This window comes from Emydura macquarii, unplaced genomic scaffold, assembly GCF_026122565.2.
Source record: "Emydura macquarii macquarii isolate MOO-44397 ecotype Brisbane River unplaced genomic scaffold, CSIRO-AGI_Emac_v2 contig_2768, whole genome shotgun sequence".
Taxonomy (NCBI): domain Eukaryota; kingdom Metazoa; phylum Chordata; order Testudines; family Chelidae; genus Emydura; species Emydura macquarii.
Genome location: NW_027132905.1, coordinates 30,676,703 through 30,809,516, shown reverse-complemented (window position 1 = coordinate 30,809,516; position 132,814 = coordinate 30,676,703). Strand labels below are relative to the sequence as shown.

The 132,814-nt window shown below is 52.5% G+C and overlaps 6 protein-coding genes and 2 long non-coding RNA genes across 12 annotated transcripts in view; 4 read left to right on the top strand and 4 right to left on the bottom strand.

Annotated features, from left to right (window-relative positions):
* Nucleotides 1–35,539: 35,539 nt before the first annotated feature.
* WDR55 (WD repeat domain 55) lies at nucleotides 35,540–49,117 on the bottom strand. 2 transcript variants are annotated; one of them, XM_067566896.1, is made up of 9 exons: nucleotides 49,056–49,117; nucleotides 44,068–44,127; nucleotides 43,728–43,870; nucleotides 42,556–42,656; nucleotides 41,299–41,386; nucleotides 40,266–40,445; nucleotides 39,780–39,879; nucleotides 39,263–39,432; nucleotides 35,540–38,315 (listed from the first exon to the last, which is right to left on the bottom strand). In XM_067566896.1, the coding sequence occupies exons 2-9, from the start codon at nucleotides 44,122–44,124 to the stop codon at nucleotides 38,003–38,005; spliced, it is 1,152 nt and encodes a 383-aa protein (XP_067422997.1). In that variant the 5' UTR covers nucleotides 44,125–44,127; nucleotides 49,056–49,117; the 3' UTR covers nucleotides 35,540–38,002. The 2 variants fall into 2 exon arrangements, with proteins under 2 accessions (XP_067422997.1, XP_067422996.1); XM_067566895.1 differs by lacking the exon at nucleotides 49,056–49,117 and adding an exon at nucleotides 46,434–46,556.
* Nucleotides 46,070–48,008, top strand: LOC137165590 (uncharacterized). The gene is made up of 2 exons (XR_010923426.1): nucleotides 46,070–46,285; nucleotides 46,997–48,008. It is a non-coding gene; the product is annotated as an uncharacterized lncRNA (long non-coding RNA).
* Nucleotides 49,118–59,764: 10,647 nt separating the features above from the next.
* IK (IK cytokine) lies at nucleotides 59,765–73,846 on the bottom strand. Its single transcript, XM_067566894.1, has 20 exons — nucleotides 73,724–73,846; nucleotides 72,165–72,231; nucleotides 71,486–71,578; nucleotides 70,958–71,017; nucleotides 69,755–69,922; nucleotides 69,555–69,669; nucleotides 69,016–69,086; nucleotides 68,858–68,904; nucleotides 68,361–68,524; nucleotides 68,085–68,193; nucleotides 67,341–67,380; nucleotides 66,575–66,800; nucleotides 64,544–64,562; nucleotides 63,779–63,856; nucleotides 63,289–63,370; nucleotides 62,942–62,999; nucleotides 62,077–62,165; nucleotides 61,708–61,816; nucleotides 61,229–61,263; nucleotides 59,765–60,118 (listed from the first exon to the last, which is right to left on the bottom strand). Exons 1-20 carry the CDS (start codon nucleotides 73,737–73,739, stop codon nucleotides 60,091–60,093), a joined length of 1,674 nt encoding a protein of 557 aa, XP_067422995.1. The 5' UTR covers nucleotides 73,740–73,846; the 3' UTR covers nucleotides 59,765–60,090.
* A 124-nt stretch (nucleotides 73,847–73,970) lies between these two features.
* NDUFA2 (NADH:ubiquinone oxidoreductase subunit A2) lies at nucleotides 73,971–80,330 on the top strand. The gene is made up of 3 exons (XM_067566893.1): nucleotides 73,971–74,136; nucleotides 77,581–77,687; nucleotides 80,123–80,330. The coding sequence occupies exons 1-3, from the start codon at nucleotides 74,030–74,032 to the stop codon at nucleotides 80,212–80,214; spliced, it is 306 nt and encodes a 101-aa protein (XP_067422994.1). The 5' UTR covers nucleotides 73,971–74,029; the 3' UTR covers nucleotides 80,215–80,330.
* A 237-nt stretch (nucleotides 80,331–80,567) lies between these two features.
* Nucleotides 80,568–94,343, bottom strand: TMCO6 (transmembrane and coiled-coil domains 6). 3 transcript variants are annotated; one of them, XM_067566889.1, is made up of 12 exons: nucleotides 94,189–94,343; nucleotides 92,493–92,617; nucleotides 92,087–92,196; nucleotides 90,860–91,043; nucleotides 88,247–88,351; nucleotides 87,606–87,691; nucleotides 86,641–86,757; nucleotides 85,305–85,416; nucleotides 85,004–85,184; nucleotides 82,929–83,023; nucleotides 81,521–81,688; nucleotides 80,568–81,026 (listed from the first exon to the last, which is right to left on the bottom strand). In XM_067566889.1, exons 1-12 carry the CDS (start codon nucleotides 94,274–94,276, stop codon nucleotides 80,856–80,858), a joined length of 1,542 nt encoding a protein of 513 aa, XP_067422990.1. In that variant the 5' UTR covers nucleotides 94,277–94,343; the 3' UTR covers nucleotides 80,568–80,855. The 3 variants fall into 3 exon arrangements, with proteins under 3 accessions (XP_067422990.1, XP_067422989.1, XP_067422991.1); XM_067566888.1 differs by having other exon boundaries at nucleotides 94,104–94,329; XM_067566890.1 differs by lacking the exons at nucleotides 92,493–92,617; nucleotides 94,189–94,343 and adding an exon at nucleotides 92,459–92,479.
* On the top strand, nucleotides 94,235–101,641 carry CD14 (CD14 molecule). 2 transcript variants are annotated; one of them, XM_067566892.1, is made up of 3 exons: nucleotides 94,235–94,405; nucleotides 97,809–98,030; nucleotides 98,948–101,641. In XM_067566892.1, the coding sequence occupies exon 3, from the start codon at nucleotides 98,958–98,960 to the stop codon at nucleotides 100,302–100,304; it is 1,347 nt and encodes a 448-aa protein (XP_067422993.1). In that variant the 5' UTR covers nucleotides 94,235–94,405; nucleotides 97,809–98,030; nucleotides 98,948–98,957; the 3' UTR covers nucleotides 100,305–101,641. The 2 variants fall into 2 exon arrangements, with proteins under 2 accessions (XP_067422993.1, XP_067422992.1); XM_067566891.1 differs by having other exon boundaries at nucleotides 94,235–94,418.
* Nucleotides 101,642–128,815: 27,174 nt separating this feature from the next.
* LOC137165480 (uncharacterized) lies at nucleotides 128,816–129,985 on the top strand. The gene is made up of 2 exons (XR_010923377.1): nucleotides 128,816–128,938; nucleotides 129,911–129,985. It is a non-coding gene; the product is annotated as an uncharacterized lncRNA (long non-coding RNA).
* Nucleotides 129,986–130,538: 553 nt separating this feature from the next.
* The window catches only part of SLC35A4 (solute carrier family 35 member A4), a 4,311-nt gene continuing 2,035 nt past the window's right edge, over nucleotides 130,539–132,814 (bottom strand). Inside the window, exon 1 of the mRNA XM_067566880.1 lies at nucleotides 130,539–132,814. This exon is cut by the window's right edge and continues 2,035 nt beyond it. The gene's annotated coding sequence lies outside the window, so the exon portion shown is untranslated.

Below are 132,814 nucleotides of genomic sequence, written 5' to 3'. Positions count from 1 at the left end.
CCTGACAATAAAAGGATATGATTATCCAGCCATGGGATTCTTCCCAAATGTCCATGGGCCTGTCACCCCACCCACACACACATTCTTCGGGGAAAGTCCTGTATTGTGTGCTAGAAGTGAGGGTACCAGCACAGTGGCTGTAGGTAAAACAAACTGCTACAGCTTCCCCTCTGAGCTGTTCCAGTGTCCTGGCCCCTGTCAGTTTAACTGCTATGGCTCAGAATAGCCACAGGGTGGCATCTTACCACAAAACAACTGAACTAAACCATCAACATTTATTGCAGCAGGAGGAAAGCCAAGTGGTGCAAGACCCTGGAATAAGCAGGCCGGGCAAGTAAGAACAGCTCTCCTCAGGCTGAGGCTGGACCCAGGCCTGGATCAGAGGGGAGGGGAGTGGACTGGACACAGCCCTTGCCTCACTCACAGTGGGGGTGGTAGTGAGGGCTGAGCAGGACAGGAGGAGCAACTGCTGCTCCCCTCACCCACCACTATTGCCCCTGGAAGCTCCAGGCAGCGGAAAGCTGGAGGAGACACCATGTTGGGATAGAGGGGGAGCGTCTTTCATTCAGGATCCTCTGAGTCTCTTCCACAGCAGGCCCCCCTCGCTCTGTGCCCTAAGATGGGATGAACATATGTGTGGATGATGGGAACAGGTGAGGCAGCTGATGCTAGCAAGGCTGGGGGAGAGTTGAGATGAGCCTAAGGAATTACAGTGGGGTATTTGATATGTAAAAACATCACCACTATGGCGGCAGGGCAGGAATGATGGGCCTAGTACTTCGCCTCAGGTGCAATGGAGACTGGCCCTTGGGCATCTCTGGGAACCCCCTCCACTCCTTCTCTGGGGAAGTGCTGTTGGTAGGAGTTCCTGAAGTTCCCTTGAGATGCAGGCCCAGGGAGTTCAAGGGGGTCTCAGCCTTGCTAAAACTTTATGGGTAGAAGGGCCTACTTTGGACTCTATTTGAAAGTGCTGGCCTTAAGCTCTGCCTCAGTTTCCCTCTCTGCAGACTGAGGCTCACACTTTGCCTTCCAGCACGGCGATGAGAGCTGCCATGGAAGAGCAAAGTTTGAGTGCTGGTCTCACACCCTAATTTGAGAGGAGAAATCAAAGAAAATTAGGGGGACCCACAGGCAACTGACGGGGCCAGTTCTCCAGCAGTTAGTGTGGTAGGAGACATAGAACCTTTGTGAATGCTAGCAGCCAACCAAGAGCCCAGCAAGGGCGGAGCAGGCCTTGGGTAATAGCTGCTCTTGCTATTTATTGAGGCTTGTTGCCCAATAGAAACCCTGGGTTGGCCCCCCCTGCTGATGCACAGGTTGTTACAGGAGAGGGCCTTGCCCCTTCTTCCTGAGGGTGTTTTCAACCCCTTGGAGGCTGTAGGACATTGTGGACCAGGCTCCATTCTCACCTGATACTGTCCCAGGGAGCAACACTGGATGTTGCTTTGCATAGCTGCCAAGCCAACATGGGGCACAAGCACTAACCCTGGGGAAGCAGGGATGCCCAGCCAGCACAGCTCCCCTACGAAGGGCCCAGCTCCCTGCAAAGCACAATTTGGAAGTGACCAGCTGGAACTGAGCAGAGGCAGATCACAGCCCCCAGCCCCCGCCAGGGCCAGTTTGCCCCAAAGCCCCAGGCAGCCAATGCATTTTATGATGGAAGTCTGGAAAAAAACACTGTATGAGCACCCTGAGTAGGAACAAATACGGGGGCCAGTCTTCCCACAGGCATCCATCCCCACCCCTGCCTGGGAGAGAGGGTGGAGGAAGGTGCCACATGTTCACTGCAGAGGGAGATGAGCACTCAAGGCAGGAGTTTAAAAGTCAGGTGAAGCACTGAGGTTTGCACATTAGGGAAAGGTCACAGTTAAAAAGTTGCCATCTTTGCAGCTTTGTACTTGCTTCAGCACCTCTCGGGTGGCTGGGAGCATCCCAGAGTCCAATAAATGTTGTTCCCTCCCCCGCACCCTCATCAGAGTTGCACAGGAGGGCACAACGGAGCAGTATAACACAGCCACATCCTCACAAATCAACTAAAGGGGGGCAAATCTGAGGCCCTGAGCGAAGACACCATGAGGGAGAAGGTCTTAGGGTGAGACACAGAGAGATGATGCAGGACTGAGAGCCGCCCCAAGGGCTCCTCACCCACTGATCCCAAAAGGTGGGGGAGGTCAGAGCCCAAGTCCTTGACAGGATGAAGCTGAAGGGGTTGTATGCCATCAGGGCCCCCTCAGGCTCTGAACCCACAGAGACTTCTTGAGCTAGCAGGCCAGGGGGCTGGCCCCACTGTGTGGACCGGCGCACGAACATGCTGCTCCATTGCCACGCATGTCTGAGGAGAGGCTAAAGTTCAGCCAGCACTGGGCTCAGCAGCTCCTCACCTTAAAAACGTCCCAGTCAGTGCAAAGGATGAGGGCATGGGCACAGTCACAGGCTTCGCAGGGGTCTGAGGCACTGGACACCAGACCCCACACTGCAACACAGGGGCCTCACACGGGCGCAGCTAGGACGCTGACCCCTGGAGAGATGGCTGGGCTCATGCTGGCACAGCCCTACAGCAAGGATGAGCAGCAGTAGCAGTGCTACAGCTCCAGGTGACCTGTATGAGCAGGGGCATAGGGCAAAGAGCACTGGGGCCCTTCTGAGCTGACAGACAGAGTTAGGCTGGACACTAAGGGGCATGTCAACCCCGGTGGTGGAAATCAATCATTAAGGAGTGGGTCAGTGGGGCTGGTCACTAAGGGGCAGGTTTGCATGGGGCATCACACCTCTAAGGCGCTGGCCAACCCAGTTATGCCCGCATAGCCCTACCCCCTCTGGGTTGTGTGTTGTGGTGCTGGAGGCAGACAGGTCCTGCACAATCCTCACCCCTCCCTGCCCAGGCTGCCAGTGCTTTCCTGGATTCTTCAAGTGAGTCAGGAACTCTGGGTTAGAGGAGGACACAGGCCTGCCAAAGGGGCAGGGTGGGGAACAAAGGTGGCAATTGCCCAGAGGCTCGGGCAATTTAAAAGGGCCAAGGCTTCTTCTGCTCAGGGCCCCACCCACACTCCACTCCAGGACCTGCCACTCACTGCACTGCTCCTTCCCCCTCCCTGTTCAGCACTCCTGAGAGCAGGGATTGGGGAGACACAGGCATGCGTAGGCCAAGCAGGGAGGAGGCAGGGCCTGGGATGGAGCAGGGGTGGACTGTGGGCGGGGCCACAGATGGAAGACACAGGACATGGGGCCCACAACTGCTGTCCATTGGCCTGGGAGGATAATACCCTGCCTTGATACAGCATCTGCACCCCACAGCACTAACCCTGTGCCAACATCTGCTTGGACCACTCCACTCTGCCTGCTGAAATACAGCCACCTCTGGGGAGCAACATGGCTGCAGTGCAACAGCACACTACCCAGCACCGAGGAGAAGATGATGGAGACCTTTCTTGTTTGAAACTGCAAGGAGGAATTAAGGAAGCAGGATAATTCCCCGCATGGACTTCAGGGTCTGTCCACCCACGCCTGCAGAGCGCTAGGGGACCTTTAATGATCCCAAGCAATCTGGGCCTTGGTTTTATGATGGCAACCCCTGTGGCAGCACCTCATGATCCTTACAGTCTGTCACCCAAGTGCTGTCCAGGCCTGACCATGCTCAGTTCCTGATGGGGGGGAGACGGTGACTCACACCCAGCAGGAATGGTCCACCTCTCCTACAAGGCAGCAAGTTCAATCAGAAAGGATGTCTCTCCTACCCCCTGCCCAGCCGCCTGCTCTCGGACCCCAGCACTGGGGCAGAGCAGCCAGGCACGGCCTGGGCATCACCTGAAAGGATAGGTTGGGCTTGGTGTTGGTGCTGAAGATGCACTGGATACTCTCAGCAGCTGCCACTGAGACCATGCTCTTCTCCACCATGATTGTGTACCCCATGGGCCCTCTCAGCAATGGGCCAGGCGCACACCTCTGTATGCCTCAAGTCAGCCACCCGCCCCTTGCCAAGGCCGAAGGTCTTGGTGGGCATGTTCACCTGACAGCCCAGAACCAAGGAGCTGTGTGACTGGCACCCAAGCTGGTCACTGTCCTGAACCCACCCGTCAGTGAAGAGCCTGCCTAGAGAACTGTCACCGCAGTCAGTGACAAACACGACCCCTTGGCAGTGCAGTTGACACATGGCAGGGCAATTCTCACCAGGGGGGTGTTTTGTTTAAGTGAAAGGAGCTGCTGGTGCCCCTTGGAGCCAGGGAATGGAGGGAGTGTCTCCTTCCACGCCTGGGGCATTTACAGTACCCAAGGGAGGGGAAATAAACATACCCCCTTCAGAGCAAACACTGGACCAGCCAGGACACCCTCACTCTCTGGGCTATACTCAAAAACGCTGCTCACCGATATGAAGATGTCAGCCTCTCTGACAGCATGGTCAATATCAGACAAGGAGAGGTTGAGCCTGCGAAAGGCTTCCACCACCTTCTGCAGGCCAGGCTGTGGAGACAGAGGTACAGGGGACTCGGGCAGCATCCGTCCCTTCAGGGAAAGAGCCGAAGTTGGGGCTGGGAGATGAGGCTCCCTGCTTAGGGCACTGTACCTTTCTCAGCTGGCATGGGGCCTCCAGAGATCACACACTATGGAGGGCATTGAACCCTTCCCCAGCTCAGCACCAAGGCAGGACTCTTAGGGGCAAGGAGACTGGACACACTTCCACCAGCAAGAGAAGTCAGGGAGAGAGAGTGACACGGCCAGGATCAACCTCAAGCCTTGTGCTGCAGGGCACCCACTGGGAGGTGTGTGTCCAGGACAAGACACACACTGACAGGTACAGCTGTGGGGTAACGTTCCTCTGAGCCATCAGGCACTAACTGCTGCGGAAAAGGGGATGCTGAATTCAGCCAGCACCCCTGCCCAGTCCAATCCAATCCATTTGGGCAATCCCAGGGTACTGGGGCTTTGCGATGGCAGTGGAACAAACTCAGGCACTGATGAGTTCTCATTAACCTTTTGTGCTGAGCTAACAAAACAAACCTCTTTAAAAGGCAATGGGGCCATGCTGCTAGCATCACACTCATGGCCATGGCGATGAAGGGGAGTCAGCTCAACCCAGGGTGGGGCAGGGAATCCCTCCTCCTCACAGAGTGACCTGCAGCCATCCATGTGATCCACAAAAGAAGGCCGCCCTCCCCCAGTCACTGGAATACAACCCCCCTCTGCTGTGCAGTACCTCGAAGATGGGCAGCTGATCCAAGTCCCACTCGCAGGTGATTTCTGGGCACATCTGGGCGATGACACTTCATGTGAGGCCCCTCAACGCAGCCCGTGCCGATGCAGCAAATATGCTTCACCCGCACCATTGTCGCAGCAGGTCCAACCCAACAGGGACAGTACAAAAGAAGCATCATCTGCAGCCACTGGTAGCTCTCTGCCAGTCACTCCATTCTCCGCTCCCCACCCTGCGAGGTAGAAACCGGCCTGTGTGGAAACTGGTCAAAGAAATGGGAGGCGGGGGAGGTGGGGAGCATGTCGAAGAGCCTTTGTACACAACAAAAAGCCGTCTGTTAAAACAGGGCTGGGGCCAAAGCAGGTTCCAACAGGTTTCCTGGTATGGTATGTGAAGTTAGGCAGCCACATGTTATAACCACATCTGGAGCCAGCTTTAGCCTAGGAATCTACCAGGGGTTGAAACATGTCATCATAGTCACACAGACAAGAAGGAAAAACCAAATATGTTTTGTGGGGGGAGAGGGACAGTGACAGGGTGTGTGTCTGGAGCTCCAGACAGAAGGGCTGCAGCAAACAAGCCCTGGCATAGGGAAGCAGCTGAGAACCTGCCCAAAGCCTTGGAGGGACAGAGTGACCGACCGGGGCCGCCCCAAGGCAGGAGCCAGGAGGGGCATTGTGCTGTGAGGAATCATCGGAGGACAAACCAGAGCTGGACCCCATATCACTGTCACCCAGAGCTGCATGGGGCTGTGTGTACTGGGGCTTGGGACTTTGCATTGGCAATAAAGAGGGAGGCTGTAGCTAGCTAAGTGGGGAAGGTCTGGTTCTGTGTAGATGGGCAGAGAGCATCAGAAGAAGGCACCACTAGAGGGGTTTGTTGGGGAAAGTTTACTGATGTTGAAGATGACCAGGAGCACTTAAAAAACTCACCATCAGACTGGAACTTTGCCCTGAACTCTGAATGTAGACGCATTGCTCAGTGTCTGCCCTTTCAGGCTATGGTACCACTGGGCCTGTGGGGCCTTGTGTTGATTGCAACTTTTTTACCACTCCCCACCATCTTTCCCCTGGTTTTTCTCCATTCATCCCTCTGAAAATAAATATTTCCCTTTCCTATAGTCATTGCACTCTTCCAGTGTGTGTTCACTATGGGGAGTGGGAACAGGTGGAAGGGACTTTCCCTGCTGCATTCCTGCGTGCGCCTTTTCTTGGCCAGCGCTGCCTGCAGAGCAGACTGCATCTTGGTCACGATGGCGCCAAAGTCACACTTAGTGGCCTGTACAGGGAATTGCAGCACGCACACGCACACACCTATGTCACACACCCTGGGTGCCCCTTCACAGAGCAAAGAGACACTGGAGGGATTCTCCACTCAGTCAAAAAAAAAAAAAGAAAAAGAAAAAGAAAAAGGGGGATTACTAGAAGACCTGGGCTGAGAGGTGCAGATCTCAGTAACCAAGGGTGTGTTGGTGGCCGGGTTCCCAGAAGAGATGGAACCCAATGAAATTGAGGAGATGCACTGGGAGAGTGCAGTATTTACAGCCAGGTAGCGAAGGGCATGGTAGCAGTATGTACTCACTCCAAGGAAGCAGATCTTGATAAACTGCCCAAAAAAGTGCAAGCGGGAGGTACCCCATGGACAATTTTGGGGCCAGAGCAGTCCTCTGCTAGTACGCCCGTGTCACTGGAAGTGGATTCATTAGCACAGAAACTGCAAGCTCTGATGGTAGATGAAAAGCGAACACAAGAGGAATTAATCTTGGCATTAAGAGGGGCTCCAACACCTGCACCTAGCCTGGTGGAGTGGGCCAAAGAGCTGGGAAACACCCTAAAAGATGCATTGAAGCCGGCGTATAAAAGTGCACCATACAAGCGGTTATATTCTCTCTCAGTGGTGTCACCCGTATCCTCTGGGGAGGATGATTATGAGACCTGGAGGGATTTTGCAGTGCCCCTTGTCCAAGAGTGGGAATGCTCTGATGCAGAGAAGCAGAAATGGGTGCTCAAGAGTCTGAGGGGACCTGCATGTGAATTGTCCAGGCCCTGTGAGTTGTCCAGTTGCAATGGTGCAAGACTACTTAGCCCTCTTGAGAGTGCCTATGGCACCACTGTATTATTGTTTCCACCACACCTATCAGGAACCCCAAGAACAGTTGTCAGATTTCATCAGGAGCCTAGAGGATTTGCTGCAGCAGGTAATGTGGAAGGAAGGAATCCCCTCCATGTGCATTGATTCTGCTAGGTTGGACCAGATCCTTCAAGGCACTTGACAAGATGGGTTGATGTTATGGCAACCGCAGCTGAAGGAATGGGTCCAAAACCCACCCCCGTTCCACGATCTCAGTCGAGAGATACATGAAGAAGAGGAGCGATCATTGCAGCTGGGCACAGCAGTGCCTATCCACTGGGCTAACACTTTTAAGGGTGATAGAGACAGCAGCTCCTCCTTCACTGGCATTTGGTGACTCTAGCCCTTTAAAAATACTCAGAAACAAGACATTTTGTTCACCCTGAACCAGACTTTTTCAAATTGCCAATGATTCAGGATTCAGTTTAACCCAAACGGACACTGATTTTTTAGAACTGACACTGAACCGAAAAAATCAGCTGTTCACCCAGCCCTACAGACGATCTACTTGGGAAACTCCCAGCATAAATGACAGACACAAAGCCCTGGACACAGTCAAGGAAGCCATGCCAGGACTCAGACAGCATCGCATGTGTGACCCGTCCGTGCCTAGGGTAGCCTCCTGAAAAACAGGGTTACTTACCAGTAACTGTTGTTCTTCGAGATGTGTTGCTCATATCCATTCCATATAGGTGAGTGCGCGCCCCATGCACGAGCCTGCGGAAGCTTTTTTGCCCTAGCAACCCCAGCGGTCGGTCCCGGCGCCCCCTGGAGTGGCGCGCGTATAGCGCGGCATATAGGGCGCTGCCGACCGCACGGGCCCCCAGTCCCTTCTTTCTGCCGACTCCGACAGCGGGGACGGAGGGTGGGTTTGGAATGGATATGAGCAACACATCTCGAAGAACAACAGTTACTGGTAAGTAACCCTGTTTTCTCTCTTCGAGAGTTGCTCATATGCATTCCATATAGGTGATTATATAGCCATACCTTTGGTGGTGGGAAGGAGTCAGTTGCGAGAAGCCCTTCTCAGCACGGCTCTGCCGACTGCTGCGTCCTCTCTTGCCTGTTGCACGATGGCGTAATGGGAGGTGACGGTATGGACCGATGACCAGGTTGCAGCTCTGCAGATATCTTGCAGGGGCACTCTTTCCAGGAAAGCCGCCGAGGTAGCTTGGGCTCTGGTTGAGTGCGCCGTAATCGGTCCCGGGAGTGGTACCTTTGCCATCTCATAACAGGTGCGGATGCAGGTGGTGATCCAGGAGGAGATACACTGGGTGGAGACAGGTGAGCCTTTCATGCGGTCCGCCACTGTGACGAAGAGTTGCGTGGACTTCCGGAACGGCCTGGTCCGGTCTATGTAGAAAGCTACGGCTCGCCTGACGTCCAATGAGTGCCATCTCCGCTCCTCCTCCGAGCCGTGTGGTTTGGGGAAAAACACGGGGAGGAAGATATCCTGGTTATAATGAAACTGGGACACCACCTTAGGCAAGAAGGCCGGGTGCGGTCTCAAGCGTACTTTATCTTTATAGAAGACAGTATAAGGAGGGTCTGAGGTCAGGGCTCTTAACTCGGAGACCCTCCTAGCCGATGTAATGGCTACCAGGAAGGCTACCTTCCACGATAGGACCAAAAGTGGGCATGTAGCCATAGGCTCGAAGGGGGAACCTGTGAGAATAGTGAGGACTAGATTTAAGTCCCAGAGAGGCAGAGGTTCACGAACTTGTGGGAACAGCCTCTCTATGCCCTTGAGAAACCTGATGGACATTGGGTGAGAAAATATAGACCTCCCCTCCACTGGGCAATGGAAGGCCGAGATGGCTGCCAGATGTACCCTTAGGGAGGCCAGGGCAAGGCCCTGCATTTTTAGGTGTAGGAGATAATCTAGAATGGCCTGGATAATGGAGTGCAGCGGCAAAATGCCACGTGACTGTGCCCAAAAACTGAAACGTCTCCACTTTGCACGGTATACAACCTGGGTGGAAGGTTTCCTGCTTCCCAACAGGACGCGCTGGACTTGTTCCGAACAAGCCCTCTCTCCCTCTGCTAGCCATGGAGCCTCCATGCCGTCAGGTGGAGGGAGTCCAGGTCTGGGTGGAGCAGGCGACCCTGTTCCTGGGAGAGGAGATCGTAGCGTCTCGGGAGCGGGAGCGGTGTGGCGATGGAGAGGTCGAGCAGCATACTGTATCAGTGCTGTCTCGGCCATGCCGGTGCGATCAAGATGATATCCGCTCTGTCCCTCTTGACTTTCAAGAGCACCTTGGGAAGCAGTGGAATCGGGGGAAAAGCATAGAGTAGTGGCCCCGACCAGTGTATCAGGAACGCGTCCGAAATGGAGTTCTGCTCGCGCCCGCGCAGGGAGCAGAATAGTGGGCATTTCTTGTTCTGTAGTGTGGCAAAGAGGTCCAGATGGGGAACTCCCCACTTGCGGAAGAGAAACGCTGTAACCTCCCCATGAAGTGACCATTCGTGGCGGGGTAAGAACGACCTGCTGAGGCGGTCCGCCTCGTCGTTCCTCACCCCTGGGAGGTGAGAGGCAACCAGATGAAAGTCGTACCTCACCGCACGATCCCATAGCTGCAACGCCTCCTGGCACAAGGCCGAAGAGCGTGCTCCCCCTTGTCTGTTGATGTAAAATATCGTTGCGGTGTTGTCTGTAAGGACTTGCACCACCCTTCCTTTCAGAAAGCGGAGAAAAACCTTACAGGCTAGAAGTACTGCCCGGAGCTCCCGAATGTTTATGTGGAGCATTCTTTCCTGTATTGACCAGCGACCTTGTGTACTGAGGTCGTGGGTCATGTGGGCACCCCAACCGATGTCGGAAGCATCCATAATCAGTGTTACAGAGGGGACCATGTCTGCAAATGGGACTCCTTCCATTATCTGTCTCGGGTCTGTCCACCAGTTCAGGGACGCTAGGACCTGGGGCGGGACAGTGACTACCTTGCTCAGAGAGTGTCTGGCTGGGGCATAAACTGAGGCTAACCACCCTTGAAGGGGCCTGAGTCTGAGACAAGCCAGTCTCACCACATACGTACATGCCGCCATGTGCCCCAACAGCTGAAGGCAGCGTCTGGCTGTTGTCGTGGGGAATCTCTGTAACTCGGAAATGATGGCGGTCATGGTTTGGAACCGAGGTTGTGGAAGGAAGGCCCTGGCCTTCACTGCATCTAGGGTGGCCCCAATGAATTCTATGTGCTGTACTGGGGTCAGCGTAGATTTCTGCTCGTTTATGAGCAGCCCCAGTCTGTTGCATGTTGCGCACGTTAGGGCTAAGCTGTTTGTTACATGATTTCTGTACTTCCCCCGAAGTAACCAATCGTCTAAGTAGGGGAAGATTTGAACACCTCTGCGCCGCAGGTAGGCCGCTACCACCGCTATGCACTTGGTGAAGACCCTGGGCACTGAGGAAAGGCCAAAGGGGAGGGCTGAAAATTGGTAGTGGCCACCAGCTACCATGAACCGTAGGAAACGTCTGTGGCCAGGGAGGATAGAAACATAAAAATATGCGTCTTTTAAGTCGAGAGCAGCATACCAATCCCCTGGATCCAGTGTGGGAATGATGGAGGCTAGGGAGACCATGTGGAACTTGAGCCGCCTGATGAACTTGTTGAGGCGGCGCAGGTCCAGAATGGGCCGGAGGCCTCCCTTTGCCTTGGGGATAAGGAAATACCAGGAATAAAACCCCCTGCCCCTTTCCGTAGGTGGGACTTCCTCTACTGCCCCTAGGTGGAGCAGGGAGCGGACCTCCTGGAGGAGGAGTTGCTCGTGAGAGGGGTCCCTGAAGAGGGACGGGGTAGGAGGGGAGTCCGGTGGGAAAGCCGAAAGCTGCAAGGCGTAACCTCTCCGCACCACACTTAGCACCCAGCGGTCTGAGGTTATGCCCTGCCACTCTCGGAGGAAAGGTCGAAGCCTGTCTCTGAAGGGCAGGGTGTGATCCTGATCGGCTACGAGGGCCGTGGGAATGGCAGAGGTGCCGCTCTCGAGCGTCCCATCAAAAAGGGCGCTTGTTGTTTTTACGCGGCCCTGACTGGGAGCCTTTGGCAGGGCCTGGACGGTCTCGGCGGTTAGTTTGTCTGAATCGGTCCCGAGCTCTCCTGGGTTGTGGTGGACGGGGGGGTAACCTAGGAGCGGTCTGCTGCTGCCTCTGAGGCTGTTGTTTGCCCTGGCGTCTCGTGGGCTGAGGTACATACAGGCCCAATGACCTCAGAGTGGCCCTCGAGTCCTTCAGAGCATGCAGTTTACTGTCCGTCCTGTCTGAGAACAGGCCTGTGCCGTCAAAGGGCAGATCTTGAATTGCCTGCTGTACCTCAGTTGAGAGGCCGGAGGACTGTAGCCAGGACGAGCGGCGCATAACTATGCCGGATGCCATGGCTCTGCCCGCCGCGTCTGTAGCGTCACTGGCAGACTGCAGCGTAGCTCCCCCAATGATTGACCCCTCCTGGAGCAAGGTGGTAAAATCCAGTGCGAGGTCTTGGGGTAGGGCCGATGTAAATCTCTGGAGAGATGACCAGAGATTTAAATTATAACGCCCCAAAAGAGCCTGGTGGTTGGCTATGCGGAGCTGGAGAGCAGTGGTCGAGTACACCTTTCTCCCAAAAAGGTCTAGTTTTTTATATTCTTTGTTTTTGGGAGTATTAGCCTGGGCACCTTGCCGTTCTCGCGGGTTAACTGCGTCCACTACCAGCATACCCGGGGTGATTATACAGGTACTCGAACCCCTGCTGCGGGACATAGTATTTTCGCTCCGCCGTTTTTGATGTGGGAGCTACCGAGGCAGGGGTCTCCCAAATAGGCCTGACCAGCTTCAGCACCCGGTCATGCACTGGAAGCGCTACTCTAGAAGGCCCAGCAGAGGCCGGAATGCCAAATATGGGGTCCTCCTCCTCAGAAAGCTCCTTAAGGTCTATTTTAAGATTTTCTGCCAGCCTTTTCAGGAGCTCCTGGTGCGCCTTAAAATCAGGCAGCGGGGTCCTCTGGTCCCTGGATGTTGTGTCAGGGGGAGAAGAGGAGGAGGACTGCAGTAGGGGACCCGTGGAGGGACCCTCCCTAGGGTTGGATTCATACTCCAACGACTGGTCATCCCCTTGTGGGCTCTTAGGCGGAGGAGGAGGTTGAGGCTTTGATGAGGAGGGGAGTGACCCTGTCCCCTGTACTGTCTGTGGCGGCCAGGGTCCCCAGTAAGGCCATTGCCATGGGCCTTGTCCCCATGCCGGTACCGGGCCCGGTGCCGGGTATGGCGCCATTCCTATGTGGGCCGGGCTTGGAGATCTCCGGCTCCTCTTGCGCTGCCCTTTAGCTGGAGATGGGCTGCGCGACGAGGAGGAGCGATGGCGGCACTTGCCGTGTCGGCGTGATGGAGAGCCGCTGGAGGAAGATGAGTACCTCCGAGTCTTGCGGCGGTGTTTCCCGGTATGCTCCTGGGGCTCCGTGAACGTCATCTCTCCGGGCTAACATGCGGTACCGGAGAGACCCTCGGTGCCGAGATGCCCGGTGCCGGGGCTCGTGTCGGGCTGCAGGAACGGGGTTGAGACCCCCTTCGGTGCCGATCATGCTGCACCGGGCTGCCTGAGGGAGACCTGGAGCGTCGGCGGTAATGCCCCTCTTTTGGTGCCGGGGATCCAGAACGCCGACGCAGTGCTGTGTCCTCCCTCGGTACCGTACGTCGCGTCGGAGAACGTGTTGGCGACCGCGATCTATATCGGTACCGGGGGCTGTCCCTGGGTACCGCGGACTGAGAGCGACGATGATGTCCCGGTGTCTTCCTCGGTGCCACCGACTGTACCGGACTAGGTGATCTAGACCGCATATGGTGGTACCGGTCTCGTGCCCTCGGTGCCGGAGGGTGATGCTGGCTCGATGCAGGAACCTCCCGCGAAGGGCGAGATGGCTCGGAGTCCGAGACTGTGACCGAGCCCAGCGTGTCGGAGAGTCCCGCCGCCCACTGATCGAGCGGGATTGATTTTGCCTGTCTCTATGCGCAGCCGGGGATCTGGACCGATGCCGGGTTTGTATCTGGGGCACCGGGATCCGCACCGGACTGCGCTCCGAGGATCGGGAGCATTGATCCCTTGCCGGCACCGGTGACGGTTGGTGCCGGGAGCCGGAAGATGAGCAGGAGCGGTGCCGTGTCTCTTTGGGCTGGGTCTTTCCCCGCTGCATTGACCGGTGCTGAGGCTCCGGAGATCTTATTTTAGATACGGAGCTCTCTCGGGAACCTCCAGAGCACGCCCGGTGCCGTGACTTGGAGGAGCTCGACGACTCATGGTCGGAGCTGGGAGGGGAGGATGTTGCTCTCCCTCTCCCCGACCGTCTGGGGGGAGACACCGAGTCCCGTCTCCTCCGCCCACTGGGGTAGTCCAGCGCGGGCTTACCCCGAGACGCTGTCCCCGAAACCCTCGGCAAAGGGGGGGACGGAGGCGTAGGCAAGGCCATGAGGGCCCTTGCCGCTGCAAACGCCTCCGGCGTCGACGGCCCTTGTAGGGGCGCTCCCCCACCCCTTGGGGTCGGGGGAGGCTCCCTACGAGGAGATGCCGGTGCCGGGACAGCCTCAACGGCACGTGGCTGGGACATCTCCTGTATCACCCCCTGCTGTACCGGTCGCAGGGGGGAGTCCATAGCTACGGCCATCGGCCGTTTCTTCTTTTTCGGTGCCGTCTCGTGCGGTACCGATGGTGCCAATGTCGGTGCCGAAGGAGCGCTGCGCACCGACGAGATGCTCGGTGCCGTTGGTGATCTGGAGGGCTCCGAGTTGGGGCGCAGTGCCGACTCCATCAGAATCGCCCGGAGGCGAGCATCTCTGTCCTTTTGAGTACAGGGTTTAAAAGACTTGCAAATGCGGCACTTATCTTTTCGGTGTTGTTCCCCGAGGCATCTAAGGCAGCGATCATGCGGGTCACTGACGGAGAACACTTTGGAACAGGCCGCACATGGTTTGAACCCCGTGGAGCCCGGCATGGCTCCTAAGGACGAGCCCCTAAGGGCTAACTATTTACACTATCTGTTATCTAACAACACTATTGACTATACTAACTAATAAAAACAAGAAAACTTATCTACACAATTAGAGGTTGCTACTTGCGAGGAGGCAAGGGGCAGGCGTTCCACTGACCGTCACGGGCGGAAAGAAGGAACTGGGGGCCCGCGCGGTCAGCAGCGCCCTATATGCCGCGCTATACGCGCGCCACTCCAGGGGGCGCCGGGACCGACCGCTGGGGTTGCTAGGGCAAAAAAGCTTCCGCAGGCTCGTGCACGGGGCGCGCACTCACTTATATGGAATGCATATGAGCAACTCTCGAAGAGAGAAATGCCAAGGTCAGGGCAGGCTGTAAAAGGAGAGCAGATTCTCCCAACACTGGTGGATGACACTGAAGTCAGACTCCCCAACCAGTCCCAAACTGCGCTTCTGAATCCCCACAGAAGCCAGTATACAAATACACATATCCCCCTTTACTGCATTCCAGCTTCTGGCTCCCAAATCAGCACTAGGTCCAGGAAAGAGACAATTGGTTAAACTCTATGCTCTTTACTAAAAAGGTTCCCTCTGACCCCAAGGGGTCAGCCATGGTACCAGTTCAATATCAGTTTGGATCTTACCTAAAATACCATGCTACCAGCCAATCCTTTAGTAATTAAACTAAAGGTTTATTGTAAAAAGAGAGAAATAAACCATAAATGTTAAAAGGTCAAAGCACATCAGACACATACAAATGATTGAAAGTCCACATACATCAGGTTTCTCGGAGAAATGTGGAATTTCAGACTTGTATAGTCCCCTCTGTTATACATCCAGTACCTGGATGGGTCTCAGTCCTTTGTTACACAGCTTCAGTTGCAGATGACTTGATCCAGAGGTAAGTAGGTGGCTGAAGCTCAGGATGGTAGACTGGTGACTGACGACAAAATGGATTCCCAAGGCCTCTGCTTTATATACCCTCTGGCCCTGGCCATGCGGTCTTGTGAAATGTTATAAGAACTAAAATGGAGTCCAGAGTCACATGGGCAAATCCTGGTGACTCACTAGGTGATGCTGCTTGTGGAATTTCACAGGAACCAAAATGGGGTCCAGAGTCACATGAGCAGGTTCTGCTAACCTTGCTAACCTGGGCCCCTTGCACCTGGGAATATCTTAACGGGCATTAAGCAGGCTATTGTTCTGCAGCCATTCTGTCTGAGATGCCACTCAGACAGCACACTTTGAAATACAGATATATCAAATATATCTATAACTTCCATTTCACACCTCAGACGTGAACATAAGCATTATCATCTTACTTAGCGTATTATAACATTTCTAACAGTACCTGACATGGCATATCTTACATGAATTAATATGATTTTGACATATTGATGTCAAACAATATAACAAATCCTCTCCCCCCCCCATCTACCCAGCATGACAGCACGTGTTGGAGTGTGGTGTTGCCAGCCCAGTTTTAGCTGGACTGGGGACAGGGGTTATGGGAGAGGCAGCTAATATGCTCCCAACATGCACAATGGGCCTAGTAACTACATCAGCTTCACCTCAGCTCCAGTTTCAAACAGTTGGGGCTGGTGAGGGCACCCAGGCAAGGAAGCTGGAGGTCTAAAACAAGGTTACTTACCAGTAACTGTTGTTCTTCGAGACGTGTTGCTCATATCCATTCCAATTTAGGTGTGTGCACGCCCTGTGCACAGATTCCCGGAACCTTTTCCCTAGCAAGCCCCGCAGGGCCAGCTCAGGTGCCCCCTGGAGTGCCACGCTCATGTCGCGGTATAAAGGGCACTGCTGGCCCCGCGGGTCCCCAGTCCCTTCTTTCTGCTGACTCCAACAGTGGGGACGGGGGGGTGGGTTTGGAATGGATATGAGCAACACATCTCGAAGAACAACAGTTACTGGTAAGTAAAACAAGGTTAGTTACCAGTAACTGTTGTTCTTCGAGATGTGTTGCTCATATCCATTCCAATATAGGTGAGTGCACGCCACAGTGCACAGTTCCCGGAACTTTTTTCCCCTTAGCAGCCCCCGTAGGGCCGGCTCTGGTGCCCCCTGGAGTGCCGCGCCCATGCCGCAGCACATGAGGCACTGCCGGCCCTACGCACCCTCAGTCCCTTCTTTCTGCCAACTCCGACAGCGGGGACGGAGGGCAGGTGTGGAATGGATATGAGCAACACATCTCGAAGAACAACAGTTACTGCTAAGTAACCTTGTTTTCTCTCTTCAAGAGTTGCTCATATGCATTCCATGTAGGTGAGTGCGCGCCCCGTGCATGAGCCTGCGGAAACTTTTCTGCCCTAGCAACCCCAGCGGTCGGTCCCGGCGCCCCCTGGAGTGGCGCGCGCATAGCGCGGTATATAGGGCGCCACCGACCGCGCGGGCCCCCAGTTCCTTCTTTCTGCCCGTGACGGTCAGTGGAACGTCTGCCCCTTGCCTCTTTAGCAAGTAGCAACCTCCATTATCGTGTAGATAAGTTCTTTGTTGTTTTTTTATAGTACCCTAGTTATTAGAGTAGAAGTAAGATAGTGTAAAATAGTTAGCCCTTAGGGGCTCCCTTAGGAGCCATGCCGGGCTCCACCGGGTTTAAATCTTGTGCGGCTTGTGGCAAGGTGTTCTCCGTCAGCGACCCCCATGATCGCTGCCTTCGGTGCCTCGGGGAACAACACCGCAAGGACAAGTGCCGCATATGTAAGGCATTCAAACCTCGCACCCAAAAGGATAGAGACGCTCGCCTCCGGGCGATCTTGATGGAGACGGCACTTCATCCCGACTCGGAGCCGTCCAGATCACCTACGGCACCGAGCGTCTCGTCGGTATGCAGCGCACCATCGGCACCGACAGCAACACCATCGGTACCGCCCAAGACGGCACCGAAGAAGAAGAAACGGCCAACGGCCGTATCTATGGACTCCCCCTGCGACCGGTACAGCAGGGGGTGATACAGGAGATGCCCCAGCCACGTGCCATTGAAATTGTCCCGGCACCGGCATCTCCTCGTAGAGAGCCTCCCCCGACCCCGGGGGGTGGGGGAGCGCCTCTACGAGGGCCGTCGACGCCGGAGGCGTTTACAGCGGCACGAGCCCTCATGGCCTTGCCTACGCCTCCGCCCCCCCCTCCGCCGAGGGCCTCGGGGACAGCGTCTCGGGGTAAGCCCGCGCTGGGCTACTCCGGTGGGAGGTCGAGACGGGACTCGGTGTCTCCCCCCAGACGGTCGGGGAGAGGGAGAGCAACATCCTCCCCCCCCAGCTCCGACCATGAGTCGTCGAGCTCCTCCAAGGCACGGCACCGTGTGTGCTCTGGAGGTTCCCGGGAGAGCTCCGCATCCGATACAAGAGCTTCGGAGCCCCGGCGCCGCTCAACACAGCGGGGAAAGACCCGGACGTCGGAGCCACGGCACCGCTCCCGCTCGTCTTCGGGCTCACGGCACCGCCCTTCACCGGCTTCAGTGCCAAGACAGACTACAGATCGTTCCCGATCATTGGAACGCAGTCCGGTGCGGATCCCGGTGCCCCAGCCCCGGCACCGGTCTCAATCCCTGGCAACACGCGGTGAGAGGCAACGGGACACCCCGACACTCAGGGCCCGATCATGTTCCCAAACTCCGAGCCCATCCCGCCGTTCGTCACGCGATGCCCCTACTTCGAGCCCGCATCGCCCTCCGGCACCGAGGGTACGAGAGCGGTACCGACACGAATCAACTAGTCCGGTACGCTCGAAGGCATCAGGGCAGACATCCAGGCACTACCACCGTTCCCGATCCCCGGTACCGAGAGACACTACATGGTACCGAGATGGATCGAGGTCGCCAACCCGCTCTCCGACGCGTCGTGCGGTACCGAGAATGGACGCGGCGCACCAAGGGCGTTCCGAGGCCTCGGTACCGAGGGAAGGCCGTTACCATCAGCGCCCAAGGTCCCTCTCTCGCAGCCCGGTGCACCGCCATCGGCACCGAGACGTCTCCCGGTCACGCTCCCGCAGCCCCAAGTGAGCCCCGGCACCGGGCGCCTCGGCACCGGACACCTCTCCGGTACCGCAGCTTACCGCTGAGAGACGCCGCTCGAGAAGTCCCAGGGGCCACGCCGGCAAACGCCGCTATAAAACGCGGAAGTACTCCTTTTCCTCCAGCAACTCTCCATCTCCCCGACACAGCAAGCGCCACCACCGCTCCCCCTCATCGCGCAGCCTGTCTCCATCTAAAGGGCAACGCAAAAGGAGCCAGAGATCTCCAAGCCTGGCTCACCCAGCCATGGCGCCTTACCCGGCACCGGGCCCGGTACCGACATGGGGGCAAGGCCCATGGCAGTGGCCTTATTGGGGGCCTTGGCCGCCTCAGACAATACAGGGGACAGGGTCACTCCCCTCGTCCTCAAAACCTCAACCTCCTCCCCCACCCCAGGGAGGACCGCAGGAGGAGCGCCCGCAAGGGGAGGAGCAGTCGTCGGAGTACGAGTCCGACCCTCTGGAGGGGCCCTCCACAGGTCCACTATTGCAGTCCTCCTCCTCTTTCCCCCCCTGATACAACATCCAGGGACCAGAGAACCCCCCTGCCTGATTTTTAAGGCGCATCAAGAACTCCTTAAGAGACTGGCGGAGAACCTTAAAATAGACCTCAAGGAGCTCTCTGAGGAGGAGGACCCCATATTTGGTATCCCGGCCTCTGCGGGCCCGTCTAGAGTTGCGCTCCCAGTACATGACCGGGTACTGAAACTGGTCAGGCCCATCTGGGAGACTCCTGCCTCGGTGGCTCCAACCTCAAAAACTGCGGAGCGGAAATACTATGTACCGCAGCAGGGGTTCGAGTACCTATACAACCATCCAGCCCCGGGCACTTTAGTTGTAGACGCCGTTAATCAGAGGGAATGGCAGGGTGCCCAGGCTAATACTCCCAAAAATAAGGAGTATGAAAAATTAGACCTTTTTGGGAGGAAGGTGTACTCGACCGCTGCTCTTCAGCTCTGCATAGCGAACCACCAGGCTCTTTTGGGGCGCTATAATTTGAACCTTTGGTCTTCGCTCCAGCGGTTTATGTCGGCCCTTCCTCAAGATCTCGCACTGGACTTTACCACGGTGCTTCAGGAGGGGGTCAACAGTAGGGGGCGCTACACTGCAGTCTGCCAGCGACGCTATCGATGCGGCGGGTAGAGCCATGGCGTCCGGCATAGTTATGCGCCGATCGTCCTGGCTGCAGTCCTCAGGCCTCTCAAACGAGGTACAACAGGCCATTCAAGATCTGCCCTTCGAAGGCACAGGCCTGTTCTCCGACAGGACGGACAGTAAACTCCACGCCCTGAAAGACTCTAGGGCCACCCTGAGATCATTGGGTTTGTATGTGCCTCAAGCGACGAGACGCCAGGGTAAACAACAGCCCCAGAGGCAACAACAAACCGCTCCTAGGCTACCTCCCCGCCAACCTCAACCTAGGAGAAGTGGGGACCGATTCAGGCAGAACAACCGCCAAAATCGTTCCGGCCCTGCCAAAGGCTCCCAATCAGGGCCGCGCAAGAACGGCAAGCGCCCTTTTTGATGGGACGCTCGGGAGTGGCACCCCTGCCATTCCAACGGCCCTCGTAGCCGACCAGGATCTCACCCTACCCTTCAAAGACAGGCTTCGGCCTTTCCTCCGAGAGTGGCAGGGCATAACCTCAGACCACTGGGTGTTAAGTGTGGTGCGGAGAGGTTACGCCTTGCAGCTCTCGGCTTTCCCACCAGACTCTCCCCCTACCCTGTCCCTCTTCAGGGACCCCTCTCACGAGCAGCTCCTCCTTCAGGAGGTCCGCTCCCTGCTCCGCCTAGGGGCAGTAGAGGAAGTCCCACCTATGGAAAGGGGCAGGGGGTTTTATTCCCGGTATTTCCTTATCCCCAAGGCAAAGGGGGGCCTCCGGCCCATTCTGGACCTCCGTCGCCTCAACAAGTTCATCAAGCGGCTCAAGTTCCACATGGTCTCCCTAGCCTCCATCATTCCCACACTGGATCCTGGGGATTGGTATGCCGCTCTCGACTTGAAAGACGCATATTTTCACGTGTCTATCCTCCCTGGCCACAGACGTTTCCTACGGTTCATGGTAGCTGGTGGCCACTACCAATTTGCAGCACTCCCCTTTGGCCTTTCCTCAGCGCCCAGGGTCTTCACCAAGTGCATAGCGGTGATAGCGGCCTACCTGCGGCGCAAAGGGGTTCAAATCTTCCCCTACCTAGACGATTGGTTACTTCGGGGAAGGTCCAGACTTCATGTAACAAACAGTTTAGCCCTAACGTGCGCGACATGCAACAGACTGGGGCTGCTCATAAACGAGCAGAAATCCACGCTGACTCCAGTACAGCGCATAGAATTCATTGGAGCCACCCTAGATGCAGTGCAGGCCAGGGCCTTCCTTCCACAGCCCCGGTTTCTAGCTATGACAGCCATCATTTCCGAGCTACAGAGATTCCCCACGACAACAGCCAGACGCTGCCTTCAGCTGTTGGGACACATGGCGGCATGCACATATGTGGTAAGGCTGGCTCGTCTCAGACTCAGGCCCCTGCAGGGGTGGTTAGCGTCAGTTTATGCCCCAGCCAGACACTCTCTGGGCAAGATAGTCACTGTCCCACCCCAGGTCCTAGCGTCCCTGAACTGGTGGACAGACCCGAGACAGGTGATGGAAGGAGTTCCATTTGCAGACATGGTCCCCTCTGTAACACTGATTACATCGGATGGGGGGCCCACATTACCCACAACCTCAGTACTCAAGGTCAATGGTCAATGCAAGACAGATTGCTCCACATAAACATTCGGGAGCTCCGAGCAGTACTTCTAGCCTGCAAGGTTTTTCTCCGCTTTCTCAAGGGGAGGGTGGTGCAAGTCCTTACAGACAACACCACAACAATGTTCTACATCAACAGACGGGGGGGGGGCGCGCTCCTCGACCTTGTGCCACGAGGCGCTGCAACTATGGGACCTTGCGGTGCGAAACGATTTCCATCTGGTGGCATCTCACCTCCCAGGGGTGAGGAACGACAAGGCAGACCGCCTCAGCAGGTCGTTCTTACCCCGCCACGAATGTTCGCTTCATGGGGAGGTTACAGCGTTTCTCTTCCGCAAGTGGGGAGTTCCCCATCTGGACCTATTTGCCACGCTACAGAACAGGAAATGCCCACTATTCTGCTCCCTGCGCGGGCGCGAACGGAACTCCATTTCGGACGCGTTCCTGATAGACTGGTCGGGGCCACTTCTCTATGCGTTTCCACCGATTCCACTGCTCCCCAAGGTGCTCTTGAAAGTCAAGAGGGACAGAGCGGATATCATCTTGATCGCACTGGCATGGCCGAGGCAGCACTGATACAGTATGCTGCTCGACCTCTCCATCGCCACACCGATCCCGCTCCCGAGACGATACGATCTCCTCTCCCAGGAACAGGGTCGCCTGCTCCACCCAGACCTGGACTCCCTCCACCTGACGGCATGGAGGCTCCATGGCTAACGGAGGGAGAGAGGGCTTGTTCTGCACAAGTCCAAAGCGTCCTGCTGGGGAGCAGGAAACCTTCCACCCAGGTTGTATACCGGGCAAAGTGGAAATGCTTCACTTATTGGGCACAGTCACGTGGCATTTTGCCTCTGGACTCAACTATCCAGGCCATCTTAGACTACCTCCTACACCTAAAAATGCAGGGCCTTGCCCTGGCCTCCCTAAGGGTGCATCTGGCGGCCATCTCGGCCTTCCATTGCCCAGTGGAGGGGAGGTCTATATTTTCTCACCCAATGTCCATCAGGTTTCTCAAGGGAATAGAGAGGTTGTTCCCACAAGTTCGTGAACCTCTGCCTCTCTGGGACTTAAATCTAGTCCTCACTATGCTCACAGGTCTCCCCTTTGAGCCTATGGCTACATGCCCACTTCTGGTCTTGTCATGGAAGGTAGCCTTCCTGGTAGCCATTACATCGGCTAGGAGGGTCTCCGAGCTAAGAGCCCTAACCTCAGACCCTCCTTACACGGTGTTTTATAAAGATAAAGTGCGACTGAGACCTCACCCGGCCTTCCTGCCTAAGGTGGTGTCCCAGTTTCATTATAACCAGGATATCTTCCTCCCCGTGTTTTTCCCCAAACCACACGGATCGGAGGAGGAGCAGAGATGGCACTCACTGGACGTCAGGCGAGCCTTAGCTTTCTACATAGACCGGACCAGGCCGTTCCGGAAGTCCACGCAACTCTTCGTCGCAGTGGCGGACCGCATGAAAGGCTCACCCGTCTCCACCCAGTGCATCTCCTCCTGGATCACCACTTGCATCCGCACCTGCTATGAGAGGGCGAAGGTACCACTCCCGGGACCGATTACGGCGCACTCAACCGGAGCCCAAGCCACCTCGGCGGTTTTTCTGGAGCGAGTGCCCCTGCAGGATATCTGCAGAGCTGCAACCTGGTCATCGGTCCATACCTTCACCTCCCATTATGCCATCGTGCAACAAGCAAGAGAGGACGCAGCAGTTGGCAGAGCCGTGCTGAGAAGGGCTTCGCGCCACTGACTCCTTCCCACCACCAGAGGTATGGCTATATAATCACCTACATGGAATGCATATGAGCAACTCTCGAAGAGAGAAAACAGGGTTACTTACCAGTAACTGTTGTTCTTCGAGATGTGTTGCTCATATCCATTCCAAACCCACCCTCCGTCCCCGCTGTTGGAGTCGGCAGAAAGAAGGGACTGGGGGCCCGCGCGGTCGGTAGCGCCCTATATATCGCGCTATGCGCACGCCACTCCAGGGGGCGCCGGGACCGACTGCTGGGGTTGCTAGGGCAGAAAAGTTTCCGCAGGCTCGTGCACGGGGTGCGCACTCACCTACATGGAATGGATATGAGCAACACATCTCAAAGAACAACAGTTACTGGTAAGTAACCCTGTTTTCTATCTTCGAGTGATTGCTCATATCCATTCCAGTATAGGTGATTAAATAGCCATACCTCGGAGGTGGGTAGGAGTTACCGGTGAGCTGCCCTCAGCACGGCTCTGCCGAATCCTACGTCCTCTCTCGCCTGCTGAACAATGGCGTAGTGGGACATGAAGGTGTGGACCCGACAACCAGGTGGCTGCTTTGCAGATGTCCTGCAGGGCACTCTCTCCAGGATGGCCGTTAGAGGAGGTCTTAGCTCTGGGTGAATGCGCTGTGAAGACACCCGGCAGCGGCACATTCACCTGCTCCTAGCAGCACTTGATGCAGGATGTGATCCACGCGGAGATGTGCTGGGTGGAGACCGGTGATCCTTTCATCCGGTCCCCCCCCCGGCATGGCGAGGAGCTGCGCCAATTTCTGGAACGGCCGTGTCTTTGATGTAACAGGCCAGGGTTCGTCTCATGTCTAGCGAATGCCATCTCCAAACCCAGACCGCGCGGTTTGGGAAACACAGGGAGAGATCAATCGTGGTTATAACGAGGTTCGGAAACCAACCCAGGCTAGGAGGCCGGACATGGCCTCCTCTGCAGTTTATCCGTATAGAATAGTGTATAAGGGGGCTCCGAGGTCAAGGCCTTAAGTTGGAGACCCCCCAAGCTGAGGTAATGGCCGCCCGCAAGGCTACCATCCACGAAGCGCGGCAGAGGGTGTGAAGCCATGGGTTCCAAAGGGGAGGCCCCTATGAGTCTCGAGAGGACCAGGCTGGTATCCCAGGGAGGCACTGGGTTGCAGACCTGGGGATGCTGCCTCTCGACCCCCTTGAGCACCCCGACCAACGTGGGATGGGAGAACGGGGATCTCCCTGCTAGCGGGTAATGGAAGGCCAAAATAGCTGCCAAGTGGACTGTGAACGAGGCCAGCACTAGACCCCGGAGTACTCCAGGGTCGCCTGCAGAGGCAAGAGGCTGGTGGAATGCCCCGGGACTCCGCCCAAGAGGTAAACCATGACCACTTAGTTTGATACATGACCTGTGTGGAAAGGATCCCTGCTGTCCAGCAGGAGCTGTGGGACCTGCACCGAGCAGGCCCCCCCTACATCCGTCAGCCACAGAGCCTCCAGGCCGTGAGCTGCCGGGAATCCGGGACCGGGTGCAACAGGGCACTGTGGTCCTGGGAGAGATGGTCATGCCGCCTCGGGAGCCCCATGGGCGGGGCGAACGAAAGGTCCAGCAGCATGCTGAGCCAGCGCTGGCTCGGTCAGGCCTGAGCAGTGAATATGACATCCGCCCTGCCCCTGTTCATGTTCAGTAAGACCTTTGGCAGGAGTGGAGTGGGCGGGAATGCATAATTGAGGGTCCCCGTCCCATTACTGAGGAACGTATCTGAAAGCAACCCAGTCTCAAGACCTCGGCGCAAGCCGAGCCTTGGCACTGCGCATTCCCAACCGACACGAACAGATCCGGTTGGGGGACACCCCACTTCTGGAGGATCGCAGTCACTATCCCTGAGTGCAGCGACCAGTCGTGGTGGGATAGAAACGACCTGTTGAGGCAATCTGCCTCGTCGCTCTTCACTCCCATGAGGTGAGATGCACTCCAGCAGAGTCGTGCCTCATGGCAAAGCCCCACGATGGGTAGTTTCCTTGCAGAGAGGCCGGGAGGGTGCCCCTCCCTGCCTCTTCATGTGAAGTGGCTGCAGTGTTGTCCGGCAGCGCCTGCACCACTCTGCCTGTCAGGAATCGGAGGAACAGCCTGCACGCTAGGCGAACAGCTCTCAGGTCCTCCACGGTGACCTGCAAGCACTTTTCCTCCACCGACCAGAGCCCCCGAGTGCTCAGGTTGGCACCCATGTGGCTCCCATCCCACATACGAGTTGCCGGAACTTAAGGTGACCAACGGGATCAGTTCCGTGTAAGGGAACGCCCTTCCCTACTGCCCTGGGGAATCTCCACCAGTCCAGGGAGGCTAGGGCAGGTGGGGGAACTGGACCACCCAGTTCAGTGGGTGTTTGCTCGGCACACATACCAAGGCCAAGCATGCCTGAAGCGGCCTGTGTCTTGGGCGAGCTAGCCTCACTATGTATGTGCAGGCTGGCATGTGGCCTAACAGCAGTCGGCAGTGCCTTGCTGTTGTTGTGGAGTATCGGTGCAGCTGGGAGATGATAGAGACCAGCACCTAAAAACATGGCTGACGCAGGAATGTTCTGAACTGGGGAGCATCCAGGGTGGCCCCCAGGAACACTATGCGTTTCGCTGGCGTCAGCGGACATCTGTTCGTTCATGAGCAGACCAGCCTGCTGCACGTGGAGCAGTGTAAGTCGCGCTGATCTGCACTGGGAACCTGGACCTACCCCCATCAACCAATCGACCAGGAAGGGAAGGTTTGCACCCCTTTCGCCTGAGGTGGGCCGCCATTACCGCCACGCAAGTGCTGAACACCCTTGGAGCCGAAGATAGGCCAAGGGGCAGGCTGTAAATTGGTAGTAGGAGCCAGCCCCTGTTGGCTCCGGAGGATGGACCCATGAAAGTATGCATCCTTGTAGGGCGAGGGCGGCATACTAGACTCCTGGATCCAGGCATTCTGGATAGATTGCTGCACCTCCTGGACAGGCCTAATGGTTGCAGCCATGAGTACGTCCTCATGGAACTTGCGGGGGCTATGTCTCTACCCACCGGGGCAGCAGCGTCGCTTGACGTTTGGAGCGCTGCCTTAGCCAGCGTGATTCCTCCATACAGAATGGCAGAAGCCAACCTCAAGATAGGGGCCCGCTATTGGGCAACTCCTGGTGCGCCCTGAAATCTTTCCGTGGCGCCACGTGGCCCCCAGAGACTGCCTCATCCGGGAAGGGGTAATAGGACTACCGAGGAAGTCTTGCGGGTGCTCCCCTTGCCGAAAGGGTGCACCCATAGGAGGGTGTCTCCACGTGGTCAGGCTCCTCAACCGAGGAGTGGTGTTCATGGGCCTCAGACTGTGCCAGGGTATGGACTGTACCCTTACTAGCACTTTTGCCACGTGTTTGGACACTTTGAGGGGGCACCGGCTGTTTCGATGACTGCCCCCCCCCCGTGGGACCCTAGCCGCCACACAGGCGGTTGTCCTAGGTCCCGGGTGCCTTGTCCAGGCTGGGGACTGTGTTTCCACTGCCTACTGCTGAAGGGAGCTCCAAAGATCCCCTCAGCCTTGTGGAGAGCTGCAGTACGGTGTGGAGTCCCAGTGCCGCGTGGACCCCGGTACCGCGTGGAGCTGCGGCGCTGTTGCAAGCTCTGGCCCCATTTGGGGCTGCGGTGCTGGTAGAGCCCCGCTGTCTTGGGGGTGCGGAGCTGACTAGAGTCGCACTGCTGCCTGGGGTTCCAGCCTCGTCTGGGGCTGCGGAGCCGGCGGGAGCCCAGCTGCCGCCTGGAGCACCAACCCCGCTTCGGGCTCTGGAGACGGCGGGAGCCCCACTGCCGCCTGGGGCTCCGGCCCCTCCTGGGGGTGCGGAGCTGGCTGGAGTCCCATTGCCGACAGGGGGCTCCAGCCTTGTCTGGGGTGCGGAGCCTGCGGGAGCCTAGCTGCCGCAGGGGGCTCCGTCCCGCCCAGAACCGTGGAGCATGCGGGTGGCGCCAGTCAGCTGGGGCCCAGCTGCTGCCAGGGGCTCCGACCTGCCTGGGGCTGCGGAGCCGGCAGGAGCCCCTCTGCTGCTCTCTCTTTTTTTTTTTTTCCTCCGCTCCAGCCCCTCGTTGCGGAGCCTGCAGGAGCCCAGCTGTCACCGGAGGCTCCGGCGCCGCCTGGGGGGTCCGGTGCCAGGAGAGCCCCGCTGCCGCCGGGCCCCGGCACCGCCTGGGGTTCCGGTGCCGGGAGAGCCCCAGCACCACTTGGCCCGGCACCAGGGGTAAGTCCCCGGCGCCTGGAGTGCCCGCCCCGCTTCAGGCTCCGGCCCCGCTTGCGGCTGCGGAGCAGCGTGGAGCTGGCGAGAGGAGCTCCGGCCCCCGCCCCCAGCTGCAGAGCAGGCGGGGCGCCAGTCAGCTGGAGTGCAGCTGCAGCTTGGGGCCGCGGAGCTGGCAGGAGCTCCGCTGCCACTTTTTTTTTTTTTTCTCTTTCCCCGCTCCAGCCCCTTTTTGCGGAGCTGGAGCACAGCTGCTGCTGGGGGCTCCGGCCCCGCTTGGGGGCACGGAGCTGGCAGGAGGCCCGCTGCCACCAGGGACCCCGGCACCGCCTGTGTCCCGTGCCGGGACAGCCCCACTGCCGCCGGGGGCCCCGGCACCGCCTGTGTCCCGTGCCGGGACAGCCCCACTGCCGCCGGGGGCCCCGGCACTGCCTGTGTCCCGTGCTGAGACAGCCCCACTGCCGCCGGGGGCCCCGGCACCGCCTGGAGGGTCCGGTGCCGGGGGGAGCTGCTCCGGGGGGAACCCCGCTGCCTCCAGGGGCCCGGGCACCGCCTGGGGGGTCCGGTGCCGGGTGAGCCCCACTGCCGCCAGGAGCTCCGGTGCCGACCCGTTGGGGGAGCGTCCTTGCTCTACCCCTGGCAGCAGATTGGCGGGAGATCATCCTCCCGGTACCGGGGATCTCCACCGCCCTTCGGGGCGGGACCCACGCGGGCTTGCCCCGGGACCCCAGCCCCTTCTCCCTCGGCGGAGGGGGGGGGCGGAGGTGGCATAGGCCGGCCAACAAGGCTCATGCCGCCAGCCTCCGCATTGGCAGGGGCACTGTCCCACTCCGAAGAGTCGGGGGTGGATCCCTGCACAGAGATGCAGACCCGGATGGGACTCGATGGGCCGTGGCTGGTGCATCTCTGTCCTCGACCCTGCCCGTACCCACGGCGCAGGGGAGTGTCTGCTCTCCATGCGCTGTCCTCGTCCTCGGCACCGGGGATGCTGCTACGTGTGGAGTGGAATCCGGTGCCGATGGTGCCCTCCGCACCGAGGGGGAGCCGGACGACCCGGACACAGAGCGGAGTGCTGCGATAGGAGCAAGGCTTTAAACCTAATGCTCACTGTTTAAAGCCTTGCATATCTTACTCTTGTCTGCTCTTCCCCCAGGCACTTAAGGCACCGAGTGGGGACATAGCCCGGCCACCTTAAGTCCGTCAGGGACTTCTTCCTAAGCTACAACACTTAACAACTACTTAAACTAACTAGGTACTTTGATTAACAAAGAGATAAAAGAAGGGGAATGGCACTTGTAGGGAGCAAGTGCTAGTTCCATCCGACCATCGCGGGCAGAAAGAAGAGACTGAGGGTGCGTAGGGCCGGCAGTGCCTCATGTGCTGCGGCATGGGCGCGGCATTCTAGGGGGCACCAGAGCCGGCCCTACGGGGGCTGCTAAGGGGAAAAAAGTTCCGGGAACCGTGCACTGTGGCGTGCACTCACCTATATTGGAATGGATATGAGCAATCACTCTAAGATAGAACCTTGTTTTCTCTCTTTAAGTGATTGCTCATATGCATTCCAATTTAGGTGATTGAGTAGCCATACCCTTGGAGGCGGGTAGGAGTCACTGACGAGCGGCTCTACTCAGCACGGCCCTGCCAACCCTGCGTCGTCTCTTGCCTGTTGAACAATGGCGTAGTGGGTCGCGAAAGTGTGAACTGATGACCAGGTGGCTGCCCTGCCGATGTCCTGCAGCGGCACGTTCTCTAGGAAGGCCGCTGATGAGGCCTGAGTCCTGGTCGAATGTGCCGTTACCGTTCCTGGCAGTGGCACTTACATTTGCTCGTAACACGCCTTAATACATGATGTGATCCAAGAAGACATTCACTGGGTGGAGACGGGAGAGCCCTTCATACGGTCTGCCACTGCTATGAACAGCTGAGTCGATTTCTGGAAGGGTCTGGTTCTCGCCACGTAGTGTGCCAGGGCCCGCCTGATATTCAGCGAATGCCATCTTAGTTCCTCATCCAAACCATGTGGTTTTGGGAAAAACACAGGGAGGAAAATATCTTGGTTACAGTGGAATTGGAACACTGGGTGGAGCCTCATCCTGACCTTAGCTTTGTAAAAAACAACATAGGGGGGTTCTGAAGTTAGCGCTTTTAACTCAGAGACCCTCCTGGCCGAAGTAATGGCCACCAGGAATGCTACCTTCCAAGAGAGGAGGAGCAGGGAGCATGTAGCCATAGGCTCAAATGGGGGTCCTGTCAACATGGTGAGGACCAGGTTTAAATCCCAGGTTTAAATCTCGAACCTGTGGGAACACTCTCTCCACCCCTTTCAGGAATCTAACCGACATGGGGTGGGAAAACAACGACCGTCCCTCCATCGGAACGGATAGCCGCCAGGTGTACCTTCAAAGAGGCCAAGGCCAGGCCTTGGAGTTTAAGATATAGAAGGTATTCTAGGATCACCTGTATGGGAGAGCATGTAGGAATGATACCCCTGGTCTCCGCCCAACTCATAAAGCACCTCCACTTTGCCCGGTATGTAACCTGCGTGGAGGGTTTTCTGCTACCAAGCAGAATCTGTTGGACCTGTGAGGAACAGGCCCTTTCACTCTCTGTCAGCCAGAGAGTCTCCAAGCTGTCAGATGGAGGTGCAGCAGGCACCCCTGGTCCTGGGAGAGCAAGTCGTACTGGTTGGGACATGTGAGCGGTGAAGCAATGGATAGGTCGAGCAGCATACTATACCAAAACTGCCTTGGCCATGCTGGTGCGATTAAGATGACATCCGCCCTGTCCCTCTTGATCTTGAGAAGGACTTGAGGGAGGAGTGGGATGGGGGGGAAGGCGTACATCAGGGACCCCGACCATTCTATGAAGAATGCATCGGACAGGGAGCCCGGCTCGCAACCTCTGAGCGAGCAGTATCTCGGGCACTTCTTGTTGCACACGGACGCAAAGAGGTCTAGAAGGGGAGTGCCCAACACACGGAAGATTGAAGTCGCTACCTCGTGGTGAAGCAACCACTCATGTCGGGGAGAGAACGACCTGCTGAGGCGGTCCGCCTCGTCGTTCCTGATCCCCGGGAGGTGAGAGGCAAATAAATGAAAATCGTGCCTCATTGCGAAATCCCACAGATGCGTAGCCTCCTGGCACAGGGCCTAGGAGTGCGCTCCCCCCTGCCTGTTCATGTAGAACATGGCTGCTGTATTGTCCGTAAGGACCCGGACCCCCTTGCCCCTCAGGAATCTGAGGAAGGTCTTGCAGGCCAACCGGACCGCTCTGAGCTCTCGAACGTTGATATGTAGAGCTCTCTCCGCCAGTAGAGCTCTTCACTACCGCCATACACTTAGTGAAGACTGTCGGGGCTGACGACAGGCCAAATGGGAGTGCCGCAAATTGGTAGTGGCCTCCCTGCATCCTGAACCTCAAGAACCTCCTATGTCTGGGCAAAATGGAGATATGGAAATAGGCATCCTTTAAATCGAGGGCAGCGTACCAGTCCCCTGGGTCTAGGGCAGGAATTATGGAAGCAAGGGAAACCATACAGAACCTAGTACGTCTGATATATTTGTTCAGATGACGGAGGTCCAAGTTCGGTCTCAGTCCCCCCTTGGCCTTGGGGAACAGGAAGTATCTAGAATAAAACCCTTTTCCCCTTTCCGTCTGCAGAATCTCCTCTACCGCTCCAGGAGTGAGTGGACCTCCTGTAGCAGGAGTTGTTCGTGCGCGGGGTCCCCCATATCGGATGGGGTGGGAGGCGTCTCCAGAGAAGAAGTCGTAAGCTGTAGGGCGTAGCCCTTGAGGACGACTCCCAGGACCCAAAGGTCCGTACTGATTGCTTCCCAAGCATGATAGAATGGCCGAAGCCTATTCGCGAAGGGTTGGTTAGGGCCCAGGGGGAAGGAAAAAGCGCCACCCTCATAATCACTGTCAAAAGCGTTTATTACCATTTGCGCCGCCAGTTTTTCCACCCTGCTGCACCCGCGCTGAGGAGCCCTGCTGGTCCCGGCGGTTAGGCCCTCAAAAGCGGTCCCGCCCCCTCCTTTGCTGAGCAGGTCTAGGGGCTGGTCTGGGCGGGGGAGGTGGCTGCCGCTGGGGTTGTGGGCGAGACTGGCGTCTTGCTGCCTGAGGGGTATACAGCCCTAAGGACCTCAGGGTGGACCTTAAATCCTTAAGGGCATGCAGCTTCTCATCCGTCCTCTCCGAAAAGAGGGCAGACCCCTCAAAGGGGAAGTCCTGAATGGCTTGCTGGACCTCCACTGATAGCCCAGACGCCTGTAGCCAAGAACAGCGGCACATGACGATGGCCAAAGCCATTGCCCTGCTGGCGGTATCAGCCGCATCACTGGCCGCCTGCAACGCTGCCTGGGCCACAGCCTGTCCCTCCTGTGCCACCGTGGCCAGGTCTGCTGCCTGATCCGGGGCAAGGGCAGCAATCAGCCGCTGTAGTGACGCCCATAAATTTTGATTATATTTTCCCAAGAGGGCCTGGTGGTTAGTCACCCTCAATTGTAATGCCGTTGTAGAGTAGACTTTGCGGCCAAACAAATCTAACTTCCTCCCCTCCTTATCTTTAGGGGTTCTCCCCTGGCCACCCTGGCGATCCCTCTGATTTGCCGCATCAACCACCAGTGTTCCCGGAGCCGGGTGGCTATAGAGGAATTCGAAGTTTTCCTTGGGCACATATTTCCTCTCTGTTCCCTTGGATGTTGCAGGAACAGCGAAAGGAGCTTGCCATAGGGCCTTGGCAATGCTCATGACCCTGTCATGGACCGGGAGGGCCACCCATGAAGGGCCTGAGGACGCTGAAGGGCCAAACAATGGATCGTCCTCCTCGGACATCTCCTTAAGTGGTAGCCCTAAATTATTAGCCACCCGCTTAAGGAGTTCTTGGTGCGCCTTAAAATCAAAAAGGGGCGTCTTATGGTCCCTGGAAGTCCCTTCATCAGGGGATGAAGAGGAGGACAAAGGGAGGGGCCCTGTGGAGGGACCTGCCTCCGGGTCTGATTCCCCATCAGAGGGAATGTGTGATGGTGGCTGTGAAGGGGGAGGTGGAGGCTACACCATACTAGAGTGGAGCGAATCAGCTCCCTGACCCAGCTGAGCTGCCCACGGACCCAGTACGGCCAGTGCCATGGTCCTTGCTGCCACCCTGGCACAGGCAACTGCAGGGCGTCCCCCTGGCAACCTCGGCGCCCTGAGTCCAAAGACTGTCTTTACGACGCCTTTGCAGGGAACAGCTCCGGGAAGAGGAGGAAGAGTGGCGTCGATGCCTACGATGCCTCCTGGAGGAAGACCGACTAGACGAACTAGTGGATCTCCTCCGTCTGCGGCCCGACCGCTTGTGTCTACGTTTCCCACCACGGGAGCGGGAGCGACAGCTTCTGCAGCTACGCGTCGAAGACGCCAATCGTGGACGTTGCGCTGCTCCCAGCGAAAAGCTCGGTGCCGAAGTCGTCGGGACAAGCAGTGTGTGCATCGGTGCCGGCAGGCTCAGTGCCGCATACAACGGTGCCGACAAGCTCTGCGCCGGTGCCGATGTCAGTAGGGTTGGTGCCTGAAGCCCTGGAGTCGTCGACATCTGGGTCATCAGTGGTCGGGAAACCAGAGGAGCCAGAGGCATGGACGGCGTCCATCACATCAGGGAAGCCTGCTGCCCCATTGGATCTGGCAGCATTGACAACCCCGGTGCCGGTGCTCCTACGGTAGCCGTAAGGGACGGTGCCGATGTAGTCGGTGCCGTCTTAGGGGAGGTCTCCCGAGCATCGCTACGGCGCGACCTTCTGTGCTCTGGAGAGCTTGAGCCCGACCCCGGGGTGCTGGAGTCGGTGCTAACCCCCTTGCGCCGGCTCTTTGGGCCTCTGGACCGCCCCCGGTGCCGCAGTGCCGAGGTGGTCGACGACCTAGAGTCGGAGCTCGGAGGGGATGCACTCTCCGCCCTCTGTGACCATCTGGGTGAGGGTTGAGAATGTTGGTCCCTCCACCCACCGGGGTTACCCAGCGCAGGTTTGCCCCAAGACGCAAGTGCCCCGCCCCTCGGCCGAGGGGGGGACGGAGGCGTGGGCAAGGCCATGAGGGCCCTTGCCGCAGCAAACGCCTCCGGCGTCGACGGCCCTTGTTGGGGCGCTCCCCCACCCTTCAGAGTCGGGGGAGGCTCCCTACGAGGAGACACCGGTGCCGGAGGGACCTCCACGGCACATGGCTGGGGTGTCTCTTGCTCCTCTCCTTGCTTCGATGGTCGGGAGGAGTCTCTGGAGGTGGTGCCGGTCGCTTTGGTTTTCTTTGGCACCGAAGCCTTCGGTGCCGGAGCCAGTGCCGGTGGTGCGCTCTGCACCGAGCATACACTCGGTGCCGGTGATCGGTACGGCTTGGATGCCGTTCGGAGCACAGCCTCCATAAAGAGCGCCTTCAGCCTCATGTCCCGTTCTTTCTGGGTGCGGGGCTTGAAGGACTTGCAGATCCTGCACCTCTCCTTGCGATGCTGCTCTCCGAGGCAACGGAGGCAGCGATCATGGGGGTCGCTGACAGGAAACTGCTTAGTACAGAGGGAACAGCTCTTGAAGCCCGCGGAACCTGGCATGGCTCCAGTCAAAAGCTCTTGAGGGCCCTTGAACTCAAATCAGCGGCTTCACTAACTGTCCTGTCTTTGAATAACAATAGCTCGATTTAACTTATCTCTAATCTGGATAGCTCTAACAGATGAAAAGGCTAGGGACTGCTGCTTGCAACTGCAAGTGGCAGAAGTTCCAGCAACCGTCAGAGGCGGAAAGAAGGAACTGGGGACCCGTGGGGCAAGCAGTGCCCTTTATACCGCGACATGAGCGCGGCACTCCAGGGGGCGCCTGAGCTGGCCCTGCGGGGCTTGCTAGGGAAAAAGGTTCTGGGAATCTGTGCACGGGGCGTGCGCACACCTAAATTGGAATGCATATGAGCAATCACTCGAAGAGAGAACAGCAGCTTAGTGTATCAGAGGAGGAAGAGGAGGGAAGGTGGGGAAGGAGGGGCTCCTTCTCATCAGCTTTGGAGGAAGGTTGGTGAGCACAGTAGCCTGCCCAGCTGAGAGTGTTTCTATATTCACAGCAGTACATCTTTCCCATAAGCTTGAACACCTGCATGAAGTTCCTCTTGTATCCTAGACAATGGCATCTTCTCTTCTTTGCCTCCCCAACTGCTACACATAACAAAGAGCTTGGCAAGGGAACCGTCTGTTCTCCAGATCCTCAGTGTTCATCACAGCTCCCAGAACCACAAATGCCAAGCAAAAGGACCCACTCCAGCACCAGTCCAAATCACTCCCTGGGGGGGGGCCACTTTCTGCCCATTTAAAAAGTGACACCGGTAAAAAGCAATTTCCTGAACTTAGGGCTTGGCTCACTGATGCCTGATCTGCTCCCTTCCACAGTGCTTAGAGCAGGGCTGCCTGCAGAGGGCCCCGGGGTAGCCAGCTCCAGGCCCTCCACAACCGGGTCTCGTTATTGTTGGCGGTGAGAGAACAGGAAATGGGGCCTCCCACATTGAGAGGGAACCCGGTGTCCCAAGGGTGCCTCAGATGTCTCAAAACCAGCAAAGAGCTGTCTTCATCACAGCAACAGTACTAGCTCTGTTGCAGCTGTCCTCTTATGGCAATGGAACCCTAACCTCAGCGCAGGCTCCCAGCTCTCCGCTTCGTGCTTCTCCAGCCAAAGGCAGCAACCGCTCTTCCTACGGCTAAACAGGGCCTCATAACTGCCCTCTTCTTTCGTACCAATTGGGAGCCCCACAGCATGGATTGTCAGATGCACACACAGGCACACACAACCCTGACCCACTCCCACAGGTCAGATGCACACGTGGAAAATCTCCACGGCTGCACAGGGGTCACTGGGCAGGACTCGTGGACAACCCTCTACCAAGCTGCTCTTCTGTAACACTGGCGGTTGGACACTAGTCAAAGAGGTGCCAGGAAAATCATTATCCTGGCCAGAAGCCTGTAGTGGCTCTGCATGCAGGAATGGAAGCTGACACCCAAGGGTGGGCTAACATCCAGACACACATGCCCACCACACTCCCCCTCCCACGAGGTTCAGATTCCCTAATTCCCTCCTCCCATCCAGGCCAGGCTGTTCCCCCAGCCTCTCTGTGCTCCCTGCGGTTCAGGGGCCCCTGCCCTCATGGTGTTCTTCACTCCTTCAACCAGGCCTACCCTATGCAGAGCCAATTGTAAGGAGGGGCCACTGCTGACTCCGCCCTGTGCCAGCCTCCCATCCGGAATCATGGGGTGGGGCTGTGCTGGGTCGAGGGGGGCCAATTCCACCCAAAGGGCCCCAGGAAGCAGCAGCAGCTGTGAGAGGTCCTGGGCAACAAGGGAACAAAGCACCGCTCCCCATGTGCCTGGCTCCGGCCATGCTCCTGTAGGGCTCCCCCATCATCCCATTACCCTTTGAAGAGGATCACGGAGGCTGGGCTGCTAAGGGAGCAGCCATCGCTTCTGTGCCAGGCCTGCTGAAGGGCACTGGGCCAGGCCTGCTGCACATGCAGCCCAGAGCAGCAGGGCCCAAGCTCCAGCTTCTCTCTTGTCCCAACAGATCTAAGCCCACAGCTTGTGGCCCTCCTTCCATGTGGGACTCACCCCTGGGCCAGTCCACTAGGTCAACTTCAATTTGTATTTATTACCCTTGCCTGGGATGACAGGGATGATTCTTTAAGCATTTTTTTCTATTATTGATTTAAATTTTCATGGCTGAGGGAGGGGGAGATCAGTCAATTATTTAATGACAGTAGAATCATAGAAGTGTAAGAGTAGAAGCGACCTTGAGAGTTCTTCTACTCCAGTCCAGTCGATGTTAAGATTCATCAAGTTTTGTAACTGTTAAAACACATTGTCAGCACCATGTGTCAAAATATACAAAGTAAATAGCCTTAAATAGCAGTACATTCTCAAGCAGTGTTTTTCCTTTCTTTACCTACCTGTAAATTTTGATGATCAGTTGAAATGTTCTCTCATCACCTGTGTTAATTCAGCAAAATTAACATATACTGATAAATCCTTTCAAGCCAAAATAAGACTCATGAGACCTTGCTGGCCCTTTGTGGAGTGGTGCTTTCTCAGTACAATCTCTACTCCTCTTTCATCAACATGCTCTCCCCAGCCTTCTAGGACTCTGGACTAGCAGAAAAGCCAGATACCCCAACCCCACACACTGTCAAACTAAGAAATGGCAGGCCGGCCTTGGTCAGGAGAGCCAAGTTAATCTCTGCTGTTTCTTCTGGGTGCCTGTAAACACTGTCTCTGTTTTCTCTGGACTGAGCCATAGCCAGAGGGCTCTAATCCAAGCCACAGTCTCTACTAGGTATTGGGTAAATCACTCATCCACAACCATCTGTGTGTATGAGATTGAGCCGTAATGCTGGCTGTCATCCGCACACTGAAGGACACTGTACCCCAGATCTCCAAGACCACCCAGCAGTGTGACTGACCAGTGCACATCTCTCTCTTCATTTTAGGCAGCTGCCCAGAAGGCAACTAATCTGCTCCCATGTTTCCCAGGAGACAGATGCAGAAAGCAGGGATCACTACGCTGGGGCTATGGCAGTAGCAATGTGATGATCAGTCACACACAGTCTCACCGTTAGTCATGTGCTCCCTGCATATTCTAACAGCAAACTCTGCTGGATTATCACATATATACACACACTGAACCCTGTCACGTAGTGACCCCGGTCAGCTCACAACATAGGCTTCGTGATGGTTTATTCACATACAAATTCACAGTGGATCTCCCAGTCCCTTTCCTCAGACAGACAACACCTGGGCCCTGCACCGTGGCTTGTCCAAGTTTCTTGTTTACATGAATCTTCTCGGGTTGGAGAGAAGCTGGTGCAATTGGCTGTTACTGTTTTTTTTTAAGACATCTTTAAAGCGAGAAGTTGAGGGTGGCCGGGAGAGGCGGCTCTGGTCTCTGCCTAACAAATACAGCTGGCAACAGTGCCAAGCTGAAGCATGTCACCTGGACCAGCAAAGAGGTTCTGGGCCCAGTAGTTTGTAATAAACCCACACCCAACCTTCAAGAGGCCAGGGAGAGGATTGGTACGAAACACTACAGGCAGTCGGGGGGATTCTTTGTCCCACCCCCCTCCCGGTCCCACATCTAGTCTCATTACTACAGCTGCATAAGCAGCAGTTCTGAGAAAGCAGCTTTATGCATCTCAGGTGAGGCATGAGCAAAGGGGAACCCTCTAGCTGTGTGATCCCACAGGAGGCACCCAGAGCTCAGGCACCTGCTTTAGAACTGCACAGCCAGATCCTCCACCAGAGGGCCTGGCCCAGTACTCCATGCAGAGGGGACTGGAATTCACATGGGTTGATGCATTTTCCACATGCTGCAGGTGATATTTTGGTGCACAAAGGAGTTTGGAGAGTTCTCCTGGAGCACAGGCCACCACATTCACCGCCAGACTCCCCTCTACCCAGCAGCTGTGGGAAAGGAATTCCGGGCTCAGCTCACAAGTGGCGGGTCAGGCATGTCATAAGGCACCTTCGTCCTTGTGACAGCTAATGAGGGTGGGGTAGAAGGTGGAGAGGGGGCGGAGGTATGTAGTTTCCTCCTGGAGAGAGAAAACTGGAGAAGCTCCTTTCCCATCAGGAGAGTTGCTTCCTTCCAAACAGAGCCTGTTCATCCCAACTGGCAGGAGGTTCCAGCCCCTCTCCCCACACAATCTCCACCAGCCCCTGGCTGCTTTAATGAAGAACACAGGAAGGGACATGCCGCCTCTTCAGCTGAGCTGCACAAGTATCCACGGGTCCTGCTAGCACTCTGGCCTGCTAGGACACTCCCAGATGAGCCACTCCATCCAGTTCTTTACAGGGGAAATGGGAATAGGGGGGAATGGACTTGGCTTCCAGCTGCTTCCATCACACAGCGACGATATGCCCTTCCCATGGCTGCTTCACTAGTCCATGTACCCACAGAGCTATTCCTGGACATGGACCCTCCCAGAGGCCACGGGTCTTCCTTCAGTCACTATCATCACTGTCACTCTCCTCCTCCTTCAGGGCCTCTGTCTCCTCTCTCAGGTCTGCAAAGAAGTCCTCTCCACCACCAAAGGCTTTGCGGCTCAGAGCCTTTAGCTGTCCGGTCTTCTTCCTCTTCCGATAATCATCCACCACCATGGAGCTGAGTGCCGAGATGTCCCAGAATTTCACCTGCTGGTCGTGGCCACAGCTGGCCAGCAGCTGACCGGTGTGGGACTTGGCCAGTTGTTCAATGGGCTCGCCCAGGTGCTGCCCAACACGGCCTATCACCCGATTCGGCAAGATATTCACCGCTCTGGGACAAGAACAGAAGTTTGATTAATGCAGGGCTAGCTCTGCAGTAACTGTGCATGCTACTCCAGCCAACCTACCCGTCAAGAGGAGGTGTCTGGGGCACTAAGAGATTAGGAGAATGTTATACAGGGCCAACTGTCCAGTAACCTTGCATGCCACCCTAACCTACCAGCTGGGATGCCGAGAGCTTAGGAGAAGGAAAGTGCCAAGTGGTTTAAGCCCCAAATTCAGGCTTACTAAGCAAGGGTTTGGCAAACCCCAATCTCAATAGACCCACCCGCTAGGAGATAAATCCTCACTTCATTGTCAGGAATTAATGTAAACATCCCCAGAAATCCAAATCCAGCAGCAAAAGCAGCACAGGGCTGAACACCTGAGCCCAGAGAGGATAATGCAGCGAGAACAGGACCACCCAGAACAAACTGCACGTAGGAACAGCCTGGAACGCACAGGGAGGCCAACCCGGGGATTTTGATTCCTTCCAGTTTAACTGCCTACATCCGGTAGCAGCACAGCTCCCAAAAAGTGTTTCTCTCTCAAGAAGAATTCCCACCAATAGCCCTTTCATGGATGCAGCCAGAGGAATCCAACCCAACAGGCTGCCTGAAGTCCACTCCCTAATCAGGGCAGGAGCTTCTCTTGCAGTACCTTTGCCAGGGTTTTGCCCTGTCTACTTGTAATGTGCCCTACAGATGGGGCTCCCACCCCTTCCCTCAGCAGATTATTCCACAACTGCACTCACCTTAGGGAAATATCTCCTGCCTACATTTTCCCTTTGCCCAATTCCACCCCATTATTCCCTTCTGCCTTCACTCTTCTCACTATTCACACCCTGTAGATCTTCCGAGCAGAAGTCCATCATGTCCTCCCAGCCCTGCTAACAGAAGCAAGTCAGGCAGCCCCCCTTTCCCAGCCTCCCTGCTGGGAGGTGTCACTGAACTCTCTAACCTGATGACTCCATCGATGGAACCTGTGCAGAGGACATTCTCTGTGACTGGGACCATGCAGTCGATGGACTCGGCCTTCACTGCAAAGCGGTCACTGGTGGCACCAAAACCGTCCCAGTTGAAGAGATAAACGGTCCCCTCGCTAGAGCCGCATGCCACTTTCTTCCCCCTCTGGACAAGAAGGAAGAGAATGAGGTCGAGCTGAAAAAGCAGCAATTCAGGACAGGACTAGACCCTTTTCACAGGGGCTCTCTAGCAGGGAGTGCTAACATCAAGGGACCAATAACTCAGGGAGTACAAGACAGAATGGGCCCCTTTTCTCTTAGTCCAGAGCTAACACAAGGGAGTCCATGTGTTTACCGCACCAGGGTCCTTACAGCTCCTGGCTGAATATTAAAGGGCACTGGAGTGCCCAACGCTGCCCACATCTGGGACCGCTCAGTGCTGAGGCAGGGAAGCCATGGCTCTGGATTTCTACCCCACCTGAAGGACAGTCACACAGGTGGCCCCTGTGCTACCTTCATCAGCACGATGGATGTCAGATCTCCATTCTGAGGCTCCGAGAGCAGCTCAAAGCGACGTCTTTTGATGTTGAAGACACCCATGGTTCCTTCGCCACTGTGGGAATCAAACGGTACATTGCACTCACACAGACATGGGATTCTTCACTTCCTGTCCTAAATTGGCGAGTTGTTACTTTTCCACTGCCCCAGAAGTGGCTGCACACTTGAGAGAGAGCAGGTATAAGTGGGATCCTCCCAGGATGAGATGTACAACAAACTCAAGCGATGACAAAGGGGCTGGAACTATGATAACAGCACTTTACCCCTCCTTTGAGGGCACAGACAACTGTCCCATCTGCATTAGACAAACAGACAAATGGGGTGCGAACAAACATGCCCTCACCCTGCAGGGGCTGCTCACAGGCCCCCCAGAGGAAGCTTTGCTGCCTGACATGCCCACAAGTGTCCCCAGGCGCGCGTGGCCAAGGAGCCCAACATCACCTGGTGGTGAGCAAGAGCTTCTTGTTCTCGTCTATGGCCATGCTGCTGATGTACTCCTCGTGCTGCCGCATCTCCATGATGGCTGTGCCTTTGCGGAGGTCCCACACCTTCAGCATCCCGCTGTCGTCCCCCGTGGCAAACAGGTGCTCGTCTATCATCAGCAGGCTGTTCAGTGCCGAGCTGAGGAGACCCCCACCCCACAGTCACCAGCAGAGGCGGGATCCTGAGCGAACCTTTCTACTTGAGGTAGCCCTAGAAGATGCTCACCACTGTGGGGAGGGACCCTGAGGCACCTCCGGGAGCTGTCTGCTGTTCAAAGGCCCTGATGGGGAGGTTTGACTACATGGCAGCTCTAGCCACAATACCGAGCACAGGTGGAATCTGGGGGAGTGGGGTGTTTGGCACTCCAACATGCCAGGTACTCCTAGGGTGAGGGAACATGAAGCGAGCCAATCCTCAGGCAGCAGAGATCTCCCCGTGCAGCTCTTGACCCTCTCCAGGGAGCCATCTGGAGAGGGCAGCACCTCCCATGAGCGTGTGTGAGGGAGGAGGGAACGGTTCCCTCCTGAGCTAGTTCCTGCAGCCTGACTCAGCCCAAGGGTCACGAGCAGGTGACAGGTGGCCACCTGGACACAGCGTGCCACCAATACAGTCCCACCCCATGGCCAGCTCGAGGGTTTTGGTCGTTCCAGCTGCTCTTTGCCCCAGAGTCCCACATGAGTCTTTGATAACCCTGCCAGGCAGGGTAGCATTATGGCAGATTCCCCCTTGCCTCATCCCACACGTGGCCCAGCCAGCAGGGATGGAAACAGGACAGGGAAAAGAGAGAGTGCTCGGGAGACCAGACCAGCTTCCTACCCAGGGGAGCAGCCAGCTCTAGGCTGACCCAAAACACGCACAGGGAGGAACCACTCGCCTGCTCTAGGGAGCTTGCTCAACCATTCCCAGGAGACCCTGCTGTGCGGAGCTGGGCTGGGCTGGGCTGGGCTGGAGGGATGTTTGGGGCCTGGAGCAGTCCCCTGCAGACACGTACTTGTGAGCCTTGGAGAAGCGCGTCACCAGCCGGCCCTCTTCCACACTCAGGATGTGAATGGATTTATCCTTGGACACTGTGAAGAGCTCTGGGGAAAAGACACATCTTATCCATTCAGCACCACCCAGGCCACAAAGGGACCCCAGTTCACACAGCAACAAGAGCTGCAGAAAAGCCTCTGGAATAACACTGAGTTACTCAACTCCAATGCCTGTGCTGATCCCCCACCAGCAGGGCTCCTGCAGGATCCCTGTTACACTGTCAAACCAGCCAGGATCCTAGCCCTGCCTTGGAGTAGCGTAACACAGCATGCCAAGGCGCAGAAACGTCACAGCAGAACAAGACTAGAGCTGCACTAGAGGGAGGAAACCCCTGACTTTCCAGTGAGGGAGGAGAAAGGGGAGCATGGGAATCTCCGCCTCAGAGCCCAGCCCCATCCCCATCCTCAGAGCACTAGTCTCCACAGTACAGACCAACGGCACAGTTCTGAGCAGTCACTGTGCAATAGTTGAGCAGCCCCTGCCCCACCTCTGGCTGTTCATTCCCTTCCCTTCCCAGGCTCTGTGGACCCTCACTCCCCGCTGATCGCAAGGGGTTCTCATCCCCAGACTGGGAGCTCAGCACATTTCCTAAGCCAAGCAGACCTGGGTCTGCTCAGAACTTGGCTGAAATGTCTAAGCAAATCCAGGTGTTGCAGGAAGTACCCACCTGTCCTAACTCCACCCCCCATCCCCAGCTGCATATGGGATGGGAAAGCAGAATGGTACCACCTGAGGTGGGGTCTGGCCAGGACACTGGGAATCACACTCCATCTTTTAGGGAAAGAAGCATGTGACTGTAACAGTCTCTCATCCCACCCGAAAGCTACATCTCCAGCTGCACAGCACTCCCTACTGCAACATCTTGGCATTCATTCGGTAGAGCGAGAGGTGCGCACCGCTTACTGACTCTCCATTAGCATCCCCTCCAGTACCCTACTTCCCCCATATGCCTCCTTCTCAAGCCAGCACAGTGAGAGATCAGGCACTGCTCAGCTCGTGAGACCTGAGAGGATCAGAGCAGATCTCTGTACTCCTCACACTGCTGTGTGGCTGAGACCCAGGCAGGCTTGGCAGCCTCCTACTAGGGTGCAAGGAAAGGGGCTGCCCCACAGAAGGCAGAGATAGACAGATATCCTCTTGCTAGCTTGACCTCCACCCAGTGAGTTTGCACAGGTTGCTAAAATGATGCAAAAAAGCTAAGGGGAAGTGCACTCACTGTGTCCGTCATGGGAAAAGGACACTTCCCGGCAGGATTTCAGGTGATGTCCAGAGGACCAGAGTTCCTGGTTCCCACCCTCTAGGCAGGAGTACGAATACCTGAAACAAAAGCATATGTGTTCAGAGGACACCAGTGGGAGCTGCTTCCTGTCTTGCCCTTCCAGGTGAGGAACACAGCTTTTGGGTAGGGGTGGAGCATTCATATCCAAGGTTAGGGTCTCCTGGTGCAGGACTGGGGAGGTCTGTGCTCAGAGGGGGCTTTCATGGTGCAGGGTTGGAGAAGGGGGAGGATATGCCATGTCCATATTTCCACAGCAGCTGCCAGCGCCCAGAGATGGAAGGGAAATGGGAGTCAGAGCTTTGAGGAGCTGGATTCACAGGTAATTAAAAACAGATCCCAGCGGAGCAGGAGCCCCAGCTCTGCGATGGGAAAGGAATAGGCAGCATCGAGGTTCGGCTCCCAGACCTGCTTCCCAGCACTCACTGTCAGGAACTGGGGACTCTCCACAGCTGGTAGGAGCCCAGTCTGCAAACCAATGGGACTGTGAATGCCAAGAACATGCCAGGACTGGGTTCCCTAGATATCTGATCTAATACCTTCAAGGGAAGGTCACTAGAAAGTCATTGTTGCAGCTGGGAGAGAAGGCAGACTTAGTGAGAGGCACAGAGATCTTGCACTACACGTGCGTAAGTGCAAGACAGATTTGTGGCACCATCAAGAGGTGAAATGGAGCAAGGCCAGCCAAGAACCTGTTCCCAGGCTAAGCCCTTGGCAGAGGAAGGATGATGTGCCCTCAGCTACAGCATCCCAAACGACAATGCTCTGATACCAGAAGCAGCCTTGCTCAGCCCCAATCTTCCTCTGGAGAGATAAGTGGGTTCTTCAAGCCAACTTAGCCCTGGAGCATGGAAAAACCATCTCTGAAGACACATTGCTTTCCACAGGAAGCCTCTCTCCAAGGCTTCTCCCAGCACCATCACTTCCAGCAGCTGAGGTTGGCTCCTATCAACATTGGTGGGGTAACAGACCCCTATCCACAGTATACACCCCATAGGGGCCTCTCTCTCTCTGCCTCCTGAACAGTACTGGCCCCTGGGAGTTTTCTTGCAGCTCCCTGGTTGCACTGCCTTCTGCTTATTATCTACATGATGCTCTTAGATCCAGCTCACACATAGACATCACCATCCACATCACCAGCTGCTAGGATGTCCCGGTTGGGGTGGAAGGCAATGGTGTTGGCAGCAGCCTCAAAGGAGATGTCCTCTGGGGTGTCTCGAAGCCTGGGCTCCTCCTTCTCCTCCTCCGAGTCTGCCTTTGTGGGGTAGAGAGACATGAAAGATCAGCCAAGGAGCCACTGGGCAGATCTCAGTTTCACTCTTCCCCATGTGCACATACAGGGGTTGCAAGCAGGGCCCAGGATCCCCCACTACTGAACCCTCCCCATGTACTGGGGGACACCAGCAGAGCCCCCTGCTGACCACCTTACATGCACCCATGGGGGGAGCCCACCTGCATGTGCCCTGCATCCTCAGCCTCCTCCATAGCTGCCTCCAGCTCCGGAGACATTCCCTAGGTAGAAGGAGAAAGAAAGCATCAGATTTAAGTGCGGGGAGGAGCATCCCGGAGAGTAGGTTGCTGGCGACCCTGCCTCCAAACAGCTTCAACCAAGGGAACCCCCTCAAGGCAAATGGACCCCCAACAAGAAATGTCCCATGGCTATTTCCTGCTACATCCTTGAAAAATCACATTGAATTAAGTATCTTTGGAGTCCACTGTACCAAATGCAAAGATTACGTGTTATTGTGGATCGGGATTGTATGTGACCTTTCTATGAGCGGAGATGGGATTTGAGCCTTGGGAAATGTTAGGAACTTCAAAGGACTATATTGAATAATGGGACTAACCAGAATGGGTTTTTGGACAGACAGTGTCAAGTGGTTTGCCTGGGGAATTTCTAGGGGAGGAAAATGAAAATTCCCAGCTCTAGTTATGCAAAAGCCCAGCCTTTTGAAACTATAAACTGAGGAGAGGATGACTGTCTACTGATTATCTGTTTCAAGAATCGGAAGATCAAAGGTCCAGGCTGTACAAAGGAAAGACTAACCTATTCATGGGTGTACTTGTTCAGAGCTGAAGCTGTTATGAACTTGTAGCCATAGAAAACTCCTTTTGTGGGGTATGAAGGACTAACTTCACCACAGCCGTTGTTGGAGTGAGAGGGTGATCTCTGGTAAACTTATTAGCATGCATGCAAGTTCTTTTATTGTTTTAATGTGTTTTCTCTGTAATGCTTTCACCTTCAGAATAAATGTACTTGCTTAGAAAGAGTTGTGGGGTGACTTGTAACTGTGGGCAATTACACTGTTTATAGTTTCTGAAAAGGGAGAGCAAAGGGCAAATACTGGCCTGTCTAGGCAATCTGGCTTGCTGTGAATAACACAGTGGCAGGGAATGGTGCATCCTGGAAAAATTCAGTCAGGAGGGAGAGAGATGAGTCCCTCCACCCAGCAGAGGTGACAACAATTCTGAGAAGCCAGAAACCTAAAGTAAATGACCTTTCTGGAACATAGGAGGAATACAGATGCAGTTGCCCTGAACTAGGATAGCTGCTACCTACATAGCAAAAAACAGGAAGACAAAATGTTCCTGAGTCCTCCACGGGGCAGAAAGAGAAGGGCAGGGCTTTCAAGCTCCATTGAAGAAGAAGAGTTGCTGCTAAGGACCCACAGGGAATGGGAAAGGAACACCTACTGTTTATAAAATGGAATAAGTTAACACAACCCTTCTCCTTCAGCATAGAAGGGCCTTAGGCCTGGACTACCCACAGAAATTGGACTAGTTTAACTAAAATTGCATAAAACCCAGTTTAGTTAAACCAGTGCAAGTCCCTGTAAATCAATACAAGAGTGTCCACAAAGGGGTTTGCTGTGTGTATCTGAATCAGTTTAAAAAACACACCTTTAGTTAATCCAGTGCAAATTTATGTGTAGACACAGCCTAAGAGATGAACATACTGAATCAAAAAGTGCAGGCCAGACAATGTCAGCAAAAGCTGGACATGTTCCAAGTAAGCCAGGGCGCTGTGCATAACAGGGACAAATTAATTGGTGCAGGACCATGCTCAGGAATCTCAGCGCTTCTTTTAGAAACACCACAAACAAGTATTAAGTCACTAGCACTGAAACCTGTGAATAAAGCCTTAGCAGTGAAACCCAAACACCAACACAGTCATGGCTACGCAGGCCTAGAGGCAGTCTGTAACAGGAGCTCTCAGGTGTGAACTGGCCCATTCATATCAACGGGGCACTAACTCTGGAAGCTAATGGTGATATTTAAAATGCTAACTCTGTCAGCTACTCCACTGCTGATGCTCTTTCGATCTCAACTGCAGGGCTTGCTCATCGCTGTAGGCCGGGTGGAGACGGAGTTAACAGAGGTGCCAGAAGGCAGCTTTGCTGACTCGGGAAATGGGGAATTAATTCACCCTCCCGCCCCTGCTCAAAAGAGGGGAAGGGAGGAAGTTTCCTTTTCCTCAATTTCCCCGCGCCAAAAACCTCGGGCCGCCCCCCGGGGGCCAAACCCAACATCTCCCGCCGGCCTTCGCGGCGCGAAGCCTGCTGCTTTGCTTCCCCCACAGCTTCTCCGCTGCGACTGTGGCATCGAGGTGCCGATCTGCAGCCCGGCCGGACACGAGGGGCGCCCAGCCACACAGGAGCCGCTCTGCGGGGTAGGGGCTCCAAGAGGGAAGCACGGAAGCTCCGCGAGAGGACGGGCCCCGGCGAGACGAAGGAGGTGGAGAAAATCCCCCCTCCAAAAGCTGTGCGCGGCCGGGGCTCGGACCGTGACTCGGTAACCGGGAATTGGCTCGTACTCACCTGCCTGAGCGCCGCCATGGTTGCACGGGTCGGATTCCGTCCTGGCAGCTGAGAAGTGGAGGATGCCTTCCTCCAGCCAGGCGCTTGCGCTAGGCGCCGCCTTGGGTTTTCCCCTGCCAGGACCCGGATGGGGGAGAGAGAGGGGGAGGTAAAGGGGCTTTGACGTTTAATGGTTCATCTTGACTATTTGCATGGCTCCGCCCTGCCGCGATCTCTTATAGCTCGCGGATGGGACGCAGGCTGAGGCTGGTGCTAGCTCAGCGGTTCCTTCGCCGTTCCAATAGCTTGAAAATTCAGCCTAACCCCCGCGGGCGCTGCCTGGCCTTTTGATCCGGGGAACCCACCCGCCTTTTACTCTGACTCCCTGCGTGACGCTGGCCTTATTTTCCCTTCTGTACAACACCGATAAAAGCATTGTCCTGCCTCCTAGGGTGGAGCGAAATATAAGCGTGGCAAGGGCTCAGTGATGCAAGACTTGCGCCTCTGGGTAGCAGAGCAGTAGCGCACCCCTTGCAACCATGTCGATGTCTGACGTCTGGCCCCTTGTCTGTTTCTCATTTCAGGGTTGAGGTGCAGAGAGCAAAGTACTGACATTCCAGCGAGTCCTTGTCGTCCCAGGCTGGTGCTTTGATTTCTGGACACTTTGCTTTCTGTTTTTGTTAAAACTCTGCAGCTCTGATTCCTGTCGAAGGCTTTGCTCCCTGCTCTCAGGAAGGAGCAGGGCTTTGGACAGGGAGAGGCACATGTGCACTTTGGGGGAGAGGTCTCTTCTGTTCTGAGGAGCCTGGTGCCACCCGACTGGTAGTGGCTGCACACCCAGGTTGCGCCCTTTCCTCCAGATTTGGTGCTGCTGTGTCATCATACGATTCGTAATCCCTGGCGCTGTAAGAACATTGCAAGAGCTCTGTGTGTGTTACTCCTCTGGATTTGCCTGTTGGGCAGCAGCTGGAATGGGTGGGATTCAGGGATCTGTCTGTTGGAAGCTTGAGAGGTTTCTGCTTCCCTGATCTCTGTGCATCATTCCTTTCAAACAGAAGGAAGCGGAGCATGTTTGCAGGGGCTTATCTCCCACTAAGGGCAGGCTCTCAAGACAAACACTGCTTTCACTATGTCCGAAGAGTCAACACAATGGTGGCTGGAGACTTTGATGGTCTAAGGCCACATTCTGAGTCACCAGTTGTACCTTTTTCTTGGCATCATTTGTGAAAAAGCTTCCCAGCAGTGCCCATCACTAGGGCACAGAAAATCCCCACACCCACAGCGTTCAATGAGAGGAAGAGAAATGTTAGCCTTGGCTATTGGGCCACAAAGAGCAGCTGAGCTTCTTGGTGGAAGGAGGGATTCAATAGTTCAGGGACCCATAAAAAAGAAGGGAGAAATGGGGTTTAGAAACTTTCCGTTGGGTGTTTGTCTGCCTTTGTCCAGGAACTACTTTTCCAAGTGGAAGGATCAGTTTTCTAAGCCAGCCACCTACTGAGTTTAAAAAAAAAGCGTTTGCAATTAAAATGAATGCATCACCTGGGCCAGAACACATGTCTGCTGGGTACTAGGGTGGTGCCAAGGCCCTTCTGATGCCACAGCTAAGAAAATTCCATCTTGTACAACTAATTACTGAGTAAATCCACAGGTGTCTCCCAGGACATTGTAGGCATTGTAGGGATGGGTACGTGGGCTAGATTGGGCACATACCTTCAGAGGGCCGGCATAGCAACATGACTAAGACTTGCCTCTTTCTTAATGCAAACCTGTTTCTAACTCTACTACAAAAGATCCAGAGGGGTTGTGACCCGTCCCATGCCCACGGTACCCCTGAAAATGCCAAGGTCAGGGCAGGTTGTAAAAAGAGAGCAGATTCTACCAACACCGGTGGGTGGCACTGAAGCCAGACTTCCCAACCAGCCACAAAACTCTGCTTCTGAATCCCTACAGAAGCCAGTATGCAAATACACACAACCCCCTTTACTGCATTTCAGCTTCTGACTCCCAAATCAACATTAGGTCCAGTAAAGAGTCCAGTTATTTAAACTCTATACTCTACTAAATAGGTTCTCTTTGACCCCAAGGGGTCAGTCACAGTACCAGTTCAATATATGTGTGGATCTTACCTAAAATACCACGCTGCCAGCCAATCCTTTAGTAACTAAAACTAGGTTTATTGTAAAAAGAAAGAAAGAAACCATAAGAGAAATTTTAAAGGATTAAAGCAATCAGATACATACAAATGATTGAAAGTCCATATACATCAGGTTTCTAGGAGAATTGTGGAGTTGCAGGCTTGTATAGTTCCTCTGGTGAGCACCCAATCTCTGGGTGGGTCTCAGTCCTTGTTTCACAGCTTCAGTTCAGTTGTAGAAGAGCTGATCCAGAGGTAAGTTGGTACCTGAAGCTGAGGCCTGGCTGAAGACTGGCAACTGACGACAAAATGGATTCCCCAGGCCTCTGCCTTAGATACCCTTCAGCCCTGGCCATGCAGTTTGTAGGGTTTTACCAGGGTGCAAGGAAAGGGGCTGCCCCACAGAAGGCAGAGATAGACAGATATCCTCTTGCTAGCTTGACCTCCACCCAGTGAGTTTGCACAGGTTGCTAGAATGGTGCAAAAAAGCTAAGGCGAGGTGCACTCACTGTGTCCGTTGTGGGAAGAGGACACTTCCCTGCAGGATTTCAGGTGATGTCCAGAGGACCAGAGTTCCTGGTTCCTACCCTCCAGGCAGGAGTACAAATACCTGAAACAAAAGCATATGTGTTCAGAGGACACCAGTGGGAGCTGCTTCCTGTCTTGCCCTTCCAGGTGAGGAACACAGCTTTTGGGTAGGGGTGGAGCATTCATATCCAAGGTTAGGGTCTCCTGGTGCAGGACTGGGGAGGTCTGTGCTCAGAGGGGGCTTTCATGGTGCAGGGTTGGAGAAGGGGAGGATATGCCATGTCCATATTTCCACAGCAGCCGCCAGCGCCCAGAGGTGGCAGGGAAATGGGAGTCAGAGCTTGAGGAGCTGGATTTATTTAAACTCTATCATCTTTACTAAATAGGTTCCCTCTGCCCCTAAGGGGTCAGCCACAGTACTGGATCAATATACGTTTGGATCTTACCTAAAATACCACGCTGCCAGCCAATCTTTTAGTAACTAAAACTAAAGGTTTATTGTAAAAAGAAAGAAATAAACCATAAGAGAAATGTTAAAGGATACAAAATGGATTCCCCAGGCCTCTGCCTTAGATACCCTTCAGCCCTGGCCATGCAGTTTGTAGGGTTTTACAGGAACCAAAATGGAGTTTACAGTCACATGGGCTGGTCCTGGTGCCTCATCAGGTGTATCAGCTTCTCCCCCTGGGCCCCTTGCACCTGGGGATATCTTAATGGGCCATTAAGCGGACTATTGTTCTGCAGTCCTCCCATTTGAAATACAGATATATCAAATATATCTATAACTTCCATTTCACACATCACACATGAACATAAGTATTATCATCTTACTTAGCATACTATAACCTTCCTAACAGTACCTGACATAGCATATCTCACATGAATTAATATGATTTTGACATATTGATGTAAAATATAACAAGTGCTCTGCCCCACATCTACCCAGCATGACAGGGGTAGCCGCTTTAGTCTGTATACAGCAAAAACAACAAGAGTCCTGTAGCACCTTAAAGACTAACATTTCTGCAGGCATAAGCTTTCATGGGCTGCAACCCACTTTGTCAGATGCATCATGGAAAGTGGGCTGCAGCCCACGAAAGCTTATGCCCGCAGAAATTTGTGTCTTTAAGGTGCTACAGGACTCTCGTTGTTTTTACTACAAACGAACAGCCCAACCTTTCAAGTGCTTGTGAAGCTAAGGAGGGGGCAGAGTGAAGCTTGCCCACCTCCTGGGATAATGCGATGGAGCCATAACTGCAGCACTGATATGTCAAGGCGGGAAGCCAGGGTCCCACTGGCCAGCCTCAGCTTTTCACAGGGCAGGGGTGACACACCAGAGCAGGGGTGCAGGAAGTAGGGGTGCTGGGGCCTGGAGGTGTGGCAGCACCTCCTAGCTTGAAGTGGTTTCCATCACATGCAGGGTTCCCAGTTTGGTTCAATGGCTCTGAGCAGCCCACTGTCCACATTGTTCCAGTGCCCCTGGGCCAAAGAGCACCAGGACCGCCACCCCCGGTCTTGGAAAAGTGACCAGGAAGGACCTGCTGTGTCAGAGCCAGAGCCAGAGCCAGAGACAGAACTGAGTGCTCAGGGCAAGAGCAATTAACGCTGAGCCCTGGGCAGGGTAAAAGGCAGTCCAGTGGGGCAAAATGCCAGGCAGCGCCCCCAGGGCTCGAATACCCCAGAAAGGGCAAGGCTCTTAAGACTTTGAGTTCACGAAGTAACCACTGAGCTAAAGCCGGCTTGAAGAAAAGTATCGTCCGCAACCTATGAGATCTTGAGGGCGGGGTCATGCAAATTACCAAAATGAATTATTAAACATCAGAGCTCTCTTTACCTTCCCTTACCCCAACTGGGTCCTGGCAGGGGAAAACCGAAGCAGGCGCCTAGCGCCAGAGCCTGGCTACTACTCAGCTGCCAGGACCAACCCGTGGCCCAGACACGCTAGCCAACAAGAAGTCCTGCCCCGGCAGGCACTGCTCAGACTGACACGGCATCTCCTCCTCCTCCTCCTCCTGTCACAGCCCGAGCTCCGGCCGCGCGCGCGCACGTTCACGTTCCCCATCGCCTCCGCTGCCTCGCCTCGCCTCGCCGTGCCCCCCCCCCTCCAGTCCTCCTCGCTGGGCCCGTTAGGCGGGGTGGGCACTGGGGCATTTTTACCAGCAATGCTGGGAGCTAAACTGTAGCCGTTCGAGACGTGTTCCCGACCCGATGTTCCCAGCCTGGCCCCACGTTCCCCAGCACTTCCGGAACCGCGACCCCCTCACGGCCACCGGCCGGGGGCGAGGCGCTTCATTGCTTGGCTTGCCCGCGCCCGGCCAGCGCCGCGCCAGACCTTGATTGAAACGGGCCCGATCGGCGTCTAGACACGTAGGGCTGCAGGGAGGGGAATCCTCTTTGCCCACGTACTTTTCCAATTCCAGCCTCTCTAGTATTTTTTTAACTCCCCGTGTTATTATTTGCCCTCTTATTTTCCTTCGACTTAAAAAACCGTCTATTTAAGTTGCTTAAATTACATCGCATTCGGGTGGTTCCTTTTCCGATCACTTCCCCAGTCGCTGCCACTCAGACAGGCGTCAGGTGCAGGCAAGAGTCAGCGTCAGTTCCTAACGTGTGACCTGGTTTATCTGAACCGTATAAAAACGGAGCAGTGAGTAAACGCTCTGAACTGGTAACGTTCGAATGTTCTAACTCAGCTCATACTAATAATAATGATGGGGTCAAATGTTAGAGAGTCTCGTACATGATTGCGATCGGTAAACATACATGCCAAAATAATTAGAAAAATAAATTCCCATTCTTAATAAAAGAGAAAAAAAACTTAATCACATGTATTAAAATTAAGTAAATACATTTTTAGTGGAGTGAAAAACAATTGACTAAAATAGAGCAGATAATGGCAGGAACAGAGTTTGTCTATTAGAGAAAGAGCCAAAGTTCTTCAGTGTGCAGTGGCCTGATCCCTGAAGCATACCTCCATGCAGAGTTCCTTGTTGACATTTGTGCGCATACGCACAGAATTCTTTTGTCTTCATTGTCTGGGTTATTTAGAGGTGGTAAGCAGACAGCGATCATGCTTTATATAGCTTTTCATTTGACTAACTATTTTTCCCTATGGTGTCTTTGTTTTCATTTTGCAGAATGATTTGTCCTAACCACTAACGAATTCTCTAACATCTGATTCACTTGCACTACTTTAAACCAAATCAGAGTAGGAATTAGCTTTATTCAAGCCTTCCATGTAATTGAGGGGGAAAAAGAAAGAAAATATTTTTAAAAAACCAACACATTTATTTTTGCTGCATAGTGTTTAATTAATTGCACAAATATTCACTGCCTCATTGAAAGGCATTGCAGTGTTGCTTTTGAAAAATATTTAATTTAATACACATATAGTAATAAAATAAAATCTACACTATTCTTAGTATATTATTTTGTTTTTATGCTTAAAGTTGATTTAAAAAAAAAATTTCCATTGTACCACCACAGCAGAGGAATATTTTATCATTTTTAAAAGAATGGCCCAACACGATCAACCTTTTGACAACGACAAATCCTTGAAAATGAACTGTGTAAATGCTTCCTCGAGTAACATTGTCCTGCAGTCAACACAGAAAAACAGACTGGACAAAGATCCTTGTGCCAGTAAATCAATGTCTACCAACTACTAAGAATCTGCAAGATCTAAGGATGTCCTGTGTGTGCTCTGACATCACCACTGGGGGCAGAAGTGTTGCCGTAAAACAGTAGGGGGTCAGGATCATTCCTTAAGAGGGACTTTACCCCGCCATATCTAGTCACCGGTCAGAGAGGCTGACACGAATAACTAAAGCAGTCAGGGTCTTCTTCCAAAACAAACTGTGTCAATTTATTAGATGACAAACAAACAAAACTACAACTATTGTAATGTAACAGTGGGGATAAACCCCAGGTCCCAAAACCAACAAAGCAACCAGTGGAACCCCAAAGTTCATACGTAGCTCACGATTAGTTCTTCTCCCAAGACCAGTGGGTGTTGGTCCCGATCTGGTGAATCGTCTGCTTTTCCTCCTGGTCCGCAGCTTGTCTGCTTCAGTCCCAGGTCCGCAGGCTGATGGTAATACTTTCTCTCTCCCCAGGCCTCTGGTCACAATAGCACTCTCACCTAACCACGTCTGCAGGGCAGCAGCCCCCTTCAGGGGCTCAGAGATCTTTTATTCCTCTGGATCTTGCAGTCCTAAACCAATCATGATCTAGGCTTTTTCCCGCCTTTTATATTTGCACATGGTACCATATCTCTGCACTCGGCACTACAGCCTTTGCACACCACCCTTCTGGATGGTGCACACGATACTAAAGTTTGGCTGTTGTCGGGCAAGTTATTCCACTTGGCACCATGCCAGCCACTCATTGCACGGGTGGTCTTGTCTGACCATTTTGAAACAAAATGTAGTTGGCCTTACTTATGCCCTGGGGATTTCATGGGAACTATATACAGGCATCAAATACTTCACACATTTCCCTTAACAGAAGGTTGTGTTAAACTGAGTTTACCTGTTCATGATAGGAAAAACAACATCTCCACAGCCATAGATACAAAAAGGAACAACCAATACAGCTTAAGATGGATTCATATCCTTCTACAAACGATGAATGTTTCATTTCAGCTGTAGTTGGTTTTCTTTGTTACCCCTTCATTGACTACTCAGTTGTAGAGAATTCTGTTTTTTACTGTCCCATGCTGTCACTTTGCTACTCAAACTACAATTGGACCAGGAGAACAATTCAACAAGGGAACGGACATTGAGCATGACTTTAAGAAATGCAAAGATTTTCATAGTTTGTTAAAACAACATTTATTCAGTTCCAGGCATCAGGCAGCTTTCATTTCATGAGAAGACTACTTGAAAATTAGGTCAGCAGTTCGAAAAGTGCTGCAGATCAATTTGTTTCCACGCAGGCTACTATATCTGAAAATTGCAATCATATTGAAACACCCTTAAAGGTATCCATGCTGTGTGCTTTTTGGGGGCATGATGAAACTCTTGACTCTAGCAATAACAAAAAGTCATTGAAATTCTTGAGCTAGTTGCTTTTGCTCAGCCAGGTCTTTTGAATTGAGTTAGAAGCAGGTATGGACGCTATATCTCTCACTAGTACCAGAATGATTTAATACATACTGCTGCAGAAGTCCTGAGAGAAAGCATTGTTGAAGAGGTCAGACATGCCAAGTATTTTTCTGTCCTTGATGATGAAACTAAAGATGCATCAAAAGAAGAACAGCTGTGTCTCCTTTTATGCTACCATTGAAAATAAATCATTCAGAAAAGAGCTCTGGGTTACTTCCACATGGAAGATCTAAATGCTGAATCTGTTTTAAAAATGATTATTGAAGAACTACAGCATTTGAAGCTTGATATTAATTATATTGTTGCCCCGTGCTATGATGGAGTTTCTGTGCTGAGTGGGCATTTAACAGGAGTACAAGCAGGTTACACATGCCATTTATGTGCACTGCCATGCTCACAGGCTTAATCTTGTCATTGCAGAGGCATGTTCCAGCATCACCCAATGTCAGGAATTCTTTGCGTTTGCTCAGAAACTGTACCTCTTCTTTAGCAGTAGTTACGAGCACTATGAACTGTTTGTTAAGGCACAGCAGAGCTAGGCCAGAAGGTACTTGAGCTAGGTAGATTATGTGAAATTTGCTCATGCCAGTATAAACAACGAGAGTCATGTAGCACTTTAAAGACTAACAAATTTATTTTCTGTAGGCATAAGCTTTCGTGGGCTGTAACCCACATCTTCAGATGCAATCTTCACGCTTGGTGCCGAGGTGGAGCAGGCCGGCTCGGACGCCAGGCGGAGTACTGCCTCCATTAGCAGGACTTTTAACCGGATTTCTTGGTCCTTCTGAGTCCTTGGTTTAAAAGCCCTGTAGATCTTGCACTTGTCTTTTCTGTGTGCCTCCCCCAAGCACTTAAGGCAGCGGTCGTGGGGGGTCGCTGATTGGGAAGGCCCGCAGGAGGCACGTGGCTTGAATCCTGGCGATCAGGGCATTGCCTGGCCACTCTAAGTCCCCACAGGGACTTGCCTTATCTCTAACTACACTTAACAACTACTTAACTAACTAAACTACTTAGAATAACAAACAAGTTCAAAGAAGGGGAATTGTACTTGCTGAGAGCAAGGCTAGATCCAGCAACTGTCATGGGTGGAAAGAAGGAACTGAGGGTGGCGTAGGGCTGGCAGCACCTCATATACCACGGCATGTGCAGGGGGCTCCAGGGGGTGCGGAAGCCAGCCCTATGGGATCTGCTAAGGGGAAAAAAGTTCCAGGAACCGTGCACAGAGGCGTGCACTCACCTATAGTGGAATGGATATGAGCAATCATTCGAAGAATAACAAATACAACCAGACTCAATGAAATCATAAGAAGTTGCACGATATGATTCCCACAGGACATTGGGCAAACTGCTGAAAGTTGAGACAAATTTTTTTGCCTTGAGATCTCAGTGCTTCAGACCTATTGCTTCCAGGTTCCAATCATTCCCAGACTGGCTCTAACGCAGCAGCTCCTTCACCATGTCAGCTTTCAGAAACTCTGGGGGGTGAGTTCCTGGGGCATTCTCTGGCCTTGTATCCCTGTAAAAAGCCTTGGACACAGGAACTACAAGTTCCCTTCTTAGCATTAACATTTCTTGATGTTTTAGTACACTAGTTATGGCGGACGGCTTTATAGCACTATCCCAGGAGGTGGACAAGCTTCACTCCCCCCGCTCCTTAGCTTAATGAGCATTTGAAAGGCGGGGGGTGTTCTTTTGTATTAGATTTAGAAACAACCCAGGTTTATATTAAGAAAGAAGCAAGTCTTAGCCATATTGCTGTGCCGGCCCTCTGAAGGCATATACCAAATCTATGTGCTTGGTTGGGCATTTTGTCTTTAAAACAGGCCTGGCCTCATATACTCATTTCTACAGTGCCCTGGGAGTCACACAGATGAATTTCCTCATATTAAATGAGGCAGGGAAGTGGGGCTAGAATGGTTGGCTCGGCCTTTCAGGTAATGTTCTACTATCCTAAAGACCTATGTAAAGACCTAGATTCCCCGGTAATGCTAGGCAAGTCATCAAAAGCTGGATCTACAGAGAGAGATGCTAGTTTTTGCCATTTGGGCTCTGTGCTTCAGTTCCCTTCCTATTGCTCCTCGATCAGCACTTCTTCACTCACTCAGATTCTGACATCCCAGCATGTCTGGGGGTTCAGCTCCCAGGGACATGTCTGGCCTTTTGTTTGGCTGGAGATGGAACTTTTCCCTCCAGTGAAAAGGGAAGATCAGTGATTGATAAGGGGCACCAAGTGCCTTTGCCAAAAAACGAATTTACAGTGACTGGAGACAAAACCCTCTTCAGCCCCAGAAAGGGGGAGGCAAAGCACCTACAATCCAGGGACAGCCCATGACCCAAACTCCCACCAGCCCCTCCTCTGCCTCTTATCTGGAGGATTTTGAGTGGTTTATGCTGTGTCAGGACTGGCCTGATATTAAGGAAAACACTGGAGAGGGAAGGGCGCAAAGGAATTAACTATGAGCACCCAAGAACTCAAGTGCAGCCTGCTCTTTGTCTGGACACAAATCATGTGCGGAGGAGCCTGTGCCCACAGTCACTCCCATGGTGTATGATTCAGTAATTTTTATGGGTGCAAAAGTCTGCTAAGGCCACAGCAGGGGGAAATGGGGAGCAGGAGAGCACATGAACCTAACAGCACTGAGCCCTCTCTTCCTCCCCCCCACTGGCTGGGATCTATAGCATGGCACTAGAAGCTCCATAATTTAGCCATCTGGATCTACAGATTGCTAGTGGCCAGCGACTAGCTCAGCGACCCAGTGTGCTGTGACACCATCAAACCCCAGTATTTTAGGGGAAGGTGTGCTGGCCGAGAGGCCACAAACCAGGGGTTTTATGGACACTTTTTCTACTGATTGGTGTCAGTATTTCTGGCCCCCTTCACTTCCCTTATTAGAGAGGAAAGTCTCTGATCTTTGCCCTTGGCAGCAAGCAAATGGCATTCTCCCCCCTTGTCATTTCACAGCTGGACTAAAGGAGGAGCTGGGCCTTGCAGCTGTACCCCACTGCCCCTCCTTTTGTTTTATGGTCCCAGCTAGCTCTTGCCCTTTACCTCCAATGTATTCAGGAAATTGAGTGAATGGCTCCTTCTCCTAGCATCTACCAGACAGCTGCACTGGGACAGGCCTGGGAGAAACAGGGCTGCCTTTACTCCTCATTCCCATCCAGTGAGGACACCATTGGCTGTCCCTTTCCAGCATGAAATGCAGAATCTCCTGACCTACACATCTAGTAGCTCCGCCAACCCCCATAGCCATCTCCCCTCCAGTTCACCAGAACCAAGAGCCAGGAGGAAGGTCGGATTTTAGAGCACCTGAGAGACAGTAGTAGCTATGTTTAGTCATTCAGTGTTATAGCAAAGAGCCATTGCAAGCTATGCAGATGCAAGTGACCCAGAGGACAGATGGTCCAGCGGTTAGGGTATTAGCTTGGGTCTTGAGAAATTAGGTTTAATTCCCTGTGTTACCCCAAACTCCGTGTGACGTTGGCCAAGTCATTTACTCTCTCTGTGCCTCCTTTCCCCAGCTGTACAATAGAGATAACAGCACTGTCCTGCTTCCAAGGGGTGAGGAGAAATAGAATCATAGGGCTGGAAGGGACCTCAAGAGGTCATCTAGTCCAGTCCTCTGCACTCATGGCAGGACTAAGTAATATCTAGACCAGTGGTTCTCAACCTTCCCCCCCCGAGTACCACTCGGGAAAAAAAGGGGGGGGACGACTTGCGGTGGCGGCGGGATTTCGCAGTGGCAGCAGGGGGGTTACATGGGGGGAACAACGCCCTCTGCCGAAACCCTGCCGCCGTTTGCCCCTTTTCGGTGGCGGCCGGGGGGGTGGCTTTCGGTGGCAGATTCGGCGGCGTGGTACGGCTTGCGTACCACCCAGCTTTCTTCGAAGGTTGAGAACCGCTGATCTAGACCATCCCTGACAGAGGTTTGTCTAACCTGCTCTTAAAAATTTCCAATGATGGAGATTCCACAACCTGCTTAGGCGATTTAATGCCAGTGATTAACCACCCTGACAGGAAGTTTTTCCTAATGTCTAAACTAAACCTCCCTTCTTGCAGTTTAAGCCCATTGCTTCTGGTCCTATCCTCAGAGGTTAAGAACAACAATTTTTCTCCCTCCTCGTTAACAACCTTTTATGTACTTGAAAGCTGTTATCACGTCTGTTCTCAGTCTGCTCTTCTCCAGGCTAAACAAACCCAGTTCTTTCAGTGTTGCCTCATAGGTCATGTTTTCTAGAGCTTTAATCATTTTTGTTGCTCTTCTCTGGACTTTCATCAATTTGTCCACATCCTTCCTGAAATGTGGCGCCCAGAACTGGACACAATACTCCATTTGAGGCCTAGTCAGTGCAGAGTAGAACAGAAGAATTACTACTCGTGTCTTACTTGCAACACTCCTGCTAATACACCTCATAATCATGTTCGCTTTTTTTGCAACAGCATTACCCTGTTGACTTATATTTAGCTTGTGGTCCACTATGACCCCCAGATCCCTTCCCGCAGTACTCCTTCCTAGGTAAACATTTCCCATTTTGTACATGTGCAACTGATTGTTCCTTCCTAAGTGGAGTACTTTGCATTTGTCAAATACAAATATCTTCAATGGCCAGTGATGGGGTAGTCGACGGGGAAGACTGAGTTACTGCAGATAATTCTTTCCCAGATGTCTGGCTGGTGGATCTTGCTCACATGCACAATGTCTGAGTGCCATATTTGAGGTCAGGAAGAAATTTTCCTCCAGGTCAGATTGGCAGAGACCCTGGAGGTTTTTCACCTTCCTCTGCAGCATGGGGCACAGGTCACTTGCAGGTTTAAATGTAAATGGTGGATTCTCTGGAACTTGAAATCTTTAAACCATGATTTGAGGGCTTCAGTAAGTCAGCCAGAGGTTATGGGTCTATCATGGGAGTGGGCGGGTGAGTTCTGGGGCCTGCAGTGTGCAAGCAGGCAAGTGGCTGGGTTCAAAAACTGATTCTTTCACTTGTTAAAGTAGTTCCTAGAAAAAGGCTGAGAAACATCTCACGGAAAGGTTCTAAACCCCATTTCTCCCCGTGTGGGGGTAGTTCCTGTTTTCTAACCCTCTTTTCTAGGCGATTTCTGAACTTTTGGCCCCTCTACCCCCTGAACAAGCGCAGCTGCTTTTTGGGGCCCAGTAAGCAAGGGCAGCATTTTCTTTCCTCCCATTGAACATGGTGGGTGCAGGGATTTTCCCTGTCCTCAGGATGGGCACCACTGGGGAGTTGCTGTGTGACTGACACCATGAAAAAGGTGGAACTGGCCACTCAGAATGTGGCTGTGGATACATCAGTAGCCTCAGCCAGGCTAAGGTTAAATACAGCTGCCACTGTAACTCTCGGGACACCATAGTGAAAGCAGGTCTTGTCCTGTGAGCCTGCCCCGAGCAGGGGAGAAGTCCTTTCAAACATGTTCTGTCTCCTTCTGTTTGAAAGACGTGATGCACAGAGATCCTCCACAGGAGGGAAAAGGGAAGCAGAAACCTCTCTAGCTTCCAACACGCAGCGCCCTGGATCCCAGCCATTCCAGCTGCAGCCCAACAGGCAAACTCAGGAGTGACACACATACAGAGAGTTAGCGCAATTTTATTGCATTGACAAGACTTACAAATCACATGATGCAGCCACGGAGACTCTGGAGGAAGGGGCACAGCCTGGGTGCACAGCCACTACCAGTCCACGGGCACCAGGCTCTTCAGGACAGAGAAGGAAAGCTCTCCCCCAAAGTGCACACATACCCCACCACACCCTGTTCCTTCCTGAGAGCAGGGAGCAAAGCAGCTTTGTGCCAGAGCCTGCGACAGGAATCACAGCTGCAGAGTTTAAATAAAAACCAAGAAGCAAAGTGTCCAGAAATCAAAGCCCAAGGCTGAGAGACGGGAACTTGGCTGGAATGTCAGTACTTCGGTCTCTTCACTTCCACCCTGAAACCAGAAAGACATGAGGCCAGCCGTCAGCATGCCACTAGACAGACAATCCCTGGGGGTGTCTAACTTGAGGCTTCCCCTCAACCTGTTTCCTGATGGAGAATGAACATTACTTCTGGGGACTCCCATAAGGTGCACCTTCCTGAGTGAGCTCCCCTCCCCCAGGCTACAGCACCTTTTTCCAAGGCATGCATCCTGCCTGCCAAAGCTGGGCAGCACCACTGAAGAGACGCCTTGCGTCTTGCCTGGCTCTCAAAGGCAAATACAAGCCAGAGGAGTGGGGCTTGCAATGCAGGGAGCAGCAGTGTACTTAGGGGCACTCTGGCTGCCGTGAGCCCACATCAGAACCATGAGCCCAAACTGTCCCTCAGTTTAACCCTGGTGCAGACCTGAGCCTAAACACAGTGGCTCTTTGGAGCTCCACAGGGCTGTGTGAAGAGAGAAGGGACTTCAGGAGAGCCCTTTACGCCAGGCTGGCTCAGGCACTGGATAGAGCTGGCGTTCTCATATGATGATGCCATGGATGGCCTGGGGAGATAATCTCTCCTCTGCTTCTGATCCTGCTAGCTCAGCGCTCCTCAGATTTCTAGGCCTGCTCAGCATGCTTATGCTAAGGGCATTTAAGAACATATGTCACGGGGGGGTAGAGGAGACAGAGTCCAGCCCAGCAGAGTAACAACTGAAAGTTGGGGTCTTCTCCCAGGTCCTAGAGGATGTGTCCATGCCGGCAGCTTTCTTCTGAAGGCTGGATGGGCTGAGCACGCTGGGGAAGTTCTAGTGGATGGGGAATGAGCTGCAGGGCAGAACTGCATTGGAAAGTTTAGTGCTTCAATCCACAGATCCTAGTGTTGGGAGAGGCCTGGAGGACACCAAAATAAAATAGCCGGCTCCCTGGCTGGTAGTCTCACAGAGATTAAGACTGTTTGGGTCACAGCCTCAGCCCTTCCTCCACCCTTGGAGGTGGGCCAAACGTGGAGCTGCTGAAGCAGCAGGACGACGCTTGTCCAGCTGTCCCGTGTGGGGGACAAAGGCTGGCAGGCCCCAGTGCATGCACTGCAGGGCTCCCCCGCAACTAATTCATATGAATGAAGAGGAGATTCCACTCACCCGTCAGCCTCTAACTTCTTCCTTTTCTCAATGATCTGCAGAGAAAGCACAAAGATGATGTTAGTATATGAGAGTGTCACAAGCTGCCCAGAGATCCTGGGGCAGGAGGTCTCCCTACCCACGGTAAAAGGTGAAGGCTCCACAGGGGAGGGAGCTGATTTGCAGGTTCTTAGGCCTGGTAAGGGTGAGGCAGGAGCTAGGACTTTAGAACTGCAAGATCCACTCAGGGAGAATTCTATGCAACCAAACCAATTTGTACTTGAGACATTGTGGGAAGAAGGAGTGCATGGGGCCAGAGACATGAGGTCAGGTCCCCACCCCTGGACATCTGCCAACACCAGAGACAGCTCAACCGACCCCAGAGGAAGAGGATCCTCCCTCTGGGGCATTAACAGTTCAAGTTCTGGCCAAACAGCATCCCTCAGCAGAGAAACAGCTCTGCCTCCAAGGAGCACCCAGCCAAGGCCCCAGACACTCACCGCACTGATCTTCTTCCACTGCCGGTCCAACTCAGCCTTGTCATTGGTCTCCTTGAAACGGCGCGTTTTACGGCCCTCTGACATCTTGATTCCGTACTGGAAAGCCGCTCTGGGGAGAACAGAGGGGAGGTCAGGTGTGGACGACAGTGACCGTGCCCTCAGCTTGGACTAACTGGGCAGGTGGCCACAGACCAGCCAGATGGCCTGTATTATTGGGCCAGATTAGGGTCTCGGCTTCACTGGGCTGGATAGGAGTCTCCTAAGGGTTATTGCCAAGGGGGTGTCCTGCCCAAGGGACTCAGACAGCAGCGGTGCTCCCATCACCCACTCTGCTCCTCTCTCCCCACCCTGAGTACATTCCAGACTTACTTGGGCAGAGCCTCTTTGTTGTTCATGTACTCGCTGTACTCCTCCTGTGTGTCAAAGTCCCAGCGGCCCAGGGGCCCCTTCTTGTTACCCTGCAGCAGGAGAGAGAGGGGCTTAGCTACTCCTCAAAGGAGCTGGTTTATTCTCCCCACACAGACCACAGGCCTGGAGGAGAAGAACAGGCTTGGGGATCTTATTCCAAACCAAGTCAGGCGCAAGCAGGGAGCAGTCTGATCTCATCCCAGCTGGGACTCAGAATTCTGGGAGCTTATGGATACCATCTCTGAGAAGGTCATTGCTCCACATGGGAGATGCCCAGAACTAGAGAGAGCTGGTATGAGATGCCAGTCACTGTAGCCATGGGGTTTTCCTCAACCCTGCAAGGATCAGCTCCAGCCCTCACAAAGGGAGCAGAAAGGCAGATCTTTAGATGGATTCTCTGATTCATCTTTGCTTGCTGGCAGGCCCCTGCTCACCCGCCCCCTTTGGAACAGGAAGTCCTGAAGGCAGACAGGAAGGAAAGGCCTGGTTCTAATCTTGGCCAGTGAGCAAAGCTAAGAGGAGTGATGGGCCAGGGAGCCAGACAACTAGAATCTAACTAGAACCCCTCCCCCAGCCAATCATTTGAGCACCAGATGACAGGCAATTTTCATCCCCCTCACAGCAAACAGGTCAGAAAGATCCAGCCCCAGAGTGGAGAGCATCAGTATTTCCCTCTAGCTGAGAAACAAACACAAAGTTAGCTCGTGGAGCCAGGAGTCCATATCCAGACCCGCCCTGCACGGATTCTGCCCTCTAGCTGGGCTCTTATGAGCCTGTGTTTTTACACCTGCCTCATGAACTGGCTTTAAAAGCGTGCTGGGAATACCTGATCCATTTTGCTGTAGTCCACCTCTTCATCACTGTCCACAGCCATGTCATCCATTCTGAAAGGGGAGAGGGAGAGTCAGCTGGGGCAAAGGCTTAGACCCTGCAGCACACACAGTTCTGCCAAGTACTCGCTCTGTTCTGGCAGTGAAGGATTCTATGAACATCTGACTTTCACTCTAGCTGGGCAGCTGCAGCAGCTCCCTGGGCCAGATGACAGCACCTGTGGTAGGGTGCTCTCCAAGCAGGGCCAGGTAAGTGCCAGTCTGGGCTCCTCAGCTCTGACCAAGCCCCCAGCTGCCTGGGAAGCAGCTGTACAGCGATCCCCAGCCCCCAGCAAGCCCTTACGTCGCAGGGTAGCACTCGGCGTAGCTGTTCGACATTCCAAAGAAATCGCCCAGCTGCTTCTTGTCTTCGGGCTTCTTTAATGTGTCGCATGTTAAAGAAAATGCAGCAAGGAGACCTTGTCAGCTAGGAGCAGGAAGGAGCCATAAGAATGGGCTGGGCAGACAGCGCTGGTGTGGGGACTATGCAGGGCAAAACATGGACCAGGGGGCCGAGACGGTCAGCAGAGCCCCTTCTCTAGTAGGACACACCAGGTGTTGATTCATGGTTTGCACCCAACGTACCACAAGGGACACAGTGTTCAGATGGCTTTTCCAGCCCTCCTCTCCCAACAGCAAAGTGTGTGAGAGAGAGAGAACCCTGAGAGAGGTGCCGGTGGAGAAGAGCCCTCCCGCAGCACAGGGGAGATGCCCAGACAAACCAACAGGCTGCCAGCAAGAAAAGCCCGGAACCCCAGCACCAACCAAGTTGATGCGTGAGCATAAAGGATATGATTCTGCTCCTTCCCAGCCAGCTGCTCCAGCGAACTTCTCATTGATAGATTTAATCAGCTCCTTGGCTGAGCCTGGTCCTGTAGGCAAGAGAAAAGCCGTTAAGACTCCACTCTAACCAGGGCACCGAAGGGGTCCAGCTCCCTGCCTGCAGCACACAGGGCTGACAGAAGACCTCTTACATGAATGCATGTCATAAGCCCCCACAGTCATGATGATTAAAGCAGCTTCTCAACAGAGCATCTGGTAGCTAATGGAATAAAGCAGGTGACCCAAGAAGATCCTTCATCAAGCCATAGGAGGAGGAGACACAATGGCTAGGGACTAATGGGGAGACCCACAAAGGAGGAAATAAACCCAATCCAGAGGAAACAGCCTCTAGGGTCAGTCCAGATCAGGCTCACTGAGCCTCTGGGCTTCCTGCTGACTAGAGCCAGCAGGATGGGACCTCTGTTCAATCAGGAGCTACACAAAGGCCTATCTGGACAACCATGTCCCAGTGGGAATGAATTTCAGTGAATGAATGAATTTCACCCTAGGGTGTGCAGGGCTCTTTATCCCATTTCCAATCCCCCACAGCCAGATGGGCCTCCATTGTTTTATAGCAACATTACAGGCTTCAGGAGCTAAAGCAGAATCCTATAGGCCTGGACTGGCAGGGCCAGGAGCACTGTTCACCATGCAGCCAATAGGGTTAGAAGGTCCCTGCTCAGGGCTGGAATTCGGTTCCATCTGCCTCATGCCACTCATCAAACACGGTAACTCACCTTTGTCAATATCCAGGGGCTGTAAAGAAAAGGAAAGACAGTGTTACTATGGTGGGCCAGAAAACTGAAAATGACAGTGCTCGTGAGTCCCGAGTCTGAGGGCCCAATCCTTTCCCCACGCTGCACAAGAAATGTAGGACTGAGCCTTCAGTGTGTGGAAGGGTAAAAAGCTCCCTCCAGTCCTGCTTTTCAAGGCAACTGCAGTAGGAGGGAGTACGGAGGTGCCCAGTCTTCCCACCAAGCAACTGATCAGTGAGACTCTGCCCACATCATAGACCAATATGGAGACATCTAAGGATATGTCACACAGAAATGCAAAAAGTTCCAGGTGCAGCAGCAACACCCCTCTCCAACAAGCATGCCAATCCCACTGTCAGCTTGCAAGGCAGTGGGTGACCCAGCTATATTCCTGCCCTAACCCACAGCCCCCTCCAACACTGGGGCAATTCAAAGCTGCAGCAGCCGAGCAGAGTGAAGTCAGTCTGGATTTCCCACAGCTCACTGCAGGTCAGAATCTGCCCACACACTTTACCTGGGACTCAGAAAGAGCCTTGCTACTGACCTGGGGCTATTGCCCCTCCTACCCCATCCCCCAGAAATTCTCCATCACAGTGGAGACTGTGGACAAGGCACTGGATCTGTGCCTACTTGGCATGTGGGAAATGGAGAGCAGGATACCCAGGGCTCCCCCTTCTCCAGGGAGTCTGTATTCTCATCACAGCATGAGGAACCAGCAGAAGATGCAAGTGTTGCTACCTGATGACTCTCCTAGGCTGTCACGCTGTCTGAATAACGGGGGCCTTGAGGTGTATTCAGGAGCTCTGATTACTCCTTTCTACACCAGTCTCATGTTGGGGGTGTCATGCTGGGTAGATTGGGGGGGAGAGCATTTGTCATATTGGTTAACATCAGTGTGTCAAAATCATAATTCATGTGAGATATGCCATGTCAGGTACTGTTAGAAAGGTTACAATATGCTAAGTCAGATGATAATACTTATGTTCATGTGTAATATGTGAAATGAAAGTTATAGATATATTTGAGATATCTGTATTTCAAATTGTGCTGCCTGGGCAACACCCCAGATAGGATGGCGGCAGGACAATAGCCTGCTTAATGGCCCATCAAGACACTCACAGATGCAAAGGACCCAGGAAGAAACTAAAAGCATACCTGAAGAGTTACCGGGATTGGCCCATGTGACTTTGGACTCCATTTTAGTTCTTGTAACATTTCACAAGACAGCATGGCCCAGGCCAGAGAGTATATAAGGCCAAGCCACAGAAACCATTTTGTCTTTGTTCCTGTTCAGCTATAGACACATGTCTACCTTTGGATCAATTTGTTTTGCAATTGAACCGAAGGACTAAGACCCATCCAGGTACTGGATGTACACCAGAGGAACTGTACAAGCCTGCAAACTCCACAACTCCTCTAGAAACCTGATGTGTATAGATTTTTAATCATTTGTATGTATCTGATTACTTTAAGCCTTTAACATTTCTCTTATGGTTTATTTCTTTCCTTTTACAATAAACCTTTAGTTTTAATTACTAAAGGATTGTCTGGCAGCGTGGTATTTTAGGTAAGATCCAAACTTACACTGAACTGGTACTGTGGCTGACCCTTTGGGGTCAGAAGGAACCTTTTTAGTAAAGAGCATAGAGTTTAAATATCTTGTCTCTTTACTGGACCTAGTGGCTGACTGGGAGCCAGAGGCTGAAATGCAGTAAAGGGGGCTGTGTGCATCTGTGTACTGGCTTCTTGATAACCAGAATCAGAAGCACAGTTTGAAGCTGGTTGGGAAGCCTGACTTCAGTGTCACCCTCCAGATTGGGAGAATCTGCTCTCCTTTTACAGCCTGCCCTGATCTTGGCATCTTCAGGTGACTACCTTGGGCACGGGATGGGTCACATAGGCCATATTCTCGCTTTGGTACAGACAGGCGCAGTATGAATCTCCCCTGGCTCCGTGATAACCCCGTCCCATTTGGGGGTGGGAGGAAGCCAGAGGGGACCTTCTTTAACTCACTTCATCATCAGCTTTGGGTTTCTCGAAGTAGCTGTGTCTCTTCTTTTCCTCCTCCCGTTCTCGCTCTCTCTCTCGATCCCGTTCCCGCTCTCTCTCGCGCTCCCTCTCCCTGTCGCGATCTCGCTCCCTCTCCCTGTCGCGATCTCGCTCTCGGTACCTCTCTCGCTCCTTCTCCCGTGGCACCTTCGCCGCAGATGGCACATAGTCACCAATATCTTCAAAGATACTGCAGGTGAAACAGATGTTCCTGTTACCGCTGGTGTCACGGCAAAGGCCAACAGATCAGCTCCTCGGAGCCGGAGACTAACCAGGAGCAAGCAGAAGGAATTCAGAGAAGACTACAGCATCTGACAAGTCCCAGCCAGTTGCATCCCTGTGCTCATCTAGCACACATTTCTCCACCAAAAACAAGAGCTTTCTGCCCTGCGACTCCTGCTATCGGCACTGGCCTCCTCTGTGCCCAGGGAGGTAAAGACGCTGCAGCCATTTCTAGTTTCAACTAAAAACCTCTCCTCTCCCTTGTCTGGGCCTCATCATCTCTCACCCCCCAGCTTACAGGGAATGGGGGGGAGAGGGGGGATCTCCATGCTAAATTGTAAAGAAGTAATGAAACAAATGCAGCCTCCAGCCTGCCTGCAATTCCCCAAACCAACCCAGAAACTATCCCCCAAAGCACCAGGTAACTTCCTGATTCCCAAAACCCGTAGTGTGAGCAACCATGAGAAACCCCAACGGAGAGTCCCTCATCGTCGAGGGGGTTACTTACTTCATATCAGCCTCAGGGGGCTTCTTCTCATCCAGCTTTCCTGCAGGCAGAAGGCAGCAGTCAGTGAAGTCTGTCCACCTGTCTTGCTTTCTCTGAATCCCCTGCTCTGCCCAACCAACTTACAGAGGGGCTTGTGCAATCACTACAGAACCTCCCATACTAGCCTCCAGCAGGCCCCCAGGCCATATACACACCTCTTTGCAGGCAGAGCTGCCTCCAGACAGCTTTCTCTCTTCCCCTCCCATGTGGCTGGTGATGGGAAATAACTAGCTTCCCTTCAGCCCGAAAGGAACGAAACTGAGAAAGTCACAGTGCAATCCCCATTTAGAGCCTGCACTTTTAGACTAGCCAGTGATTCCCCACCATCATCACAAGAGAGCCTGCCTAAGGATCCAGCCCTGCCAGGGATCCCCTAGGGCCATTGAGAGTCACAGGAACACTGACCCCTAATTCTGTCCCCTAACACCAAGGGAACCTAGCCCAGCCACGATCTATCACTTCATTTCTAAGAACTCTGTCCTTCCCCCCAAATCGATCCCCGCATGGGCCACAGGAGCCCTAGCCCCGATTTCACACCCTCCTCCCTCTCAGGCCACAGAAACCCAGCCAGGAGACACAACTCCCTTTACTCCTTTGGAATTTCACCAAGGTCAAGCCCCAGTGTGTTGACCACAGCCCAGCCAGTAACTTTTCCGGCAACGCAGTTAGCTATGACATATAGAAGTTTCCTCCCCTTGGGGCTACCTTTGTCCTTCTTCTTTAGCTTCTTGTTGCGGGTCCCCTGCCTCAGGTAGGAGAGGATCTGAGTCAGCTTGCTGATGACAATGTCGTTTGTGGTCAGTGTGGTCTGTGCCTGGAAGAGAAAGCGCCAAGAGAAGGAATGATTCTCCTGAAGGAGGATCCCTGAGAGCTGCAGCCCCTATGTGAGGCAGGACTCTGAGCAGCCACGCTGCTGCTGAGTTAGAGCCAGTGCTGTCAGACAATGCAGTAGGGGGACCAAGAGCAGCCCTAGGCAGTTACCTCCATGGTGGGGCAGTCGGCTTTGCTTCGGATCAGAGTGGTTGGGATATCTGTGTCTGCGTACTCATCATCCAGATCCACTACATAGGCCATCCGCCCCGGTAGGTACAGCTCATTCCGCTCATATGCCTTAGTCTTGAACAGTATGCGGTAGATGTTCCGACCTGGGGAAGAGTGAGAAGCGTAAAACAGTGGCTCAGGAGAGGAGGAAACCCAAATACCCAGACACCTATTGATTGCAAGAGCTAAATTATTCCAGCTGAGAGGCTCCAGGACCTCACAAACAGCCTCTCTCCTGACAATGAGAACCAATCTGCCAGCCCCTCACCAATCCAGAGTCTTCCACAACTCCCCTGGATTGAAGGCAAGACCCTATCCAATTTGCTCTCTGCCAAACCCAGGGCATGACCCCTCAGCCAATCCACCAATCCCCTTCCTGTCTCTGCACACCCAGCACAGCACACCCAAAGAAAGTGACAACACGGCCACATTCATACCCAAACGAGTCTTGAATTCTATTTTATTTTCAGGATCTTCGTCTTTTCTGAAAAGAAAGCGGAAAGTGTTACACGAATGGCTGCATCCATTCCTGCTCCAACCCCTGGGGATGCAGCTGTACTGCGCTTAGAGGAGAGCTCAGCCTTCCAGCACTCACTTGGTTTCCTTCTGCGGTTTCTCCATCAGCTCCTCCTCTTCCTTCTCTTTGCTGGCAATCTCAGCACGTACCTGGTCAGAACAAGACAGAGAGGAAGGGAAAACGCTGTCAAAATGTTACTGCTGCCCCCCCGTAACCATAAGAGAGGCATTCAACCGTTCCCTGGGCTACAGTACCTTCAGTGAACCAGCCAGTGCTTTGCCCTACCCAGCCTCACACAGGGCAATTCTGACCAAGAAACAGGCTGAACGAGTGCAGAGTAGTGCTTGACAGAGCTATTTCCCTGTGTGCTCCACTCGCTAGACTGGAGCAAGGGATTGCGAGAGAGAACTCCTGGGTTCTAGGTCCAATTCAGCCACGGCATCATTATGTAGACTTGAGTGATTCACTTCACTACCTTGGGACTTGGTTTCCCCATGTAAACTTGGGATAATATTTATTTACTACACTGGAGGGGGTGAGAGGTCAATGGCTTAGCTCGTTGAGAACATTGCTGCTCAGAAGGAAAGCCCTATTGATGTATTATCATCTGCGCTCACCTTCTGCAGCAGTGCAAAATCCAGACCCTTCACCAAGTGAGTGTGCTCCATGTCACCACCCAAGAACTTGGACTCCTGGATCAGTTGTCGCCTCTTCTCAGCAGCTGACTTATCCCTGGGCAATGAGAATGGAGTACGTTACACAAGCTCCGCTGTGGGCTGGAGCTCCATGGACAATGCCTGGACACAGGCTCACTTACGCTTCTGCAGTGGGTCCCACTGCCCTGTAGTTGGCAGTCGTGCTAATCAGCTCCGTTTCCTCATAGTCTTTGTTTACTCCATCTCTTCTCTCCTTGGCTCGATCCCTGTATTTCTCAGCCAGCTCCCTCTCTCGTTCAATCTCTTGCTGACGCAGCTTCGCATAATAGCTGGGGGCAGAGAAAGGGAGGAGCGTTTGAGCTACTGGGTTGTTTATAAAATACTGACCAGGTGATATCACCAGCTTATTCCCATTCCCACAGCATTGCCCTGTGTGGGTCACTGCCTCCACTCCACCTCTGCTTAAATTCTCACCCATGCTTTTAGCTCCCCTGCCTCAGCTAGCACACATCTCTTCTCAGTGGTTCCCTAAAGTCCCAACTCTCCAGACTCCAGCATGTAGAAAATACTGCTGCCTTCCTTCAGCCATATAACCTCATCCTCAAACATCTTCAGTGTGGCTTCCCATTCCTTTGAAGATACTTGTTTTTAATGGACTTAATGGACTTGCTGCAGACTCTCTTAGACATTGTCTCTCTCTACTGCCCTTCTCACTCCTGTTCATCTAGCACTCTTTCCACAATCTCATCACTGTATATGCAATAGTTTTTTCCATGGTAGCAACTCCTGTTTAGGAAAATCTTCCTGTAATCCTCAGTTCCAACCAGTCCTATGTCTTCACATCTCAGTGGAAGACAAAACTTTTCTTCCTCAGGTATCACTCTTCATATTTTTACCTCTTCAGCATTTGGGGACACAGTTTGTATGGAAAATGGTAAACAACATAACGTTATTATAGCAAGATATTGCTGAGGAACAGAGTGGCTTTAAAAGTGAAGAACCCACTCTACTCACAGTCACACAGTGTAAATGCACCATAATAAGTTCAATACTTGACAAGAAATACCCCCATATTGTCCTAACTGACACCCACAGCGGGCAGCCATGTCAGATGCTGTCTCCTAACATTTTCCTAGGAGCTATCTAAGCAGTCTATCCTACTGCTCATCTAGTGCAATCACTTTGGTGTTTATGAAAATTGACGACCTCCCTATCAGAGTGCTTCTAACATCATTTGGGTCCTTTGCCATCAATGGAAAGCCCACTGATATTTCAGGCCACTTAGGATCCCTTTCTGCTTTCTAAAGGGCAGCAGCTGGCTGGCAGGTGAAGGTGGCTTCTGACACAGCACATTTCCCATTTACCTTTTCTTCTTCCTCCTGCGAGCAGCTGGATCTTCATCTTCGTTGTACTCCCGAGGCATCCTGGAGAGAACAGAAAAACAACAGTCATCACAGACACCAGGCATCCACAAAACAAGAAGAGGAGGGACTAGAGGTAGCAGTCACACAGGACCCTGGGCTTGAGACATCTAACACTTAGATGTCCAAAGCTAGGTATATTTAGAGCAGGATACTTAGATTTCTGCCTGATATGACACCTAACTCAGTTGTACCAAGAGGGAGGCAGAAGGAGAAAGTTAAAGGGCTCAATATGAGAACCAAAGACAAATTTGGATTCCCATGCAGATTTTAATAAATCCACTGCATCCACACTCTCATTCGTGGTGTTCTGATTTTACTGGTTTCCCCACCCCCACTGCATCTACAACACACAAAGCAAGTTAGTCAGTAATGGAGTACAGGGAAGAGAGAGTCAGACGTACAATAGCTGTTGAACTGTAAGTACATGTTCGGTCTAAGAGCAGTGAAAGATTAATGAAATCTACTTACTCATGATGGCGAGATTTGGAGGGTGGTGCGGATGTTGGCGCAGCCCGTGGAGTCATAAGAAGCTTTCGGAAGTCTTCATTGGTCAGCTTGGACCTAGGAGGAGGAAGAATCGTGTTTCACTGTAACAATGATAACGAGACCATCACACACTCCAGTGAGAGCAGGTTTGTCACTATTTTTCCCTGATTATTTTTTCTCTGAATGTACCTGACCAGATTGTGACACTGCAGTCTGCACTGGATTGCCCATATTCAATTTTGCAACATTCAGAATGGAAATAAAATGCATGTTTTTAAACCATGAAGATAATTTACTAATGAATGTAGAACATTCTCCAGCACTTGGGAGTCTTTAAATCAAGATTAGAGGTCTTTCTAAAAGATATGCTGTAGTTCAGCTACAAGTGACTGGGCCTGGACATACTGGAGAAATCTATTGTCAGATGATCATAATTCTGGGTAAGATGATGTCATGGAGGTCACGGAATTCATGACTTCCTGCGACCTCCGTGACATTTTCTGCTTCAGCTGGGGGGAAGGGGTGGGGCAAGAGCTATCAGCCGGCAGGGGGCCCAGCACCTCAGAAACAATATCCAAATCCTTTCCTCCCATAGCAAACCGTATTGTGCCTACTGCCTTTCTGTTTGAAGGAAACGGACAGCAAAAACTTTTCTACTCACTGATGGAAGGAGTGGGAATCGTCCACCTCATGGCCATCGGGGGCCAGAGGGTTGGAGAACGGCTCACCTTGGAGGAGGAAAAAGAGAATCAGTTAGAGCCTATCAATCTGTACACTGTGCTGCCAGGCCCAGACCTGCATCTTATTGGTACCAAACTGTAGAAGAGTCAAAATCAGATTTCAGTGAATAATGAAGAGAAAATTAGATTTCACCCCTCCCCAAATAAAATAAGCGTATGCCACATACGGGACAGCTTCTCCTTTCACAGAGCACATCAATACACAATTGGCATTTTTAGCCTAGCCAGCTACTGCACAAAAGTGTTCGATTATGACCCTCTGATCCTTATAACCTGGCATCAGTTTAAGAAGAGTCGGATTCCTAATGCTCTGGAATCACCCTCAATCACTCTGAGGTCGGAAGGCACTTTTTACAGGAATGTTATTTGTCATTTAAAGTCCTGTAGCTGTCTCAACAGATGAATGGTTACATTAGAGAATTCAGAACTACAACAGGAGCATCTCTCATGCTTCAGGAGGCTATTTAGCAGGGTTATCATCTCTCAGAAGGCAATGGAGAGTTCTGCTAAACAACAAAGCCCCAAACATGCAGTGAAGGAGTAAAATTCTTAGGTCATGCAGAAATATCCAGGTTATTGGCTTTTACCCAGAACCTAAAAAATCACCAAAACAAAGCCATACCTATATTGGAGAATCTGATCCTCCAGCTAGCCCCAATAGAAAATAAATGCAGGAGAAGCATTTGTCATTGTTGATTGTCTCCTTAATGCTAAGAGTATATCTACAATAATGCCGCTACAGCGGCACAGCTATAGTGCTGCAACTGTGCCACTGTAGGATAGATGTTCCTACATCGATGGAAAGTGTATCTCTGTTGATGTTACTCCAGCTCTCCGAGAGGGGATAGCTAGACTGATGGGATGAATCCTTCCATCGATCTAGCTGTGTCTATAGTAGGGGTTCGATGAACCAACTGTTGTGCTCGGGGTGCAAAATTTTTCACAGCCCTGAGCACTATAGATAGGTCGATCCAATTCTGAAGCATACCCCAGGCCTAAGTCGCTAATCCAGGGGAGAACCTCATCGCTGGAGCCCTGCGAGCCCCATGGGAAATGGGGAAGCCTGTTTCCCCACGGGTCAGTGCCTTCCCAGTGCAAACCCCGCTGGAGCGGCCAGGCGTTGATCTGACTAGCCACCAGCTTCAAGCCGCTGCCCGCCGGAGCAGACGAAACACGCACTGGATCTAGTGGCGCCAGTGAAGCGGATCAGGGCCAAATCCTGGAGCAGATTCTTACCTCCCCGCCCCCAGGTGCGCCGCGGGGTGCTGGGCTGACTCCCCGCACTGGGCGCTCACAGGCGGCTCTGGGTGACTTTCCTGCTGGGGCGAGAGCCCGGGGCCTGCCCTCCGGCCCGGTCACCGCTCCCCGGTCCCCTCCGAGGCTCCCGGTGCGCGCTCGCCCAGGGGCCGCGCTAGTTGGGGCGGGGAGGGAACCCTGCGCTCCGCAGACCGGTCGCTCCTATCCCCGCCCCGATACTCACTGTCTCGCTCCGGCATCTTCGCCGTACAGACACCAACGCCACACAACGATCGGAGTCGGACCCGTCCGCCTTTCCCACGATACCCCGCGCGCGACCTGCCCACGACCACAATGCACCGCGCAGGGAGCGGATGCGGAACGGAGCAGAAAACCCGCCCCCAGCCTGCGAGCTCAGCAGACTGCGAATTGGCTAAGGAGGTTCGAAGCGACCTGAGATTGGCTGCGGCCCGTGTCATGCTCTGGGCCTCCCCTACCTGCCGGCTGTGGGATTGGATGGGAGTGGGACAGGGGGTGGTGTACTGGGAAGATGGCGGCGGCCGCGGCTGTGCGGAGCATCGGGAGTGGTCTAGGACGGAGCCTCAAGGAGCTTCGGATCAACCTGTGTCAGCGCTCGCCGGGCAGCCAGGGCACCAGGTGCGGGGCACAGGCCGTGGGGACTGGGCCGGAGCACTTGGGAGCCTCTCCCCCTCCGAGTCCCTCCCCTCACGGGACACTGGCACTATTGAGTTACCGGCGTGATCATCATCCCTGCGCCGGCCCCAGCAAAGAGATGGTCCCTGCCCCGCAGATTTTACACTCTATAAACCAGGAGACACTGGGCAGGTCCAGACAGCCGGGGGTGCGCAAGGCAGCAGGGAGACAATAGGCAGCCGCCCCTCCAGAGAGACTTGTTTAGTCTGGACTCGGAGCCAAGTGTGAACAGTGGTTTATGGAGAGTCTCCGGCCCTCAGGGACCAAGCCTACATTTGTGTCGCCTTACGTTTCCCTGCATCCCTTCCCTGTGTAGGGCAGGAGGGTTTCCCAGCTGCCCGGTGGGGTGGGGGGGGGGGGCTCAAATGTAGGCTTAGCTCCGTTGTCCCCAACTCCCTGCACTTACCTGGCGTGCAGCGCCCGCCTCTTCTGCTGCAGCCCCACACTGGCTTGGATGGGGGTGGCCTTAGCTCCCCAGCCTGGGAAGGGGGGCTGGGCCAGGCCAGCCCTTCATGATGTGCTTGGGGGGAGGCACTGAGGGGTGCCCCCTCTGAGTCGCCTCACCCGCTGCCCCCCACCTGTTGTGAAGGGCTGGCCCAGCACACGCACACCCCACACTTACCTGCCGCTCCAGCGCAGTGCCAACTCAGACAGGGGTGGCCTTAACCCCCTACCACCACCACCCGCAGCCTGGGTGGGCACCGGGTCGGCCCTTCACTACGGATGGAGGGTGAGGAGTGCAGGATGCTGAGGGGCGGCTGCTCTCACTTTCAGGCTGGGGCATGAGGTCACCCGATCTGAGCTGGCGCTGCGGGTGAATGCGCTCTGGGCCAACCCTTCACAGAGGGTGGGGGGGACAGGAAGCTCTGCGCTGCTCGGAGCCTCCTGCACCTCCCACCCCCTGCGTGTCGTGAAGGGCCAACCCAGCACTCCCCTGCAGGCCAGTGCCCAGGGGCCTGCCTCCCCCATCCCCCTTCGGTACGCCACTGCGTGTGAACCAGCAGCACTATCAAGTCAAACGTTCCAGAGGGGTAGCCGTGTTAGTCTGTATACAGCAAAAACAAAGAGTCCTGTAGCACTTTAAAGACTAACAAATTTAATTTTTACAGGAATAAGCTTTCATGGGCTGTAACCCACTTCATTAGATGTAAGGAATAGAAATCACATGGGAGGTATATATATATACATATCCAAGGGTAAGGAACAACAATGAGGAAGATAGATATGAGCAAAGTCCATTCAGTTAGAGTAGTTGAGGCCTATTCACAACCATTGATTAGGAGGTGAGAATGTGTGAACTGTGACAATTACTTCTTGTAATGAGATAACCATTCCAAGCCCCTATTTAGACCCAGTTTGATTGTGTCAAGTTTGCAGATGATTTCTAGCTCTGCAATTTATCTTTGAAGTCTGTTTTTGAAATTTTTTGTAGACATTTGGCAACTTTCAAGTCAGTTACAGAGTGTCCTGGGAGATTGAAGTGTTCTCAAGTCATTACTCTGTGTAATTTACGATCTTTTTTCTGTGGCTAGTGCTAAAGACTGCAGAGTGAGATGCAGGCACCCCAAAGCAGGCGATTATGGAATCTGCCCAAGCAGCAGTTTCCTCCTCAGAGGGCCTGGGTGGTGAGTTGCGGTATAGTAGTGTGATGATGACAGCACAGTTGGGTTCTTTCATTAGACTTGTACAGTCTAATTGTTCAGCTTTCCCAAGGGCTGGCTGAGTGAGCCAGAATGGACTTCGTATCTCACATAAACTAATAGTGATTACTTGATACTGCAGAGCATCGCTTGATTAGATTTTAGTGGACAGATGCTTCAGGCAGGCTGCATTTTGGACACCATCCCTATGGACTCTGGGGGTGATGCATCTGTAAATCGGGGTTGGGAGGTTGAGTTGACACTCCTTAGACCCCAGACTTATTGACTCCTGTGTATATTGCAAGGCCTATTTTGCTGGGCTTATCCTTAGGGTAGGGATTGTGTCTAGGGAGTTGTTTATTGATTAACTGACACTAACTCAGCTAATGGTATGTGCATTGAGAGTAACTAGATTATTTTTCTGTTGTTGTTAATGTGCTTAAAGCTTGTAAACCTCCAGGATTCCTACAAACTGCAATAATAATGACATGCTCACTTAGAACAGGGGGGCTATGTCAGGGAGATGGGGTTGGTGTGAATGTAGGTGAGAGGCCTGTCTAGGTGCCCTTAGTGGACACCATGTTCTGTAGGCTTCTCTGATAATAATATGGGGTCAGTGGTTAAAAGATGCTCCTGGACAGCATTGACTGATGTGTGGGTAAACAGTTAAATCTCAGTAAAAGACAGTGTTGTTTTGAGTCTCTTCTTTCCTCCGCAAGAGGATGGTACATACAAATAGCTCTTTCTCTTCCCTGCTTGAGTTCCTCTGTATATGGCAATGGAATTCTCCATCCACTGCTGTGACAGTTCACTCAAGCTGAGGTCAGGAAGCAATACTGTTTGTGCCTTGATTGAAGCATAAAATAGAATGGAGATCTTGTGTAACAGCACCATTATTGTTGAAAAGTTCCAGAGGGGTAGCCGTGTTAATCTGTATACAGCAAAAACAACGAGAGTTCGGTAGCACTTTAAAGACTAATAAATTTAATTTCTGCAGGCATAAGCTTTCATGGGCTGTAACCCACGTCATCAGATGTAAGAAATAGAAATCACATAGGCATATACATATCCAAGGGAAGTAACAATAATGGGGGAGGTGAATGAAAGCAAAGTCCACTCAGGTAGAGTACTTGAGGTCTATTCACAGCCATTGATTAGGAGGTGAGAATGTGTGATCAAAGGCAATTACTTCTTGTAATGAGATAACCATTCCAAGTCCCAATTCAGACTCAGTTTGATTGTGTTAAGTTTGTAGATGATTTCAAGCTCAGCAGTTTCTCTTTGAAGTCTGTTTTTGAAGTTTTTTTTGTAGGACTATAGCAACTTTCAAGTCGGTGACAGAGTGTCCTGGGAGATTGAAGTGTTCTCTGACTGGTTTATGGATGTTATTTTTTATGTCTGATTTGTGTCCATTTATTCTTTTGCATAGTGACAGTCCAGTTATTATTTTTTGACATGTCCTGTTTCTCCGTAATGCTTGTCCTATACTTCATATAACCTTGGTGAGGTCCACAGGCCCACAAAGCTGGGGTGCAGATTGCTGTACAGACAAGAGGTTCATTATTGTGCCCTTCCATAGAGTCTGGTTATCTCTGCTGCATGATTCCAAAGGCTATGGATGATTTGACAGGGCAAGGTGCATACAAGACTAAAGAGACCCCAGTAGAAAAAACTACCTATTTTCTTTAGTTTCACAGATTTGTCCTTGGAAGTAACATTGGGCTTTAATTAGCATTGTTTGTTACAGAGACTTCATTGAACAGCACTACGTGACTCTGAAAAAGGCAAACCCAGACTTCCCCATACTGATCCGGGAATGCTCTGATGTGCAGCCTAAGCTGTGGGCTCGATATGGTGAGTTGGGAAGGAGCCCTAGTCAATGTCGTCAGCTCTGATTTTGACATTGTCTCTTGCTTAGTATAGTATCTTCAGAGAAACCTCCCCACGGTGGATGTGGTACTAAGACGCTGGCGTCTGTATCCAATTAGAAAATTAGCAATAAATTGCTCACAATCCAGGAAAGAGCAGTGCAAATTACACATCAAGGAGGAGTTTCCATATGTGGTGAGATGAGGTTAGGTCCTGCTTGGTTTGGGAAAGGGGAAAGCAAAGAGACACTGTACAAAATAAAGGCAAAAAATGGACTAATGGATGTCTGATACATTAACTTGTTAGAAAGTTCAGAAACCAGGGTACCTGCAGCAGTGCTCTGCCCTCAGTTCAGCTGCTTAAACAGTGATTCTGAATGCTGTGTGTGTATAGGCGCGCAATGGAGCTGAGTGCATTTTGTAATGTGAATCTTTAAAGGGATAGTCAATTTGAAAATCACAAGTCCACCTAAAAACTTTCTACCTACTGCTGTTACCCCATCTAAAATTCCTTGCAACAAAGCTGGGCAGTTTTGGCTAGGGTTTGGTTTTTTCAGTTTTACTTGTGTTTATGTAATTCGTTTAATTGTTTCCCTCTATAGTAGTTATCCCCAGCTGGACAGACCATTATAAACATCAAGAGAACGGGAAAAACTTCCCCTCTTCTTAAAGGAATATTTTTAAAAAGCATTCAGGACATACTGTCTAAACAGGGCTCTATCAGAAAGGAAGTTTAAAAAAAGTAAATAAAAAAAAGTTGTTTGTGTGACCCTGTCTCATGCAGATGTCTCTGTGAAACCTAAAATGTAATGGTAGTCCGTGAAATGAACTGATCTTTTTCCTTTAAAAGAAGCATGTTTAAATTAGTAAAATATGCTGCATATGCACAATAGACAGACTTCTCCCAATGTAGCTAAACTGGAAGAGTGCTATGTTGCTTTAACTGTGTAGTATTGTTACACAGACAAACATGCTTGCCTCCAGGCTAAAAACAGCAGTGTAGACATTCCAACTCAGGCTGGAACCTGAGTCCTAACACCCAGCGAAGGGGAGAGAGTCTGAGCCCGGTCTCCAGCCTGAGTGAGAACTTCCTCACTGCTATTTTTAGCTCTGTAGCGCAAGCCCGAATCAGTTCTGAGTGTCAGAGCCTGGCCCTGCTAGAGTTTTGGTTTTTGCTCTGTAGACATATAGAGCCACAAAGAGTACAACAGTGCTATGTCGTAGTTGCAAAAAGCTGGTGCCAGCGACTCTCACAACTAAAGCTCTTGAACCAGAGTGGAAATCTTATGTGGTGCAAAACGTTTATAGCACTTTCAATCTTAAACTGATTCATTGAGGATTAGCCACGTACTCTGGTTGAAGTTTTAAAAAATAAGCTCTTTGAATTTTTTTTCTTAGTGGTGGAATCAGAAGCATAGAGAAGGCCAGTTAATTACACAGACTTAATCTCCTAACACCATGAGAACAGGAGGATTCGGAAGGCTACCAAAGGAAATGCTGCTTTTCTGATTTGTGATAGATAGTTATGGAGGCAAAAAGCTCCATGAGAACTGAGACGGAGAGCTGCAATGCCAAGTGGCAGTCAGGCCAGTAACAAATCTTTTCAGACAGCTCTTCCCCAAGAATTAGTCAGGACTCTGAGATGAACAGGCTGCAGCTAAAAATGAAAGTAACAAGTCTGCTCTGCCTTCAACGTAAGTGTCCCTTACAGGTTGGGGTAATAGGCTGTCTGTTCCTTGGTCCTGAGGGCTAGCCAGTGAGACCAGCCTGTCTGAATAGCTGTTTGTGGGAGTGGGGCTGCCTTCTGAGGAAAATAGGCTAAACATGTAGAGTACAGATGAGCAAAAACTAGAGGGGACGGAAATAATCTGGAAATATTCTGAAGAATGTGAACACCAAGGAGGAAGAAGAGGATTATAACTAAGCAATAGAGAGGGGAAAACTTAAACGGAGTCAGGGAAAGGGTCCTTACAGGGATAATCCAAGAGTAAGAGTGGAAGCCCCATGCTATAGAACACTCGGGTTGGGAATTTGACCAATCCAAAAATAACTAGTCAAATATTTAAAGCACTAATTTATTAGAACAGTAACAAACAAGTAAGACTTTAGGGTCTGCAATAGGTTTTGCCTTAAATACTTAAGCCTAATTACATAAACCCAATGTACTTCACTGAGTTATTTTAACTCCGATAAATGCAAAACACAACAAAATGAAGTTGTAAAAAATATAGCTCCATCATGCAATCAGAAAGGTCAGCCCCCACCTAAACGGGTATTCTTGTTGGAATATTTGACTACAAATAATAGGCAGTCATTTGACCAACTTGTCAAGCCTTCACTAGGAAATAAATCGGGCACTGCCTGACCTTAGGGAAAAGGACAAGGTGGTCTCTTCATCTAATTCTCTCTCTCTCCCCCTAGAGTTCGGCAGAGAGACTTGCGTGCCACTGAATAATCTCAATGTGGACCAAGTGGCTAAGGCCCTGGAGAATGTAGTTCACAGCAAAGCATGAAGACCAAGAGAATTAAACCTGCAAGTGCTGCAGACTTTGCCTGAATGGGTTTAATGTAGAATCTGGATATCTGTAATCATAACTTATTAATTGCATATAAAAGCATGTGTCTGACACAGCGCTTTGAGAGTCTGTCCTAAAAGAGATGCTACGTTGGGAGGTAGCTGCTTGTCCTCCCATGAGGGGGCACACTGAAGAGGGAGCAAATCCACAGAGTTACATCCCCCTCTTGTCCAAGACTGAGCCACTTTCCTTTGCTTAGTTGAGACCCAGCTCTGCTCCCTACCTAAGCAGTCACGTTGAGCAGCCCTGCTTGCTGTACTGGAGCCAGGGTCCTTTTGCTGAGAATGGCGAGCTAACCTCTGGCAGTTGACGTGCTTGCCTACCCAGGCTGAGACTAAGACAATACAGCAGGGCTGAGTTATGGCTGCCATTCTCTAGGGACCCACACCACCAACCTTCCAGCCAGCTGTGGGGCAGTAAAATCAGCTGGCACTGTCCTATGAGTGCCTTAACAGGGCTTGACCAACGCAGTTGACTCCTTCACACTGTGACAGCAGAGAGCAGTTTATTAAATTCCAAAATAACTTCTCAATGTACAAAGGCCATGGGAAGGGAAGCAGGAGTGGAGGCAGCATGGTCTAGGTGGAGGGCAGGACAGCAGCCGAGGCCCTGTGGGGGAAGAACTGAGAGGCTGCAGCTAGCTGGAGGGATGTCTCCTTGAGTGCCCTCACTCGCTCCTGTAGTTGGGGGTTGTCCTGGTGCTGTTCTAGGACCTTCAGTCCTGCTTGGCTGAGAAAGTCGTCAGCAGCCTGTTCAGGAAAGACGACAGATTAGAGCCTAACAAAGGGATGAGTGGCTCTAGTTCTCTATGGTCTCTATCACTGAACCCATCATATTTCCCATCAGATGCTTGGGAAAGGGGCTGAAGGAATCATTCATCATATTCATTTTGGATGCACCTACCACCCCAGGAGCAATGCTCAGACTAACATAGTTGATTTAATGGTTTCAGTTTATCACCATCTTAGAACCATGGAGCCTGAGGTGAGCAGGCCCTGCAGCACTGGGTCACGGCACAGTAAAGTTCCCATGGACTGTGCTCTTTGAATACACAGAGTCCTTGGGGAATCAGGATTGTCCCTGGCACCTTTCCACAGCAAACCATTTGTTTAGTAAGAGCCATGAACTCCTGTTAGTTCCCCTGCTCAGGTTAGGTGGAATTCAATACCCACAAGCCTTAGTACCACTGGTTCCCCAGCCTCTGCACAATACAGGGAAACTGACCACTTGAGCTGAGCCCTACCTTTGGTAGATGCAGGAAGAGAAGATGCAGCAGCTCAAGGCTCTGGCCGACCACCTGGGCATCGGAAAGAGCGAGGGTGTTGAGCAGCGCATGCAGCACAGCCTGCTGGTGCAGCTGGTTGCAGTAAGCAGGGCCCTTCTCGGCCATGTTACACAGCACTGTCAGAACCTGGAGAGGGAGATGGTGGGAGTATCCCAAGTTGCATGGCTCAGTAACTGATGCCCAGATAACTTTGACATAACTGAAGTCGGGCACAAGTTTTATATTGACTAGAACCAGCCATCTGTCACATTCCTGTACTTCTCCCTAACACACGATGGCACAGTCTGGGTAACTCCACCTCCTAGAGACAGATGGAGAGAAGCTCAAGCTGTCACCCCTCTAAAGTACAACAAACCTTCAAAGGCAGAGATTGGCATGCTTGAACCCTGCTTACTTACCACTGTCTGCATGGCTCCTGGACAGACAGTGGGGATGAGCTGAGCTTTCTGGAGTGGGTGCCAACCCTGCTGATGCCATGGAGAGTCTGCTACTTGTCATTGGGGCTTTGTACCGTGGCAGGCATCCGCATGCCCAGCGCCATGCCATTCTGGAGCTATCTGCCAGGCTGGGCTGTACAAAGGCCTGAATGGTCCAGGCCTTTCCCATCCTAAGTCTGCTATAAAGGCAGGGTATGCACAAGCGCTTGCTGGTGTTCAAGAAGCTTTTAAAGTGGGTTATTAAAAATCCCTTTATGGTTACTTCTCTTGAACTTGCTGCCTCCAAGCCTGAGCGCTGGGAGCATTAGATCCCATCTGCTCCTTTTATTTGCGCTGCATGAGAGTGATTTCCTCTTTCACTGCTCAGATTTTGGAGCATCTTTTGATGTGTTCTACAGCAGCTTTCCTGCTGGAGGAAGTGCATTTGCTGCTCTCAGGTGGGACAGTCCCCTCCATAGGGAGAAGGTACTGGACTCTCTGCCAGTGTGGCCTAATGCCCACTGGCATAGTAGGGGACTAGAACCTGGGCAGGCATCTCGCCTTGTATTCTGACATCTCCTCCCATAATGACACACAAGCTGGGATGGGGAAGAGCATTTCAATGGATTTCAGCCCCTCCCCAGGCAGGATGCAGTCAGAGTCTCCATAATCAGGTGTGAATACAGAGTTTAGTAAGTAATGGGGGAGAACCAAATAGGGCAGAGGTAAATAACCAGGTGAGGCACAGGTACTTCCCTCACCCTGATCGTGAGCCAATCAAACCTCTGATATACACATGCACTGCCCATATCCAGGGCCCAATCACAGGAGTGCATTCTCTTCTACTGGCTCCTCCTCCTCCTCCTCCTCCCCCCCCCCCCCCATCACCAGAGGCCCAGAAAATTGACAGCTCTAGCTGCTCTAAAGAACAGTAGTGAGAGATTCCTCACCAGCAGGGTCATCATCCGGGAACAGGGCAGGAGCTGAAGGAGAGCTGGGAGCAGGTCCAGCGTGAGCACAGCAGAGCAGAAGATGGGCTCATCAGCTGGGAAGATCAGAAGATAAGTGTTAAGGAAACCCAAATAGATTCCTGAGAAAGGGCCTTCTGGACTAGGCTTGCAAGCGCATGCATTGACAGGCAGAGAAGTGAGAGGTTGCTGCTATATATAAAGAGAAACTCTACATAAGAACGGCCACTCTGGATAAGAGCAATGGTCCATCTAGCCCAGTATTCTGTTTTCAGACAGCAACTACTGCCAAATGCTTCAGAGGATATGAACAGAACAGAGCAGTTATTGAGTAATCCAGTATGGTCATTCAGTCCCAGTTTCTGGCAGTCAAAGGTTATGGGGCTCCCAGAGCATGGGGTTGTGTCCCTGTTCATCTTGTCCTTCATGAACTTAGCTAATTCGTTTTTGAACCCAGTTATACTTTTGACCTTCACAGCATCCCCTGCAAGGAGTTCCACAGGTTGACTGTGCATTGTGTGAAAAGTACTTCCGTTTGTTTTAAACCTGCTATTAATTGCATTGGGTAACCCCCAATTCTTATGTCATGTGAAGGGGTAAATAACACTTTCCGATTCACTTTCTCCACATCATTCATGATTTTATAGACCTATAGTGTATTCCCCTTACTCATTTCTTTTCTAAGATGAACAGTCCCAGTCTTTTTAATCTCTCCCCATGTGGAAGCTGGTCCATACCCCTAATAGTTTTTGTCACCCTTCTCTGTACCATTTCCAACTCCGATATATCATTTTTGAGACAGGGTGACCAGATCTGTAGGTAGTATTCAAGGTGTAGGCATACCATGTCTTTATATAATAGCATGATATTTTCTGTTTCATTATCTATCCCTTTCCTAATAGTTCCTAACATGGTTAGCTTTTTTGACTGCCACTGCACATTAAGCAGATGTTTTCATGGAATTATCCACGATGACGCCAAGATCTTTCTTAAGTGGTAACAGCTAATTTAAACCTCATCATTTTGTATGTATAGTTGGGATTATTTTTTCCAGTGTGCATTACTTTGCACTTATCAACCCTGAATTTCATCTGCCATTTTTTGCCCAGTCACCTCATTTTGTGAGATCACTTTGTAACTCCTTGCAGTCAGCTTCGGACTTATAAAATTACTCAACATGGCTATCATTTTCAAACTTTGCCACCTCACTGTTTACCCCATTTCTAGATCATTTATGAATATATTGAATAGCATAGGTCCCAATACAGATCCTTGGAGGAGCCTGCACTTCACCTCTCTCCACTGTGAAAACTGAGCATTTATTCCTACCCTTTGTTTCCTGTCTTTTAACCAGTTACTGATTCAGGAGAGGACCTTCCCTCTTATCCCTTGACTGCTTATTTTTCTCAAGAGCCTTTGGTATGACACCTTGTCAAAAGCTTTTTGAAAGTCCAAATACACTATATCAGCTGAATTACCCTTGTCCACATCGTTGTGGACTGTCTCAAAGAATTCTAATAGAGTGGTGAGGCATGATTTCCCTTTACAAAAGCTGTGGTCATATCAGGTTTATGTGTCTGATACGTCTCTGTGTGCTCATTGCACAAGGATGGGGGATGTTGTGAAAGAATTAGTGTCAGCACTGCTGGGTTTGGAAGATCAGAGACAGTAAGAAATTTTGGCAGCTGCAGTGGATTCCCCACTCTACGTTGGAAGGGAGCTTCACATCAAACATACTGCCCAGAATATATTAGAGAGGGATGAGTTTGCAAGTGGCCAATGAAAGAACTCGAAAACTGGGCAGCAGTAGGATGATGGAATGGAAAGTAAGATAACACCTGTAAGATAGCACCACAGGTTCTGTTTCAAGGTCTCTCTGGAGTTTTGTCCCTTCTCAGAGACGGGCTATAAAAAATGTGAATATCCCTTGACTTTGATTTGAGGCAAGTCCCAGAAACCCCAGCCATCAGACACACTTTTTTCCTGCAGCAAGTGCAAAGGTGCTAGGAGAATTCCCATTAGGCTATATGCCCAGCCAAGGTGCATAGGAAAGTCACCTGTGAGGTTGTTGAGAAGCCAGAGACACTCCTGCACTAGGAACGGGTGCTGCTGGAGGAAGTGCTGCATGAAGAGAAACAAAGCCACCAAGAGGCGTTCATCTTGGATCTGTACTTTACAGCCCTCTGTCTCATCCTCTGCAAGCAGGTTGCTGAGACACCGCAGCACAGGACAGATAAGCTGAAATGGTAAGAACAGCAGTATGGGGTATTCTCCCTCCTGCACAATATTGCTTCAGACAGCAAGGGCCCAGAGGATGGCACTGCTAACCAACCAGGGACCTTTACATCCTCTGCTTACCAACTCAAGGCCATCAGTAGCTGCTTTTGACATCATGGAAGCCAATTCCAGCAAGAGCAGCACCAGGGTTGACACGATCCCCTGGGAGATTAACAGTGTGTTGTTCACATGGCTATGAAAGGGAAGGAACATCAAAGGAACAGTGAAATCAAAAAGTGAATGCAAAATCCAGCCATCACCACTCAGCCTACTCTGGAGCCCCAGCTGAAAAATTGGGGGTAGAGTTGTTTCATACTCTCAAGTCAAAACTGACAGAAGGGGTTTTGCTCCAGTGGTACAGAGCAGATCCCCTAGGGCAGCGACTAACTCTGGAACATTTCAGCACAAAAGAGAAACATTTCAGAAAGTGAAAGGCATGTGGAAACAGAGAATTATAGCTGTTTGGGGGTATCCACGCCATACACCAGGCTTCACTTCGCAAGACGGAATTCTCCAAGCATGGGAAAACTGTCACGTGACAGTGCAACCCAAGATCACTGATCGCAACGAGGAGGGCCAGGAGGCTTTGCCAAATGAGTAGCAGGATTGGACAAGAGCCTCATCTTAAATCAGTCCCAGGCAACAGATTACAAAAGCAATAGCTCAAATATGACATGTACCTGGTAGGCCTGGGGGATGAGGACAGACAGGTGGAGGACAGGAAACTCAAAGGGGAAGATAGATTCAAAGAGCTGCAGAATCACTGGGATAGGAGAAGTCTCCAGTTCAGTGTCATTAACACGAGACGGGGTGTGCCATAGAGTGAAAGGCCAGCAGGGACCACCAGATCATCTAGTCTGACCCCCTGTATACCACAGGCCACTGCCCCAGCATCCACACACTGAACCCAACAGCCGAAATTAGCCCCCAGGAGTCTCGATTGTTATGTGCCACAGGCAGAGACTAGGAGGGACCAAGGTGCACCAGTGTCTGTGGCTCCTGCAATGACAAGCATGTGATTAAGTGAGATACACCCAGATAATCCTGGCAGGTGACCCACACTAGGCAAAAAAATGCCAGGGTCACTGCCAATCTGTCCTCAGTAATCCTGCAAGTTGAGGGCCAGGAGCGAGTTTAGAACTGATTGGTCCCATCCACAGCAGCCAGAGCAACACAACCATCCGGGACAAACCTCCTGGACACTCAGCTCTCCCTGAGAGGCCTCCCCAGAGAATGAGAGAGGGAAGAGGTTACACAGAATGATGTAGTCTCTGAGCTAAAGCACCTGGCTAGGGATACTAAGGATCAGCTCTTTCTGTTCCTAAACACCCGGGGCAGGGCCCTCACCTTCTTCCATGGGCTTGGAAAGGCCCATGCAGCTTTAAGGAGCTATACCCGAAGTACGAGATGCATTTACCTACACACAATGTAATGAAGACACCACGCAAACTCCACGGCGACTCCCATCCCCAGCTGCAGGTTGGAGCTGACCAGTCGAAGCATGTGCTGGGGGAGAACCGAGTCCAGGACCAAGCTGGGGCCAGAAAGAAGAGTTAGGAGAAACGTGGATTTTAAAGAGAGATTAAAGTGGAGTACAAGTAACACTGTCACATGCGGGGCAAAAGCCTGGGCTGTCCGAGGAGGGTAACTGTACCGCTGTCCCCAGAGCTGCATGGGTTTCAACACCCTCAGCGTGATTCCCAAGTCCCAGCTGGGAGAGACTCAGAAAACACGCCCACTGACGAAGCGCTCAGAGAGCTGGGCAGGATTCCAGCAGGGCGAGGGGAGACGTGAGATCTGTTGGTAAGAGTGTACCAGCATTTGTCAATGAGGCCAGAATGCCCATTGTGTGAGAGGAATCGGTGGGGTCAGGCGTCTACGTCATTGACAACCTGACAGCTGGCACTAATCATCCCCCTCATTGGCAAGCTCCGCAGAGAGGCCTGGAGACTCGGCTTGCCTCATCCCTAGACGTGGCCATTCCCAGGCAAGGCAGAGGAACCTCAGCAGGTTATTGTGGCTTGCACTGATGCTCTCCAGGCTAATATCCTGCTCTGGGGTTAGATGGCCTCAGTCTCCAGGGCTGCCAAGCCAGTTCCTTTCATCAGCATTCAGACCAGTAGGAAGAAGTGTCCAGAGTGTTTCTCTGTTAGCTCCCTTGGTTTCACGCAGCCCCTCACAGTTACTGAAATCTGATTAGATGAGGGGTCAGGGAATATGACAAGGACAAGTGTCCTGATTTGTATAAAACCTCAGTGTCCTTGCCAGGGTTCTGCTCTGAGATATTAATGTCACGGAGAAAACATGTGCCAGGAGGATGCTTCACCACCCTGGCTCAACCACGTGCCCTGTCCAGACACAAGGGGAGGGAGTGATGCTTACGGTATGATCTTGGCGGGAGCTTCCTTGGCCTGCAGGAGCTGTGACAGGACATAACCCAGGCCTTCCAGCACTGCCACGTGAGAGGACTGAAATCAAGAACCACAAGGCTAAGCCAAGAGAACAAACCCCACAGGATTCAGAGGTGAACCGGGGACGGACAGTGCATACAAAAAGGCCCAATGGAAAGCAGAGAGGCTGAACTTGATCCCACCACAGTTCCCTCCAGAGGGAACTAATTTGAAATATGTACATGTGACAGTCAAGCCATTCCCCTGAGTCTCCACTGTCCCCAGAAATCTTGCAAGGCCAACATGTCTTTGATTGTTTACGGTTAAGAGACAGAAAGATCTAGCCAGGGAAGAGCACAAAAATCACGTCAGCCACCGTCAAAATGTTACCGCAGGAAATTAAAATAATATACAGCAGTGCACATAGCTTATGCCCACCTGCAAGTGGGCTCAGCTCTCTGTAGAGTGCCCCCTGCACACAGCCTGCACCTGCGCCACAAAGTGGTGCTCTGCCATTCATACAAGCAATTAGTAACTACACAAAGCCATTGGTTCAAAATCACAGAGAAATACACTCTCCTGCTGGCAAGGCTTGTGAGAAGAGCCTGGACCTAGTTTAGCCGGGTCACTCACCTGGATACAGGACACCAGGGCTGGAATAAGGCCTTGAGGTAAAAGCTGCTTTCTCACTGTGTCACTTTCCACTGCTAAGTTCCCCAGCGTATACAAACACAGTTCCTGAAACACATACATGGGAAACCACTGTTACTCTATGTGCCACAGGTGCCCCGCCAATCCAACCTGGTGAGAGTGCCCCCTACTGGCATTTGGAGATATTGCCTTTAGAGCAGAAAGCAACAAACAGGACCTGGAGATGCATGTATGCTGCACTCACGACAAGAGAGATGTGGTTTCCAGGATCAGCAGAGCCAGAGAAGCTAATGTTAACTGAAAACTCAAGTGAGTCACTTTACCTACCACAGCTTTCCCTGCTAGCCAGACACAGGCACCCAAATTTAATCCATCTGAGGGCCACACTAGCAACAATGACAGGAACCCAAAGGACACACTGATTGGAGCAAGGTATACCCAACCTCCTCTACAACATAGGAACCCAGGAACTGCCAGATGGATCAGACTCAAGGTCCATCTAATCCACCCTTCTATCACAGATAGCACCCAGTGCCAGATGCTTCAGACTTGATGCTTCAGAGGAAGATGCAAGAAACCCCCAGTAGGGACATGTGAGATAATCTGTCTGCTATGAAGGTCTCACACTAATGCGCAATAGTTAGAGATTGATTTAAACCCTGATGAGTTAGTGGGTTGTTTTTTTTTACCCCTTCCAAGATTCTGTTTGCATTAAATGTTATAAATTTGGATATTCTTGTTAGCCATATGACTGTTCAAACCCTCTTTGGATCTTATTGGATTCCTGGCCTCAATGCCATCCTGTGGCAGTGAATTCCACAGTCTGATTATACACTGAATGAAAAAGTATTTCCTTTAATCAGATTTCAATTTGCCACCTTTAATTCAGTTTCACTGAGTGTCCCTTTTTTCTGGTGTTATGAGACAGGGAGAACGAATTCCCTGATCTTCCTTCTTCAGCCCAGTCTTTTTTTATAGATTTTTATCTGGTTCTCACTTTTTTGTCTCCTCTCTAAGGTAACAATCCCAGTCTTTCTCACCTCTCTTCACAGGAGAGTTTTTCCAGCCCATAATCATTCTCATTTCCCTTCTCTGAGCACTTCCTAATTCGGCAATATACTTTTTGAAATGGGGTGGCCAGTGCTGCACACAGTATCCAGATAAAGATGTACCATCCATTTATATAAAGACATTAAATTATTTCCTGGATTATTCTCTATCCCACTCCTTCTCCATTGTAACATCCTGCTTGCTTTTTGCACTGCAGCTACACATTGACTAGATCAGGGGTTCACAAACTGTGGTATGCATACCCCTGGGGGTACGCAAGGTATCTCTGGGGGGGTATGAAGAAGAAATTGTGTAACAGTCGATTTTATTTATTAATTATTTTATTTATTGCATTTTCATAATAGGCTATGCAGTCGAAGCTTTAAAATTCTGTGAGAATTTGTTATATAAAATATGGTAGTTCATTTATTTCAAGATGTACCAATGAGATACATAGAGACTCTGACATACAGAGCCCTCACCTCCAATCACCATACAGTGCGGGTTCAGTCGCCTAGCAACTGTCCAGTCTAACTGAATTCAGAACTTATGGGGGGGTTCGGTTGCATACATCGCCCTATAACTGTCTCTGTACATAACAGTGAAATATGGACAGATAGACAAAGACAAGTGATATTAAGAAGAACACGCAGAGTATCAGTGAGAAGAAGGGTAGGGGTACGCAAGCAGCTGGTAGATCTGGAAGGGGGGTACACAAGAAGAAAAATTTAGGAACCTCTGGACTGGTTGTCTTCATTGACCCGTCTGCAATGATGCTGGGGTCCCTTTCCTGAGCTGATAGTTAATTTAGACCCCTGTGAGATGTGTGAGTAGTATACATTTTCTCCTCCAATGTGCATTACTTCGCATTTATCAGCACTGCTCTTCACCTGCCTGGTGTTGCCAATCACCTAGACTGGTTAAGTCCCTCACAGTCCTATCTGGACTTGACTAACCTCAATAACTTTGTGTTGCCTGCAAATTTTGCAACCTCACTGTTCAGCCTCCTTTCCAGTTCATTAATAAATATATTAAACAACACCAGAGCTAACACAGGCACTCAGTTGTCTACCTTTGCCATGATGAAACCCAACCATTTAGTCCTACTCTTCATTTCCTGTTGTTTAGCTCAGTTTTGATCCAGGCCAACATTTTGCCTTTTACCCCTGATTATTTAGCTTCTTTAGTAGCTTCTTATGAAGGGCTTTGTCAAAAGCCTTTTGAAAGTCTAAATAAATTGTGTCAAGCAGTTCTCTTTTATCCATTGTGGAGATGCATCCCACAGAGACTACAGGGCCCACCACATATTGTTCTACTTTCAGCCAGGAGGCCAGGCCATTGATCTTCCGATGGAGCACTGCACATGACTCAACAAAACATAGCTCTGCCCTGAAGAGGAAGGCAGCTGCATGGCTGTATTAGATACTCCTGTGGGCCCCATCTCACCAACAGGTCACATTTTGGCCGCTCAATCACAGAAGTCCAACCACTAATGAAAGACCAGCTGACACATGAACAATGGAGAAACACAGACCTGCATCTTACCATGAATTCTACACTGTGTCCTGAGAGATAGGTCAGGAGATAGGAAGTTGCTGGCAAACACGCCTCAGCCACAGCAGGGTCACTGGAGTGTGAGAGTTCGTGCAGACAGCAAGCTGCCTCCAGCTGTACGTCGGCCAAGCTGCTGGTGAAGAGCCCTATCAGGACCCTCATGCTGCCCTCCAGCCTGCAAAACAAACCAGGGCAGCATTTCCTTCTGCTGCCCCCTTGGCCCAAAACACACACGCTTCACACCCTGCAGACTGTCTCTCAGGGACCAGGCACTAAAAACTTGTCCAGTTCTTGGACTGGGCTGGCCATTCCTCAACTACTTGACTTGAAAGGGCCAGGTTAATTCCTGCTCTCACAGCTGTGACTTCGCTGTGGTTACAAAGGGCTGAATTTAGCCCAGTGTTTGGAAATTGACTTTGTTCCTCTCCTTTTACAATATTTTCATTTTCCCTTTTTTTTTTTTTTTTTTTTTTTGCTCCTTCCCTCTGTTTGGGAAGCCAAAGTTGCTGCTTTCTGAAGTCACTTTGCCACTACCACGTGGCATGGCAGAGTGTCTAACAAATTTTTCCCTGAGCAGCCAGAAAGGAGCTGCAATGCCAGACAGCCCTCCCTAAGAGAACGTGTACAGAACGAAGCCCCAAGCAAACCACTGAGACAGGAGAGTACAGCACACAGCTTTCTTGATCACAGTGAAGAACGTTGTATGAATCCTTTACAATATATTTTCCTGAAGATCAAAATCAGGTAGAGTCATGTCCTACAAGCTCTCAGCCCCCCTTTGTCAATCTAGACAAGCTACCTGCCCAGATTTCCCCCACAATCCCCTCGGGACTCTCCCAGCTCAGCCTCATCCACAACCCAGCAGAGTACAAAGGCACTCAGGCCAGGATATCTAGGGCACTGGCTCATATAATGTGAGCTCTGCTCTCAGTGGGGAAAGGAAGAGGTCACAGAAAAGAAAGGGATGGAGACATTTTCTAATGCACTAATAACACACTCCCAATCACAGCAAAATTTCCCACATCTCAGAAATAGCTACACCAATCCCTGCTATGCAGGATATGTGGACCCGTCCCCTTCTAAGTGGATGCACAATTATTTCCTTGAGATGGCCACTACTGGAGAGGACATGAAGCCTACAGCTAGCTGGGTCCTTTATGAGCACAGACTAGCCACGCCTCTGGCTGGACATCAGCATGGAAGCACAGACTGGCTAACCGGACAAATCTCTGCTGCGTCTCTTTGTGTTGCAGTCCCTGTCGAAGGCGACTTAACAATTTCTTTCTCTCCTCTGTTCTCCTCTGGACATCCCTCAAAAGCTGCAAAACCTGCCAGAAAACAAACAGTTGGGTGAATGTCAAGCACAGCTCCAGAGTAAAAATCACAATGCTAACGGCATGATCATTTACGATCATTCAAGGTCCCATGGCACTTTTCCAAAGGGTAACTAACCCTGACACCTCCGTGTTGCAACTACAGCTTATATAGCAGTTTGTAAAAACACTTTGGAATCCAACCAACTATACAAACTTAATATCATTATTATTATTAACAGAGACAAGGGGCAGTGAAAGACACAGCAGTGAATACCTAGAAGCAGGGACAAATGGTATAAGCCCTTCACCTCTTGGTCAGACAGAAGATCTGTTGCTATCTCCACTCCAGCCAGCCCATCTCCATTCACGAGGCTGCCTTCCCGCAGAAGTCTCTTACTGACCAACTGCTGCTGCCTCCGGGCCTTCCTCAGAGCTGCAAAAAAATCAACTTCTGATTACTGACAACAACACAGCTTTCCAGCTCAGGACAAGTTTTTACCCCACCCAAAAAACTGCTCTTTTTTGGGATGAGGAGAATCTGCTGTTTGTCTCTTTCTGTGACTGTTAAGTATAATTTATGGGAGAAACATCTAGATACTGGCGTGGGTGATTTTATACAGATTTATTACTAATAAGTAAATAATGTGCAAACAATGGAGTTTGGAGAGGTAGGTCTTATATTTGCCATAGATTTGGGAGCTGCAAGTCAAAGCAAGAGGTGACGAAGGCCTGGATGACAAGTTGAAGCAGAGGTGGAGCTGAGGCAGTGAATACATGGACAATGTTATGGAGGTAGTGAAAGGCATAGGTGGGAAAAGAAAAGTTCAGGGATGACAGGGGAGGCAAATGGAAGATCTGAACCAAAAAGGAAAACAGAAGAGATGGAGGCGTGTTTGAAGATGTAGCAGAGGCACTTCTACCTTTGAGACATCCAGGTAAAGGATGCTGAGATGAATCTACCAGTTTACCTGGTCAAGACATGACAGAACTCATTAAAGGTCTACAAGGAAATATAATTGAGTATCATCAGTGTCAAAGTTGAGCTAGAGAAGGCAGACAAGGAACAAGGAGAAAACCAAGAACTGAACCTTTTGGGACTGCAAAGAAGGGGAGCCTTGGCAAAGAAAAGGAGCTGCTGCCACCACCAGAGACAGCGGGGGACTGGGAGGCAGTAGTGTGATAATGTAGGCAGTGGAAACCATGACAGGAGGGAAGCAGAGAAACCTGCGGTGGTACAGAAGCCATAGAGCAGGATGGAGTGGTCCAAAAAAATCAAACAGAACGTTCCTCCTCCATCTGCCAATCAGTGAAAAGAAAGAGACTGATAATTGAAGCAGCTTCTATGATATGTCAAATCAAAACCTAGCATGAAAGTGGGCTTTGTTGCATTATTCCCCATACAAGCCAATGAGAATCAAACTTATGACTCCACCAGCTGTATATTAAGAGGGTCCAGAAGAATCCAGTAACAAACCACCTATGATTCCTAAGGAGGAGGAGGGGAGTGAGAGAGAGCAGTAATAGGACAAGATGGATGAGACCCCCACCCCATAACCAATTCTCAAAACCAATAGACCAGATCTTACTCTCCAGAACGGACACCTCTTCCCCAAGGGCCTCAGATTATGCTCCAGAACCAATCCTACTTGCCAGGAGCCTGGGTCAAATCAGACCCAAACTTAGCCTCCTTTGCAGGGACTCAGAGCGCCTGCTCCAGATCCAAGTTTGTGGATCAGAGCACTAGACCTAAGATAGTCTGTTTCTCAGTCCCTGGCAGTGAGCCAGTCCCTAGGGGTCTGAACCCCCTTCCCAGAACTGGATCAGCCGCCCTCCCAGCCCAGATCTCCCTCCCAAGATACTCCTCCCCCAAACCCGAGGATTCAGAACCAACTGCCGTGAACCGAACTAGCTCCCCGGACCTCCAGAACCGCCCCCCAGACTGGCTCCTGCAGAGCTCGGCCCGATTCTGTAGGTCTGGGCCCCGCGGCTCTGTCGGGCCCGGACCTGACTCCTGCTCCCGCCGACGGGCTCGCAGCTCCTCCAGGCCGATGGCATCGGGCCGGTACCGGCAGCTCCTCCGGCGACTCCACATGCCAAGCACGGCTGAGCGGCTGGTGGGAGCCGCTGCCGGCTCCAGCCGTGAAGATGGCGGCCGGGAACCGCGCGCTTCCGGAAGCTGGGCTCAAGCCGGCGCGGCGCTGCGCCTACGTGAGGCCCCGGTGTGAGCGGCTGCAGTAGGTCTAGGGGCCCGGGCAGGGCAGGCCTCTCTGGAGATTGGAGCGCGGGTGCTCGGAGCGCCGGGGCCGGAGTCGGCGGGAGGGAAGGTGTCAGTGAGGGGGATCTTGGGGGGTCCCTGTGGGCTGGGGGATCCCGTGGTGTCAGTGAGGTGGAGCTGGGCTGTTACGCAGGGCTCACTAGGGGTCTTGGACCTGAGCGTGTCAGTGAAGGGGGTCCCCAGAGATCGAGGGGGGGTCTCCGAATGTCAGGGGATTTCCCAGGAGTTGGGGGTCTTGGGTGTCAGTGAGGGGCATCTCCAGGGAGTTGGGGGTTCCGAGTGTGTTAGTGAGACGGTTGGGTACCAACGAGGGGAGTTCCTGGAGGGTTTTGGGCCCTGGGTGTGTCTTGGGGTATATCAGGAACAAGGGTGTTGAGTCTCCCATATTTCAAGAGCCATCCCATACCTTTTGATAGCTCTTCCACAGTAGTCTTATCAGCAAATTAAAGAAGTATGGGTTGGATGAATGGACTATAGGGTGGATAAAAAGCTAGCTAGATCATTGGGATCAACGGTTAGTGATCAACAGCTCGATGTCTAGTCAGCAACGGGTAATAAGTGGCATGTCCCGGGGGTTGGTGCTCAGGTTGGTTTTGTTCATCATCTCCATTAATGACCTGGAGGATGGGGTGGATTTCACCCTCAGCAAGTTTGCAGATAACACTAAGATGTGGGTAGTGATAGATATGCTGGAGGGCAGGGATAGGATACTGAGTGATTTAGACAAATTAAAGGATTGAGCTAAAAGAAATCTGATGAGGTTCAACAAGGACAAGTGTAGAGTCCTGCACTTAGGACGGAAGAATCCCATGCACAGCTACAGACTGGGGACTGACTGGCTAGGCAGCAGTTCTGCAGAAAAGGATCTGAGGGCTACAGTGGACAAGAAGCTGGATATGAGTCAGCAGTGTGCCCTTATTGCCAAGAAGGCTAACGGCATATTGGGCTGCATTAGTAGGAGCATAGCTAGCAGATTGAGGGAAGTGATTGTTCCCCTCTATTCAGCACTCATGGGGCCTCATTTAGAGTATTCTGTCCAGTTTTGGGCCCCCCCACTACAGAAAGGATGTGGACAAATTGGAGAGAATCCAGTGGAGGGCAACAAAAATTATTAGGGAGCTGATGCACATGACTTATGAGGAGAGGCTGAAGGAACTAGGCTTGTTTAGAAGAAAAGAAGAAGGGGGGATTTGATAGCAGCCTTTAACGATGTTAAAGGAGGTTCCAGGGAGGATGGAGCTAGGCTATTCTCAGTGGTAGTAGATGACAGAACTAGGAGCAATGGTCTCAAGTTGTAGTGGGAGGTCTAAGCTGGATATTAGGAAAAAGTTTTTCACTAGGAGGGTGATGAAGCACTGAAATGGGTTACCTAGGGAGGTGGTGGAATCTCTGTTCTTAGAGGTTTTTAAGGTGTGGCTTGACAAAGCCCTGGCTGGGATGGCTTAGTTGGGGTTGGTCCTGCTTTAAGCAGGGAGTTGGACTAGATGACCTCCTGAGGTCCCTTCCAACTCTATGATTCTACCTGGGGCCGAACATCCCATGACTCCTATTCAATAAGGAGCCATTAAGAAGTGGCTGGTCAGACACTGTCTCTCTAGCAATAATCACACCGATGATCTGACCTATGAGATAGATGGAGGATTTTCACTGTGGATAAACCCCCTGTGTGGGCAGAGGAGGCCCTTTAAACTATCCTTTGCTCTATATTTCCTGTATTATTGTCCTTGTTTACCTTGAAACACATGTGATCACCCCAGTCACAAGGGGCTGCCGGGGGACAGGAGCTCTTGGACACGGTGGGCCCTGACTGTGTTGGTCAGGGGAGCCCTAGGGCTGTAGATCAGGAGGCTTCACCAGAAACAAACGTCAGAGTTCACAGTAGAACACATATGGTAGAATTGTGCTGCACTCCACTTTCTGTTGCCTTCCCTGGCTCCTTTGGTGAGCTGCACAGTCTGAAGCACTGCCTGTTAGCCAGGTATTATTTGTGCCGCTCCTCCCAAGAGTTTTCATTTTCTCAAGTAAATTTGCCACCACCATTGGTGATCATGGAGGAGGGGCTCTGGCTGTTTGTTCTATGTTTATGATGCTATGGCTATTTCATGTTGTTTCTAGCATTTGCCAGTATACGTTCACATAATGATTATATTATAAACATATGAGAGTCATTCAATTACATCAGTCTGGAATTTGCACATTCACTGTATGGTAGAGAGAGGCTACTCCTGCTGAATATGGTGTATTGCTGCTGAGTCCATTCATCATTTAGACAGGCCTGGTTCCTGTTGGGTCACATGTTCAGAACTGGCTGCTTAAATTGCATGAGGAAAGGTGCACAAAATGGGTGACTGCATGCACAAATGGGCATTGGAGAACAAATTGGATCTTTGGAGAATCAGCACTACAAGAGAGCAAAGTGTCACTGCCAATAGCTATCTTGTGGATCATAGGTGAACATGCACATTTTGCAGGCACAGCTTCAGTGGTTAGAAATGGGCACATTAACATTCTGATTCTGCCCCACTGAAATTAATGGAGGATTTGCCTTTGACTTCCATGGGAGTAGGATCAAACCCTATATTGCTTCCGTGCTGACTTTCTTGAATGACAGGAAAATAATACGTATAATCTGATTTGAGTTTAATCTGCTCTAGCATGAATTGCCACAGATTATGTGGTTTGGAAGCTAGTAGATTGTACACCTGTATACAATGCTTCTATAGGGCTCTGTTTTCTTGTAATTAATTGTAGGCCCAAATCTTCCACCCTTTAAGACAGCTCACTTAATAAGGTATTACTTACCATGTGTAAGGATGGCAGAACCCACCCTTATATATATCCCAAGGATATATAGTAAGGATATACAGGGTGCAGTTGTCCTTCTCTGCCACTAGGGGTCTCCATTACTCAGGCTACAGTATTGGCTATTGGGTCTGGATACAGATGCACAGCGCCAAGTGGAATCTGCATGCGGAGCAGGGTATAAACATCTATTATATCACTTAGCCCTGTGGCGTGTTTGTTCTACCACTGCATTATCATATGTGGTTTAAACTCACTAACTCCACCTGGGATCTGAGAATCAAGTGCACTCTTGGGTACGTCATAACCAGAAAACCTTGACCTGGTGGAGGTGCAGTTTTGGTGGCCACTGACAGAGGTACTTTTCAGAGGAGAAGCATGCTATAAAAAAATCAAAGCAGGACAGCTTTCTGGACAGCTGCAGCACAGGAAACCTTGTTCCCCTTTCTGTGTCTCGGAGCGGGGAGGCCTTGGGTAGGATTATGAAATGCCCTACACCCATTGGCTAGCTCCTGCTGTGTATTTCCCAACTGCGGTTTTGTTTCAGAAAACAAGCAGAATACATCTTGTGCCAAAAGAAGCAGCAGCTGGGAAAGTGTCTTGACTGAGTAGCGGTGACTGAAGGGTTTTGGGTGAAGGAGAGTCCCACGCAGGAGAGTAAAGCTGCTCACAAGAGAAAACCACTGACATCTTAATCAAGGACGCCCTGAAAGCAAAAAGAATTGAGCTGCTTCCTTGGCAGAAAAAGATTGCAATTCCAAGTTGGCAGGTAAGTCCTTTAACAATAACCCCTGTGTAATGCTGCTTCTGAAATGTGAGTGCTCCTCTGGTCATGCAGGGCATCTGGGAAACACACCTCTGCAAAACAAGCAAGGCAGTCTTTACCAGCTTTTAACCCTTTAACTGCTGGCACTTTTCAGACTGCCCATCGACAGCCCTAATCAAGGTCACTCTGTCACATAAAATAACCATATCCCCCCAGTTTACACATTCCAGGTTCTGTACAGATATTACAGAATGGTCCCCCACCACTCCCCAGATGAGAATCTGATGCTGTGAGCGGAATCCCGGCCCCATTGAAGCCAGTGGATGTTTTGCACTGGATTTGAGTGGGACCAGGATTTCACCTGCTGTCACTGAGGGGTTGTGTAACAGTCATAGAGGCCACCCACCTTCATTCCAGTGCCTTGGAGACTGTGCCTGAGCTAACATCACACACTAAACGAGCACTCCATTACTGGTAGGAGAAACTGGCTAAAACCTACCCAATGCTGAGGATTTCCAGCAGAGCCAGCAAGCAGCAGATCAGTCACTGAGTCCAAGGCAGAGGCTCTCACCTAAGTCTGTACTAGCTCTCACGTTGCTCTCTTCCACCCTCCTTCTACCATTGAGGTTGCTGTGCAGGGGTGAATGCTCAAGTGCCCTTCCATTGGTGCCCAGTACTAGACTCAGGCATGACGTGCTATGAATAATCCTAGCTTTGTGCTGTTCCCTGTGACGCCTCTAAGCAGGTTCGTTTTCTTCTTTGAAACTCTTTCTGGTGCTTGTATTGAGTGGGGTAAAGGCTCAGGGAACCATCCCTCAGGACAAGTAGCTGCCACTGGCTTCCTTTGAGTGGTACAGCCTGCAGCCTCAGCACTATAATAGCAAAGGCGTGGGCTTTACTCTTGCTCTTCTGTTTTCTAGGCTATTCATCATGCACATCACTCAGCCATTTGTGGTTATCCTGCTCATGGGATTGAAACTGTCTGAGGTAGCAGGCAACTGCTTCTTCAATAACTCCCAAAGTCACTGCACCTGCTCACTTTTGCATCTGCAAAACATAGAAAGCCTCATCAGCTGCTTGCCTGCCTCTGTCTTCGAGCTTCAAGGAGGAAACTTGGAGCGATTTGCAGGTTTTGCATCAATCAGAGTAGAGGAATCGGCAGTTGACAAGCTGCAGATACTGCAAGTGACCAAGATTGTCTTTAGAGATCTCCTCATGCCGGAGGTTCTCTTGGCAGCTGCCATGAAGTTTATCCCCTACATGCGTGTTACAGAACTCGATTTTGAAAGTTGCACTTTCCTTGGAAATGCTAGCTGGTTCCACATGAACAGGGTGATTCTGCCTGTCTCCTCATTACGCTTCCATAATGTGACCGCCATCTCCCTGGCTGACAGAGACAAAGATTTCTCCAGCCTGAGTGACTGGCTGGAGAACCTGCAGAATCTGACTGTGACACGGTCTCAGGTCACATACATTCCATGCAGCATTGGCAAGGTTTTCAGAACCCTACGCTACCTGGATGTGTCAGAAAACTGCCTCCAGGACCAGAGCATGAGGCCTTCGTTTTGCCAGGGGGCTTTCCCACAACTCCAGGTATTAAACCTCCACCACAACAACCTGAGCTCCTTCTACACCGTGTGTGAAATGCTGCACCCGCTGAAGAAACTCATCCACTTAGACCTGAGTCAGAATTACCTCACGACTCTCCCCTCCTTATGTGAGTGGCAGCCATCCCTCCGCATCTTCAACCTGTCCACCACGGGCTTAAATCACATCACCATGTCTCTGCCCCCCAGGGTTGAAGTATTAGATCTGAGTTCCAATAACCTCCACTCTCTAGACCTTGCACTCCCATTCCTGAAGAAACTCCACCTGTCCAATAACAGGCTGCATGCTGTCCCCGCAGCCAAGAACTATCCTGCTTTAGAGGTTCTCAGTCTTGATGGAAACCTGATCTGGCACCTCCCCAGAGCCGAACTGCAGTCTCTGAGACACCTGCAGAGCCTACAGGCAGGTCGGAATCTCTACAACTGTTCGTGCGTGGCTGCCAACGAGATCCAGGCCTTGGCTAGCATAGAGTCCTTGATGCCAGACTGGCCTCAGGACTACATGTGTGAGTCCCCATCTTCTTACCAGGGCACCCTGGTGAAGGACGTGCCTGCTTCAGTGCTGCAGTGCAACAAGGTCATTGTGATCATTCCTGTCTCTGTCCTTCTTGTCCTAAGCTGCTTGACTGGGATAATTTGCTTTGCCAGACATAGAGCATGGTCTGGCTGAGCCAATAGGTAGACTTTGACTGCAAAGGCTCTGTCCTTCACACGGCAGGACAGGGGCTGTAGAATATCACTGCCTACAAGCATATATGATCTTGATGACAAATTTGACTGCAGCACCCCTGCCTGAAGGGGCAGCCTCTCCTGGGGTAGTCACCCAGCCTAGGGGCTAGGAAGAGCAGGCCTCTAGCCAGCTCCCCATGAATAAAATGACAGAGACCTCAAGTGCAGGCCGTTCCTTACAGAGGGAACCCCGGAGCACTGCCCCCCCCCAGCTCTGTGAGGATTGTATGCTGGACAGTTGCAGACATCTGAGGCACCAGATGGGTTTTTGCCATCATTTTAAAGTGCAGGTGTGATCAGAAAAGTGACTGTGCCCCATTGACGCTGTCTCGTAGATCCTGGAGCAGAGCAAACCAGAAAGAGGAAGAAACAGAATTCTTTATTCAAGCAAACAATCTAGGTTTTAGCTTTCACAAGCTAGTTGAATTCCTTCGGTCTCCCAGCTGCCTCAAGTGTTCCCAGGAGGGATTGAATGTGCTCCCTCCTGCCCTATTCTCTTGAACCAGCTCTACACACAGATTGTGTCCAGATATAAGTAACTAGATCGCTTAGATGGGAGATTTTTTTTACCATTATATCTATTCTGGTACAGCTCCTAGTGTGGACACAGTTGTAGTTGGTATAAAAGTGCTTATACTAGCATAGCTTATTCCCCTTCCCATACTGGAGTAATTGGTACTAGTATAAGCACCTTTATACCAGTATAACTGCATCCACACTGGAGTTATATGCTTTCACTATGCTGGTATAGTTAAAGCGGTACAGCTTGTGTGGAGACAAGGCCTTAGTCTTAGCTACAATAAAGGAAGAAGTTCCTGCTCTCAGGTACACTGAATTAATGGAGTTACTCCACATTTTACATCCATGTAAGGAGAGCAGAATTTGGCCCAATGTACTCGCTTTACAAATCAATTATTTTTCCAATCTTCATTGTATGGGTTATTTAGTTGACTATTATGCCTTTATTTTCTGGTTACTGCCCCTTTAAATCTCCAAGGACTTTGCTGGCTAGAGAAACAGGCAACCATTTTGCCCAGATCCTCTAAGGTATTTAGGTGCCTAACTCCCATTGAAATTGATGGGAGCTAGGTGCCTGGATACCTTGGAGGATAAGGCCCTGTGTGCAGGATAAGGCCAGAGGGGGCACACATGGGGAACTCTCTCATGGGACTTTACTTTGTACTTCCTTGTTGTTGATTAACCTCAAATAAAATCAGTTCAGACTCAAAGTGGGTGGCTGCTCTGTGTGTGTGGAAGAATAGAACCCAGCTGCACTGACTGTCTGAAAGCACCACTGTTCCTCTGCTGCTTACAGCCCTCCTAAGAGGGAAGATTTTGCAGCTGGAACCGTGCTGGCAGTGTCACTGATATTACACAAGAAGGATAGACTCCTTTTGTCTCTCCCGAAGCTGCTGTGGCTCTTACAGGGTTAAGAGCAGTGAGACTCGAGTGGCTGGGCCTCAGAGATGCCCAGGGAGCAGATCTGTGGAGCGGGAAGGTACTAGTTTTACATAGTTCCTTTTAACCATAGTTCCATTGTACCCGAAGCTCATATTTCCAAAACCAGCATTAATAAGAAATGAGTGATGGATTGAGATTGTTTACCTCTTACTGCTGTCATAGAAACCAGACTGTAATAACATCGGCTAGTGACTGCTCTAACTGGGTTTACATGCTCCAGTGTCTGAGCTACATTGCAGCCTCTGCTAAAAGCCTTACAATCATTGGGATACCGTTCAGCAAAGTAAGAACATCAGAATGGCCAATGGGTCAGACCAATGATCCATATAGCCCAGTATCCTATCTTCCGACAGTGGCCAATGCTGCGTGCTTTGGAGGGAATCAACAGAATTCAGCAATTTATTGAGTGATCCATCCCCTGTCACCCACTCCCAGCTTCTGGCAGTCAGAGGTTTAGGGAGGCCCAGAGCATGAGGTTGCCTCCCTGACCATCTTGGCTAATGGCCATTGATGGACCTGTCCTCCATGAACTTTTTTAAAACTCAGTTATATTTTTTGTCCTTCACAACTTCCCCTGTCCACCAGTTCCACAGTTTGACTGTGTGTTGTGGGAAGAAATACTTCCTTATGTTTGTTTTAAACTTTCTGCCTATTTAATTTCAGTGGGTGACCCCTGGATCTTGTGTTATGTGGAGTAGTAAATAACACTTTCTTATTCACTTTCTCCACACTGTTCATGGTTTTATAGACCTCTATCATATCCCCCCCACCCCCTTAGTTGTCTCTTTTCTAAGATGAACAGTCCTAGTCTTTTTAATCTTTCCTCATATGGAAACTATTCCATATCCCTAATAATTTTTGTTGCCCTTCTCTGTACTTTTTCCACTTCTAATATATCTTTTTTGAGATGGGGTGACCAGAACTGCACATAGTATTCAAGGTGTGGGCGTACCATGGATTTATATGATGGCATTATGATATTTTCTGTTTTATTATCTGTCACTTTCCTAATGGTTCCTAACATTCTGTTAGCTTTTTTGACTGCTGTTACATACTGAGTAGATGCTTTCAGCGAACAATCCATGATGACTCCAAGATTTATTTCTTGAGTGGTAACAGCTAGTTTAGACCCCATTGTTTTGTATGGATAGTTGGGATTATTTTTCCAGTGTGCTTTACTTTGTACTTATCAACACTGAATTTCATCTGGCATTTTTCCCCCCCAATTATCTTGTTTTGTGAGATCTTTTTGTAGTTCTTTACAGTCAGTTTTGGACTTAGCTATCTTGAGTAATTTTGTATCATTTTCAAACTTTGCCACCTCACCATTTACCCCCATTTTCAGATCATTTCTGAATATGTTGAACAGCACTGGTCCCAGTACAGATCCTTGGGGCACCCCACTATTTACCACTCTCCATTGTGAAAACTGACAATTTATTCTTACCCTTTGTTTCCTATCTTTAACCAGTTATTGATTTATGAGGGGACCTTCTCTTATCCCATGACTCCTTACTTTGCTTAGGAGCATTTGGTGTGGGACCTTGTCAAAGGCTTTCTGAAAGTCTGAATACACTATATCAACTGGATCGTCCTTGTCCACATGTTTGTTGACTCCCTCAAAGACTCCTAATAGATTCGTGAGGCATGATTTCCCTTTACAAAAGCAGTAATGACTCTTTCTCAACATATTGTGTTCATCTGCATGTCTGATCATTAATTCTGTTATTTACTATACTTTCAACCAATAGGCCTGGTACTGAAGTTAGGCTTACTGGCCTGTAATTGTCAAGATTGCCCCTGGAGATTTGTAAAAAATGGGTGTTATATTAGCTACCCTCCAGTCATCTGGTATAGAGGCTGATTTAAGCAATAGCTTACACACCACTATTAGTAGTTCTGCAATTTTGTATTCGAGTTCCTTCAGAACTCTTGGATTATGACAGGTTACCTCGGATACAACCTGAAACTGGGTACTGCATTGCCCCCTTAACATTCCAGTCTGGGCTGTCTCTCACAGTAGTTTGCTAGTGACAAGCAGCAAACCCCTCCAGGTGCTATCATCACTCAGCATAACAACATATAGAGCCCCACACCCAGCTAGATTGCATGAATGCTCCCTGAGCCACTCACAAATCACACAGAGAAAGAAACCAGCCAATTCCCCCCAGCTCCCAGCCTTAAACCCTAGAACTGCACCGTCCTGCACTGGTTAGAAGCCTGATCACTGTAAGTTTATTACCTAGTCTGCCCCTCCATCATTGTGGAGAGGACACACATTAGCCTTTATAACCTGAGCTGAGATTTCCTAAGCACTTCAAGCCAAACACACTATTTAGGTAAAATATAAAACAGATTTATTAACTACAGAAAGTTACATTTTAAGTGATTATAACTGGTAGGTATAAAAGGCCAGAGATCATTACCAAAGAAAATAAAAGGTAAGTGCACAATCTAAATCTAAATCTTAAACCTTATTCCACTAGGCAGTATTTAGATCAAGCAATTTCATCATCCCACTGGCTCTCCCTTAAGCCTGGGACTAGTCTCCTGTTGAAGTATTTGTCTTCCAGCATTCTTGTTGCTTCCAGCGTACGTGGAGAAGGCCAAAAGCATGATGCCACTGTCCTCTATTTTATACCCTCAATCCATGTGCCTGGAAGACATTAGCCCAGATGTGTCCTAATGGGGATTGCTGAGTCACAGGTTTGAGCAATCCCCCTGGTGTGGCCTTGTGCAACTGAGTCATAGAGTTGAGCAATCCACATTGTGTGGTGCTTGTGCAATGGTCATTGAATTGTAAATCCCTTTAGTACAACTCCCTTGCTGATTAATGGTCGTTTAACACCCTCCTGGGAGTGGTTCACCACCTAGCAGTAGAGACTCAAACTTACAACATATTTCAGTAACAATCATACAGCAAAATTTCATAACTTCATACACACTAATGACATATATATTTCAGACAGAACAAAGGTTTAATCAGATCATGACCTTTCATAGGATATTTTACATGGCATGCTTTGTATGAAATATCACAACCATATACAAGTGATGAACAAAGGGTTACAGGGTGCTTCTTCGAGGTACAATGTGTCGCTTGGGTGAATACCATCTGCCCCTGATGACTTCTTATTGTTTAATATATCAATTTGTTCCAAAACTTCTTCTATTGACCCCTCACTCTGGGACAGTTCCTCAGGTTTGTCACCTAAAAAGAATTGCTCAAGTGTGGGAATCTCCCTCACATCCTCTGCAGTGAAGACCAATGCAAAGAATTCATTTAGCTTTTCTGCATGGCCTTTTCTTCCCTGAGTGCTCCTTAAGCACCTCAATCATCCATGTTTGGCAGACTTCGTGCTTCTGATGTACTTTAAAAAAATTGTTAGTTTTTGTGTCTTTTGCTAGTTGCTCTTCAAATTCTTTTTTTTAAAAGCTGAGTAATTATAGTTTCACATGTGACTTGCCAGAGTATATGCTCCTTTCTATTTTTTCTGTAGAATTTAACACTGAATTTTTAAAGGATGCCTTTTTATCTCTAATCACCTCTTTTACTCTCATGTTTAGCCATAGTGGATCTTTTGCGTTCTCTTACTGGGTTTTCTTTTATATTATTATTTTATTTTTTGTTATTTGGGAAAAACATGTACTCTATTTTGAGCCACTGTTATGGTGTTTTTAAATAAAAGGCATTTCATTCTTGTGTCTGTTCCTTTTTATTTTCATTTAACTAGCTTCCTCACTTTTTAGTTCTCCTTTTTGAAGTTAAAAGCTACTGTGGTGGGTTTCTACATCCCCCTACAAGGATGTTAAATTTAATTACATTGTAGTCTTTATTACCAAATGGTTCAGCTGTATTCACTTCTTGGACCAGATCCTGTGCTCCATGTTGGACTAAATCAAGAATTGCATTGCCCCTTTTGGGTTTCACAACTAGCTGCTCCAAGAAGCAGTCATTAATGGAGTCTAGAAATGTTATCTCTGCATCCCATCCTGAGGTGACATATACCTAGGCAATATGGTGATGGTTGAAATCCCCCATTATTATTGGGTTTTCTATTTTTGTAATCTCTCTAATCTCCCTGAGCATTTCACAGTCATCATCACCATCCTGGTCAGGTGGTCGGTAGTATATTCCTATTGCTATACCTTTATTATTCAAGCATGGACTATCCATAGAGATGCTGTGATATAGTTTGATTCATGTAAGATTTTTACATTTTTTGACTTAATGCTTTCTTTCATGTATAGTGCCACTCCCCCACCAGTGTGACCTGCTCTATTATTCCTGTATATTTTATACTCCAGTATTACCATGTCCCATTGATTATCATCGCTCCACCAAGTTTCTTGATGCCTATTATAGAAATATCCTCATTTAATACCAAGCACTCAAGTTCACCCATCTTAGTATTTAGACTTCTTGCACTTGTATACAAGCACTTATAAAATGAGTCAGTATTTAGTTGTCTGCCTTTATGTGATGTAATTGAATAGGACTGTTTCTCTTCAGTTTCTTCTTGTACTTTATTTACTTCTGTCCTCTCCTCTCTACTAGGATACAGAATAGCTTCTTGAATAATCCTCCCAAGGAATGTCTCTGTCTGAACTATGTGCTCCTTCTAACCTGTCAGCTTTCTCCAAGCCCTTACTTTAAAAACTTTCCTTTGACCTTTTTAATTTTACATGCCAGCAATCTATTTCCGTTTTGGTTTAGGTGAAGCTCATCCTTCCTCTTTGGGCTCCTCCTTTCCCAAAAGATTCCCCAGTTCCTAATAAACCTGAATCCCTCCTCCCAACACCATCCTCTCATCCACACATTGAGACCCTGCAGTTCTGCCTGTCTAACTGGCCTTGCGTGTGGAACTAGAAGCATTTCAGAGAATGCTACCATGGAGGTCCTGGACTTTTACCTCTTACCTAGCAGCCTGAATTTGGCCTCCACCAGGACTTCTCTGCTCCCTTTCCCTATGTCACTGGTACCTACATGTACCACGACCACTGGCTCCTCCCCAGCACTACACACAAGTCTATTTAGATGTCTCGAGAGGCCCACAAACTTCAAACCCAGCAGGCAATTCACTGGGCAGTTCTCCTGGTCATCACAAACCCAACTATCTATATTTTTAATAATCTATAATCAAATCCCCCATTCCTATTACCCGCCTTTTCCTAATAACAGGGGTCCCCTCCCATCTCTTCTCAGTGCGAGAGGATACCATGAGATCATCTGGAAGGAGGACACCATCTAGCATGTCTGGTGGTCATCTATTCTTTTAAAATAAAGCATTTCCTGACCATATATTTATTAGTCCTCATTTGCATCTGGAGTCCTGAGCCTTGGTCTGGGCTGTCCTCTGTTGTAATAGAGCGAAGTATTTGTATTCTATTTTTGGTGTTATATTGAAGGGGCCTTGAGTAAGGTCACATGATTGTTGAGCCCCCGGGACACTTATTAGAGAAGGGAAGTATGTGTTTCAGGAGCAACACACTGATGGAGTGCAATGGATGCTGGGAGCCTTGTAGGAGCTGCTATGTGTGCAGGGGGGCTTTGCTAGGGACCAAGAATAGTCTGTCTCTTGTTTAGACTGTAAACTCTTTCAGGCAGGGATAGTCTTTTTGGTACAGGTTTTTACAGTGTCTATCCCAGTGGAGCACTGATCCAAGACTGAGGCCCTATGGCCCGCTTCTAAGGCCAAAGAATAACCGTAAAAATAAAAAGGAGGGAGGACCATTAACTAATGAAGTTTGGGAGAGATGAAGTTTCTCCAGAGACTTGCTCATTTTAGCCATCAGTTTGACTCCAGCCCAGCTCGGTAGTGAGCATAAGTCATTAGAGGCGAGGGGGGCTTGTGTGAAATGAGTTGGTGCCAATGGAAAGATGCCTGTCGTACTGGCCCCTGTTGGCAGTCACAACAGGGGCCACACACTGAAATGAGCCGTGAAGACTGAAGTCCTCTCTCACTCCTAGAAGTCGCTCCCGCAGGGCTGGATTGAGGCACCCTAGGGTGCCAGCGTGGGAGAAAATTGCTGACGGTGCTGCAGCCATCCTGAGAGCAAGTAGATGACTTCAGCTGTCCCAGTGCTGCAGGGGAAGTAAGGAGGGAACCACCCTTGTGCCTGCACCTCAGCTCTGCCTTGTGAGGCTGGGATACGGCTCCCCCTATCTCTGTCCACACCTGCGGCATGTGCTCAGCTGGGGCAGACCCCTCTCCCCACCTTCAGCCTACATCCACCCCTGCTCCCCTGAGGAGCGTCAGGATAGACTGGCCAGACAGATTAAAAATTCATGGTAACTTCATCTCCCTGCCCTTCCGTGGAAAAGTAGCTCACAGGCGGGAGAGTCCAGTACAGTGTCAGTATGGACGCTGGGCAGGTGAGTGCTGCTGGGGTTAGCTGGGGGGTCTGAGCAGGGAGGGCTCTGAGGGGCTGCTCTCTCACTGCACATTGCCCTGTCTTCCCTTTGTCCAGCTTGGCCTGACACCTGAGCTGCTGCTTCCCGCTCCTTGTGCAGGAGACGTGTGCTCTCTGGAGCTCGTTGGTGCACCCACAGCCGGGGAACTGGCTTCCCCTTGTGCGTCCCTATTCAGCTCCCTAACGGTCAGCCCCTGGATGGGCCAGGACCAGGGCAGAAGCCCTTACCCCTCTCTGGTGTGTTTCCTTCCAGACCAAGCCAGAGGCATGTGTGCAAGTGGCAGTGGGACTCCGACACGCAGCAGGTACGGGCAGCTGGGGTGTCTAGGGGATGGGTGCCTGCACTTTGTCAGGCCCCTTTGTGTAGTCTTGCCAGGGGACTGGCTCCCACATGAGAGCGGGGGTAGGGCTGGGCAACCATTTGCCTCTGGATGACTCTTTCAAATCGGCCTAGCTCCAGTGGTGCTGGAACTAGGGGTGCTGGGGTTGCTGCTGCACCTCCTGGTTTGAAGTAGTAATACCAAACCCCCAATCCTTGGGTTCCATCAGCAGCACCCCCACTATAAAAATGGTTCCTACACCCCTGCCCAGCTCCTTCAAAGGATTTAGGCACCTAACTGCAACTGCCCTTGAAATCAGCAGCAGAGAGGTGCCTACATACCTCTGAGAAGCTGGGCCAAAAGCCAAGCCCACTGGTGTTGTTGGGTGGCTGACGTGAAACGAGCCGGGGTCTGTCCAGCTGGCACTGCCAGGGCCCCATGGCAAGAATGGCAGTAAGCCAGCCAGGCACGAAGAGCAGCCTGTGGGGAGATGCAGGGTTAGCTGACGAGGGGCACGAAGAGGGGGCAGGAGGAGAAGGGAGCAAGCTGGCTCTGGGGGGCGCTGCACAATAGGACACAACAGCTCTTTGCTCTCTGCACTGAGCCACTGGTGCCTGAAGTGGGGCAAGGGCAAAGGCAGCAGGGGGCCCTCCGGAGGCTGCTCCCCACCTCTCTTCTGCCTGGGTCTCCGAGAGAATAGGCTGGCCAAGCTCAGGCTTCATGTGGGAGGTGCGGGGTGCCCAGGGCAGCATTTGGGAGTGGTTTTGTCAGTGACATGGGAGTGTCCCTCTGTCAGGCCCTGCAGGAGGATGGTCCCCCAGTGCAACAAGAACTGGGGACAATTACACTCAGCAGGCTGCAAGCCAGCCAGGATCTCAGTTCCCTTTAGCAACCAGTGTGCAGGCCGGTCCCTCCTGAGCTGCAGCGTTGCTGCAGCAAAGCCAGCTCCTGCCTACACTGCTTCAGGAACCAGCTGTGCAGGGCTAGCAGCGGCAGGGTTCAGTGACCCCTTCCTCACTCCAGCCCCTCCCTGCTGCAGGGATAGCTGGAGGGGAAGACGGGCAGAGATTAAATCCCAAGAGCAGCGAATCGCCAGGAGGGCCCAGAAGGAGGCTGGCGATCCCTGAGAAGGGGAATTGGTTTGGGCCCAGTGAAGCCTGGTGACTGTCCCATGGGCCACACAGGTGGGCCAAAGTCCCAGTGATGGAGGGAGTCACTCTTTTACTACTGAATGGCAGATCGGGGCAGATCACCCTGTTTCCTGGCCCATTCCCCTCCGGTGTGTGGCTTCCTGTCCCCACTCAGTCTGGGCCTTCCTTGTGTGCCAGAGGTGGTGCTCCCAGTCCCAGGAGATCCAATCTGCCAGTGTTGTGAGGACAGGGGGTGCAAGGCCCCACTGCACCTGATTTAAGTGCTGGCCCCTGGGGAACGACTGGAGCTGAGCCAAGAAAGGTCAGCTCAGGCGCCAGGGAGCAGGATCTCCCTGCCCCGGTCCTGTGCTCGTGCCACTGACCCCGCTGGGCAGTGTATAAATGGCCAGGTGGGAGGCCCAGGAGCCACAGCACTCACCTGTCCCCTCGCTCATGTTTCAGGCTCCGGGAAGCAAGAGCGTTTCCGGGTCGTGAATGAAGACTCCAGTCGGCTGATTTTTGTAGATAAGGCAGACAAGGGAATTCAGGTGGGGTTGGGAGGTGCCCACGGTGGGGTCCTCACCTGGGCTGGGGTGGGAATGGGGAGTGGGGGTGGTGGGTATGAGGCTCAGACTTGGAGCCAGTGGCTTCTGTCAGTCCTGTGATCAGGTAGCGGCCCGGAAGCTGCCTGTGTCAGGACAGGAGTATGGCTGCATGCATGGGCCGTGTCTGGCTGGCGCCTCCAGCCAGGCACAGGATGAAGCAGCAGAGGCAGTGGCGTATACCATGGGTCTCCGGTGCCCGGGGGCCAAGCCTACATTTGCCCTCCCCCCCGGGCGTCAAGCTCCCCTGCACAGGGCAGGAGGGGTCCCTGGCTCCCACCAAATGGCGCCACCCCCAGCTGCCCTGGGGAGGGGGGAGACTGTACGTGTGGGGGGCGGGGAAACACGCTGCTTACCTCCTCCCCTCCTGCTTGTGGGCTTTCTGTGGCTCATTGTGGTAGCGGAGCCTGGCTGGGGCTGGGCTCTGCCCTCCTCCTCACCCCCCGGCACTTACCCACCGCGTGGTGCCCACCTCTCTCACTCTAGCCCGACAGCCTGGCGCCAGCTCAGGAGGGGCAGCCTCACACCCGGGCCTGGGGGCCAGCTCCGGTATTCCACAGAGCAGCTGTCAAGCACCATGGCACTTGGGCCCACAGGGGGCACTGAGCTCTCGTGCAAATCTGCCCTTGAGCTTTTTGGGCCTGCTAGGGTGGGAAGGGGCCTTGGGGGGAGGCTGAGTTCCAGGGCTCTCTCACGGCCTGGCTCGGTGCAGCACTCAGCCACTCCTCCCTACCACGCAGCCCTCTCACTTAGACCCCCCTGGGCTGGGTCCGTCTCTTGTTCCCCACTAACCCACAGCCCCGGCAGGAGCAAAGGGCAGCAGGTCACGGCCTGCTCAGCCCCTGCCCTGGGAGGCAGGAGTTGTGCCACGGGCCACAGGTGTGGAACTGTTCCCTGCAGTGCAGTGCAGTGCAGTGCAGGGCTGCCAACCCCAGCACTCGGTCACTATGATGCCTCCTGCACCGAGCCTGGGGCGGATGAAATACACTCCAGACGTCCCTTTGGGACGGGAGAGCTCTCGGCTGGGGGTGCCCGGGCTGGGTGAGAGGCAGGGAAGGCTGAGCACTAACCCAGTTGCTGTATCCTTCCAGGAGGGCTGCTTCACATTCGACGGCATCTTTAGTCTGGACACGGGGCAGGTATGATGGGTCATGCGCATCCATGCTGGGAAGGGGGAAGGCCTGGGGCCTGCACCCCTCTCCTTAGACTCAGGGGCAGCTCCCAGAAGCTGATCTAAGCACCTGTTGTGGGAGCTGGACTGAGCCCTACCCTGCCTCCCCAAACCCTGATATCTGACCCACGCCTCTCACCGGAACTTGGCCATGTCTTCTGTGGTTATCCTGGGTCCCCAAACCCAGGCTGAAAGGAAGGGCTGCGAGTGTGCTTATCTACACTGGTCAGGAGGCTGACCCCCCCTGAGCAGCCTAAGGGCTCTGAGGGAAACTTGAGATCCAGGGATAATCTGGATCTTGGTCCAGTCCACTTGAAAATGGTCCAAGCAGCAGGGCTCCCCTGTCCCCTTGGGGCTAGCCAGAATCCAGCCCGTTGGGCATTTCCCCATTGATCCTGCCCCCCTGCCCCTGCAATGCTCTGTCCTTGGCATTACCCCCTCTACTCACGCTGCACAGGGGTCTCCTAGTGCCCTCCCCTGCTCCCAGCAGACACCCCCTTTGGGGTCCCAGGTTCCTTCGGGGGCTGTGCCACTCCCTGTCTGCTTTTCCAGGATCAGACTGGCCCAGGGACTTGGGGTGCTGAAGGTGTCCCAGACCAGCTGGTACATGGCCTGTAGTTTGCATGGCTGGGCACATTTCCATGTGGTCTGTGCTTCCCCCCCACTGGCCCCAGCACCAAAGCCCTTGGCAAGGGCCAGCACCAGCCGGCAGTGGGGGTGTGGGAATGAGGCTGTGGAGCTGCCTGCATTAGGGAGGCTGGGGGTGGGGCCTGGCGGTACTCTGGGGCAAAGGCAGAGCACCCTGGCCTGTGTTTGAGATCTGCCCCAGCTCTTCCTGGGGTCGCTGTGTCCCGGGTCCCTTCCCTGTGACTCTCCCTGCAGGCTGAGGTGTTCTCGGAGCTGGTGAGACCCCTGCTGGCCATGGTGCCTCTTGGCTACAGCGTGTCCCTGCTACTGTGGGAGGCCCATCGCTCCGGGACTGAGCCACAGTGTCAGGGCCCTGGGGAGCATCACAGCATCGTCCAGCAGGTGAGGGCAATGGGCTGGGCCGCCGAGAGGTTCTTGCTGGGTCCTGCCTCCCTCTCGCTGGGCTGGCTTAACCCTTCGGCTGCTCTGGGTTGGCAAGGCCTACTCCGCCCATGGCATGAAGTAAAAGCTTTGCTCCAACCCTTGTAGGTTGCTTGGGGCTTGCACTGAATGGGGTAAACAGGACTATGTGTGCGTGTGCTAGGCGCGGCATCCAGGGGTCAGAGAGAAGCAGGGTGACCACCTTTTCAAAATGCAAAAATCGGACACATGCAGGAGTCCCGCCCCCTCTGTGGCCCCACCCTCTGCTCCTCTTCCCTCTGAGGCCCCACCCCCTGGCCAGGCCTGTAGCTGGGCAGTGGTAAGAGCTGACCAAGGAGACCAGGCTGCTGTGGGGAGCCCCAGGCCTTCCACCTGCCCTGGACAGGGTGCCCTAGAGCAGCCTCTGGCCTGTGTCCCTGCACCCCCAGGGTGTGCTGCCCAGGGCAGGTGGAGGATCCAGGGCTCCCCACAGCGGCCTGGAATAGCTATTATTCTGGCCTGGCCAGGGGTGGTGCCTCCAGGGGAAGAGAAGGAGCAGGGACAGGGTCTCATGGCAATGGGAGGCTAAGACCCACATCAGTCCCCCACCAAGAAGAGGCTGGCACCGCCCCTGAGCCTCAGGCAGGTGCGGAGCAGTGTCACAGGGAATCTGGGACAAATGCTGTCCCAGTCCCAGGCTGACTGAGTCTGGGACTTGAAATGTACATTTTGGGACTGTCCTGCCCAATTAGGGACAGGTGGTCACCCTACAGTGACCAGATAGCAAGTGTGAAAAATCAGGACAGGTTGGGGGTAATAGGTGCCTATATAAGACAAACCCCCAGATATCAGGACTGTCCCTATAAAATTGGGACATCTGGTCATCCTAGGTCACCCTAGAGGGCAGCCAGGGCACCACGTGGTGTCCCAGGGTCAGAGGGCAACCTGGGCACCATTTAGGTAGGATGGGGGGGGCAGGTCTGGGCATCAGAGTGAGGTACGGAGAGACCTGCTTCCCCTCCCTCTCTGGCTGCTCCGGCGTATCCCTACTCCATGGGGGTGGCAGCAGCTCTGATGTGTGCAGAAAGTCAGCAAGAGGGTCAGAAGGAGTGGGGAGGTGGCTCTGTCATGGGAAAGCACGATCCCTGCTCCCCCGTTTCCCAGGTGTGGAGCTGCACTACCATGCTATGGCTGCTGCTGCTTGGAAGCCACTTAGCACTGTTGCCCTCCTACCTCCTGGTTGTGTGGTAGGCAGACAGACAGAGGTAGCGGCATAGCCCGCGCCAGCTTCCCCTGGAGGAGCAGAGCAGCTGGGCAGCCTGGCCACCCCAGCGTCACAGCAGGGGGAGGGGTGCAGGAGCCAGACAGGCACCTGTGGTGCCTGCATCATTATCTGTGGGACCTTGGGACATGCCTGGCCTCCCATTGTCAGACCAATGGGGGTTGTTGCTGCATGAGGCACTTCCCAATCTACCAACACTCTGTGACCACCTAGCACAGTGCCCAGCCCCCAGTCTAGCTCAGTGTGTCTCTTTCCCTATGTAGTGTCAGTTCCATGTGAGGATAAGAACCTCTTAAAGCTGTTACTTGTAGGAGTTGCGCCTTTAGCTCAAGCTGTAGTGGCTTGTGCTTTTTAACTCTGGTGGTTCTAGGTTCAAACCTTACTAACAACCCAAGCAAAGGGGGCTTGGTGTAGGTAAATCTGAGGCATTCAACCTACATGAATTGTTATTAAAAATGCAGGGAATAACTACAGCAAAAGTTCCTGAAATAGGCTGACATTGACATTTTGCTCTTAAAAAAATTCAAGAGCTGCCATTTCAACGGGGGGGGCAAATTTCAGAGGTGGCCAGGAGCCATGTGAGCCCCTGGAAGCTCCTAGATTTTTTGAAGGGTGAAATGTCTTATCCTCATGTGGAGCCGCCACTACATGGGGACAGAGACAGACTGAGCTAGACTGGAGGCCGGACACTGTGCCAGGTAGTCAGAGTGTTTGTAGATTAGGAAGTGCCTCATGCAGCAATAACCCCCATTGGTCTGACAACAGGAGGCCAGGCATGTCCCAGGCTCCCACAGACACCTGCTCACTGCCTCTCCCAGGAATGGAGATGTGCAGGTCCAGCCCATCCCCCCAAAAGTGCTGAGCCCTGCTGACCCAATCTCTGTCCCCTCCCCAGGTGATAGAAACCATCTTCCAGGAGCCTGAGCCCCCAAGGGACGGTGTGGTGTGTCTGCGAACTGTCAGCTTTGTCCAGGTAAGATGGAGGGTAGGAGATCCCTCACTGGCAGGCTGTCATGTGCCCTGGCTTGGCTGCCTACCCCGCAGCCTGGGCCATCAGGGAATGGTTTTAGAGCAGCATCCCCATTGCCCATGAAGGGGGCCATGGAGCTCCTGTCTGTGCTGCTCATTGGCTGGACTCTCACACACCCCGTGCACCCTTCACTGTCACCTTCCCAGCTGGGGCACCTGTGAGTCTGCAGGGCCACTCTGAGGGCATGGGAGTCCCCTAAAGCCTAAGTCTCAGCCCCAAACTGGGGGATGGGAGGAGCGGAGCAAACGTACTGCAGGATCATGGGATTGCTGTCATAGGGGCTGGCACTCAGGGTGCTGCCGTATCCCCTGGCTGGAAGTGGTTTCCATCACATATAGGGTTCAATGGCTGTCAGCACCCCACTGCATACATTGTTCCAGTCCCCCAATTGCACTGTGTGGGGAAGCTGGGATGGCCCCTCAGGGTTCCCACTCTGAGTGGTCACTGGGGTGACTTTTTCTTCCCTCAGTTTTCCCAGGGTTATCACTGCTCCATGTGGCTCTGCGCTCATCTCCCCAGCCTCTCTGCAGGGGCAGCTTCCCCAGCAGGTGGGCTCGTGCCCCTGGTGCCATCAGCGAGCCCTGTGCCAAGTGGGTGGGTGGGAGAGGCATCGAAAGGGTGCATGCCTCGTTTACTCACTTTGCCTGGGTGTCAGGGTCTCCAGCCAAGCGAGGGTTAGGCTTGTGTCTGTGAACAGCCTCACTAGAGCTGAAACTACTGTATACAAGCTCTGCTCTCCTGTCACCAGGCCCCACTGGGAAAAGAGTCTGGAAACAGGCTGGGAATAATCCCAGTCTGAGGGGGATGCTGTGGTACCATAGGGAAGGCAGATGGGGATTGAGGGGGCAGGGCCTAATTACTTTTTTTCTCCACTGACTTTTGGCTGCTGGGAAGTCCCATGGGCCTGAGCCAGACTCAGCTGTTCTTAGAGCGGCTGACGCTCACACCAGGAGAAGAGCCTGCTCCCAGCAGCTCCGGGACAAACCTCCACTGCCTGGGCTGCACTGAGCTCATCCTGGCCTCAGCCCACAGCTGGAGCCTCCCACGGCCCACAGTGGCAGTAGGCTCTGAAGCCCAGGCTGTGGGTGCAGGTGCCAACCTGGTGCATAGGAACCATCCCCTGCCTGGCTCTCTGGGGCTGACTTCTGCCTGCCAATGCTGCCTCTAGGGAGGGTTATGCCTTCAATTTAAAGATCAGAAGGAGGAAACAAAGAAAAGGAAGCAAATTGGTTCTGTGCCCTGGAGCCAGTACTGGACGCTGGCCACGCTCAGGACTGGGCTCTGTTAGCTCTTTGGGTTGGCAATAATACCATTATCCCTGCTACACGCTGGCTGTTAGCTGTGGGCCAAGGATGGTGCTTGGCACACAACTTGCCTACCCACTTTCCTTCAGGCTAAGCACAGTCTGTATGGACCCTGGGTATGTCAATATCAAACCAGGCCAAACGTTTCCATTCAGAGAGGCCCGCCGGCCATGGTATGTTCCTTTATTAAAAGGCGTGCGGGCAGGCTGTGTCTGCATTAACGTTCCTCGCCTGCCTCCGAGAGGAAGGAACTCTGGATTTGATCCTGCAATCGGATCTGCATGGGCAGCACAGTGCAAGGCCAGGAGCCAGCGTTCAGACAGGCAGCTGATTAACTGATTCCTTGCCGTAATGGAAGGGAGGGCTAGGGCAGGGGAGGGAGCTTTTGTTGTTTTCCCAAGGGAAACAATCCTGTTTCCCACTCCCACAGCCAGCAGAAGGGGAGAAATCCTGGAAAGGCAGGAATCGTATTTATCAACCAAGGTTCACGACGAAATCAGAGGAGCTCAGTGAAGTTAAAGCAGGGACAGTTTTACCATGGGTGTTCCAATGAGAGAGGATAAGTCTAGCCAGGACTCCTGATAACAACATAGACCCCCCCCAGGGGCCTGATCCAAAGTCACTGACTTTTGTGGGGGTGTGGATCAGGCCCCAGATGGGTCCAGCTCTTCCAATATCCCCATGGCTGCCCCCACATTATCGGGATGCCCTAGGGTTTCAGTGCCCCCGCTGGAGGCACACGCTGTCCCCAGCCACAGCCTCTGTGACGCAACCCCGCACCCCTGGGCCCTCAGTGCCATTGTCACACTGGCTGGGCGAGAGCCAGGCTCTCCTTGCTGACTGACTCTAGCTCCTCTCAGTTTCCTTTCACATCACTGCATGTGCCCCCTGGAGAGCCATCCAGCTGGGCAGCGGGGAGGCTCCCGGTTCAGCTGCTTTATAGCTCACCACGTACAATGCATTTGTGAAGGGTGAGATTCCCCCGGGCATGGAGCCGATCCAAGGCCACTGCACCCAGCCTCACTGGAGCTCTGTGGCTGACTCCGTGCATCAGGGGAATGTCACCTTTCAGGACTCCAGGTCCCCCATGCAGAACTAGAGCCTGGTAGGTACGTACTCCTCATCGCTAAAACAGCCCCCTGGCACTGCATGAAAGCGCCCAGCCCCAAGGTGTGTGCTCACAGCCCCCCATCGGGCTCTTGCCGCCCTCCCCCTGGGGCAGACAGCCCCGTTGCCAGCTCTGCTTCGTCCCTGGTTGGCGGCCCCTGCTCAGTGCTAACACCGTTTCTATTATAGCTTTGCGCAGATGGAAACGCCTGGGACCTGCTCAGCCCCAGGAACCAAGCCCTGCATGTGATGGACGTCTCCCCGTTGGGTCTGTATGTACCTGATCCCTCCTCCCTGCGCCTCCCACAACATTTGCAAGAGGCTTCCAGTCACCAGCACCATGCTGGGCAATAGAGAGGCTCAGGCCACAGCAACGTCTCTGAGAGCTACGCGCTGCCCTTGGCCAGAGCACGTGGAGGTTGGATTCGGTATCTGCCACGGAAGAACTGGGGGCACCAGGACCAGAATAGGGACTAGTGCTCAGGAGTGAGCATTGGAGATGGGAGGGCAGGACTGGGAGAGCAGGGGATGGGGGCAGGCCAGGACTGGGCACCTTTGGCAGAACTGTGTCAGGAGCCCAGGACTGGACCGAGGGGGCAAGGGGGGAACCTGTGGCTCAAGATTGGGGTGCACTGCAGAGCTGGGGTGGGCGTGCCAGACAGCTGGGTGCATTGGCAGAACTGGGGAGGGGAACCCTGCCCAGCACCCAACCATTTTCCCTTCCTCACCCAGGGGCTTAGAATCCTTCTCTTTCTAAAGCACTTCATTTACTCAGGGACAATCTCCGGTTGTACGAAGGCAGTGCAGAGCGGCTGCCCTGGGGGATGCCTGTTCCCGGCTGCTGGCAGCAGGGGAGATGCGCTGCAACAGTGCAGGCCTGGCATCCTTGCCTGGGCTGTAGGACTCAGCAGGGTGCGCAAGGCAGCTCCTTGGCAGGGCAATTGGCTGAAAGAGGGAATATGGCTTTGGCATCTCTGATGTTGGAGAATGTGTTGACTCCACAAGGACCCTGGCCATGGCCCCAAGCTCTGGTAGGATCCAGGGTGATTGCAGCCATGGGAAAACCTGGAACCCGAGGCCAGCTTCTCAGTCTGCACAGGGACTGCTGCTTCCCTGGGACAGCACAGACTGCTCCTCCCCGGCTGGGCGGGGGGTGAGAGCTGATCCTGCAGGCAGGGGCTGGGCTAACATCCATTTGCCCCATGTTTGTGGAGCTAGTTACTGCTGCAATGAGGGTGATGGAATTAGTTCCTCCAGTGCATGGAGCAGAGGAGGACAGGGAAGAAATACAGAGGGAGGTCCAGTTGCTCTGCCAGTCCCTCCCTGCGTTCTTTCCCCCCCCCCACCAGCTTCTTATTCCTGGCTCTCTCTGCTTCTAGGATGGTGGAAGAGGCAAGAGAAATTGTTGTGTCCAACTCTAAAGCTGCCTCCAGCTTCTATGTAAGCAGGGTGGAGGACAGTCTGGCACTGTCCCAAGGGTGTGCGCAGCAGTCCCAGGCCAACCAGCATGCAGCCATGTAAGGGTCAGGGCTAGGGGAGGGCACCCCAGGGTGGGTGTATTGGCCGGGAGGGGGGGGGGGGCGGTGTTCCACACACGGGAGCAGCCCTGGGACTGCTACTTCTCTCTGTATGTCATCTGTAAGACATCCCACAGCTGGCCACTGCACACTGCATGCTCTTTGGTGATCTCCCATCCACATTCCAGGTAAGCCTGGCCCTGTTTAGCTAGGTGAACGCTGAGAGCTCAGAGCCAGCTCCTGACAGCTCCCGACCCTGGGCTTGAGAAGGGGCCATGTGTGCAGCAGAAGAGGACTGGAAATGGGACAAAAGGAGCTTCCTGAAGCCCAGGGAGGGGAGAAAGCTAGAGAAACTGCTGGCAGGATCTGAGCACTAGCCCTCCAGCCCCAGGAGCTGGGTTTGGTCCTGGGTTGGTAGATCCGGCACCTCTCCCTGGGCAGAGAAGCTCCAAGCCGTCTCCATCGGAAACAGCCAGAAGTCACGCTGTGTCTTCATGCCGAACTCCCCAGGTGGGCACCCTAGAGGGGAAATTGTGGTAACTTGCTCAAGTGCTGACACAGCACCAGGACTGACTGATCTAGGTCCTGGTGCATCAGCAGCGGAGCCACAAACCACACCCCCAGGGAGCATACCGGAAAGGGCCCCTTCCACTTTCACGGCCCCTTGACCCCAGGCTTCTGGGGAAGGCAAACAGCTGCCCCCTGTGCTTGCCCTAACCCTCCTGCCTTCCCCTAGGTGTGCCAGCCTGTTTACCCTCACCGTGGAGCAGCGGCTGGAGGGCTGCAGGCACCGACGCTCGGCTGTCAGGATCTTGGAGTTCCCCGGAGGGGCTGAGCCCTGCATGGAGCCGTACGTGGGGGGAGGGCAGCTTCGAGCTACTTCTCCAGTGCACCAGCGCATGGCTCGTCTGTGGTGGATGGAGTCCTGGCTGCTGACCTGTTACTAACCAGGCAGCCAGGAGGATCCCAATGGGCTGCATGGTGCCCTCATCCCACCGGGTCAGAGCCCCAGCCCCTGCCTCCCATGGGCTCCTCCCCTACATTCCCAATCTCTAAGGGGGCCCCTGGGGTTCCTCTGGCTCCTTTTGTGCCAGATGGAGCCTTTTTGGGGGCCAGGACACCAGGCATGTTCCTCTCCCTGGGGCATTCCCACCCCCAGCAAGGGGACAACCTGAGAGGGCCATGGCTGGGGTCATTTGGGCCCCAGAAAGGGCTGTGGGGCAGTTAAATGCCTGGGGAAATCATCAACAGAACCGTGAGTCCAGTCGATTACTGGTGCCCATAATCTGGCCTGTGTGCCACCTGGCATCCCTGGGAAGCTCAATTGAACCCCCTACCAGAACTAGGCTAGCACAGCACCCAGAGGAGGTACTGAGCTGTGTTCACTCCATGTCATATTTGAATCTCAGGCACAGTCAGGGACAAAGCCTTAGCCCAGCTTCAGAACTGGGGCCTGCGGAACTCACTGCTGCAGAATAATGAGGCCAACAGTTCTATACATTTGAAACAAGGCTCAGGTTGGTAAATGAGCAGCTGCAGCAGCAATGGCAGCCAGGGCTTGCCTCCCCCCTCCTTAGCTATCATTTATGTGCATGGTGATAGCTCTCGAAAGCCCTGGCCAGGATCAGGGCCTCATTGTGCCATCCGGACCTCACTGTACAGAGCTGCCTGGTCGCTAGCTGGGGGCAGGAAGAGAAGCCAAGGGATAATCAACCCTGCCCCAGCAGCACCTAGAACTGGCCCTGCTGGAGACAGGCTCCCAGGCTGGGTGGGACTGGGCCCTAGGTCTCACTCTGAGCCCATGTTAAGTATAATGGTGTGCTGTTATGTCTTTGTGCCCTTGCCCCTGTGGGGCTGTCACACCTGTGCCCCGTCTCTCTGCAGTCTCTCGCCCCTACTCCAAGCTCTGGCCCCTGGAGAGCTCTCGAATGATGCAGGATTCCTCCCCTGGATTCTCAAGCAGATGTTAGATGGAAACAACCTCACATTCCTGCTGCTGTGTTTGACCCTGCCAGGTACTCGCCCCACTACTGACCCTCACACCCACTCCACCCCAGAGCAGGGCTTGGTCTATTCACTGTTGCTGAGTCAGCCCCCTGCTGGGCAGACCCTGGAACAGCCACGCTCAGTCTGAAGAATTGCCCCATCGGCTGGCCAGATTCCCCGAGGGGACAGCCAGGACATGCCTGCAGCTGGGGTCCAGCCCGGTCCAGAGACAGCAGCTTTACAGCGGGCACCTGGCTCTGGGGGGAGATGGAAGGAGCTGTGGTGGTCTGTTCTGTGATTCTACAGCCAGAGGCCAGGCAGGAAAGGAGAGAGGGGCATGGGATTAGTGCTGCTCTGGGCAGAGGGGGCTACCCCCTTGTGCTGCGCTGTGTGGGATGGGACTAATCCCCTGGCCCCAGGGTTGCTCTGAGTGGACCGGACTAGTGCCAGCAGTTGCAAAGGCCAGTGAGTTTCTCTGATTGCCATGCACAGAAAAATGCCCTGGGGTTTGCCTGGGTTGCTTCCTTTCTCCTTCCTTCGGCAGGCCTCCTTGTGTCTCTGCACTCCCCTTCCTGCACTCGCCTATCTTTGGCTTTTGAGGCCCCATCATGCAGCCCCACCCCTGTGGGTGTGAGAGCCTTCTCCTCTGCAGCAGATTCCTTGTGTCTCCCTGCTCATCTCAGCTCTTGGCAGGACAGAAACACTGCCCCCCCCGCCCCGCTCCCTAGGGCTGTCCCCCTTTCACTGTGACTTGGCAGCGGCAAAGGCCATCCAGGCAGTTAGGGTGAAAGATACTCTGCAAAGTAAAGGCAGAGAGTTTGTGTCAGGGCTTCCGGTAGATTGGGTCGCCAGGGCACCTGTCTGTGCCATACAGCATCTCATCTCTGCCGGCCCTGATGTGCCTGATGTGCTCTGTCATGTCCTGAGTGAGGAGAGCTTTGCAGCACCTCCAGAGCGCCCTCCCCCAGTATGTCTGACATTGGTCTCTGGGTCCCATTTCGTGGTGATCCCACGGGAGTCCCTGGTCCTTTGCCCATGATCTTTCCAATCTTTTCCCCGGAAGTTGGCCATGGTCTGACCTTTCCAGTGGGAGGGCAGGAAGGTTCCCTGCTGCTTAGGGCATACTGCCAGCTCTTTAGCTGGGAGCCAGCATCTGAAACACTCCCCAGAGCTCGCACTGGCTGTTGCCCCTGGTCCCTGCATGGCCAGCATGCACAGTGACTTCATGATGTTGTTCTACAGGGATCACGGCTCAATCCAGCCCTCAGACAGAGTTTACTGGACTGGGTATTCCAGCAAACACCCTCATCTCCCCCCATTCTCTTACTACCCTCTCTTTCCTGCCTCCTTGGCCTCTTCTCCCTTCACTGTTCTCAAGTGTATATGACATTGACTCCTGCTCCAGCCGCCCTAATGGCTGAATGCTCTCCAATCTTGTAGATGCCTCCGGAGAAGAGATCCTGTCAGCCCTCTCACTGGCTGAGCAGGTGAGGAGACTGGCTAAGAAGGTCTCACCAATCCACTGGGATCCTGCCGAAGTGGTTTGGAGGCAGAGAGCAACGATCCGAGCGCTGAGGGCCCAGCTCCTCTCCAGCAGCAGCCTCACGGCACAGGAGAGTGTGATCAGCCAGCTGAGGAGAGCGCTGAGGGTGCTGCAGGTGGGAGAAGCAGATGCATGGCATGTCTAACTGTACACAGTTGGGACATTCTTGCCCGAGCGGGCTACCACAGACAGAGCTGTGCACCATTCTTCACAACACAACCACCTCTCAGCCAATGATTTAGATAATGGGATAGAAAGTAGACTTACAAAGTTTACAGATGATACCAAGCTGGGAGATGTTCTAAGTGCTTTGGAGGATAGGATTAAAATTCAAAAGGATCTGGATAAACTGGAGAAATGGTCTGAAGTAAATAGGATGAAATTCTATAAGGACAAATGCGAAGTACTCCACTTGGGAAGGAACAATCAGTTACACACACACAAAATGGGAAATGACTGCCTAGGAAGGAGTTCTGTGGCAAGGACTCTGGGGGTCATAGTGGATCACAAGCTAAAGATGAGTCAACAGTGTAACACTGTTGCAAAAAAAGCAAACCTCATTCTGGGATGTATTAGCAGGAGTGTTGTAAGCAAGACATAAGAAATAATTCTTCCGCTCTACTCCGTGCTAATAAGGCCTCCGTTGGAGTGTTGTGTCTGGTTCTGGGTGCCACATTTCTGGAAAGATGTGGACAAATTGGAGAAAGTCCAGAGAAAAGCAACAAAAATGATTAAAGGGCTAGAAAACATGAGGGAAGACTGAAAAACTTGAGTTTATTTAGTCTGGAGAATAGAAGACTGGGGGGGACGTGATAACAGTTTTCAAGTACATAAAAGGTTGTTATAAGGAGAAGGGAGAAAAATTGTTCTCGTTAACCTTGGGGGATAGGACCAGAAGCAATGGGCTTAAACTGCAGCAAGGGTGGTTTAAGTTGGACATTAGGAAAAACTTCCTAACTGTCAGGGTAGTTAAGCACTGGAATAAATCGCCTAGGGAGGTTGTGGAATCTCCATCATTGGAGATTTTTAAGAGCAGGCTAGACAATTCCCTGTCCAGGATGATGCAGATAATGCTTGGTCCTGCCTTAAGTGCAGGGCACTGGACTAGATGATCGCTCGAGGTCCCTTCCAGTCCCACACTGGTCCCAGATCCTCAGTTACTGCCCATGTTTGCACCAGTGCATTCTGGGAAAATCTAGGCAGCTGTGCCATAGTGCTTCAGTAGGGAATGAAGTTCCAGGCAGACATGCACACACAGGGGCACCAGTATGCAATGCACTCTGGGATGGAGGAAGACCAGCTGACAAGCCAGCAAAATAACAATGTTCTGATCTACCTTATGGGAAGAGAGCCATGTGCCAGGTCAGGGGTGCAGGACTCTGGGCTGTGAAGGTTACTAACTAGTAGGAATGGATGCAGCATAGGTAAATGTACCATTCTGCCTGTAGCACAGTATGTGCCTACCTGTGTGTGTGTGTGTGTGTGTGTGTGCATGCCACATGGCTGTATGATGCACACTGCTGGACACAGGCTGGACACAGGGCATGGGTTATGAGGCTGTAACGCTCTAGGCCTAAGGCTGAACAGAAATAAAGTTCTTGTCTTGTAAACCTGAGTGTAAGCAGTCCCAGTGTCCAAGCAGTCCCAGTGTCCCTTGCTTCTCCTCAGGGCCAAGTGGGCAGCAGGAGATAACCAGAGAGCTGAGGAGAGTTTGTCACTTGGAGTGGGATAGGATCTCAAGTGCTCTGGGGCTGTGGGGTCAGCAGATGCTGGAGGCCTTACCTAGGATGTGGCTTGCTGCACCCCATGGCTAGCGTGGGTCCTATGATGGTGGTTCACAGTACACTGAGGTCTCCTGGGCCTGTTTCCCAGGTGCTGAAGAACCAGAGCTGGGAGAAAAAGAGCAAGATGTTGGAGGCATTTGAAGGAAGTGGGAGCCATAATTCTGAAGCCAAGGTGAATCCTGGATTCCAGCTGCTGATCGCTGCCCTCCAGGTTCAGGACACTGGAGTTGCTTAGGAAGGGACGTGACACAGGGCAGGGAACATCCTCTCCCATCCCCAAGCCAAGAGCTAGCTTGTACAGTAACTGTGCATCTCCCTGCCAAGCCATCTCTGGGTCTCAGCCCAGCACATTACTCACCATCTGGGCGGGAGGGTTGGAAACTTCAGGATCTGGGCCACACAGTCAAGGGAAGCCCACACTCAGCACTGAGTCAGAGGTTGAGCAGCCAGGAGACCTGCACAGCTAGTCAGCTTGGGGTGAGCTGGAGGTGGGGGGGACTGAAGAGTGGGGCTGGGAGGAAGGGTCTGTGTGGGGAGAGGCTGCAGGCTAGGTGGACGCTATGTTAGAGGTCCCCAATGTTGCAATAGATCCTGGCCCCAATTAGCTTGAACTGGGACCCATCTGACATGTCCCACACTACAGGGACGAAACCCACTGCAGCTGGGCGGGAAAGAGCAGCTCGCAAACCCGGTGCTGACGGATATGCTGAGAACCCAAGAGTTCCTGGACAGAGGCAACCCCAAGCCAGGTGGAGATGTCCCAGGTTTGGAAGCAATTTCAGGGCCAGGTCTGTCCTTGCCCAGCCATGGGGGTGCATTGGCTGCTAATGTGATCTGAGGGCTCAGATAACTTGTTAAATACATTGAAAATGTCCCTTCCTCAGGAGCCAGCCTCACCCCACACCAGCTCCAAGGGTATATGCAAGACTGGGAGCAGTCCAGCTTGCGGTAAAGGGGACCCACAGCAGAGAAACCGCTGGGTCTGAGCCTCCTAAGGGGGAGGAAAGGGGGCTAGGAGAAGGGCTTTCAGTTTAAAAACATCTTGGGGGCTTGTGTGTGGGATGGCTGGATGCTTGTGTAGCTGTGTTGGGGGTTCTGCTTTGCTTTATCCTTCATCCCCTCCCCTGCAGCTCCCCCTCCCTCTTTTCCTGCAGGGTTTGTTTCCCTCTCTAATGACAGAGGAGGCGAAGCTGCCAAGAGCAGCCCCAGGTGGTTTGGCCCAATCTCCCCAGGGGAGGGAGCAGTGACAGAGGAGAAGCCATTGCAAAGTGCAGCCAGCAGAACAAAGGAATCGACCTGTCCAGCTAGTGTGACCGGCACAGTGAGTGTGACATACTGGAGCTGGGGGAGAGGCCCACGGGTGCTGCAGGGCAGCCTGGAATAGGTCTCCCTGTCTGCACAGATTGGATTTCCCTAGACATGACTCCTGTCATGGTCACAGGGCTCAACCATGCTGACCCTGCAATTCTTCCTTCCAGGGGGCTGTGGTCAGGGGGCATGCAGGATCAGACAGCCTGCACGTCTCTCTCTCACCTAAAGCCCATCCAGCCCACTGATCTCTGGGCAAGCTGAACTCCAGAGTGGGTCCTGTGTGTCAGTCTGCCCCCACCCAACTGCTCCCCAACAACCATCCCCCCTTGGGGGGGGGGGGGGAGGAGAGAGGAAGGGGCTTTTCAAACCTACCACAGGTCTTTTGATCTTCTGGCTCCAACACCTTTTCCCATCCTGCCCTTGTTTCTTCACAACCTGCAAGTGTTTGGAGCCATTCTTCTTCCCAACTGATATCAGTCCCATGACTATCCTTTGTCATAGACTGGATTTCATCCAGCAGGAACTCAAAGTGCTTCACAAACAATACATGCACCATTGCTGACAGGCAGCCACCTCTGGGGTGGGATGTGGCAGCTGTCCAACTGCACACAGCAATGCTATACAACAATTTAGGCACAAGGGGTTTGATTTTCCTCTTATTTACCTTAGTCTTACCCCAGTGTAAGACTGCAGATTCCCATGGTGTTACTCCTGACCTTCCCCAGTGTACAGGAGAGGAGAATCAGGTCCCACAAGGTGAAAAGGAACAACATAGCCAAAGGAAATGTCTGGGGATTTTGGGAGGTGGGGCTTCATCACCCAAGCAAGATCAGGCCCCAACGTAGGGACTCCCATCACAGGTTTCATGCCTCATCCAAAAGCATCACTACTGTGTAGCTATCCCAGCTCCCTGCACCTATTCAGAACTCAGCCAGGCTGATGAGAGCCCCAGCTGGACACAGAATTGCTAACTGCTCCCTGGCTGACTTGGAAGGGAACTGATCCCCGACTGTTCTGCTTGGATTGACCTTTCCAAGAGAGCTGCGCTAGCCACATTTCACAGATTTCAGCCTCTGCTGCCAGGAGGGCTCTCTGTGCACGTCAGCTCCTGTCTGGCCAGCGCTACAATGGTGCACTGGGACACTGATCTCCCAGAAGGGCCTCCATCTCACCACGTCCCACAGCCACTCCTGCTGGGAGGGGCTACAGTGCTCTTACAGTTGGCTGTGCAGCATTTCCTGCTGAGAGAGGCAGGGATTGCAGTATCTCTGAGGGCCTATTCCCCCACTAGTTATCCTGGGCACTACAGCACCCCCCGCTGAGAGCTAGTGGGACTGTGGCCCTCCTACAGGCAATGTGTTCACCCCATTTCATGCAGGCAAGGAGCTGAGAACTCCCCCAGCGATGGTGCATTATTGTGCTGGGGGAGACCCAGAGCAGAGTGACTCTCCCCAGTGAGGCTGAGAGCCGGAGAGGGTGAAGCAGGCTTGGGAAATCTCTGCTACTGGCACTGGAGAACAGAGGGAAACAGCCGGGCAGGCGTCAGTCTCAGGAGGGGATGGGTCGGGGTGAAAGTTGGGGAGTCACACTCCATCCCTCCACCTTGAGCCCAGCTGAGGCTTCCTGCCTTGACCCAGGCTGGCGATGGCGAGTGCCCAGGGGCTGTGCTTTGGAGAGGTATAAAGGGTGGCTTGGATGTCCTGCAGCCATCCCAAATGGCGTCTGCTCTGTGCTTTGCATGGCCCATCCCGTACTGCACATGTGCAGGAGCTGAAGATGCCTGTAGCATCCCTGGCTCCTATACTGCAGCCCTCTGTCCTCCCCCAGCCACCCTGCGCTGCCCCACCCTGTCACCCATTCAGGCAAACCCCCAGGGCTGTTCGTTTGGGAGGACAGGCAGGCTTGTCCCCACCCCTTTCTTCCCTGCTTTGCCTCACCATGCTGTTAGGACCAGGCCCCTCTGACACAATGCTCAGTGCAACCCACCCCCCGGGCTCCCAAGCACGTGAACGCCCACACAGAGGGGCACCAGGCTGTCCACCAGGCTTGCTCCATTGTGCTCTCTCCACCACAGCGTTCAGCTGGGAATAGCCTGCGCCAGTGAGTCACTTCCTGGTGCCTTCTCTGATCTGCCCTCTGCTAGGTGGGGAAGTGGGCCTTGCAGCAGCACCCGGGCTTGGAGCTGCAGTTTGCCCTGGCCAAGGCCAGGAGACAGCAGCTGCTGGAGCAGCACCAGCATCTCATCCAGCAGGAACTCCTGAAGCTGGAGGAGGAGCTAGCAGGAAAGCAGGAGGTGAGTGAGGAAGGAGCCCTGACCTGGGGCCCGGAGCTGGGCGTATAAGGTGGGAGAATGAGGCAAGGAGGGGTCCAAGAGTCATAGTCCCAGCTGGCGAGCGGGGGCAAGCATCCATGATGGGGCATAGATCTGCAGCCAGCCAAGGCCAGGACACAGGGCCAGAGCAGAGCGGGAAAGATGCGCACTTTGCTCCAAGGCTGGGGGCACAGGAAGGCTCTGGCTGCTGGGGGCTGGTCACTGCAGGAAGTGGGGGGCAGCCGAGAGCAGTTATCCCTGGGTTAGTGTAATGCTGCCTCTAGCTATAGTATCTGATACGGGTTCTCCCACTACGTCAACCCCTCTTCAAGGGGCTGTGGTGACAGCAACCCCAGGGATGGTCCTGGCCCTTGCTCACCCCTCCCCCAGCACTAGGGACATCTTTGGGGATCTGTGCAGGCAATCTCCTGCCAACTCAGAGACAAGGAAACTGTGAGGCAAAACCCCCAAGCTCCCTTATCCCCAAGGCAGGAACGAGGCACCACGGGGAGGGCTAGGCCTATGGGCTCTGGGAGCAAATGTGGGTTTTGGCCATGGGGGTAATGAGCAGATGGGACAAGGGCAGACTAGGAAAAGGGGGGACCTTGCTGTGTTTCTAGGAAGGATGGGACTTGGTGAGGGGAGGATGGAAGAGATGACGGGGATGGGGGCAGCTGCCCTTGAGGTTTGGACGGATGTGTCCCAACACGCAGCTGAAAGGATAGTCTGAGTGAGCCACTGAGCTGATTTCCAGCTGCCCAGAGCCTCCCTTCCCACAGGCCGTGTTCAAACCTCCATTCCTGAGCTGGCTGGATGGGACTCCGGAAGAGACCAGAGCAAAAGTGTGTCAGGGAAGTAGCCTTCCCCACCACGGCTCTGCAAGATGAATCCAGTGCCCTGGTGCTACGCATGCCCAGATGGACAGGAAGCCAGCCAGCAGGACAGCCCCTTGTTAGCCCACTGTGTGAGCCCAGCTAGCAAAGCTAGCTTTGATGGAGCCTCAGGGTATGGGCAAGGTCCTCATCTCCACTGCCCGGAGCAGGGCGATGCCCCGCAGCCTGCCTGAAAGCTCTTGCCTTGCTCCTAGCTCCCTCCTACCCAGCGGGAAGCGCAGTGTTGGCTGAAGGAGAAGGCAGTGCTGGCCCTGCAGCTGGAAGCGCTGCAGAGGGAACGGGCTGAGGCGGAGAAGGACCTGGAGGCGCTATACGAGCAGCACAGACTGGAAGCAGAGGCTCAGAAACGACATATGCTACAGGTCACCAGGGGTTAAGCTGCTGTTCCCCACATGTCCAGATACTAAGGGGCTTAGGGAGGGATCTGGGCATGGCCAGTGGAAGCCATTCTCAACCCTGGCTGTTTGGCGCTCTGCTGGCACTGAGTTGGTCGGTCTATTTCCTAATGGATGGATGTCTCTGTCACAAAACCAGCTGGCACCAGCTGTCCCTTCATTGGCAGGCCCAGCAGAGTGCGCCAAGGGCTGAGAGGTCTGTGGCAGGGGGATGGGGCTTCACCAAGTGGCCCCTCACGGTCCGGGTTGAGGCAGGGGGGATGGGAGCAATGGCAGCAGACATCAGGCTCCTGGCCCCCACTCCAACAGCACCGCATTCCCTCTCTGCAGGGGGATCTCTCCTGTCCCTGGATGTGTTGTGATAGCCTCTCGCAGCCCACGGAGGAAGCCCTCCACAGGAGGCTCAGGAGCCAGCGTTCCTGCTCCAAGGAGCTGTCACTGCTAATAAACTCCTCAGCGGACAGTTCTGAGAGAGCGAGATAGAAAAGGAGAGAAGCCACAGCACCTAGGCAGGGCACGGGGGCTGGCACTGCTGCTGGACAGGAGATCAGGGGATACTTCCTGAGACACTTGCTCTTCTGAAGAAGGATGGCATCTTCCCCCTGCATCCTGGGGCTCAGGGATGCTTGGTAGTGCTGCTCCTTACAGCACACAAGCGACAGCAAAGGGTGCAGGGAAAGCCGCTCCCAGTCAGAGCCTGTCCTGCGCATTTGGGGTAGTCGCCTGCCCTAGACAAGCCATCCCTTTAAGGGTGTGGCGGGGCTACTGAATGATAGTCCCAGTGGGAACAGGGAGGGATTGGCAACCCCACATCCTGTCTCCGGCCCCACATGAGCCATGGCTCTGGCCTGGCCCAGCTCGCTTGATGCCTTTCCTGGTTTCTGGCTGAGTGGCAGGGCTGGGGCACTAAATAGTAAAGGGGCTCTCTGGTCTCTGCAGGTGTTTCAGGCCTATCGGCGCCTCTCAGAAAAGCAGACAGCTGCGCTGGATCGACGATACCGGCAGCTACTGCAGGAGGCTCTCCAGGATGCCATCTCCCTGGCTGCACAGAGCCAGCAGCTGCGGGCAAAGAGCCAGCTGGGCTGCACTGAGAGAGCCACGCAGACAGACCCGCACTCCTCAGCAGTGAGGTGTGGCGTGCACTCTGCCCCTGCCCCAGAAGAGTGAGACCGGAGAAGCGGGGAGACCCCTGCCCATCATTCCAGGGAGGAGGCGCAGGTTGGGTAATGCCCTGGGGCCAGCCTTTCTTACTGTCCCAGGCAGGTGACCTGGTGTTTTAGCAGGTCTTTGAACAGTTGGAGAACTCTTTAACTGCACCTACTGCCTTAGGGAGCCGGCTGCGTGCAGCCGTAGACTGGCCCTGTGAGGTTACAGGGGACAGAGCAGGCAGCATATGAGCATGCTGCTAGCTCAATACAGCTCCTCACCCCCACATCCTCCCCCTTCCCCTTCCCACACACACACAGCTGGCAGAGCAGAGATTCAACAAATGCTTTATAAAGGTACAGCTCCCATCAGCTTGTAGGTCCTCAGTGGAAGTGCTCAATGACCCTGGACCCCCCAGCAACAGGGCAAAGTGTAACAGGTGCCTGGAGCCCAGGGCAGAACTTGGCAGCTGCTCCCTACTGCCAGGGATGAGATCTGCTGAGCTGTAGCTTGACATGCCCAGATATCACCCACAGGTCAGCGCCGAACCTGGCCCTGGCTCCAACCCAAAGGCTGCCGGGGAGCCATCTGTTAATGCACACAGCGCAGTGCTCAAAGAGGCCCGCAACAGGCCCAGCCTCAGCCCTGCTCCTCTGGAACTGAGGAATATCTCCCCACAGCAGTGACAGCAGAGTGATGGCCACATTAAAATGGGGACAGACATGGGCGGGGCGTCGGCCTGTTTGGTATGTCCAGTTTCCTGGCCAGCACAAGGATAGTAACGAGACACAGTCACAAGGGCTGGGAAAGTGCAGGTTTTAATACCACGGCCAGTGCCAGGAAAGGCATTGCTGTCTGGTGCACTGGGGGTGACAAACTGAACCTTGTCAAACCTGAGTTGGTACAAATCCAGACACAAACCCTTCATTTATACAACAGGCTAAATAGTCACTGTGCTCTCAGAAACACGCACTGCTGCAGGAGGCCGCTGAAAAGCAGAGCAACAGCCCCATGCAGCTGCATTGCTCCCATGGGGACACCGGGTCAAATGGCAATCAGAGGCCTGTAACAGGAATGGCTGCCCCCTGCACTGCCCATCTGGCACTGCAAACCTGGGACTGGTCCGTAGGGAAATGGGCAATTCAATTCATGAGATGAGGAACAGCTTCCCAGAGGTAGGGAGTTTGGGCTGGGAAGCACGGGCTCTGCCCAATGGCATACTGGGAAGCACAACACTCCAGGGCAGGAGGGGTGGAATGTAGTCAGACCCCCACTCCAGGAGGCAGCAGCTGCATGGGGTGGTTTCTGCAGGATGGGGGAGGAGGATGCAGTGGGGAGGAAGAGTATGGTCTGCAGAAATTTCGGTGTAGGGAGAAGCTGTGCAAGCCCAGCTGGGTCAACCCAAAGCTTCAGCCCTGCCTCCCAGAGAAGGGGCTTTGCCTGCATTTCTAGGCCAGGAAGGAAGCATTAGCCCCTGTTCAGACACCCCAGTCCAGAGACAGCTGGACCCGTCCTCAAGCACATACAGACCCCTGCTGAGATTTGGTACCAGGAATGGCACAGGAAAAAGCTCTGCCCTGCCAAGCTGACTGCTCAGGGTCCTGCACTGGCTAGCACACAGCAGGCAGCTGCCTTCCTCCCACCCCATCATCTGCTTGTAAAGGCTTCAGTCATTTCTGAAGAAACTCGAGGCTTGACAAATACAAATTTTAAGGGGGCATGTCTCCACCACCAGACTGACAACTGGTATCTCTGCTGCCTGTCTGAGCACATCCCAAAACTAGCTGGACCACGGAAACTGAACAGAGATGGGGACCCTCGAGGTCATGAAAGTGGGACACTGACATGCACAGGGGAAGCTGGGAATGGCTAGACAGAGGGGTCAATCTCCAGGGCTGCAGTCACCCTTGCCTTTGATTCTGTGCATCTTAATGATTCCAACCATTTTATTTTGGGAATTTATTTTCCTCTTTCCCAATCAACAGGGCCTTTCTTTGGCCTTTGAGCCGCCACCCCAGAGCCTGCAGTGCATCACAGCTGACAGCTCAGCTAACACTCAGCAGTAGCTGCTTTCACGCTAAAGATACAGATCTATGCTTCAATCCAAAGGACAAGTGGGGAGCCCCTGCTGGCCAAAGGGACATAGCAGTCAGCTGTGGGCACTGGATACCTGGCAAACAGGCAGATGCTAGTGACAGTCACCTAATGGGATCCAGCTGGGGCCCAAGTGACCAGGGCTCAGCTCTGCAAAGGTATTTGGCACCTAGCTCCCATTGGACTCAATGAGTGTTAGGTGCCTAAATACATTTAAGGATCTGGGTCCAGGAGACTACTATAGGTTAAGAACCAGATTTTGAGAACCAAGTATGCCAGAGAGAGTATGCGCGCATGCAATCAGCATGAGTAGTAACTGTGTGCCCACAGAGGCTCCCAACTGAACAGCTGCTGGTCATGTCACTGGAACTTTCTAGGGAGACAGTTACATGTATTGTTTCCACTGACAGAAGAGTCGACAGCACTTTTGTGCTTTGTTACAGAGATGAGAGTGATGGGCAACAAGGGGACTGGCAAATGCAGCACGTGGCGAGTGTATGAGATCGAGGACTCCAGGCTCTCCTTTGGAGTAAGTGCCCAGCTGACTGCACAGGATGCACACAAAACCAGGACTATCCCTTTCCAAAAGGCACTTAGAGTCTG

What these genes read in the sequence shown, in the direction of transcription:
- TMCO6 (XM_067566888.1), bottom strand. Translation starts at nt 94,239, where the DNA reads ATGCCATCGGCCTGGAGGAGCTGCGAGCCCGTCGGCGGGAGCAGGAGT. An exon ending in GCTTCTCAACAACCTCACAG is followed by an intron (nt 83,024 to 85,003) that starts GTGACTTTCCTA and finishes TGATCTTCCCAG; the next exon opens with CTGATGAGCCCATCTTCTGC. An exon ending in TCTTCCTGCATCTACCAAAG is followed by an intron (nt 81,027 to 81,520) that starts GTAGGGCTCAGC and finishes TTTCCTGAACAG; the next exon opens with GCTGCTGACGACTTTCTCAG.
- WDR55 (XM_067566895.1), bottom strand. An exon ending in CGCTTCTCCAAGGCTCACAA is followed by an intron (nt 40,446 to 41,298) that starts GTACGTGTCTGC and finishes GGGTCTCCTCAG; the next exon opens with CTCGGCACTGAACAGCCTGC. An exon ending in AAGCTCTTGCTCACCACCAG is followed by an intron (nt 39,880 to 40,265) that starts GTGATGTTGGGC and finishes TGATTCCCACAG; the next exon opens with TGGCGAAGGAACCATGGGTG.
- NDUFA2 (XM_067566893.1), top strand. Translation starts at nt 74,030, where the DNA reads ATGGCGGCGGCCGCGGCTGTGCGGAGCATCGGGAGTGGTCTAGGACGG. An exon ending in CCGGGCAGCCAGGGCACCAG is followed by an intron (nt 74,137 to 77,580) that starts GTGCGGGGCACA and finishes TGTTTGTTACAG; the next exon opens with AGACTTCATTGAACAGCACT. An exon ending in TAAGCTGTGGGCTCGATATG is followed by an intron (nt 77,688 to 80,122) that starts GTGAGTTGGGAA and finishes CTCTCCCCCTAG; the next exon opens with AGTTCGGCAGAGAGACTTGC.
- IK (XM_067566894.1), bottom strand. An exon ending in GATTCCCACTCCTTCCATCA is followed by an intron (nt 71,579 to 72,164) that starts GTGAGTAGAAAA and finishes TCCTCCTCCTAG; the next exon opens with GTCCAAGCTGACCAATGAAG. An exon ending in GTGGGACCCACTGCAGAAGC is followed by an intron (nt 69,670 to 69,754) that starts GTAAGTGAGCCT and finishes CTCATTGCCCAG; the next exon opens with GGATAAGTCAGCTGCTGAGA.
- CD14 (XM_067566892.1), top strand. Translation starts at nt 98,958, where the DNA reads ATGCACATCACTCAGCCATTTGTGGTTATCCTGCTCATGGGATTGAAA.